General features: G+C 41.4%; 2 protein-coding genes across 3 annotated transcripts; both read right to left on the bottom strand.

Annotated features, from left to right (window-relative positions):
- Window positions 1-35,213: 35,213 nt before the first annotated feature.
- TGFB2 (transforming growth factor beta 2) lies at window positions 35,214-101,487 on the bottom strand. Of its 2 annotated transcripts, XM_074897234.1 has the most exons (9): window positions 100,738-101,487; window positions 91,939-91,955; window positions 61,883-61,889; window positions 58,539-58,677; window positions 44,019-44,151; window positions 43,793-43,903; window positions 41,323-41,497; window positions 40,594-40,747; window positions 35,214-38,730 (listed from the first exon to the last, which is right to left on the bottom strand). In XM_074897234.1, the coding sequence occupies exons 1-9, from the start codon at window positions 101,082-101,084 to the stop codon at window positions 38,572-38,574; spliced, it is 1,242 nt and encodes a 413-aa protein (XP_074753335.1). In that variant the 5' UTR covers window positions 101,085-101,487; the 3' UTR covers window positions 35,214-38,571. The 2 variants fall into 2 exon arrangements, with proteins under 2 accessions (XP_074753335.1, XP_074753334.1); XM_074897233.1 differs by lacking the exons at window positions 61,883-61,889; window positions 91,939-91,955 and having other exon boundaries at window positions 58,539-58,702; window positions 100,742-101,487.
- Window positions 101,488-114,535: 13,048 nt separating this feature from the next.
- RRP15 (ribosomal RNA processing 15 homolog) lies at window positions 114,536-139,536 on the bottom strand. The gene is made up of 5 exons (XM_074926253.1): window positions 139,415-139,536; window positions 136,707-136,972; window positions 134,703-134,800; window positions 133,672-133,873; window positions 114,536-115,207 (listed from the first exon to the last, which is right to left on the bottom strand). The coding sequence occupies exons 1-5, from the start codon at window positions 139,497-139,499 to the stop codon at window positions 115,055-115,057; spliced, it is 804 nt and encodes a 267-aa protein (XP_074782354.1). The 5' UTR covers window positions 139,500-139,536; the 3' UTR covers window positions 114,536-115,054.
- Between the last annotated feature and the right edge of the window lie 4,643 nt (window positions 139,537-144,179).

The following is a 144,179-nucleotide window of genomic DNA, read 5'->3' as shown; positions in this document are numbered from 1 at the left end:
GAACTCATGTGAATGTCCCGTGAATGCTAGAACAGTTCCCTTTCTTCCTTCATGGTGCCTGTTTTTACCATTTCTACTGGAGCTCTGTAATTGGGGTGAGGTAACACACCCTCATGACTCAAAACAGCTAATCTCCAAAAGCACAATAACCAAGAAGCCTAGCATACATTGGCGTGTCCCTAGAAGTTGATCTTCAGCAATGAACTATGAGAGGATTTAAGTAAAAGATTTTGCCCTCCTCCCCCCCATCCCTGTCTCTCTTTAGAAAATAAATGTCTGATTCATGCAAAAATAATGTATGAACCATTTGCACTGTATTAAAAAAATCTGCTTGTTATTCTGAGACAATTCTGCCTTCTTCTGCCTGGAATCACACTGCTTTGCTTCAGATAACTTAGGGGTGAGCCAAAAATATAGGGCGGTATTTGCCAAAATATAGAAGCTAAAATTACACAAATGTCGGGATAAAAATGGGAAAATGCATTTTCTAAAAGGCTTTAGAGCAACTGTGAGAGCAGAAGCAACATTCCTACAACAACTGCTTCCCAGTGGCAAGTATCATTTCTATACATGCAGTAATTGCCATTAAATGTTATGCTATCACTTGCCAACAGCATCTACGAAACAGTATCAGCGTGACCGCAGCATTCCACTGCACTTAAAATAGAAATTAGCAGCAGTAGGTTCATTCTTATGGTCTAAGGGTAGGTAACAATTACTGGCCATTGCAAGGTCATTTGATGTGAGATGGCTTCTTTGTTCCATGTCATCTGTAACAGGGAGGAGATAGCTGCACTTATATGCTGTCTCAGAAATTTGCACCCCTGCTTTGCCCTTTGTAATTCTGCTGGCTGTCAGATGGAAACTGTACTTATCAGAGGCTGGTTAGTCATCAGTATTTTTTTCTCATGCTGCACAAGAAACTCAAGGCCAAGTTGGACGGGGCTTGGAGCAACCTGGTCTAGTGGAAGGTGTCCCTGCCCATGGCAGGGGGGTTGGAACTAGATGATCTTTAAGGTCCCTTCCAACCCAAACCATTTTATGATTCCATGATTCTACAAAACTCCAGAAATATAAGTGTTAGTAATGCAAATCACCGAGTAGACATGGTCAATCTTCTATTGTTTGCTGTGTTTGATTTCCATCTCCAGCTGAATTCAGTGGGTTTTCAACATATGCTTAAGGTTAAACAGGCTTAAAGAATATTTCTGAATTGTGATACTTTCTAAATTAGGAGCTCCATTAATTGCTCATCTTGCAGAATGGAATTTAACTTATTTGGCATATTCTAAATCACTTTCCAGGAATAAGTTAAATTCTGGTTACATGTATTCCCAACTTCTATAAAACTCTTTTTGCACATATTGCTTTCTTCTTCATAAATCCCTATTGGATTAATGAGTTCTTACTTCATTTCACTTCCCATCATATATTTTTAAGCCTCTGAGGTCTAAATTAATTTCTGAAGTCAAATGGGTGAAATGCTGTTGACTTTCTGGCAATTCTGAAAGTGACCATTTTCTCTATCACATAAATTACCGTATTTCCTGTTACTTATTTTATGATACTGGTATTTCACTCACACAATTTTTTCTGTACACATAAAATGTTCCATTTGACATGTAATTTTCTAATCCTCCTGTAAGCCCATGTATTTTATTTCACCTCTTAAAGAAATTTAATATTATCAATCTGCAGTGTTCTCTCTTGGAGACGGATGATCTGAAGTTTACTTCTCAGTAAAGAAATCATTGACAACCTGCCTGCACACATACCACCTGAGAATGAGGAAGGCGCTATAGTTATTCTCATATGAAATCATCATCATATGCATGAACTTCTTGCAGTTGAAAATAAGAGTCTTTTTTTCCATTCAAAAGTGCAGCTATCCCTGGAGTTCTTCTGCATGGTTAAGAACAGAAGGCAGTCATGGCCTGACTGAGCAAAAAAAGAAAAGTCGAGTAGCTTTTTTAATAGCTGTAAAAAGTACAAAGCTTGTGCTTTTGCTGTTTTGTCCCAGAGGAACAGTGAACTCTATAGTCAGAGACCATGCAAGAACAAAAGCAGAGACATCATGTGGATAAAGTTACATGCTGATAATAACTCATGTGATGCTATTTTATTATTGACAGAACAAAATGGGAACTGTTTCTCTTTGTTGGGTCAGTATTTCCAGTGGCTTTATGACACAGGCCTTATTTTTCCCTGAAACAACTTTGCACCTCAAATTGTTCTCCATATAGTAGGAGTCTATTTAAAATTTCCCTTTTTCATTTTTCCTAACAACAAATTTCTGGATTTCTCTTGCTTTTTCCTCCTTTAGAACATACTAGTTATTTTGCTACTAATCCTCAAGACTTTTAGGTCATCCTGAGAAATGTTTGTTTGGAAAAGTCTTTTAGTGGTGGTAAATTTATTAGCCTGATATTACAAAACTGTTTGAAAGCATTCAGCTAACAATGATCCAAACATGCTCTTTGTCGAGGCTACAACTCACGCAAACAGCTGAGGCAATGGAGGAGGAAGGCAGGGAGAGTTAGGATTAGGGATGAAATGTGTTCTTGAAAGGGCTGCCGGCCTCCACTGCCTCCTGGCATATTATTATAGGGAGCTGTGATCGAAGTGCTGAGTGTCACAGCAGTGATATATTTGCATTTCACCAAATAATATTAGATACATATGGTGCCCCTCACTTTGAAACTTTACCCAAAGACTTCAGAAACCTTGGACCAGGTTGGTTTTTTTTTTCCTCATAGAAGATACTACACACTAGTTTTACTGTACTATTTTCAGTGGAAGAATTTCCAAATTGTTACAGCAGTAAGAGAAGAGGACTAAGTCTCAGCCTACTCCTCAAATATTTTTGCTTGATGGACTATGAAAATACTTGAGGTATCTTTAATTGAATTATCTCAGGTACCAGTAGTTTAGCCAGAACAGCATGCAGCATAGTGCAGGTTAATTCCCATTTACAGGAAGCTAAGGTTATTAACTTTTCTTTATTATTTGGCATCTGGTACTACAAAACATTTTGCAATCCCAATTAAATTAAGCATTTTAATATTATGCTAAACGTTTTTCTCACTTAGAACCTTGAAAATATCTTCCAGATTTCAGCAGCTTATCTAAAGACAATGGTGTGCCAAACAGAAAGGTAATAAAATATTGAGTTTCAGCTGATTCAAAATCACCTTTGAATGCGTGTTCCTGTTGGTAAACATCTTTAAGAAAATAAACTGGGAGGGAGAATGTTGAAGAATCAAAAATATTTCATTCTGGATTTTTTTAACCAATCTTTTTTTTTTTACATGTATTTATTTATTTACATTTTTAGAATCTGAAAATTCATTTAACAATTAATTTCAAGTTACATAAAACATTTTCACTGGACACAGAAAACATTTCTTTTTTGTTATTTTTGTGTGCGATTCACACATCATCAAAATACATCATCAGTAACAATGAATTCTTATCGTGGAGAAGTCCAGCTCCATTGAAAGCCTTTCTCACCTCAAGCAGCTCTTTGAAGCCAGACAAAATGCAGAGGGATTTTATTGAGGGAGGGAAGCACATGGGACAGTAGAGGGTAGACATTCTGTAAGAGGAAGGTCAGGAAAAGGAGGACAATGAGGGTATTATAATATTTCACTAGGTGCATATGAGGAGTATCATGCTTCTCTCACTAATTCCTTAAAGCAAGTGTTATGTACATAGTACCGAACATTAAAAAATAAATAACAATAGTCACTGCTCTCTTAAACTGCTCAGAAGAGTTACAGAGTCAATTCAGTCAAGAAATGAAAAAAGGTTTCTGAACCTGCAGCAAAGAAGTTACATTCAGGAAATCTTCCCAAATTCTGTTCTTTATGGCAGGACTGTAGAAATATATATTTTTTCCTCTGAGGCTTTAAATTGTCTTCTGAAGAATATTGTTAACAGAAGGAAATCATCTGTTGAATGACATAACAAAGCAGTATTTGGCTTGTGTAGTATTCTCAAAGACATGTAGAGTTTTCACTGTAGTCAGAATATTAATATATGAAATTGTAATAATGATTTATTAATTAGCTGAGACTGTCATCACACTTTTCTATAGCTAATTTAAATGGCAACCACACTGGAGTCTGTTTTGTCTCATGTTCTCCCTTTCAGTAAAATCAAGCAGAGACACTTTGTTGGCCATCCGAGATACTTTTATCTTTGCCTTCAAGGACCCTGGGGAAATGGAAACAGGGAAAGAATATGGAAAGAGGATTTGTACCTCATGACTTTAGGACTTTCTTTCAAGCCCTGCATTTTTTCCCCCTCCCTTTTCCTGTTCAATAAGATATAAAGAGAGAAAGTGAGCAAGGGGGTTGGGAGAGGAGACAGAGGAATGAACATTGGTTTAAACTTTTTCCAATGTCTAAACACTGAAAACAAAAGCATATCTTTCAAGTTTTTCTGACCTAGGGTTAGAGATGGATTTTTTCAAACTATAAAATGAAGAAAGTGAGTCTGGTTTTCATGTATTTGCAGCAATCATGTCCAAACAGTAATTAAAATAAAACAGGGGAAGGAAGGAGTTTCAGTACACAGTGAAGCAGTGTCCCTAAAAACACCCAACTGTAGACTAAAAAGTATTTGCAGAAACAGATGCTAAGACAATTAATTCAATTTCCTTCAAAATACCTACCATGCTTGCCAAAGTAGGAGACAGGGAGAGAGCTTATCATGTCACAGCTCATACCTAAAATATATTCTTAAAATTTTCAAAGTGTTCCTTGGAGACTCAATAGTGACTCTTGTTCATAGGTCGTTACTGAAGATATGTGGAGGCAGTGAATGCTGCATTTCAAGTAGGATCCACTAAAAGCTAGTCTATCTTGAAACAACCTAATAGTCTTTAGATAAGTCCAAATGCTCTTTTAACTCTGACGAGGTTTAGCAGAGAACTGGAGCATGAAGCAAGTAGATGAGAGTAGAGAGTAGGATGAACAGGGAGAACACGCATACATTCATGAGTCACATCCATAAACTCCTTCCTGCAAAGAAGGCAGCAGCTGGACTACTGGAACTTTGTTTCAGTGCTTCATCTAACCAAGGAGCAGAAAGGCAAATATTCATTTTGGAGGAAGGTATTTTTCCCCATAGTCACAACAGCATTGAAAACTGTGCTTACTTCTAATTAAAATGAGGAACTCCACAAAGCAAATGAGATCACCAAAGGCTTTAAAAAAATATGTATATTGTTACTCTGCATTAATGAAATATCTTGAAGTATCAGGAAATGAATGGCACTGCACTGTTGCATCTTCCCCCTGTTAGGAGCTATGGACCTTGGGACTGGCTCTTTTCTATTACACAGTCTAACAGACACAATCATAGATGGTTAAAGCATCCCACAGATTTGTATTTTGTCCATAACCTCTTCCCACATTGTAATGATTTGTTACTCACGTGTAAATCTGATACTTTTGGCTTGAAAACAAAGTGTTAGACAATCTGCAAACATGAGCTCATCACTTTGGGCAAGGTGAAGAGGGTCTCTGATGTGGTATACTCATTGTTGGCCCCCAGATATTAGTCAAAACTCTGAAAGGAAACCAGTTTTTAACATGGTGTCTATTTTCCTTTTTGTTAGTCTTTTTTCCATCTCTGACTCCTTCACACTTTGATATGTAGCCACTCTTTTCTTTCTCTTTTTTTTTTTTTTTTTTTTTTTTTTTTATGTGTGTGTTATGATTCAGACTTCTAGTATGTATTATCAAGCAGCTGTGTCTTGTAGAGAGTCTGTGGTAAACTTGAGTGAGGAGAGATTTTATTTCACCATTTCCTCTACTCTACCCTTGCTTTTCCCCAGCTTGAGTAGTCTTCTCTGGGAGCAAACATTTACAGATACTGAGGAAAATAAAATAAAATATGGGAGAGTATTTGACAGCAGGAATTCCTACCTGTTCCTATCCTCACAGCAACTACTTCATGCATTTTGTTGCATCAACCAGTTTATGCAATCACTTTATATAGTGCTACATGTTAGATGTTTGCACTACTAGATGGAAGAGGCAAGGGGAGGGTAGTACTGAACATCCTGTATCTGTATGTAGGCAAATTGTGAGTGTGGGGGACTCCTAGCCCTTGTGGCTGTCTAGCACAGCTCTCAACATGGTGGGAAGACAACCCACAGTCCTTCTGGAACCAGGCTTTCTCTTTGGCAGGCACAAAGCCTTAGCGCTCAATTATATGTGTAGTCTGTGCACCTCCTGCTTCCTGCTCTCTATATGGCTTTGATCGGTTAGCAGAGAGCTCATGGTGTGCTGGCAGGAGAGAGAGTTGGTATCTCAGTGCTTCGCTTTTGCACGCACATTTTAACTTAGAAATCTTGTAGTTACTCACCACCAAACTTTTCCTGAAAAGAATGACAAACTCACTCGTAAGACCTTAAAAAAAAAAAAAAAAAAAAGACATTTTCTGAACACAAGAATTTTGGTGAAAACTGGTTACATTTCCTCAGATGATGATCTACTAGACCTCAATATTTTTTTTCACACATCAGACAGTGCAAAGTGCAATATATGGTGTAGGGGAGAACTTTGTAGAATAGGGCTGATGGGTGGACTTGATGATCCCAAGGGTCTTTTTCCAACCTGAACGATTCTATGATTCTGTGATATTTCATTTCCAAGTACAAACAGTACGAGCTTTCTTAAATTATCCTAAGGAGACACACAGATGCACAAAATTCAGGTATCCAGACATACCTTATGGATTTTCATCAAAATTCTAGAGCAAAGAAACCTCTTCTTTATTCATGGTTTCACCAGGCTCTCAGTTTTCCTTTCTTTAAAAAAGAAAAACAACAAACAAGCAAGCAAGCAAACAAACAAAACATTGACATGAATGTTGAGTTGGAAAATAATTTTTTTCTTTTTTTTCTTTTTTTTGTTTAACTCAACTGTTTCATTTTTCCCTCTGTTGTACCTTTTTCCAACCAGGCCTACAAACTAAGACTTATGAGGTTATCTCTTTTTTCTCACAATATAACTGGGAGAAGAAAGTCTAAACTCATTATTGGAATCCTATTACACAGGACTAATGCCTCTCTGCAGACTCATTACACTCGGGTTCTTCCTCACTAGATCCCAGGCATATCAGGTAAAGGGGTACAGCCACAGCTGACCAGCCTTAGGTAAACCAGTTAGCAACACACCTTTCTGAGTGACTTCCAAGTTCTTCAGGCTCAGAATGAAATCATCGTTCTGGCAAACTGGGAGAGAGAGGACCCAAGTGTCAACAGAGTTCAGCTCTTGCTAAGATTGGAAAAGTCTGAGACGAGCTGAAAGTCAGCAAAACATCAGATGTCTTCAGTGGAGAGCTCTCAGTAAGATGGCTGAGACAGAAGTACAGCAAGAGACATGAGTTCTCCTAACTGCATTACTGAAAGCCAATGAACTTGGATCAGAAGCTGGCAGTAGACACCCTTATACATTAATCATTTTCCAGCACCTTAAAGCACAATAGCACGTCACTAATAGCACACATGCCCAATGTTTCGAATAGAAGAAATAGGAAACACCTGTGGTAACTCTGTGGGTCTTGGCTCCTCTATGTGGGCTAGTACAATAAAAAACCTTGCAAGTATGGTGGTTTCCTTTAAAGCCTGTGGGATACAGAGGTCCGCTATCTGTCTCAGAGTATGCCCTGCTTAAAAGTGTACGGTGCTGGGAAGGATAGGAAAGGGAATATCAAAGAGGGAGGAGGACAGGAACTTGAGCTGCACAGCTACCTATAAAGGACTACTTAAAAGATGGTTTTAGGATTGTCAAAGGAGTGTCTAAGATAGGGTGAAGACCATGATGAACTGGAATGTTTTTCAAAACTGAGCACAGCTTCAAGAAGAAGAGAGTGAAGAGTCTGTGCCTGTGGAAGCAGGAAATGGCACAAGAGATCAGGCTAGAAAGAGTCTTGGAGAGTTCTCCTCTCTGTCAGGCTCAGGGTCCAGACTGGGAATGACATGGGGTCCTGCTAAGAACTGGGGAAACAGAAAGAGAAACAGAATTTAAATGAAGCCCTAAATCTAGGAAAAACTGTAAATTATAGAAAGTAGTCATCGAAGAGACTGTCTTTTTTTTTTTTTTTTTTTTTTTAATCTTTATGAAAGTACATTGTTTTACAGCTGCTGTATTTGCAGAGGAGGAACTGAAGGGTAGTCGCAGTGCAGCGCCACACCACAAGATGGCAAGAACCAGAAGCTGACCTCAAACCAGAATTCAGCTAGAACAATGCAATTACATTAAAATTTTAAGATCCAAACTACCAAAAATATAACGTTAATGAAACTGGAGGTTGTTTCAGAAGATTTCTGTTTTTTTCTTTGCTCTTTGGACTGTGGTTCTTCAGATAAAATCTGATCTTTACAACATATCACACATGAAAGTGAAAAATACACTCTGCAAAAAAATCTCCTCTCTGTCCTTGTAATTATCTGTTTCTTTGTTTGAAGGAACATGATGAAAATCTTGTTTTCTCTGTTGCCACTTCTTAATTTCTTTTACCTTAGTTTCCTTCACCTCCACTTTTCCTCTTAAAAAAAAAAAAAAAAGCCATACTTTTTCTAGCTCTCTACTGAACTTTGAATTTAATAAATTCTCATCCTTTTTAATAGCCTTCTCAAGTCCCTGAGCACATTTACTTGCTATGTCCCAATATTTTCCTTTTTCTCTCCAAGACCAAGTGGAAGACCACTTCTTTGGTCTTTAGGGATTGCTGAGTCCAAGCTAAGGGCAATCACTTTTTGTTAGATTAGAATCTATGCTATGAAAGCTATGGGAACATTATAAAAAGCCACAGCTTCATTCATGGTTTCAGTTTAGGCCTTTGGGGACAAATGTCTACATTGCAAACACAGCAAGCCCACATAGCATTAAGATTCTTGGTCCTGCCTCAATGCAGTGGTTGCATTAGATCATCTCTTGCAGTCTTCTTCCAGTGGTATGGTTCCCTGATAATTAGCAACTGTGTTGATAGAGTCAACACGGAGGCCAAGCACCACAGAGGAGCTGCTTTCCTCCCCAGGTCCTGGATTGTGGCTGAAATGAATTGACAGGTCAGTGTTAGACAGTTTGCACAGTTCTATGAATAAACAAAGACAAGAGATACTTTGCAGCTGGCAGATTTTGCCAGCTCCACATTTACATGCAAAATACAGTTCTTAATGAGGTTGGACTATATGACTTCCTGAGGTGTTTTCCAGCCTCATTTATTCTGAGTCTATGAAAATGACATTAAAATTACATTTAAAAGGATTCCACGAAAACCTTTCACTTTGTTCAAATGTCTTGATTTCTTCTTAATAGCCTCACTGGGGAATTTCTGAAAATGTTGAGAATGAAACTTTCCCCACCTTTGCTTCAGCAGGTGACAAAGGCTGGTGAAATAACCCTCGAGCAGGAACAGGCTGCAGCTCTCACCGTGCCTGACTTTGCAACCCTGACCTCACGCTGAGCAGTGCTTGCTCCTTGGAGTCGTTTTGCCGAAGCCAGCGCGAGTCCAAAGTACACTGCCCATGCTGTGGGTCAGGTCTGCGTGTGCTGTGTGTAAGGGCTGAGGAATCTGGCACCCAGCACACGCAATCCGCTGTACGGTCGGTCCCAAGCCCAAAACAAATACAATTGGTGCACTTTAAACATCTTGCCCCCTTTGTGAGCATCTAGCGACTACAGCCTTTATTTGTGTGCCAGCCTTTTCACATGGCCTGAAAATTTCAAACAATTTCATAGCCATGGGAGTGCTAATTAAAACATTCAGCAGTTTTACTGTCCGAGCAGTGTAAATATGATGTAAAAAGAAAATTAAAGAGCATTTACACAGATGCATACTTGTTCATTGTAGCTATAAAATCTAGCTGCAGGGACCTGGCAAGAGCAAGAGTCTCTTATTCCTCAAAACAAGTTATTCAGCAAAAAATTAGACACCAAGCTTTAGCTTGGAAGAGTTATTCTTTGTTAGGTTCATTTTTTATTCATTCCTCCAAAGCCACACTTCTCTACTTTTTTCCTGGTTTATAATCTGGTCACTCAATTTACTGCTGAAATGGGTTAAGAGATGATTCGAAACAAAATATTTGTTTCACACCCTTGAGGTCACAATCCACACACAAAACTGTTTTCCCTTTTACTCATGAAACAGTCTCTTTTGGACAGTGCATGCCAGTCACAGGGAACAAAATCCCCTGAAATATCAGTGACAGGCTATGCCTAGGATAGAGAAGGCATTCTGGGCAATCTTATTTTCCAGTGCCGGTTGATGTTTGAGTCTGGGATTTCAACAACATCGACTACAGTTGTTTACACTGCAAAGAAAGGAGCTTTTTGATCAGGGGAAGCTGAGTCACTACTCCCTGTTAGTTTTATCATTTTGCAGAGAGCGAGAGCTGATGCCTGATCTTTCTCTGACCTCTTATTCAACTTTTTTTCTACATTCCCAGGCTGCTATATTCTATTTAATCATGTCTCTTTGATATTCAGAAGAAGCAGATACTTTTTCGTTTGGTGTTACATGATGTCATAGGCAAAAGCAGCATATATCCCATGAGGTTACCCTCTGGTCAAAACGGTTTGTTGAGAGGATGAGACTCAGTCCTAAAGATTTTTTCTGGGTCCTGAGCTATTTTCAGGGCTGGGGGAGGGTGAAGGGGGGAGCTGGTTTTTTGTTTTGTTTTGTTTTCCCACAGACATCGTAAGACAAACAGACCATGGGTCAGGTAATGTAAGCAACAGACTGCAAAAACATTGCCAGAAAATTGTAACCACCCAATCGTCTCTGAAGGAAAAAATTCATTTAAGTGACACATGTTAATAGTATTGAATTCAAAACACTTGTTTTGACATCCAGATGTTGGAAAGTGCCATATCCTGATTAACAAAAATATTTTCTGGTCTTTCAGATCTTTCTTCCTTATTTTGATCACAATTCAAGTTTTGGAGAAATTCTTTCCCACTACTGTCCACTGATCACATCACTGAAGTATTCCAAAATTTTAACTTGTTTCCTATAAGGAAAAAATGGAAAGCATAACCACAAATATTTATGTTAGTGTCAGTGCTTATTATTGGAAGCTTAGTTCAGTCTGCTGCAGTGCCATTGCAAGAGCATACCATCAGATATGGCATCCCGCTCCTTCAGGCATTTACGAACAACGTCAACACACACAATCTTTATAACCTGGGAAAGACAGAGTACCCCAAATGGAAAGGTGTAAGCGACATGCAGAAATGTCCCCATGCAATTGCTTCTAATTGGAAAGCTTTGAAAAGTTATGGCAGTATTATCACAGGAATGAACTCTAGGCATAAGTTGGCTTTGGAGTGACTTGCTCATGGAAAAAATGAGAGAGCAAGATTTTGATTTTAACTCCTTCAGAGCAGGCACTGCCACTAGTGATGCTCTGTAGCAAGGTGGATGCTTAGCTGTCTGTTGTCTGCTACTATAACAGGACCCAGAATTTTCATGTATGATGGTGGTGAGGGAGGGGGGAATTTCAGGGAGAGGGAAATAAGGCCTCCATACAGTAAAGCCTGTTTGGCTTTCAATACTTTTTAAGGATAGAGCAAGTAAGTGATGAAATTCCCAAGTTTATAAAATTTTATTGACAGATAAGATGGGAACTGTCTTCTGAAGAGGAAAAAGACACCAGCAATTATGATGCCAATGTAGAGTTCCCTTTCCACAGCAGGCAGCCCGTGTTTCCCTAGCTGAGTGCTGGATGCTCTTGTGGTTGTCCATCCATGCAAGGGTGGCATTACTCAATGGCGATAAGAGATGGAAGACTGTTACACTACTGAATTCTACAGTAATAACAGGGAATATAATTACCTCAAAGAAATAGGTTTCGGATGAAAGACTCTGTAATGTTACTACCAGACTGCCTACTTTTCTCTTTTCCTTTAAATATGGTAGTTTACATCCCAGTGCTATCCCTGTGACAAAAGATCCTCACTGCAGTCTTACTGCTAACTATATTTGATAAATAAAGCCTTACAACAACAGTAAGGGTTTATGCAATGTTCTAGCTTGCCTTTTATTCACTGTCTCAGACTGCTTTACAACAAAGGCACATAACACTTCCCTACTGCAGGAAAGCTTTCTCCCATTCCTCCTTTCCAGGTGGATCATCTCTTTACAGCGGGGAAAATAAAGGCCCTTCTTTTGTCAGAGATTTTCAAATCTAGCAACAAAAGGAGCTAACTGCCAGGAAGTTACTGAAATACAAGGGCAGCAACAGCAACAAAGACAGACAGAATCTCAGTAGCCTAATCAAAAGCCAAAAGAAGTTTGGGGCATGGTCAAGAACAGAATTCGAGTTCTCCCCATCCTCTGACGAGAGCCATAACCACAACTATATTTAATTTCCCTATGTAATATATTTTGGTACATTTTCACCTATCAACCAAGCGGCTTCATTTCACAGAATTTTAAGGTTTATGGCCCATTTCAGTTTCTTTCTTTGCTTTATGGGAAAGACACATTGCAAATATTGGGCAACATGTTGCAAAGTCTTGTCCTAACCTAACACGACTGAGCAGTGTGGGAGGAGGAAGTAATGACTTCCCCCTGACCTGTGTAGCTGACATGAAGCCTGCCAAGAATCACAGCCTCTTTGCTCAAGGGAACACAGGAGCAACTTTGCAGAGAGGAGGCAGGGGAGGGGCGGGGGGGGGAGGGGGGGGGGGGGGCAGAAGTATGTCTCTACCCCCTCCTGTGCTCCCTGTGGCAGAAGAGAGTGGCTGCACCACTTAAAAAGAAGTAATAAATTCCTCTCCACCTTTCCCCCCATCAGTAGTTCACTTGCGAAGGGTGGAGCAGTGTCGCTTTGCGCTGCCGCTTCCAGGATTGGTGCAGCTTTGCAGTGCCCACAACATGGGGTAGTGTATAGAACACAGAGTCTAGCCCATTTGGAAAAGAAAATGGTTTTCCTGCATGGCCAGAAAGACAGAACTGTGCTGTAAGGATGGAATTTCACAACAGAACAAAAATAAAGCACAGCACTGTTCCAGAATTTCTCGATTCTTATTCTAAACAGTAATAAACCCACCTCCCAAACCCCAGTCCGGACGAAATATTAGCATTCCCTCCACTCTGGTTACAGCTCACATCCCTCTTAATACCTTTTGCTCTGCCACGAACTATTTATATAAGAAAGGCTTATGTTTGAACTGGAATTGGCACAAATAGTTACCCATTGGATATTCCTTTTCTGCAGAAATCTGATCTCTTTCAGTGCTTCACAAATCACAAAATCCACTGAGGACAGAAGCCTGTGTTTTCTTCTTCTCCAAAGAGAATAAAAAATCGTCAGTAACCCTGACAGCTTCCTGTAGTGTGGCTCTCACAGCTTATTCCAGATGAGCTGAACATTAAACTTGCCATAAAAATGTTATGATGGGAGGATGTATCTCCCACAGTACTCAGAAATTATTTAGTGAGTTTTACCATCATCACCCTCAGGCTGTAACCATTTTCCAGCTCTACTGAGAAGTGAAAACAGTAAGAATAAACTTAAAAATGAACCATAACAATGACAAATAATAGCAACAATTATAATAGACAGAAAAAATGACCCAAACTGAATGCAGAAATGACCATTGTTTCTGTGGGCTTTGTGAACAATTTGACCTCACCTACTTGGGCACAGGGAAGCCACCGAGACCAGTTTGCGATTCACCCAAGTCTGTGTGCTGGCAGGACTAGAAGCGGTGGCAGGGAGGCTGGCCCCATGCTTTTAGCTGGAGGATGTGTTTTATCCCTGCCTCCACCACATACTCGCTGTGAGATGTTAGTGACTCAGCTGGCGTGGAGTTCCTTGCTGCATAAAGTGAGGCACACTCTCTTTACCTGCTCTCACTTCACTTTACAGTGGTGTGTACGAAATGCCCAGCAGAAAAATGAGTATTCGTAGCCTTTATTGATTGCTGTGAACGATCAGCCACTGACATCTGTCAGGCTGCCTCTGATTTCACCAGTGATTGCCAGCTGAGGATCTGCCCCCTATGGTTTTCTTCTCACTGAGCAGCTGCTGCTCCTTTATAGTCTATTTGGTTATGTCATCATTAGCTTTTTAAATATGGGTAAGGAACCTTAAAAATGCTTTATGCTCTCAAGAGATCTGGAATTTCTCAAAAAAAAAAAATGTTCTGATGTTTCTCAAGCCTCCCTCCCTTTCCCCTTCTGAAAAGGCTTTAAAAATGTGGAATGTTGTGGGAAATTACTCAGAATGTAATAAAAATGTACATGTAAAAAAAAAAAAACCTAACTCACAGCTTCCTTGGCTGGGGTGATGTCCCAGGGCTGGATCCAGCTCAGCAATGCTCTTTGGCCTTTCTATAGTTTTCTCTTTCCAGGACCACATCCCTCATTTTGTCTCTGCTTCCAGGACCCTCTCTCTCACCCCCACACACCACATAAATATATAGTCACATACAGCTCTGACACACATTTCTTTCTGTGGCACAGGATACCCCCAAAGCTTCTTTTTTACAGAGTTCAAGCAGCCCCAGTGCAGAGCACCTCCCTTCTCTGCTCTCCAGTCTCCAGCTAGATACAAACAGTCCATAACACAGTTTATTTACTGGATCTGCTTTTTTTAACCATTTAGTCACTGCATCATTCATTTTCCCTCCAAACATATCTTAAAAAGGAGCAAAAATACTTCTGTAAAGTACCTGCTGTCGAGGATTTTTTGTATTTTACAATGTGATTTTATGACTGTTCGTTTTACATACACACTTACAGCTCACCAAAATTTGTCTGACAAATAACAATTCAAAATAAAAAATGTGGATGTTAACTTTACAAAAGGTCTTACTAAAGATTAAAAAATATTTAAAGATATAAAAGGGAGTTACTTCAAAGTTTTGCAAAATTAAAACAGGCCCAAATTTTATTGTTTTGGTAATAATTTTAACTTTCTTCTCCAGAAGTCGCTTCAAAAAGTAGGGTGTTCAGAGCTATACATACATGAGTCAGTCTCTCCACCTCTTTTATACCCCTAAATATTTCTACCATTACCATTTACCAAATTACATGCTGTTTACGCCTTTTCCATAAAAAAAAAAAAAAGGCAGAACATTTTTGTACTTGAAAGATCTATTGAAGCCGAAAATTACTATTCAAATGAATATTACAGACTTAAGCCTGCTGTCTCGAGGCTCAGGCTGAACTACATGACTCACATGAAATTCAGCGGTGTAGAGATGGGCTTTTCAAAACCAGTTAAAAGCATGAATTGAGGAAAGCATTTCACGGTGAGACTCAATTCTGAGCATGTAATAGGAAGTTGATTAGAGTGCTTGCATGCTTAAATACAGGCTTTAGTACCTCACTTGGTCATGCCATAAATGAGTATAGCTTAGATACGTAAATAGTTTAGAAAACACTGTGTGCTTAAAATAACGTTTTACCCTTTAAAAGCTCTTGTCCATTTCAAATTTTCCATCTCTTAGGCGATATTGCCATTGAAGGACACAGAGCTGAGGACGTTAAGTCCCTGGGGCTGCCCGGCTGGGTAACTTCAGCTCCTGCAGTAACCCACCTTAAACTGGCTGATGTGCCCCTTCCCACCACAGTACGTGACCTGGACTTGCTCTTAATGAGCAAGATTTTCTCACTGCTAAATTCCCACTCAGATCTGTTCTGGGAGATTTAAAGTGGTGGGTTAAGGAGAGACCTCCACAAAGGATGAGTTTCACTCACTAAGTGCTTCTGGTTTGCCATTGCTGTTGCAAAAGGCCTCTTCTTGCCACCACACATGGCCCACAGCCCAGGAAAGGCAGCTCCACACCTGAATGCACTAGCAAAGGCAGAATGTCTCCCTGTCTTGTAAGTCTTAGCGTTTGCAGTCATTTATTCAAATTTTGGAGGCACTGCTTTAGGGAACACAAACACTTCTGGACATCTTCGTAAGTCCTCTCAATTCAACTGAACTGACGGGAACTGAAAAGGGGTCATGCTTTCTCTGCACTGTGCTAGCTTTTCCAGCTTGACAGCCAACGCTGACACTACCCTGTTTTCCAGGTTAGATATTCTTCAGATGAACATCTCCCCAATAATGCTACAAAAGCAGTCACAAAGAGAAAAAGCTGTAGTATGTCTCTGCTATTCTATCACATTATGATGCTGATGTATTTACAAAAGTATGGTGTTAGACACACACCCAAAGTGCTGCTAGTCATGCTACCAGGCTGAAGCAAACTATCTGTAGACAAGAAGGAGCCAATCACTGTCTTGTATGGTGTGGTGTCAGCAGAAACCCTCTCCTTGGCACATGAGAGCTGTCTGGGGTCTAGAGCTGGTGACAAGGTGGGAGCTAGGGTGGTCCAGATTCACTTCATCCTCTGCCTCTCCTGCCCTTCACAGCATGACGAGCTCTGTGCACAGAGACATGATAATGAGGAAAATCCATCCATCACTAATATGTAATCCACAGCTTCTACAGATATTGTGGGTTTGTTGTGAAATGTAACAAGACCCCACTCAAAGCACATCAATACTGTTTACCCTCACTTTTGAATTGTCCATGTAACTAGGTGCATTTAGAGTCTCACTGGACACTTAGGGGCAGGGCATTTTCGCACAGGAACTTTACTTCATGACTGCATTGACGGTGCAAGGGTTCATACAAGGTACCAAATGCTTCCTGGCAGGGAAGAGTGACCTTTCTCTGTAGTGTGGCAATAAGTCTTTTACAGATGCTGACGTGGCCACAGTGGATTCAAAGTAGCTACACGTGGACACCTTGTCAGTTCTGACCAAAGAAGCACTTGCCAGAGCTCAACAAAGAGAGGTGTAAATGGATATTTCTAGTCCCCAGTTTTTGAACCACCCCTGATAAGCCTGGATAAGTGCTGCAGCAGTGGAAGATCACCAAGGTGATTAGAAACCCTCTACTTTTGCATCTGCTTTTAAAAAATTCCTCTAGCAGAAGAGATCTTACTAAGACCAGAACCACACAGGCTGTAGCAGACGTGCAAAATGGAAAAAGTACGAGGTGTCCCGATACCAGAAGAGGAATTTCAGATCTAACCATAGGTCTGAGAATAGCATTTCACCCACTGGCTTCCTGATTAAAAATGCTTCCATCATTTTCTGGAAAGTCACAGTACCGTCAAAAGCTTTGGCCACAGAAGTCCTTTGATTATTCCTGCTACCAGATCTCGTCTAGAGTTTGCAAAGCAGGTTTTAGACACGTAGCTCCTAGTGACTTCTAGGGACCCTTGGAAGCCAAATTCCTTCAGGTGTTTCTTCTCTAAGACACCATGGAGTAACTCAACAGGGTTTGTATACTGAGTAGGAGTGGAACAAACTCTGACATCTCTTCTACCTGTTGTAACAGTCCCTTCCTGTGAGCTGTTGAGTACTCTGACATCTAGAGTACTAGATGACTTACTAGTGCCATCACTAGGAAGATGTTTTTTCTAACAACTCTTTCTGAAGTTCCTTGCAGGCTGAGTGTGCGCTCTAGGGCCTTATCTGCACTAGATGCAGTTTGCTAATATACCAGGTGTTGGCTACGCATATTAAAAATATAGGCCCAAAATGATTACCGTCTGAGTGAGAGGTGCTTTACAAAACCTATTTGAACTGATAAGCTTTCATGGTTGTGCAGCAAAATACTTTCTCAGGAAACTGTGTTGAGGTTTGACTGCAGCTGACACTTTAAATTTATTCTAAATCCATTTGCACATGAGAAAACATGAAAGTATGCAAAGGAGTACCAACAGCCCGCTACAGAGAGTTCTCAGAGCAGTGACCCAAAACTATTATGGTTTTCTGGTAATGCCACGCATGCTTTGGTGAAACAAATCTAAATATAATATTGGTGGGCATTGGTGGGCATTATTCATCTGCCACAGCTTGTCACTACCACGACACAGAAATCAAAACAACAACTCTGTACTAACATTCAAAAATCTGTGCTTTCTACAAATACCAGCTACATCTCAGCTACATAAAATGCTCAAAGGCTCCTGGAGAAGAGCTGGGAGTGGAAAACAGCTGTGCTTGTATTTTTTAAAATTCCAAGTTCAGGTTTTGGAGTTTGCCTGAAGGAATGACAGTAAGCAATCAAAGAAAAAGATGGGTAATTCTATAGCTGATTGTACTGGAATGTCTTGGAAAAAGAAACTCATGGAATCACTGAAATGTCATTTTAGTGCCAGTGTGAAAATTACATCCAGATTACTTCACTTGAGCATTAATGACACTGGAGAGACAGGCAACGTTAATTGCAGTTTGTGCTGTAACCTAAGAAATTAGTGAATGCACCTGCCTTGCATAAATGCCTGCTATGAAATTACCTCTAAAACAAACACAGGCAAAATTTACTGAGGCTGCTTGCATGTCAGAGAGATCTGCTCCACATGGCACCGGGAACTGAACTGCGCAAGGTGGCTAGTACTACAGTGTTTGAACTTTATAGTGGATGGCAGACAAACTAACGGGTAATTAAGTAAAGGGCTGTTCTACTACTCAGCTTTAACGAGGACCTTATTCCAAGGGTTGAAAATATGGAAAAGTATTTAGATACGATTTGCTGAGAGAATTACAAGGAATCTCAGTGCACACATAAGGACGATGCTGAGATGGAAGAATAGCTGACCATTTCTTCTGAGTAAACTATTACATAACAGCTAAGCTATAATAAAACCCCAATTCCAAATCAAATAAGTCTCCCAGACTGCTTAAAATGAGTCACCAACAGCTTTATAAACATACAAAATACTTGACAAGGAAGTCTCTGATAATTTTTTAGTAATTATGTCTGTGAATTGTTCTCTGTTGACATCACTATTAGAAATGGTTTCCCATAAGTTTGCACTGCCTGTTAACATCTGCTCATTAATCACTGAGGCTTTGAATATTTCTTTCGTTACAAGTTTATTAGAGAGTTTACATGATCCTGAATCTGTTTGTTCAGAGATATGTTCAATTACCACAGAAACAATAGCTGAAGACCATACAGTTCTGTTTGGTATGGATTTTCATGGCTTCAAAAGACTCTTAGCAAGACATGATTTCACAAGATAGTCACAGATGATGAAATATCTGTGCATCTCAGAAATTTGTAAAGAAGAGAAAACTGTTTTTCATGTGCTTCAAGGACACTTTCAAGCCTTATCTGTGGTCTGACCAAAACAATAAAAGTTTTGCACTGAAGTATGATTTGGAAGTAAATGCAAAGCCAAATCTAGGAGGTCAAGCAGTGTTTTCTTAAGACAGTCCTACAGGGCTGATACAGTGAACAGATAAAATTGGCCTAAAAATGAACATGAAAAAGGAAGGATATAATCAGGGCCTGAGGAAAGAATATCATCCCCAGGAATATGATTTTTGAGGAGAGAGGAGAGTTTTTAACAGTTACAACACAGTGTTTTGGAGGCAGGAAGGTCCTAAGTTCAATGGCAGCTAAAGTATCACCACAGGCAGTTCACTTGACCTCTGTGGTACCTCAGTCAGCTAAGCTGTAAGACTGGCTTCCATGGAAATCCAGATGTTGCCTCTGAATTAAACTGTCCTGAGTAAATAAGTTACCAGAAGAACCGCATATCTGAAAAATGCCTTAGCCAGAGGTTACTAAAGGATATTAGTAATGACAGACAAATGAGGAACATCAGAGACTGCCATATTTGTAGATACTTCAGCCAGGGATGCTACTTTATGTAACGCTTGGAGGAAAATAAATAATGAGTTTCATTATACTTTTAAGAAAAAAAAAAAAAAGCCACAGTGCAAAGACAGATGCTGCTGTTAAAAGAAAGCTAAAATGCCTTCAGAAACAGCAACCCTATAGTGGTAACTCTCAGTTGTTTTAATAGGCTATAAAGGTGAAAATGAAATCCCACGCAGTCTATCTTGTAAGACACAAAACTAGGGCCACTCATGTGCAATGCTTATGGAAAGAAAATACTTCAGATGCTCAGTAAATTCTTGTCCTGCACTACCTATGAAGAGGCAGATGCCAGTTCTCACACAGACAAAGAAAAGGAATCGGTGGAAAGAGCCCATGAGGAGCCAGACGGGAAACGATGGTGACTGTCATAAGGCCAAGGCTGCGAGGGTGTATGTGAAGTTTTCTAACAGGCAGGTCAGGCTATGTGCAGATAACCCCACTCAGGTTTGCATTTCATAGCCCATCTAGCACTTTAGCCCAGAAATTACAGGATGACAGCAGCTATCTTTTGTCTAGTCCTGCAGGAATACACAAAGAAGGTTTAAGCGAGTGGGAAATTGGAGATCTGTTTTCTTTCATTATCTGTAACCTGCTGGGTGGAACCAAACCTCAGTCATGGCACAGTGGCTGCACTGTTCTTCTCATTACCACAATTAAGTACCAAGCACAAATAGATTCCTAAATAAAAAACCCCCACAAACTACAGGATAGCAACCAAGGCTGTCAGAAAGAAATGTTCTTATTGGCAAGCTCTTTGTCCTGATGTGGATGCACTGGTTTGTGGCTCTGGTAAGGGGATGGGGAGTGGGGCTACCTGCTGTTCACTTCCTCTGAAGAACAGCCTTAGAGGAAGACTGGCAACAGAGGGTAATAGATGATGATAGCTGGATGCAAGGGACAGGCTATGATAAGTTACTTTTGTCTTCATCAGGACCAAAATCCTTAGTACAGTGCTTTGCAGAAATAACTCCTGTGACAGTCACATTTATGCACTGTTCACCGCTGAGGACTATATGTAGTGTCATAGGATGACCACACGTAGGACCTGCATCACGGACTAAACCACAGAAGGAAGAAATGCAGTTGATGATGATCATAAGCCCAAAGACAAAGGGCAGATCTCTGGGTCTTATGATCATGTTTTTCAAGTCCTTATGCTTGCTTAATTTTTATTGTCTTTTTTTTTTTTTTTTTTTTTTTTCTGTTTCTCCTTTCAACAAGCAGAGTGGCAAGAGCTCCACCTAGGATGGGTTGCTACACTGGTGGAGGATGGACTTCAGTGTTTACACCTTTCTTCAACACAAGCAGCTTTGGTTTGAAAAGACTGTCTAGAAATGAACAGGGATTTTGCCATTTTTTTTATTACGTGCAAAATGCTAGGAATGTTTAAAAGTAACAGTAACCAAAGTAACAGGGAATAGGAAATAGGAGAGACATTTATCCCCTTAGAAACAGCTTTATTCCCCTTGCATTTCTACAGGAGCATAGATGTTTTCTGTCTGCTTTGGCACCAAAAGCAACTTTTTCAAACATCAGGAATTTTTCTGCTTTTTACAAGGGCTGCATATACTGGATGTGAGAGCAAGAAAATGGACTTCAGTTTTAAAACACTTTATCACTGCTACCAGCAGGACAGTGTAACAAATATGACACTCTCTTGAATGAGACAGGCTGCTGAAGAAATATCTAATTTCACAGCACTCCCAAGTCTTTTTTTTTCACCTTGCAACTAGTTCCTGCTTTGTCAGATCCTCTCATCTAAAGACATCAAAGCAGCTGAAAAATGTGAACTAGGTTAAGATGAATGTATGTGTCACTTGTACTCCCCTGGTTGGGAGGTAAGTACAGTTCAGCATTAGAAAATAGGCATTTTTATTGCAACAGTGATCCAGAAAAATCAGTCACAAGGGACCTGATCCAGAGTCCACTAACATCTACAGAAGATGGAAGTTTTTCCACTGATTTAACAGGCTTTTATCAGACCTACTGCCTCTTCTGCAGTACCCATCTACTCTGATCTTTCAAAGAGAAGATTAATACAAAGCAAAAGATGTACATGCTGCCGTGAAGGTCATATTCATTGATCAGCTATAGCATATGCCATAGACAGGATTTCATGTACCTTGAGTTGGCATCAGGAGCAATTTAGAGGAGAGTATTGAATAACAGCCTTTTAAATACAGTAATTATAAGGCCTTTGAAACAAATACTAGCGTTGTGATTTGGGAAGCCTGAGGAATTTAATCAGTCATTCTTGATCTAATTGCCAGTGTGATTTTCACTCTATCAGATGTGACTTGTAATCAGTTTTGAAAAGTTTGACATACGATAGGCTTCTGGGTTCTCCTTACTTAAATGCTTTTTTAATTTTATCAGACAACTTTCTAAGCACAATAGGTAACCTGGTCTGAAACTCTCACCCTTTTTCCTAGGACACAGTGGAATAGGTGCTGAAATGACCAGAATAATGGCTCTGGAAAGCTATCATGACTAGTAGGGGCTGAGGTTTTGATAGTTAGAAAGGGCCAGAAATCACTTTCTGCTAACATGCAGTATTTTAATTTTAGTGGAAAGAAAAATGAACCCTTGTCTGAAATCCCACAGTACAAGGACAAGTTCAGGAAAATGAAAGGAAATGCTTCTTCCCAGAGTGGAATTCATTGCTGCAGGAAACACTGGAGTCAAATACTGTGTCTGGATTTCTACAGAACTGAAGTGGCACTACTAATAACAACTGTAATTTCAATTTCTGGTCTCAGTCATACACAAATAGAGTCTTTGCGGGATCTCAGCTTAGATCTGTAGATTCTCCAAGGCAGGAACCTGTGTTCAGAATTATCTGTGCAGACAATGGAATGGGATAAGAAAGGCTGAGCGGGCACAAGTGTTGTGGGAGGCTCCAGCAAAGGTTGATGTCCCCCTTCAAAATATCAAGTGTTTTTGCTACCTGGCTCAGTTAGAAACTCCTTTTGCAGGTGTGGAAATTGCAGGCATAATTGCGATTCAGGGGCAATGCATCTCACGGTCTTCTCTCTCTCCTAAATTCAGCATGACATAAGGACTTTGGAAAGAGCAGCACACCGGTCCCATTATTTGGGTCTGATTATGTGGCTGTGCCTCTTCCTATATAGTAGAAACTGGGCAAGTGATTTCTGTCACCGGAGGACTGCAGAGAGGGGAACGTAAGGAGGCTGTAAAGAAATGTGATGCAACATGACCTGGGCCTGATCCAGAGCTCAGCAGAGCTGATGGAAAGACTCATAATGAGCCTTGGATCCTGCTCCAGAGGGATTGTAACCATGCTCCACAGGGAACCTAGGACCCACCTTCACCAGCTGCACAGTGTGCCCTTGTCTTCACACCAGGCGGAGCTGAACCCACCAAAACGTTGTTTGTTATTGTTATTGTTATTGTTATTATTGAAAGAAGTATTTTCACAGCAGTGAAGGTCAGCTACGAATGATGACTCACTTGCACCGCAGATCTACACAAATAGCATGTGCTAAGATTACCATCTGGTATAACAATCTACATCACAAGACTCCACATTTCCTGTTACCCAGGGTAAGTAAATTTCAAGCATGAGGGAAAATTTTAGCAAGTTTCCCCAAGTACCTTTGCAGAAAGAATAATGTGGCTTACACAGAGGGGGGAAGAGAAAGGGAAATTATGAGGTAAACGCTATTCCCCTCCCTCCTGCCCCCTCATCTCCCAAGAAGAAAAACATATTAAGTTTGCAGTTCTCATTTCTATCGTATTTAAAAAGTCAAATCTATGTAATGAATACCTGCCTGGAGGGAGTCCAGCGGGATGCTGACAGCCAGGCTTTCTGGACACTGTGTGAAATGGAGGGTGTACGTTTCACTCGCTCCCTCTGTCTCCTTTTCTCTGGCTCTTTTTTTTTTTTTTTTTTAATTATTATTTATTTAATGTCAGGACAGTGCCGTGCATGCTGCTGCTGTGAAGGGCACTGGACCTCAGTGGTGCTGACGGTGCTGTCTTCTGCACCCTGTGGGGCTGAGCCTTGTGACAGGAGTGCAGCTGGGCCCTGTGCTGAGCTGAGACGACCCCAAAATGGAGGAAGGGCCCACTCCTTCCACCCTGCCGCAGCCTGGCTCAGGGGATGTGCACACAGGCAGCCCGTCTCACTGGGGACATTAGTTGGGCAGATTCCTAAGCAAGGTACAGAAAAAAACAGAGAAGGAGCAAGCTGGCATATCTCCATGGACACCAGTGGCCTGGCTGCGGCAGCAGCTGAGTCTTGTCTCAGCCAGAATGGCACCTGCTAGTGTTGAGTTCGCCCAAGTGAGCAAGGGGGAAAGAGGCTTTCTGTGGCAGTGCTTAGTTTACACATGCAGGGTGCTGGGAGTCATATTTATTGTGTGGTAAAGTTTCCCAGTGCCACTGAACATTGCTTTTCCATCTTCCTCTGCCCTATCTGCCTTTCCCATCATGCCCACATCAAAGGAAGCTGCATTTCTGCTGGAAGCCCAGTCCGGGGCTGAAGCCACGTCTCAGAGTGAAGCTTCAACCCCATGGCCTTTGCGTATTGCCAAACACCGCAGCTCTGACCTGCCATCTTGCCCTCCAGCCATGGCACCACATCCCTCTCCTTGTGGGTCCTGGTCACCTCCCATGAGCTGGCTGCTGGCCAGCCAGCCAAGGCACATGGGCCAGCTCCTCCTCCAAAGAGGCTCCTAAAACACGTGGCTCTGGGATTTGGCAGGAGCTGAAAGAAAGAGCTGAGCCGCAGGAGGAGAAATAGATAAGTCTTTTCCAGACAAAACAGAGGTGAATAAAACAAATAAATAAATAAAGCTGGGCAAGCCACCGGATGCCAGAGGCGCTGTGCATGAGTGAGGTGGCTGGGAATCCCCCTTGGGATGCTGGCAAGGGTTTCTTTGGCCTCCGGGAGTTAATGATGTCTTTCACCATGACTCAGTGCCATTCAACATCAGCTGCAGAGAGACAGGCCTCTGCAAGGATGAGACAGATTTCATCTCTTGCTCACATTTCAGCCAAAATCTAGCACTTGGGAGAAGCCTTCATTCTGCTTGTTTGTTTGCGTGCTAAGGGCTGCAGCCAGTGCTGTGGTGGAAATACCAGGAGACAGAGAGCCAGCAGGGCAAGAAACACAGAAATAAAATGCAGAATCATAAGTGTCCTTCTTTCCCAGCCATGGGCACCCTTCCTGCCTGGCCTGCCCTACCCTACCCTACCCTACCCTACCCTACCCTACCCTACCCTACCCTACCCTACCCTACCCTATGCTACCCTACCCTACGCTACCCTACCCTACCCTACCCTACCCTACCCTGCCCTGCCCTGCCCTGCCCTGGCATATCCCTTCCAAATTTCCCATCCAAAACTCCTTTTCGTGACTCACACATGTTTTAAGCCATCTCAGGGTCAGTGCAGATGCCTAGCCACAAGCAGATCTTCAGCCAGGATAAACTGTTATAGTTCTGTCAAAGAAGCCTGACATCTGGGGATAGAACTCTTCTAAGTGCGAAACTTTGTCTCAATTTTCTCCACAGCTTTAGCTATCTATCTTTCAGTGACAGGGAAAAGATCAGGTCCTCCTCTATGCTCTGTGTAAGTCTAGGACTACTGTCAATGTCTGCATAATAGCTGCTGCTTTCTGAATTAAAAAGGCAGTAAGTCATGTAAAGATTATGAGTTGAAACCACACAGCCTGCTTGCTCACTATTTTAATCCAGGACATCAACATAACTCTAACAAAACTGGGATCTATATATGATGTAAGCTGGCAGTATATCAGCTTCTGAATCTCCCTGAGAACTGCTGCCCAGTGGTGCTGAAAGGAGAGATCTCCCATTGTGCACTGGCCATTCAGTCCAAACACTCTGCAAATGGAAGGACAGCACCTCAAACCAAGTAAGAAATCAGCCAGCAAACATGAGAAGACTCAGTTGTTATATGTTGGATTAGAGAAGGCCATGTTTTTTCAACTCTGTGTTCTAAGGAACCTTTAGATAAACTTCAGAGAGTGAGATGCTCCCATGAGCTGGTAAAGCAAGATAGTGTGCCCTGCGACGTGCAATGCCTATTGAATATATGATGAAATAGTCTGGTGCCCCAAAACTACTACCACCCAAAGTCAGGCCAACAACACTTTTGTTTCTCATTCTGGTTTATTGAGGCCCAGCTCAGACTTGCATTAACGTAAATCACACCTCCCTTGAAACCACTGGACTGAACTAATGCAGCAAATGGAGACCCAGCATGAAGGCTCAGCATGCATCGAGACAGTTTGAGATGTGATGTGTGGAACTTCACACAAATTAGTGAACTGAAGCAAAATCTCCCAAACCTCCAATTAGTTTTATAAAATTTCTTTAAGGGATGAAGCACTGGACACCACAGATGGGAAAATTTTTAAAGCAGGGAAACTGTAGGGACGTTACACTTGCCTTGAGGCTGAAAATTGAGGGCAGGGACTGCATTTTTAAAGGTATTTTCTTAGTTTGTAAAAACATTGCCTAAACCCATCTCTGAAACCTCTGTACCAAGAGTACAGATTTCATTAGCAACCCTGCAAGAATAAAACTGTGACTTCAGCACTTCTGAGTTATTCTTAACATATGAGCCATTCTCTGGAGAATCCAAACCTTTGATCAACTTTATTAGAAATACCTGTGACAGAAAGAAAACATTTAATGAGCCAGAGATGTCAATTACAAGCTTTCAAGCAATTTTATACCCTATATAATGCATATAAACCAATATAGTTTAAAGGGTTTTTTATCGTTCTATAAATGTCCTAAACTATCCTTTTTAATATTTCAACTTTTTTCATTCATTTGTTCAAAGCATCAAAGATAAACCCTCTTCACATGTTCATGGTCTTTCATGGCATAAGGCAAAACAAATTGGGAACAAACCAGCAGAACTGCACAGAGATTGTAAATTTCAAACAAATGAAACACTTCTGTATTTTTTTATTTTAATCAAAATTTGTTCAGATGGGTAAGTAGCTGATGTTGGGTTTGTGCTTTTTTGTGATTTGCTGCTTTTCTTATATTCTCCTTTTTTGACCATTGCGCTTCAGGACCTGACCCTACATCACCAATATTAAGGAGGAACTTACTGACTTTGGAAAAAACAGGTTCACTGGCAACATCTTTGAAAGATCATTTTAGACATCTTGATTGTGTGTCTATTTTTATGTGTCTTACAGTGCCTTGGTTTTTATAAAATGCTGAATTCCAGTCTCCTGAACTGCACAACCATTATGTGACTCAAAGACAGACTTCCCAAATATCTGCCTGCTTTGGTAAATATTGCTCTTTAGACCTGGAGTTTTGCAAAGCTGTGCATCAACATGCTAAGAATCTCTCATTGTCAGTATAATAAGGAGTGATAAAATAATTCCACTTTAGCCCTTCAGAGCTCCTGTAGACCAAATTCTACCTTTTATCACTATCAGTACACTCTGACTGAGAAATAACAGGATGTTTCCCTTATGCAACTAGAAAAATGTCCTGGACAGAGAAAACATTAAAACTTCCAAATTAACTTAGGTACTCAACCAGCAGACAAGGCTAAATCCAGCTGCTTTAAAGTGCTTTCATTCCTTCAGTCTCTGGGCCTATCTGTAATACCTTATGCTTCCATTTTGTAAGGTTACTTGCAAAACTTATTAGCCTCAGTAAGAAATCTTCAATTCCCACGGTGAATTACATTTCAAAATGATGCTCCGTGCTAGTAAGTAATATTTTTCCTGGGCTTCCACATATGGCAATATTTATCTTCAAAGTTTTCCTCTTTGGCTCGTAGGCTGGTTTGTAAACCAGATGGTCTTGTGTGGCCTAATTGTAAGATGATTTGTTGTGTGATTCAGTAGCATTGTTTATTTGTACAGTGGTTTGATGGAATTTGTAAACTGCATAATATTGTTTTACTGTGTTTTCTTTTATGAAAGAGCCACATCTTGCTCTGGCATTTGTGGCAGTGATTATAATTAAATGTATTTCTCAAGCTACTTTGATCTCTGTTTGCTTGCTGCATGAAACTTGTAACATAAAAACACAGTATTTCTCATTTAAGCAGGGAACCAGTGTTAGATTTGAAGTATGAGTGAATAAACAAAATTTTATCTTAAAAAACTAGAAATATAATAATCAAACAAATAAGATGCTAATTGAATGGTGGAAATTCGATGGCTTTTCAGCAGTGTCAACTTTATGATTTACTTGGAGGTAATGTTTTTGTCCCTTTGTTAAAAGACAAGTCTCTTTCATATGGTTTCTGCAGAGATGTCTTTTTTTCTTTTTTGAGACAAGAACAGTTTTGACCTACTTGACCACTACATATGGTTACTTGTATTCATATAAGTATTCCTTAGCTGTGAATATATTTAGGCTGCCAAGTCTATAAAAAGATCTAAGAGCTTTCTGGCCTTCCCACTCTGTTTCCATCACGAAAGGTGCCTTCAGCAGCCTGTTTGGTTTCTGGTAGGCAGACTTGTGGAGGAGTGACTGTGACTGGGAACCCAACAAATATTTTGGAGAATGGTGCTCCAAGCTTAGGGGATTGGGAGGCTTCTTTGACTTTGAGGAACCCAGCTTCCAGCCAACCCACTTTACTCAAAGTCACATATATGTCTCCTAGCTATCAATGGTCTATAGGGCAAACTGACAGATACAGTTCAATGCCGTACTCTTTTTCAAGAGAAGTCCACATCAGATACAAGAAAATCAACACCACACACTTGTGGCATTGATACAGACAAACATCAGAAGGCAGACTGCAGAAAGAAGAGATACAAGAATCAGACTTATCCTTTAGCCTCTGGAAGCCATTCCCTTAAAGCAAATTGAAAATTTTTTATATTAATTAGGAACAAAGATGCTGAGTATGCAACCTCTAGTATGTAATTTACAACAGATTTGGAATAAAGCAGAAGAATCACAGTCTTCTAAACAAATTCTGTAATTTTTCCAGCAGGAAATATGGGCACAATCATGATTCACACAGAAAGAGTCTGATTGACCTTTATTTTTTATTCGGACATTTGCTACTTTTCATCCCTTTATACAAACACATTCTGTGGCAGATTACTCTTGAATAGATTTCAAAGGAATAGATCAAGATTCAGAGACAGTCGCATACCATCAAGTAACCCAAGTTCATGATGAAACTAGACTGTGATGAAGCTACTCCCACACAGTGCCTGGCCAGCCTAGGGATGCGTCATAATTTTTTTAGTGCCTTGACAAAGATAGTCACTGCTCTTGCACTTTCCTAAGCAGGTCTTTGCTTGGTATAAAATCTTCCCATTCTGCCTGTTTGTCTCTGGACATGCAGCTTACAGTTCTTGTTCTTTGTGGTCATTTTTTGCTGAATGAGAATCCTTTACACTTAAATTTTCTCTCAGGTCAGGCAGTGGTTGAACATCAAGATGCGTCTGAACACAGATTGTCTTCTGCTGAGATCTATCTCATCATAGCTTTATTCTCTTGTCAGGGTTCCACTACTCAGCAGTGAATAAAAGCACAACCAGCCAAAATCTCCTGCCTTCCCTTCCCATTAGCTGGGAGAATATGGTGGAGAGTATTGGCACTGAGGCGTTTTGCCTTCTTATCACAGACAGGAGGGAACTGGGCTGTTTCTGGAGAGGCTTCGCATTAGGACACTTACACAGGTGGACCAGTTCATGCTACAAATACATCTTTATAAATTTCTGGAGAGGATATTGTCAAGGTTGAAAACAGTTTAGATGATTGGCTATTTCCTCAGACTTTTTTTTCCTCAACAGGAACCTGAAAACTCAACATTTTCATTCTTGTTTCTTAAATACCAATAAAAGAAGATGGCTGTTTCATTTGGGAGATGTTTTTGCTGTATGGCAGAGGCACGGGTGAGAGGCCATTCCTCTGAAGAGAGCATATTCTCCATTGAAAAACTGCAAAGAGTACAACCTCACCCAGTGCTTTCTTTCAGTTTTTCTGCAGACTCAAGTAGATGTCGCCGTGTTAATTCAACACAGCTCATGGTTTAAAGCATTTATTTACAGTCAGGAACTCTGGAAACTTGCTTTCATGTTTGAAATGAAAACTGATATACTAATCTGACTATATGACCCCAACAACCTAGAGTGAAAATGACTGAATTCTGCTCTCAAGCTGAGCTATGAGTGTGTAGCATTTCTGATTGGAAAGTATAAGGCAAATATACTCACCTGTTCTCTCACAAGTCAAAGAGATCTCAAAAAAGCCTGATAAAACTTTGCAGATAAATTTCTCTCTGGGCAGAATTCCAATATCAAAAGTTAAGACGGAAAACCTATTTGAGAAAGCTATAAGCAACAGAAAGGGATAGTTTCCCCTAGCTATAGCCATATATAATAAATCCATGTAATAAATACAGCACAAGAATTGAATCCATTATTAAAGAATGTTATTTTCAGTACTGTTGGATGAGATAAAAAGGACAGCAACACCTTGTAAAATATAGCCATTTAAGTGATAAGATTAATTTCCTTCTCCAGAAAATTGTCATATTCTTAGTTTTTCTAGATTTCAAATATAAACTCAAATGTGCAATATAGATGTTTTCATGTAGGCTACTGTGGCAATCAATTTTCAAACAATTTACAAACACACATGCTTTGTGTGAAGCCACAGTTAAAATGGCAATGTGAGCCTGCCTGTTCTTAGTCAAATGACTTTAAAGCCCAGTTCGTTCCCTGTTGAAACAGTTGCGCTGGATTAAAGCTAGAGTAAGAGAGCTGGAAATAAGACCATGCAGTTCAACTCAGTTGCCTCCAAAAGTAATTTCCTGCATCCAGCAACACAAGTTGCAAAACCAACCTGCTATGACTGGAGTAACCTACAGAAGTGAAACAGTCTCTGAAATTTCCTTTTTTCCTCCTGGGGGCCATACAGTAAGACTGCTAAGAATATAACTAGTGAAGCTGTCCAGAAAGTGCAAAGGTATTTAGCAAATAGAAGGAGAGGCTTACAAATACAGGGGAAAAGTATATAAACATTACAGTCCAATTCAAATTTTAAAGAGGTCTTTAAGTTTATGTGCACCACTTTAATCTGTGCCTCCACAGAAATAGATCAAGCATTAATTGATTCTTTCCTTTCTTGCTATGTACATTTTCCTGGTAGGTGTGCAGATGGGGTTTTCATATCTGCAACTCATGACACATATTTTTGCATATACGTTCACCAGCTACTGAGGATGGATTTCCCCTGGCATGGATGAGAGTCACTGATTCCGCCTGCACTGCTTAGAAGGAGGGAGAAGGTCTGATCAGTGAGATAGTTGTTTGACTGAGTTTGTGAGGGATTTGTGGAGACCAAGACACAATATTTGCGTTTGAGGTCCCACTTTGTGTCCAGCCTGCAGAGCACCTGGTGGGTTACAGCACTACCTTAAGGGACCTGACACTAGAGAAGCCCACAGGTTTAATGCCTGAGATCTCTTCCTCAGTCCCTGGGATACTCGCTGAGATATCAACTACCTGATAGACACCATCTGTTATCACAAAGCAGAGGGGCAACTTTTAATATTAAAAGAAAAGATAGAGGCCAGGAGAGCAGTTGGGGTGCTTAGCTATGGGAAAAGTTAATTAAGGTCGTGTTAACAGCTCACTTAAATTATGTCTCCTGACTGATAATGATCTCAAAATGTACCAGTGGCTTTCAGTTATTTCTAGGTAAATTCCTACCTTCCTAAAGACACCCCCATTCCAAGACAAAGGATGAGAAAAGTGAACAGCCCTTTGTGTTACGGAAGCACAGCCAAGTCCAAAGCAAAAAGTACAACAAAAATCAGTCCAGCTTTCCTGTGGCTTTACATAGGGCCTATACTTTATGCTGACATAAACCTTCTGTTGTGTTCATCTTTCCTGCTCTACTTTCTGTGACCCAAGTTTGCGTACATCAATTGGCTGTATTTGATGCTCAAGATCCGCAGTGATTCACCTCCTGTGTTATCCATCATAGCTGGATATCAATGTGAAAAAAATAAAGTCAGGTCATATTCTTATTTACAGTCTTTTGGACTTTTTGTAGTTGAGTGTTTCAAAGAAGAAGCAGAGGAAACAATATATTTCAGAATATCTCCAAATCCAGCTTTCTCTCCCAGAAGTTCACAAATTGATCCAGACCTCCTCTTTGAGAACAGGTTACACACTGCAGAGGAATGCATAACTTGCCCATGAACTGCTGCATATTTTGTCCTTTGTATTTACATTTTTCCAAAGGAAAAAAAAAAAAAAAAAACCAAAACACCAAAAAAACCCAAAACAAACAAAAAAACCCCACAAGAAGGTTTTTCCGGATAAAGATATTTTCTGCTTTTGATGGATTAGTCTGCATGTCCTTGGAGACTGCCAACAAGTTTACACTAGGAACTGGAATGAAGCCATCAATTCATTTCACATGGGTTCCATCAGATGGCAAAAACCCCATCACATAGTCCCATAATGTTGGTCTTTTAATCACTGAAGAATGAGGTGACTAAGGTGTGGTGTCCCACTACCAGTTCTCTGGAAACCACCTTGATATATAGGGACACTCTGACTGTCCCTGACCGCCATTACTATGAATGGCAATTAGATTTATAGATCATTGTTCTTGGGAAAAAGAAATACAAGACTATTCTGTGAGATCTGCATCTGGCATGCTCTGAGCTATTCAAGTGTAAGAACTTCTGGCATCTTCAGCTAAAAGCCTTACACACCCCAGCAGTGAGTTTGGTGATTAAAGTTTGGTTACAAACCAGTTGCAGGGATTGGACCTAACTGAATTTTGTAAAAGTGATTCAGGCTTGAACACTACATCAGTCTCAAACACTTGATTTTTGACTATAGTAAAAAGTGTACTCACATGTTAATATTTTGATCAATCAAAATGAATTGGATCAAATAGTATGGAAGAACTCTTTTCTGAGCTTCATGGTGGACTTCACTGAACAAAAAGAGACTCAGGTCCCATTTGCCATTTGTATCTTCCTTGTTCCCTTTCTTGTGGCAAATGTTTTTGGCATGAATTGCGTGGATCTTTTAATTGGAACCTGCCTGCAGTATGTGCAAACAGTGCTGAGACCCAGAGATCAGTGACCACTGACCCTTCCTCCATTCCTGCCATCATCTTGGTTTGGCACTAAAACAATCCATTCAAAGGAAATATTTGTTTCTTGGGCCACCATATGTTTTAAGAAAGGTTTATACCCCAGGGGTTCTGTATTAGATTCCAGCAGGTTACTTCATTAAATGAGCATATCAAATTTGATTGGAAGTTCTCATCAGCTTTCTGTTCCATTTAATTTTATTTTTATACAGATGAAGAAATTACTGTTACACCCATACCCACTGACAAGCCAACTACATTACTTCACATCTACTTTATAACCACATATAATTACATAACCTCTTGGTTTATTTTCTTCCAGAACTCATGGCTCCTCATAGAATCTGTTCTGTCTGATCTAAGAGGCAGATTTTGGCCTAAAAAATGGTTTTCAAGACATTTACATGGTTTGGGTTTTTTCCTATATTGAATATTCCACATTTATTAACCACAATTTGATTCAAGCAGAGCAGCAAGGATTTCACTGATACAGTCTGGAGAGGCTGTGTTATAGAAAGGAAAAGACAAGCCCAGCATCAAAATATTCTGCATAAATCTCATTATCCATCTTTTCAGCCCCACACTATAAAATCTCTCAGCACACTGTGTTCCCCCCACTTGTTCCTCTTTAGTAACAGGCATCACAACCACTTTCCCATGTAAAATTTCCAGTCAACCCTCCTGCTCTTCACTAATTTCAGAAATAAAACAGACAGTACTGCAAAGTATTCTCACCTCACTGCGTGAGGGCTACCTTAGGTAAGAATGGGGCTGGCAGATTACATTCCTGTCAAAGCACATAGCTGGGTAACTAAAAATAGATAGAATGAAAATATCTGGCAATTTTTTTTTTTTTTTTTTTTTTTTTTTGTAGGACCATAGCTTTATGCTAGTATAAACTCACTGAAATCAATTAAGACAGGTCACTGTAAGGCTGAAGCGTAATTGTGGTGAAATAGCCCCTAAGATTGTTTTAATGCTCGTCCCAAGTTGCATTCTTAAACACATATTCACAGACCACAGGGTCCATTTGTTATAATTTATCACAACAACACTAAACAATCTGGCATAAACATATTCTTTCATTCATGCCAAGAAATGCTTTTCACCCCTTAGATCCCACAGAAGACACCCGGAACAGCAGATGTTCACCCCTTCTCATCATCAGTCTCTGGTCTGGAAGCATTTTCATATATGATTTTATCAACTTTAAAAGTAATGATTCAATCCTGCAGCCCCTCCTCCCATCAGTTTTATTTATTTGACTAGAGCTGCAGAAAATCTGATAAAGCTGCAATACCAGACTCCTTAATTCTTATTTGCTGAGATAATGCAATTGCATATTGCAGAGTGCATGGAGAGAGACTTACAGCAAACTAGGGAATCCTATTTTCTGTCAAAAAACCTACATCCATGTGGCTACATGGCTGCTGCTGGCAAACTGAAATAGCTGAGGCAGTTGAGCATCAGGGTTTCTTGTGCTGTTAGCCAGTGACTGAAATAGTGGTTGGGCTGGACCATGACTGTCTGTAGATTCCTGGGGGTGGGCAGGGGTCTGCAGGGTCTCCATCCCAACCTCCTGCTCAGAGCAGGCACAGTGGGAGCAGGCTGCCTGGAGTCTAGCCCAGACAGTTTTGAGCATCTCCAGGGATGGAGAAGTCAAGCCCTCTCTGGGCAACCTGTTCCATGGCATGGCCACCTCCACTGTAAGACTACTTTCCTTTCATGAAGCCTGCATTTGCCATGTTCCAACTTGCGTCTGTTGCCTCTCCTCCAACACCCCATCTCATCGTATTGTAGACTATTTTGTACAACATACAAAACCAACAGTTGCATTGAGCTCTACTGAAGGATGCAATCGTGAGGGACCATTCAGTGTATGGACACCATGAAACAGATCATCTTCTTACCTCCAACAGCACTACAGAAACAAGGAAGAAACTATTTTGGGATACTCTACCAGAGAGGAAAGCCTCCAGAACCGGCGCCTGCGGTAACAACACTGCCAGGGCATGGTTCTGGTGAGAGATCAGGGACAGTGGGGCTGTGGGGTAACACCGTTCCTGCTCGGGCGGTATCTGTCCTGCACACACATGGGACAGCACTGCTGCCTAGAGCACTCAACCAGAAGCTACTTCTTGACTACAGATGAAGAAATACACAGCAGTAGCTGAGGTGAAAGCAATCCTTAGAGCAGATGTGATTCATGCTCACCATGGATGACTGCTTTTCACCCCAGCCTGTGCTGGACCGCGTCAAGGTCACACACACTAAAATCACACACCTAATCAGGCTTTGCAGGGATTAAGCCAAGCCAGAGCTGAGGAATCACCTTCGCCAGAAGAACACTGCCATACGAAAGCAACACCAGCATATAATTGAAATAATTTATTTACCACTAGAGCACCACAAAAACAGACATACAATGTGTTAAAATACAGAGTAATCGATCACCAAAGTACAACACAGCTGTCCTTTAAGTTCTTTTTTTTTTCTCCTTTAAACCATGCCAACCATACAATTGTATTGATGCTAAACGCATAAAAAATGCTGTCCTACCCCACCCAGCTAAGTGCTAAGATCCCCCCTCAGCCCCGGTCAGCCCCTTGAGTCTGATCTGTCAAGGTGCTGAACGTTTCCCACCAGTTCTCAGGGACTTTGCTCAGACAGTGGCAATTACCTTGTCATGATAAGGCCTCTGGCACAAAGTCCTTGAGCTGTTGCAGACCCATCTAAACATCATTCCAGGGGGATTTACATCAGATCTGAGCGGTGCTTAGGACTCACATTACCCCACTCTGTAGAGGGGAGTTTCACCCATGAGTTCTGTACATTGTAGGATCAGGCTTAACATCCTTGGTAATTAAAGGGAAACCAAATAAACAAACAAACAAAAAATTTTAGGAGCTTTTTAATAGAGGATTTCAAATACTATCAGTGCACTTTGAGGAAAAAAAAAAGTTTTAAAAAAGTATTTGACCTTGGGGTAATGACTCATAGAAATAAGGTTTTATACTTAAATTTAGAGAAAAATTCCAAATCCAAACTGAAGTTTTCAGCTGCGTCCAGCGCATAGTGAGTATAGTTGGACAACTATGCTATCTCCTATTCCGCTTTTTCAAAGCTTCAAAACTGGTTTTGAGCTGCATTCTCATAGCAGAGAATGGCAAAAACATTTTTAAGTTTTGTGAAATGTGTTCATCCTTGTCTCCTTTCCTGTCCAACAAAAATACAGTTCTCATACTGAACCTGATAAAACTAATTTTGCTGCCGTATACAGCAAAATCCAGAGTATTTACTACCCTGAGGAGTTTCACTGAGTTCAGTGCATCTTCTCACTGGAGTAAGTCTGGCTCAAGCAAGTGTTAGCAGGACAGATTTTTCACTTGTTCATCTCAGCTCACTAAATAAATCAGAAGTCTAACATACCTCCTCCTCTGCGCTGAGTCAACGGGTGGGATTAGATCATCTGTGGGGCTAGGTTTCCATCTAGGCAATAAGCACAGGCTCTACCGAAGTCCTGAGGAGCTGCATGTGCAAGCCGCTGCGGCACTTCGGTTTTGCATCAGTGTTCTGCTGAAGCCAAAGAAATTGCACTTCTTAGGACTGGAGCTGACAACATCAAGCTCAGGAGCGTCCTCCCAACACCACTCAGGTCAATGACAGAAAACGTCCTTCTCATCCAAGTAATATGCTTCTAACGCAGTTTTCCAGCTCTGCTGTGCAAAACCATTCATCATGTGAAATGAACTGAATGCGTCTTCCTCGTGATTTTTTTGCTCATTTAGGTTGGGGCTCTCTTTAAATGAAGTATGTGACGTGGAATTTTTTTCTTTTTACTCCCTCTACAACATTTATTACAACAAAATCTTAGGAACCCCATGTTCCTTTTTCCTTTCCTATTTTTAAAAAAGAATCTTTAATGTGAACTCAATTGGAAAAAAAATGGCAAACTCGCAAAAATCAAGGGTCTGTCTGATCCTGCAAATCCTTACACACACACCAACAGTCTAAAGGGGCATGCCATGCTGCTGCAGAAGTTAAAGGCAAAGCTCTGTTAGCTGCAGCAGGAGCAGGATCAGTCCCACGGACTAATTGCGGGGGCAAGACGCCACTGTGTGCGAGGCCAACACATGGCCTCTGACGGCAAACTGATCCCGCTCACGCCCCACTTGGGTATCGCCGTGGCGGATGCTTCCTACCAGCTTTCTGCACAGTGGTGAATGTCATTCTCTGCAAGGGTTTGCCTCGCCTCAGCCAGGCTGGGACATCTCTTCTTGCAACACCTTGCTCCCTGCCCATCTGTTTGAATGTCTATAGCCGAAAGGAAATAAAAAGGTCTAGGAATCCGAACCACATTGTGTTCAAGTGTTACAAACTGGGACGACTGAGGAGGGAGGGGAGGAGGGGCAGAGGGACTGCTTTAATCCATCCTTTTTATAAAACAGAAAAACAAATGGAGTCAGGTAGCTTATGTCATAATGATGAACAATATACAAAGCACATGTATAGCAATTATTATAAAACATGTATTTGTAGTGCAAGTCAAAATACAGGGACTCTACTCATACTGGCCAGCTAGAGGGAAACACATGATTCTGAGTGATCAAAAAGAGCCCCAAATTCAAATTCAAACTCATGAGAGCTGACAGTATTACAGAGTACAAAAATATGGTGAAAATTTACACATTACACATAAAGTACTTAATTTTTTAATAGTTTACAAATAGAGATCTACAGATATGTTTCCAATTAAGCTGGCTTTTACTACCCACCTATTGTAATACTCTAGGTATGGTTACATATACCAAAAGAACAAAAAAATCCCATAGCATAGCTATACAGCAACATATTAAGGTCTGAAGATTAGACCAGTACATGTTAAATATTTCACTGGTTTACTAAACTGACATTTTAAATCATTTACAGTAAAAAAAAAAAAAAATCTTATAGACTTGTCTTTGAGACTGAAACAGAGTGTCCTTTATTAGTAAATTATTCAGTATTTAAAACAAGGGTTTGAGACCTTACAAGAAGCCTCTCTAGACAGCTGGCATGAAAAATAAGGTATTTTAAAGGCAGAGTTTCTCAATAATGTAATAACTGATTTCTATTTTAGTTGAACTAAACTAACCATTACTTTTCTGATTCTTTTGAGCTTGTGTTCCTTTAGGCTTTATATATATTTCTGGCAGCTTATTTGGTCTCCACTTTGTCCACATTGGCTGGTTTTCTTTTTTCCAATGGTGATACGGAAATGTTCATTTGATAGTTTTTACACACAAATAAATAATGCACTGTTAACTCTACAACTAAGAGGAATGGGTAGGATGCCTATTGCGTAACAATACAGAGAGATCAAGTAAGGCACGGGACAGATACAGCAACTCCACTTCATGGGATTTTCCTGTTTTTTTCCTTTCACATAGTAACACTAACAAATTTCTTCCAGTGTTTATTTTTTAAAAGGTTTTTTTTTCTTTAACTTTGCTTCTTGTCTATCTCACACTATGTGTAGGTGAAATGTAGGATAAAGGCCTTCAATGTTTTGCTTCAGATGCCAGTTTAAAAAAAATAAAACAAACTTTCAAACAGTTCAGACTAGTACCGCTTTTTTTTCTTCTTTTTTTGTTTTTTCTTTTAACACTGATGAACCTGGGTTTTCATTTTTCTTTCTTTCCTTCTCGCTCTCTTTCTTTTTTTCCTTGGTTATTTTTTTTTAATACACACACATCATGCTGTTTCAAGGGGTATCTTTTAGCTGCACTTGCAAGACTTTACGATCATGTTGGACAGCTGTTCAATTTTGGGTGTTTTGCCAATGTAGTAGAGGATGGTGAGGGGTTCCAAATCTTGGGACACACAGCATGGAGAGGCAGAAGCTTCTGGATTTATGGTGTTATACAAACTGAGTACCTAGAAGGAGAAAGGAAAAAAGAGATTAAGACAGCTACCTCTGCCGTCCTGCCACTGCAGAGCAAATTCCTTTCTGCATCGCCTCCTCCCACAGTGCCTGAGAGAAAGCTCACTGAAAGCAGAATGAAGATTCCTGGATTTTAATATTTTTTTATGCTTCTCCGGTTCAATCTGGTGTCATAATCTGCTTCAGTTTCCTAAGGTTTTATCCACACAGTCTTAAACCTCAAAATGGGGATATGGCTGGGGCCTGCCTTGCAAGTGCAGCCCTTTGAATCAACATGCACACTGTATTGATATGGAAAGAAGAAACTGAAAGGTTTTCATCTGTATCTTCAGGACTGCCATTTGCTGTTACAGGATTTTGGCTTTACAAGTGCACCAAAGGGAGAAGAGAGCCCTTCAGAGCATAACCGCTCCTCTGCTTTTCCTCTGGCTACATTTTATGAAATCCATTAATGCCACCCTGTAAGCACCAGGATTCAAGCTGCAGTTACTCCTGTTAAGAATCAGCTGTGGTGAAGTTAGTAGCACTACTGCTTTATGTCACATCAGATTCATATGCACGGTTCTCTGCAAGGGAAGTATGTAGGGTTACCCGCCGATGATGCATAGGTATTTCTGAGGATGCCATTAATGTGTTAGCCAAACACCAAGTGACCTTTTCCTAGAACTTCAGCACAACATTTTCAGCTTAGAGAGACAGAAGATCTGTTCAGGATAGCAACACTAACTACTTTATTAAGCAACTTCTGACTCCTTGGGCAACTATCCAAACCACATATTTGTGACCATGACAGTTATTCTTCCTCTTTCCTTTAAAAACAAGGGTTGCTCCAAAACGTGTACACTACTACTCCACACCAGCATGGAAACATACTTACCTTATTTATACCTCTGCCTGCTGACACTGCCAATAGCACAATGCCACAGCCAGTGACATCTACAAAGGATATCTATACCTGGGTCTGTAAATTCAGGAAAAACATGCTATCATGGCTTTACAGACCAAAGGGAAAGCAAGATGCCCCTTGGACATGCAGAGTTCTCCCTGCTGGCTGACATTGATCTAGTATTTTAAGGGAAGCTTGAAAAAGGGGAGACATCATTCCTAGCATGGACATGAGGGTGAAATTCTTACTTTATGACAACTGCAATGCAAATGTCTGCTTCTTGCACTTACTGTCTAGACATCCCTATCGACAGTTGAGAGAAATAAGCTCTTCACAGCAGAATACTACTCATCCTAAGGCAGCTGGCTAATCTAATCCCTAAAATAAGAAGTCCTATCTCAAACAACTATTGATTCTTTGGCATCCCAGACACAAGGCTCCTCCTTCACATACAAATCTTCAAAGTACAAGAACGAATACATATTTTGAATTAAAAGAAGTATATCCATCAGTACATTTTCATGAGATTCAGCAAGGTAGCATATCAGAAACAATAAAAAATGGCAGGTCATAAAAGTAGGTGATAAACAGGTGATACAACTCAGCCCTTTTGTTACTCTCTTAGTGTCTCCCTTAGTGCTTTTGCTGACCAAACTCACTGTGCCATCTTCCACTCATGTGCACTTCCCAAAGCTACACCAAGCTCATACTCACAAAAGCATTCAATCCATCCATATGTCATATGGATGAACACATTTTAGAAAAAAATCTCTGAGCCAATACAGTCCTACTGCTTCCACACTAGCTTGAGGCCATGTGCAAGTCCCTCTATAGGCCCACATTTCCTCATCCTTAGTTACTGAGGTAATAAATACAAGCTTTGGGCACTGCTGCTGATGTCAGTCCTAGAAACATATTTCACCCTGCGTTTAGAAAATAGAAGCTGAAAATTAGCAAAATCATTACTTACTCTGCTGTGCTGAGTATCTGAGCTCCACAAATACGGGCAGGCTCCTGCACAGAAATTAGCATGATAACCTTTAGGTTCATGAATCCATTTCCAGCCAAGATCCCTCTTGAAGTCAATATAAAGTGGACGCAGACAGCAATTATCCTGCACATTCCTGGGGAATTAAAAACACAGACAAACACATCAGTCATAAAAAAGACAACACAAGGACTTAAAATAATCCAGTTTCTTGTTCCCTGAATGATGCTTTACAGGTGGGCAAATCCCAAATATTCACAACCAAATTACATCAATAGTAGTGTATACTGCAGCTGAAATCAGATGCTTAGGCATGGCAGGACTTGCTTATACAGACAAAGCTAATTATTTCCCTGGAGGACTAGTAAGCATTTTTCTTCAGGTCCTACCAAGTGGCCTCTGACTACATGAGCACAGTGGAGGTGATAATTCGGCTGCTGTACTTATGAGGCTGATGGGTCTGGGAATCATCCCAGATGGAACTCAGCTTCTGCTTCCTAAGGCCACAACCCTCCTTCCTCATCTGCCACTGTCTCTGCAGGACTGGAGACCACTGGGCAGATACCTGCTGCACACAGACCTTGTGGGTCTGCAAATGAGAGTCCGCGCTCTGTATAAATGCCAACCGCAAAGAAACATGGTAAGAAACTGCATTACACCTCACAGGCTGGTATTACTATGTAATTATACTGAATACGGATGCATAGTTACCTAAAACAATAGGCAGCATCTAGAGCACGCTTCTTCCGCCGACTGGGCTGTTGCGACTCAAGTCTGTAGGAGGGTAATAACATTAGCAGGAGATGTGGGGTCTTCCCACTGTATTTTTTCCTATTGGACTTTAAAGCTTTCACATCACCACTGGAATATGTGTAGTCATCAATACCTTCAAAAAATACATTTTGGTGATAAACATTGTGTTGCTTTTTCTTCACAAATTAAATAAACCATCTCTTTAAAAAAATTCTCTCAGAAACTGGGCAATGACGGGGGCAGCTGAGCATGTTTAATGGGGAAGTGGGGGCAAATTTCAACCCAGGACCCCTAAGATATTCACAGTCCTCATGTTATCTATGGTAACAGCCCTCCCACATCTACAGCCATTTAATGGCATTTCAGTACATTCACCAGAACTGTTGAAATGAGTAACAGATTACTTCAGTTGTTCCATCTGCATTGCTTGGTTTCAAATGCCCCAAGCAGTGACGCTTTTGCCACTTCGGGCAGTATTCCCATCTTTGAACAGCTATGTACCTTTTAAAACACTAACACCATTAAAGCTGCTCTGGATATTTCACCCGCATTTCCCACTGCTTACTTCCACCCCATTAGTTTTCTCTATCATGTTTACCTCTTTCTAATGCTTGTAAATACTCTGTCTCCCATTGCAGCTTATTTATAAATCTGCTAATTTTTCCCAGAAAGTCAATTATTGTAGCCTCTCCTTTTTGTATGGGCATGACAAGGACATTGATCAAAATATTTCTCCTTGAAGTGGCAATCAATCACCTCACATTTAGTATTTTCTCTTGAAACACTCTCTTACTAGCTTCTTATCATGACAATAACACAGGCAAAAGACTCAAGGTATTAGCCTTTCCTAGGAGTCCAAACAGCTCATGTTATGCCTGTTGCTAAGACCCTTTTGAAAATTAACCTCCTGAACCAGATAATACTATCTAAAAAGATACATTTTTCTTTTTGCAACATTTGCAATTACAGCAACCAAACAGCATATTAACAATTTTTTTAAATACATACAATGGCTTTAATCATATGTACAATACATGGACTTAGAGAAAAAATTCCAATGCAGTGAAACAATGGTTAGAAAACTTAACACAGCCAAATCCTTGGAATACTAATAAACCAAATCATGATACACTTTAAGAAATCAGAACTGTCTAAACAGAATTTGGGTTGGTTCTAATATAGCCATAGTTTTATATGTAATGGTGGATTATAACTATAGCATGGCCAATTAAATAACATTTCCCTCTCTGAAACTGAAACTTTAATGGCTTAAAAACACAAGGGAGCTTATGTGACCTTGATCTGTTGTCCATAAGAAGCACATACATCCATAACCCTAACTACACACTGTTGTTTATTTTTAAATGCCCATCCAATTCAATCTTTTCTTACCAAGTTAACTGCAAGCATAAAAATTACTTTGTGTAACTAATATACAAGTAAGTTACACTAAATTCTAAGTGCCAGTGTAGATATATAATCAATGGTAACTAATGTAGTTCTGTTGACTTCACTTGAGAATCAAACTTCCACTGCTGAAAGTAGGAGCACATAGGCTGGCACACCACTGTTGTTTCTTCAATCCACAACACACTGCCAGTAAAACACTGTTGGGCACTGATACATGTCTGGCATCTATTGTGTAGCTCTTCCCAAAGCAACTAATGCCATTGCTCAGAGTAATTTAAAATACTACTAGTATGACCAGAAAAAAAGAAAAAAAGAAGAGTAGCTGAAGATATTTACTGTGCCTGGAGAGCTGGAAGTATGTGTGCAGGTACCTACAAAGACTGGGACCCTCTGTACTCAGTAAGGACAAAGGAAGGTGCTTCTGTAAGCAATGCAGCCGACCGTTGTCTTGCCTGTACTTTGGAAATTTGCCAGAACAAGTATTGTTTAGCACTCATAAAACGCACCATGCTCACACACATATCTACTGCGAGCAGCTTATATGTGTGCCAGACACCACCCTAATTCTACTTTCCAGCAGTAGCCTTTTCTACTAAGCCTGAACCATTACAGTGCTAGGATGGACAGCAGTCAAAGGGTTTATTGTGAAAATATTCAGCAATTTTTCTCATGACTATGCAACAGTGGATGGTCTACCGTGCAACACTCTTCCCTACATCCAGAATTGTACGTATATCTGGTACACGTGCTGCCAACTGTAACACAGACACTTAAGGACATCGAAGCTGCATACATGGAATGAGATGGTTTATTCACGCCATCTGGTTTTAGAATAGTTCAACTGGTACAGTTTTACCCTTGTGCCTTCAATACCATTTCCTACCAGCTGAGAATCGAGCCTCAAATGAGCAAGTTTTCAATCAGCTGAATGCCATTTAGAGGCAGTAATGACCTTTGTTTCCCTCCTCAATTAGTAAGCACCACAACATTTTAAAAAGGTTGGGGTTTTTTTTGTTACCTGCAAATCTTGCTTCAAGCTCCTCACTTTTATTTGGGATGATATAATTATTGGAAGGCACGAAGGTGCAGCATGGACAATGTAAGCTTATCTTAAATCCAAGGTTCCTGTCTGCAAAACATAAAAATAAGTGGAGTTGCTTTTTACACACGGAATCACCCTGAAATACTGCTGAGTTAATGGAGCAGCAGTTGGGGCAGGAGTGAAGGCAAAGAACACTTGTCACCTCTGTGATGGAGCCACTCATGTACAGCCTCAGTGACATCAAAAGATAACCATTCTCCTTCAGCTCTTGTTTTAACTACTTTGCTGTCAATGTAGCGCTGTCCTGGTGATGATAATTCTTTAGATTTTAGAACCTGCAAAAAACAAAAATATGATTGCCTACAGGTTAACATTTGCCTGGTTTTTATTAAAATGGACCACCAACATTATAAAATAGCAGAAGAAACTATTACAGCTCAAACCTCTATGAAGTAGATGTACATTCAGGCACATTTTCAGAAAGAATTTTCTTAGGATGCATGGGGAGAGGAAGGTGATATGAAAACATCATAATGAAATCGGCTTATGCTCCCAAGCAAAACATGCCATCGCATATTCCTTCCTAAGAGAAATCACCCAGCAAGACTGCCCCGAAAACTTGTCTCACAGCACAAGCAGTCAAGAGATCATATTAACTGGAACATCAAAAGAGGCTATTCTTCAGTAATATTTACACTGGTTAGAGCACAATATCAGATGCTAAAGTAAAGCAAAATATGTAGTCCGTACACTGAAGATATTATATTGCTCACCCATAACTAATCTGTGTGATACTGCCTTATTCATGCTTCCAGTCTTCCCTCTGACTTCAGGTACTAGTCATACATTAAACAGAAAAAATTTGTCCATGGAGATAACCTAGGGGCATGCAGAGACAGCCTGGTGTGAATCATGGCCACACATGGATTCGTGCAATAGGCAATGCTGCTTCCATCCAAACTTTGATACCAGCTGTATTTGTATTTGTGTCAAAAGTTTCAGCAAAGCTTGCTACTAAGCACGTAATAAAAAAAATACCTGTACAAAAGAAACCCAGCCCCCCTCTTTGAAGATACAGCACTGAATGCCTAGAATTTCAAGTGCCCACAGCCTTTCTCCTACCTAAACAATTCAGTGAGTGCCTTCCCACATACAAGCATAGCTTGCTATTATTTACCCTAACTCTAGGATGAAAACAACTGGACTTTTGGCTGCTAACAGGTTTCCTGGTTATTACTATGTTGATAGTTTTGTGATGCAGAAAGCTGGAATGCCATGCAACATTAAGTCAACTTCAATCAAGACACCACACAATAATATCACTTTTTAACTTTTGGCATGCCAGCTGTGCAGCTTCATATATTTTTGGGGGTTCTTCCTCTTTTATGTCCAAGTCCATCTCTAAATGAATAACTGACAATGTCTCATGGTTTGCTCATATTTTCTCAGCCCAGACCAACCTGACATCTAGCAAACACTGCTGGAATAAAACAATGGTGAAACAGAGTAATACATGTAAAGAAAAATATTTCGAGAGGTGCGAAATTATGCCATCACGATAAAATTAGGCTTTTCATAATTAAACAGAAAAATCAGGCTTGAAAAGGCCATATTCTGTCCAACACATGGAGTCTCCCTATTTATTTAAAGGGAGTGCTGGACCTCTCAAAGGCCGACAGTGCAGCTCCCACAATAACATTTGTCTTATGAAAAGAACAGCAGCATGACAAGCTCTTTGCCTTCCTTCTGATCAACACATTTAGCTACAAGACATGAAATGCTGGTCTAAATCCAAAAAACTACTAAGTGCCCCTAGTAGGCGATGCTGAGTTCCCCAGTACAAACTGAGGGCACTCAAACATTGAACACTGGGACTCCTTTTTATGAGGCAATCTTCAAACAAAGTGTTTGAACAACTGTTTACAGAGAGTCTGGCAGCAGCAAGGGGACTACCATTGCTCAGAAATGCCAGAGGCCAGAGAGATGAGAGAATCAGTAATCAATGCTGGGAAAGTCCCAGAGAAGTACAAATATAACTTTGCCTTGCCTTTGGTCTTTATCAGGTCAACTCAAGTGTTTCTGAGGATGTAATGCAGCTGTCATTCTGCAAAGATGGGGTGGGGTGGGGGGGTGGGTTAGGCAAATGGGACACAAGAACTTGGCTCATTTCTCTTCCTTTCTGCATAGTCATATCTTTCCAAAGACTCCAGAAACTGCATACCCCAGTTTTGGCAGTGATGTAAGGAGCTAAAAGTAATGTGCCAAAAGCAATCTCCTGATGTTAACTATAATTGGTCTTAGATATGTTCCGAAGACTCAGCTGTGCCTTGGTATCCAAAATAAAGTGTCTTTATCCCAATCCCATTACTATCAAAAGACCAAGTCAAGGGCTGGCAGTGTGTACCTGGCATGAAAGGCATTTGTAAAAGTACACGAAACCATCACTGAAGGTATCCAATGGTACAGAGAACATCCATCCTCACCGATGAACTGAATGAGATGAAAAGTGTTTGCAGGTTTCAAAACTGTAGGGCACTGTGTGACAGGATGGACACCGGATTAAAAGAGCTAAATATTGTCCATACTATGGTATCTACAATATATGAAAGTAAGGCTTCTCTCCATGTTGTTTATGCTGCATGTTCAGGAAGAAAATTATGAAGAATGAGCTAAAAAGCAACAAACTAAGTATGGCATGATTTCCACAGTTGACATCATGGGTTAAAGAGGCACTAGGGGTTCTTAAGCAAAAGGGTGTTAAGTGCATGAGTGCCCTACTTAGTGAAATTAGCATGTCTGCTTCAATCTCCTTCTCCTGGGCTAAGTGTTAAGGTGATGTATGACCTTAATAACCTGATTGCTTGTAAGCAAGAATGATCTTCTAGAATCACCATTTCAATTTTTTCTTTTTTTTTTTTCCCTGTTATGTCATTGCAAGTGTAAAAAACTAATGGATGATAAAATCCTAGGCTGGATCCTCAGAGTCTATTTCCTCCCACAAAATAACCTGATGAAGGCTCGTCTTCACTTTTTTTCCTACACTGCGTTCCATGTTTCCATCCACACTGAAGCAACTGCACTCAACACAGTGGTAAACAAAATGGCCTCTTTGTAGGAACCTAACAAATTTTTACAGCTACAACACATTTCTTCAAACAAGCCTTCCAGAGATTATCACATGATAAGCATTTTAGGTTTTCTGTGCCATTTTCCCCCTTTGGCTTGCTTCTTTGTACTTTGCACTACATTTCTGGTCTTACCTTTCCCATTAGCAACACATCTTTTTCTTCCCATACACCCTCAAGCCTACATTCCCATTGAAAAATTTATCTTTCAGTATTTCCTATACTGTCTTCCTATTAGATCAACTAGTGTAGTTGCAAAAAAAGGAGAAAAGTCCTTTCTGTGCCTTGCAGCTTCTGTGCTTGAGAGCTTGTTTACTTCTTCCAATTGTAATGATTGGTCTTAGAAAACATACTACCGTTACCTATAAACATTGTCTTGCCTTGCCTATAAACACTGCCTTACCTTTATGCTTAGCCCATTGCAACCACATCAAACTGTTATCAGAAACACTGCTGCACTACCTGTATCTGTAGGAGCTAAATGAAGGCTTAAAAAGTAGGCCTTCATGCAAAAGAGTTTCCAGTGCACTGAACATATTAACATAAGACAAGGGGGGGAAAAAGACCCACAGGAGAGAAGGAAGACTGAGTTCAACTTCCCCTTTAATCCTTTCTCATTTCTTCTGGCACCTTGTCTGAACACTCCCTTCTGAAAGAGGTAGAAAGAGTTTGGTATGTCTGTGGGTCATGACATGGATGGCTAAGGCTTTCGAGGTGAGGGGAGTATTGTGCATCACCACCTGCACATAGAAATGACAGATTCAATCACTTGCATGAGTAGGAGACATTTTTCACATGCACAACCTCATCTCCCTTGGTTACGAGTGACACATTTAAACACCTGCATGCACAAGTAGCCAATGATGCACAGCAACTGCATGCGTGCAGGTGCGAGCATGCACCCCTTCTCACATGTGTGAGTGAAAGCTCAAAATCAACAAACTCAAAATTCAGGTTGTTCTGCAGCTTCTGAACATGGGGATGTTTTTCCAGGTATATCTGTTTATTTAGTCTTGCTTTCAAGAGAGTAATAATGCAACGCTGCCTTTTCTAATAAAAGGATTATTCAGGGAACATACGCATATGATCACATTGTGTGGGGATGAGCTGAATAGGTAGAACTGTTACCAGAAGGTTATCCAGTAGACTTCTACCCCATATGCAGAGTAATTTTCATTCAGTAGCAGTGCTTTAAATTCTAAGAACAATTTGGTTTTGTCTACCTTCTTTTTGTACAGGATTCTTTCCTTTCACAGGAAATCAAACAGTTTGCCAAAATGCTTGTTAACCTCTTCTTGACAAAGTATCTTAAGCCCTGTCTTCTAGCTATCTTTTTCTATAGGCCCTGCTAACCTTCTCTTCATCAATTTTTCTTCTACTCTGATCCTATTTTTCTTCTACTCTGATCCTTCTTAAAAACACCCGGGGAAAAAACTCTCTTGCAAATATCCATGAAGGATCTCTAGATATCACATACATGCGGCTATTGCCAGCAGATCAAGGCAAAACAAACGTGAATATATGAATAATACAGTTAATTGCTTGAAAGGGCTCATGGAGCAGCCAGATGCAAACAAAGCATTGCTGTTGCTTGTACAGCTACACATGTTTAGGAAGCCCAGTCGGGGATCATGGTGATGACAGCACTCACATGCCACCCTCATCAGGCCTGCCAGATTTCTGGTATTTTATAAATCCCATTGAAATCTACTCTTCATTGGTTCTGCAAAGGCATTCTGCTCTGTCTTCAGGGGGAGACCCTCTGCTCTGCTGACAGGGATTTGTCTGTGCTCCTCCTCCATTAGAGTAGGCTGGACCATGATGCTATCTTGGAAGCATATCCCAAATCACCATGACCAGGGCATTCAGCAGTGAAAAGCTTTAGTTTTGTCACAAACTCATTTCAGAAGAATGACAAGTGAGTTTCCAGAAAATACTGATCTCTAAATTACTTCTGTCACTTGCTATGCTTATTTTTCAGATCAAATGCAGAGTATTAACTGATACATTTTTTTTTAAATTTAAGTATCAAGTAGCTGAAATCTTCTTTAAAATACTGGAGGATGAAACTGTTTATATGCACACGTTTATACTTTCAAGTAACTATCACACAGTTCTGAATATAAAAATAAGTACAAGGATTGTCTTAGTCTGTATATCATAAACTGTAAAGTACACTGAGAATACGATATAATTCATAATAAAAAACAAAGCAGAATATTTGAAAAATTAGCAGAAACATGGCTTCTTTTAAAAAAGTGGTATATCAGAAGCTGATCTAAATAGAAAAGCAGTGTTTGGTGTCAGTGTAATTACACTGGTTCAAAAACAAACACCAAAAACCTCCAAAACCCAATACTCTGTTAATAGAAACGTAATTATTTTATTCAAATTTTCCTTTGCCTACTCCCCTTCTCATATATATAGACAGCTAAAGCAGGGGATAACCGAATGAACACATTAGTGTATGTATTCTAGACAATAACCACTGAGAGCAGACGCCAGAACAGCCTGTGTTCATGACTCATTACACACATAAAAGGAAAAAATTCGACAGAAAACATGCTGGTTCTTTCAAATAACTAGAGCTCCAAAACAGCAACTTGCTTAGTTTATTTCCAATAACTACTGGCCAATAACTATTTCTAGTCTTCTATAGTTACCAAAATCAGACGCAGAAGAATAGGAAAATTACAATTAAGTATAATTTACAGTGGAATAATTTTGGTTAATAAATTCATCACCTCCCCAGCAAGCAAGCAAACAAACAAAAAACTGAATGTGGTTCAGCAGTGATGATACACAGGACGATGCATCAATGACATCCATCTGCTGCAGCCAAGAAAACCCTAGGCACACATCAAAGGCCAAGCTTTAGCAACAACAAGGGCATTTTATAGCTAGTTTTGAGAATTATGGTCACCAACTGTTAAGAAATATTTTTGGCAACTTACAGTTTCTTAAAACAAGTTGACAAACTTTCAAAATATACTAGTAACATCATATGGCCACTTAAAAATATCTATCCTGACTGCTGCATTGTGCTGAAACTTGGGAGGGTCATTGCTGTGATCCAGTGTGGATTCTGCAATCACTGAATTGCAGTAAATATGGCATTATCTTGTAAAAACCTGCTATTAATCTGTTTTCCTCTCCATGCATTCTGGACTGTCTGATCTCCTCCCTCCAGATGCTGTTGGCTCCCTGATAACTTCCTTCCCTTCTCTCCTCTGTCATTTCAGACTCCTGCGATGTTCTTGTGTATTACATCTTGGCAGGCTCACTAATCTTTCTCTTACTTATCAGTCATTATCCATGGTTTCCATTGAAAATTCAAGGGCCTTTTAAAATAATGGAAATAACCTGACATGTACTTGAAAGCTCAAAGTAAATAAACCCAAACAATGAGATCCAGTGGTAAATGATGTGCTAATGCTAGTTAACATCAGAGCAGAGATAAGTCCAGCTATGCACAACATCATGGCTGAAAAATGCCATTTAGGATAACCTCTTCTGAACTAGAAGAAACCTGCAGAGGACTCCATCCTAACACTCTGCAGCAGAATAACCAGATCCCCAAGGTCTGCATATGCAGCTGCTTGTGGTTTCCAAATTCTTACGTACTATTAACCCTACTGAAAGATTCACTCGCTGCCTAGTTCCAGATTTCAAAAGTGTCCTCAGACAGCTCTCAGGGACTTCATCCAGCCCTTTCTGAAGCTTAAAGTTAAAAAATGACCATGCTAATTCTCAATCCTTTCTCACTCCCTGGTTGAGTTTGAGGTCTTTGATCCTATCTTGGACACAAGGATAAGCAAAGCCCTAATTCTGTTGCAAACCTCTCCAGTTTCTTACTCATTATATGTGGAAACATATGTTGTAAAGTGCAAGCCTCCATGCAGTAACTTTTGCCAGATAATTGGGAATCTGCTGGCTACCAAAATCTTAGCTTCTTCTTATCACCAGTAGTGCAAGAGACTGACTGTGTATTTTTTCAAAAATTCTCAGTGCGAATTTTTAAGCTCTTCTTGTAAGCACTTCTGCAAAAGGGTAATTCAGACTGCCTTCAGTGCTGTCGAGTTAAAAGAGCTTTACAGCCCCCCTGGTTATCAATGGAAGTCTCTCCAATATTTGCAAAGGTCTCCGAATCAGGCTCAAACCAAGGGCAGAATCTTTAGAGACTAGTATATGAGATGCAGAGTTCCTGCCAAAATACAAAGGTATGGAGTACTTGCCAAAGTTTTAAAAAACCCCATAGCTCTCTGATCCATCTGCTCAGAACTTGCCAGACACGTTCTTCATGAAAACTTGCAAATAAAAAGAACATATTGCACGCACAACCCAAACCCTTTTATATCTGGATGGGCTACAGCTGCAGTAGGATTCTTACAGTGTTGGCCGCTACTTGCTTAAAGGTAAAAGAAGGTGAAGTGCAAGGGGAGTAAAGAGATGAGCAGCTAAAGCAGGTCAAAAAAAGGAGCAGTTGTCAAATGTTACGGAATCAGTGTGGCTCACTCACTGCATCACCCTGTGGTGAGGAGACAAGCTCCGGGAAGAGAATGGATCCTAAGAAGGGATTTCCTCTCCATTTGTTCCCCAAGCAGGGCCTTCCTCCTGTCACTGGAGATGCATGTGCAGTGTAAGTTGGGGATACAGCCCTGAGGCCGTTCAGTCTGATTTATGCTTAAGCAGGCAGGAAGACTCTGCATTGTATAAGCAATAAACAAGAACGGAGGGTCTGGGGTCCTTCTCCTGGAAGATTCTGAAATATTGAGTGCAATTTCCTGCTGTTTAGGAGATTTTAAGATAGCTCCAAAGAAAGATTTTATATAAAATGAAGCAAAACAAAAAAAAAAATCCTGTAAACTTATCTGGCATTTAGCTTTAACTTGCCAGAGGCACATTATGTTTTATTAAAATATCAACAAAGAGGAGCCAAAGTCAACAAAAACAGAGTGGGTTCTCCTGTCTTCTAGCCAAATCCCCTAGACCCTGCAAGGTACTCCTGTGTTCATCTCCCCTTTATGGACAGGTCTCCCAAGCCCTTCCTCTTCCTTGGTCCTGTCCCTGACAGCCATATATCATGTTCACACGCATTTTACTGTAACATTTTGGCATGCGATTTTCTTTGCTATCTGAATATTTGGACTTACTGCTTCTTTTCAGACGCTGTCTTTACTTCTGCAAATCACTCCTCTTTCTTCCCTTCCGCTTGCCTGCATTGTTCTCCGTAAGTCATGATTCTCCTTGTGGTTTTCTCTTCCCACCACCTACAGGTTCCACCCAAACCACTCCCGTCCTCCTCCATTTTATTCCATCATCTATTCTTCACACAGGCTTCTCTCCAACAAAGCTTCACATTGTTTCCTACACCTCCCCAAACCAGCAATATTTACCTTCCCCCCTTCAACAGGCTCCCTAGCACAGGGCCAGAAAGCCAACCTGATGTTCCTCAGCCCAGTAACTACCACAATGCGGTGCTTGGTTAGAACTTGCTTGTGTCTCAGTGTAGCATGGGCTTGCTACCCTACCAGACTGCAGCCCAAAAAGCAGGAACCCAAACTTAGTGGCTGGTTTGTCCCGTGTCCTGCATTCCTAATCTCCCTATAATGTACACACATTGCAAACGGCAGTAAATCTATCAGCAGAGTGCCCCATATTTCTACACATGGCATTTTTGAGCTGGGAGTACATGATGGCTTGTGTCAGTAGCTAATGGGGATATTATATACTTCTTCAAGTTGACTTCAGTAACTGTTCTGTTCCTGGCGAGATGTGGCTGCATCTGGGATAAGCTCTCAAATCACAGTGAATATGACGCAGCGATAAATACCTACCCTCACCCACACTCACAGATTATTTACCAAAGGTACTCTATACATGGTCTTCAGTATGCTGACTTTTTTTTTTGTAGGTGATACAGTATTTTGAACCAAAAAACCCGATTCTGGAACAAGGAGAAAGCATCAGTTTGACTGAAATATACTGCAAATTAACTTGCTCTAGTCCTGAGCTGTTGCTGAGTGGGCAGGGGAAGGAGGAGGAGGTTGGTAGAATAGAAAGTTATTAGATCCACACTTTATATCAAGTTTGGCACTTCAAGGAGCACTGTACATTTGCCATTTAACATAACCTTGTAACCTTTCAAAGTCTGGTTTCAGGACAGCAATACATAAATTCTGAGATGCAAATATACTACTTTGGATGTGGGTCACAGAGATGGCAGTCAATTAATATCAAATGCCCCAGGTGATATCTGTAATGCAGACATCCTGCGCCAGCTCACAGCCACAAATCCTGCTTCCTGGCATTTTCTTCTGTGGCATTAGAGACGGTACTTTTTGGCAAGAAAAGAGAGCAAGGCACCTCTGCTCCTGATTATAAGGAGATCAGTCTGGAGCAGCTCTTCTGCAGTCAGTGTAAATTGCCTCAGATTTGCACTGTGGAGATTTGGCCCAAATCTATAGTAGCTAGCTCTAAATGTATTCCCTAACTGAAAAACAAGACAAAACACTGTCTGAATTGAAAGTATTTGAACAACTGACTGTGGTTTAAATTTAAATCTGACTCATAATGGAGTAATATGTTCCACCGCATCTTCCTCCTTGTACCTCCAAGCAGGGAGAGAGGCCCTTAAAGAAACGGGGGTTATCACTGTCTGGAGGGCAGATGGTTCTTCCTAGACCCCAAGCAAGCTCCACAGGAGTCCTCGGCATGGACCAGGCCCTCCCTGACATGGAAAGACCAAAGTTCTGCTCCTGCTTACTTCAAATTATTCATCGCAATCCAATGTGTTCCACCAGACTTCAACCTGGTGCCATTCCTTTGCTCCAATCCTGCACTCTGATACGTCCCATGGTACATCCCCCGTCATCCAATTTCTCAAGTACCCCCACACACAGCAGCCACAGATAATGACAATAAAACCCGGTGTTTTGGCTGCATTTCTCGTGATGCTTTATGATGCGTTAACAAGACATGGCACTGCTTCCATAAGAAGTAATTATTACTTGTTATTGTTTGACCATCTGTATGTAATAAAAATACCTTAAAAACAATACCGCAATGCTGTCTGAACGACAGCTTTTCACCCTGCAAGGGTTTCGACTCATTCAGCTTTGCGGTGGTGCCTATTTGTTTTCTGGAATGCTTATTCATAAGAGACAAGCTTTTTTTTTTGAAGGGTGCAGGGACTTTATTCATATATACAGAAGCACCTTAATAAAAGAAAGATGCAATGAAGTCTTCAAAGCAGGCAAGAAAACTGATGAACAAAGACATTCCCATAACAACTGAGCTTTATCTGATCAAATTCCAATAAAGCCTGCATTTGGCATAAATCTTTAAAAACATAGCAAGGGCCACTGGAGGATGCTACAACTTGTTTATTTAATATTACTCCTCCTCCCTCCCCCAAAAGTACTTTATCCCCTTAATATTTTCTGAAGGCTCCATGCACACTGAGAAGCGCTTCAAGCAAACACAGCAAAGGGAGGAGAAGTGCGGGAGAGCACTCGCGTGAGGTCACACCGCTTCCTCCCTTCCTTCCTTCCCTCCAGCTTCCCACTCTCCAATGTGCTGATGATCAGCAGCACCACCAGCAGATTAACCCTCACTTACAGGCAGAAGAAACAACAGGAAAGATAGTACTTTTAAAGAATTTAATTCTCTGTGGCTTCACTTAACCAGAGCCAAGAAGAGACAACAGCTTTTATACCAGCTGCTCTCTCTATATATAGAGAAAGAAACTTAATTATAAAAGAAACTTAATTTCTACTTCTATGAATTTTATTATTTTCCATCCTAAGACTAATACGTGCACTGTGCTTCCCATCTGTATGGGAACACACAGATGTTGGCTGACTAATCCTTAAATACCAAGAGAAGTATTCTGGATGAAAACAAACATTAAAAGAAACTGTTTCTGCTCTCGGGGATTACCACTCACCCACTGGCTTCATGGATGTGTCCAGGGCACCTCCATGAGAGTTAATCTCCAGGACCTACTACTCAGAGAAACCCGGGGGGCAGCAGACTTGGCAAACAGATCTACAACCACTCGCTCCCAGCATAACTAATACTGGGTGCTCCAGCCCTGCCTCTGAGGTGGGAACAGGGTCCTCCTGCTGCTGCACTGGGGGCCGGGAGCGAGGGGCACGGCCCTGGCTTGCCACACCAAGCAGCCCCAGACTGCCTTCCCAGAGTCAGTGCAAACAAGGGCTGCAGGAAAACACAAAGTTCTTTTCTGATGTGGTTTGGTAAAGGGTGCCAAGTATCGCCTGAGGAAAGCTTAGCCGAAAAGGTGCAGTCTTGCATTTCTTTTCTCATTTTAAGGGGTAGATCTGTAAGGTTAGAGGACCACACAAAGAAAGAATCAGGAGAAGAAACAAAATATTTATATTCTGCTTGCTGATATTTTCCATTTACCCAGCACATCTGTCTCTAGCTGTTCCTAAAATAGCCCTTCAGAGTAATATTGTCCCTTCTGCACCAGTGGTATATGTACTACTACTAAACAGCCACTGGACTAAAGCAGAGAGCTCTTAGAGAGCAGTTAGGAGACTTGCACATGTTCAGGGACGGCCACCTTCCCAGTGAACCACAAGAGAGCTCCGACTCTCTCCAGAAGACTTCTGCCCCTCTCTTCCTGCCTGCCTGAGAAAGATGAGGGGACATGGGAACAATTATTCCCTGCAACTGCAGGTATGAGAGGAATTTCAAAAACCCTCATCAAGATCTCCCCAACAAAGCAAAATGCTAGGCAACTTGAAACTTGGTGGGAGGAAAAAAAAAAAAAAAACCAACACCCTAATAATTAAATGTTGCTTATGCAAGACTAAAAACCACATTGTTCCTTCTGGGCACAACAGCCCTGGCAAGCCCAGCATGTATCTCACAAGACAGGAAGCAGTGCTTATGCACAGAGGAGCCGTGGTGGCTGCATATGTCAACTGCACCAGCACCTCCTCTGTGAGGCTCGCTCTCCACATGTGGCTTCTCATGCCGGAAACAAAGACACCTGAGTAAGTCTTCAGCCCTTAGAGAATGTATTTGCCTCTCCCACTTACTCTGAAATGAGCATCTTCCTCATTGTCCCTTTTTATCTTCCATGTTTGTACCTTCCTCCACTGCTAGACACCCCCATGTGCACTATCAATCTATCATTACACAGCCCTGAAGCTCCTCTAGCACCACTGTGTCACCAGTGCTTCCTACCCATCCTTCCACACCTTCAGCTCCCTAGATTTTCTTCCTTCTAATCTCTAAAATTCACATACTAAGTTTTAGGATGCTTTCTATAGCACTGTCCTACAATATATCATAGAATATAATACAATATCTCAAGTTGGAAGGAACCCATAAGGATCATGGGTCCCTCCTCTTCAATTCCTCCCTGCTTTTCCTTTTCCTGTTAAACACTGCATGCTAACCTTAGGTGTTGTGATGGAGGTTAGATGCAGCAGTATTTAGGGTCTCCGATGTTCCTGCAGTAGAGCTGCTAGCAGGGAACCCATGCAGTTCAGACTGGCCATCACAGAGCTAAGACAGTATCTTCATACAAGGTTTTGGGAAGAGCTACATACAAGATTGCAAGAAATAAATATGACCAAAGTGGGGAAAAAGCAACCAGCAGAAGAGGTTACAGGAGCTTGTAAGAAGTAAAGCAGAGGGAGCAACTAACAAGCAGCTTCTACCATTTTAATAGGTGCTCTGCAAGGGAAATGCTTCAGAGGCAGCTTGCCTTTCTACAGGCAAAGGAGCAAAGTAGCATGCCTAAAATATGCCTGGCACAAACACACACTCAGAGCTTGCTGCCTTTGGCTTGCCTGTTACTATGTGGAGAAAAGACCTAATTCTACAATAACCTGCACTCATTACTCACCTAACACTTCACTCAGTATACCCCACCCAGCTTAAAAAAGAAACTGCCTCACTCCCCAGCTACATATTTATCTAAAGGACCCAAGTACCTGCCCTGGATGCAGGTGTCAGTCATTTCCATGGGCACAGGCTTGCTGGAGTCAGGCTCTCTCAAATAAGCTCCAGCTGTTTCTCATCACAAGGCGAAATCTCAGCCAAGCAAAGGCCCTTTCTTCCCTACCTCTGCTGAACCCTTTGCGTCCCACGTTCCTCAAACACGGAAAAGCAATGAACCATGCTCAGTCAACCACAGCTGTACTCCTTTCAGGTGGCTGACTAACAGCTCTCAAAAGTAGAACAACAGAAAGCCCAGAGATGCCATCAACTCCTTTTAGGATGTCTGAACAGTGAGGTCAAGCCAGAACATACAATTGTTTCAACAGGCTGGTGTGGCAGCAACACAGGGACTTGTAGTGTAATTCTCTGTGATGGCTGTTCTTATATAGACGACACCAGCGATGCTCATTTAAGATTCCTAGGTTTCTCTTTTAACGAATTACATGTTGCTTACTCAACTTTTCTGCCAGCCTGTCCTTGGGAAGGAAGGCAGTCAGGTTGTAGTCATGAAGCCAAGCACCCAGTGACCACCTGTGGACCTGAACCACATTCAACTGGAAATCACACTTCTCCTATGTCTAAACAGTCCAGTGCACCTTTTCCTGCTGTCAGCCTCTAAGGCTGGCTTATACTGTCACTTCAGCAAGCATGTGAACCCAAATTCCACCCTCTCTTCTTCCAAGTTTGGCTTGTACTTGACCAGACCAGGCAGAAAAAGGTGAATGTTGAAAGTGAGAGAGAAGACTAACTCTTAATTTGCACCCACTGGATCTGAACTGGACTCCACAGTGCTGCAAACCCAGGGCAGTGCTCAGGCATAGCTAATGATGGCAGCAAGAACAGAGCCAAAGAGGGGCTCAATACCCTTTTACAAGGTGATATCCTATCTGGCAGGGTTTTCAGCAGACCAAGTCCCGGGTTGCTGGAACAACCATGAGTTTTACTCAGTATAAAACTGCTGGGAGCTGAGCCCCTTCTGGTGGCTGTGTTTTTCAGAAAAGTGACCTATACTTTAGGTGAAAGATATTCTAGACAGTATCTGCACAAACACACAGACTCTATATAAGTGACTTCAATGTCTTTAAGGTCTTTAAAGATTAAATTACATCAATCTTATCAACTCTCAGGAGTGAGAGAGTCATGGGGTCATTTTCTTCCTCACTCCTCAATCGTCCACTCACTCCCCTGCCTCAACCCCTGGGCTACTATACAGAAGCCAGGTCTGAAAATGTTAAGCTTTGAAACTCAATTATTAGGAATGATGTTTCTGCGAGGAACAGTTAACAGGCTTGTCCTGAACAGAGGCCAGAGCGAGGAACTTGACTTCTATGTAAACTAGTACAGGCCAGGTGTTGGGAGACAGAGATCCTGGGGATGACTTGCCTGATGTCTTGTTCTGTCACTTATTGTTCTATGCTTAAACTTTGGAGTTGAGGCACAACTGCTAGAAAAAGTCTGCACATTTGAGCTTTCTAGGAAAGATATGGGAAATAAGAAGCTACTTTGGAAAAACAGGACTCAACCGCTTCTCCCCGTGGTTTGTTCCACCTGCTAAACAGCTACCAGGTGGGTTTGCTGCAGAAAGACAGTGAGCTGACGTGTGCAAGGTGTCACCATACCTGGTACAGCTCTATCCGCTGTTCTGAGACCCGTGCCTTTGAATTCTGCAGCCGGAAGACCCTGAATTCAGCCTTCACCAAGTTGGAGGCATTCTTCTCCATCGCCGAGACATCAAATCTGACGATTCGGAAGTAAAGGCTGTAATAGCTCGGTGGGATGGCATCTGCAAGAAGGCGGTGTGATTTTATTATTTTTTTAAACGATAAAATACATTGTTCCTTCTAACAGTGTAATAAGAGACAGCCTCAGTAAGGGAAATATCTGCAGCATGATTCAGTTTCCAATGGCCAATTTAATATTATTAACAATTTAATAAAAAAAACCCAAACCAACCCCACATGTGTTTGATTATAGGAATACCATATTAATAGAGATTAACAACTATTTCCAACTCTATTTCAGGTCATGCATTTAAACCTCCCCTCTTTCAACATACTAGTGGAAAATCCCAGATGCTTATAAATTGGGAAAAAGTCGTAGCAGTTGGTATCTGGCAAATGCCTTCAGACTTGCACAGAGTTCACAGGGATCCACTAAGACAACAAATAATGGCAAATCATCTGATCTGTGTGTTCTCTGAAGCCCTAGTCCCCCCAGAATATGAAGCACAAATCAGCCAGTTTCAGATTTTGTTTCATATTTACTTATTAAAGGATTTTATTGGAAAAAAAATATTCATTCTGATTATAGTGACAAGGGCAGGAAGAGAAGAGGAAGAAGAAAGGGAGGGAAAAGGCAAGCAGACAGTAGACATTATAAACAGAATTACATGAATTTTGACCACTTGGAAGCAGTAAAAATCAAAAACATAACGACCCCTCACTACATATCGGAGGAGAAGGCAAAAAAACAGAAAAATGGACTCAAGTCTTCAATAACAGTGTTAAACATACCAGTTTAGGTTTCAAAACAGTCTCTTCCTCCTTTTCAGCTCTAAACCCTGACTGAGGCTAGGCAGTAAAGCACTTCTGCACAACCCAGATTACCCTGATGGGTTCAGTGATCATCTGAGGCCTCTCCATCCCATCCTGGTCAGGAGGACGAAGAGACATGCAGGTGTGGTGGCACCCCTGACCACCCTCCCCATGTGTGTGACGCCCCCCTCGCCCTGCTGCCCTGCAAGGCTCCACTCAAACTGCAGAGCCAAACTCAGAGAGGAGTCGAAATGACCCAGACGCCCTGATTAAAAATCTCTGTATGAAAACTGAAGTGGATAAAGAAAAAAAAAAAGAAAGAGGAAAACTGTATTTGGGGGCAGGGAGGGATTTTTAGCTGAGGAAGCAAAGCTTACTGGCCTTCCTGGGGCCACAGCAGCAGGAAGGCATCAGATAATAATTACAAAACACAAAATTTTCCCACTAGTCATGTAGCTCAGAATTTGTCATGCAGTGGCATGAGATGTTAGGGAGGGGAGCAGTGCAGCACCTGTGAAAGACCCAGGCCTCGTCCGAAATCCCAGCGAGGCCTCCTGCCCCTCTGTCTCCCTCGGCTATCTAGGCATCTATCAATCGAATAAAGTGCCTTTTTCTGGAAGATACCAAATTCTTAACAGATAAAATACACACAAGTGTAAAGACATGGGAGAAGCCAAGTCCAATACATTTACCTTTATGTCTAACTACTAACAATGGAAGGTAATTGGAATAAATCCTTAATAATAATTATTGGTGTCAAAAAGACATACTAATAAATTAAAGACCTTCTTCCAAATATTTAGTGTTTTTAGACTGGCTGCTATTACCAGAACTTCTGAGCAACACAGTAGCTCCTGGCTACACAAGGCACCACCACTGGCAGTTACACATTTAATAACAGATTTGTTGTAGCTCTTTGAATAATTCTAAATTCAAACTGACTACAGAATAAATACCAAGTACAAGTCAGTCCCACAAGGAATAAAGCAAATTTATTCTGTCTTCACAAAATTCACAAACATCCTTCCTCTACGTAACTGAGCCAAAACCTCTTTTTCAAATGATCAGAGGTAGAAACTCCTAAAACTAACTCTAGCCATGAGAAAATCTTTGATGATAAATAAATAATCTTGGCCTCAACCACAGATGCATTATAAGTGAGAGATGACAAGAAATCAAAATACTTCTAAAAAAAATCCTCTGAAAGAATACTTCCCAAAGCAGATCCTCAGTTTGGTCAAATGAGTAAGAGGTATAAATACAAACTGGAAGCCTCAGGCTTCCTTATGATCCCATTTAATTAAAGAAACAAAAAAAATGTTTTCAGATTTTCACATCTGCAGTGCTCAAAAATAAATCCCAAAGCATCATAATCAGTATATTCTTGCCTACCAGGCTTATTGGCAGAAAACTGCTACAACATTATAGTAAGAACGCAAAGAAAAATGGGTGAAAATTACTCCTGCACCTGAACTGGTGAACACTCCTCTCACCGATGAGCTGTGCTGGTCTCTCTCAAAACACCAGATTAAGGTTTTCTGAGAAAAGCTTAATTTTATGCAATGATGAATTTAATTTCAATACAGTTTGTAAATTCTTATAAAAGCTACTTGGTTCAGAGATTATATCCTCATTTAAGAGAGAAACAAACTCTTCAATTTATTCTTCTGCTATAGGAAACTCCAAGACTACTATTTGTTCTTCAGCCAAACCTAATCCTACCAGGAATATAATTTGGCATAATAATATGTATATATAAGATTGATGCTTCCAGGATGAGTTGTAAGTTGTCCTTCTCTGTCATTTATTTGAGGCATCAACATACCATTTCATTCCCTGTGGACAAGCCAAACTAGCAACCCGCCACTTGCCCTGGCACAGACAAACTCTGTCCATCTAGACTTTACTTCAGATTGAAAAGTCCTATTTAACTGTCAGTTTGATTTATGTTTATCTTCTATTTTATTTCTAGAACTTTTTTGTGCTATATTTGGAGTCTTTCTTTTCAGTTTCTATACTTTAAATACTGTACATTACAAATCTGTGAATATGTATCTGAATGGATTTTCCTGAACCACCTCTGCATTCACAATTGTTCTCTCTTTCATGTATACAGAAGATAGATAAGGAATGCTCTTTCAGTGTGCAAGGTTTTGTGTTTGGATATGTGCATTCATACAGACAGCAAACGAGTATTTACTTTCCACTGGAAGGCAGGCATGGGACACCCACCATGAATAAGAATGAATTCTTGTCTTATAGAAGTTTCATCTCTCTTATAAGATAGTTTTATAACTTGCAAAAACCCACATAAGAAATTTGATTTCTTTATTCTATCATTCATGACAGTACCCAAAGGAAGTCAATTTAGGAGAAAGCATTATTCATGGACAGCTGAAAAAAAAATAGCTCTTTCTACTAGCTGGAACCCTTTCTCTGAAAAAGAATGGCTGACTGCAGAGTTGGGGTTTACATGAAAATTAATCAACACTAAGACTGAGAATCAAGACTTGCAACTCTCTTTAAGGGAATGGAAAGAACCCTATGGAGTCTACAAGGTTTTGGATTAGCCTTTAAGTGATCTCAGCTGCTGCAATTTATCTCTCTTTGTGACTCCACCTTAACCTGACAGTTGTATCAATTCATACTCAGTTGGATGCCTCTGGACTCCCTTCTGGTTTTGGCTCAGTGACTCCAGTAGATGCCAGGATGACTCTAACCAAGTTAGTCTGCAAACACAGTTACCCTGCTGCAGACTAGACTCCTTAAGTATTCTCTGAACCATTATCATTAATGAGCGGAATTAAATCAATATGTTTCCTGTAGCTAGGAAAACACAGATTTCTTTTGTTTTGGAGAGAGGGAACAGAAAATGAAATGAAAGATTCCATTTTTATCATCTTTAAATTATTTATTAATTCAACCCTCAAAAAACTGAAGACTTCCAGCTGTAATAATCATAATCACAATCACAGTACAGTTGATGCAAGAATTATAAAATACAGTTGGCGAAGGTGAAGGCAGCATCCCTCCTCCTCCCTTTAGCCTGATGAACATCGAGCATCACAAGTTTAGCTTTTTTGTTCTTTTTGTTTGTTTTTCATCTTGAACGAGCTGAAACTTCATCAGCTGCTTTACACAGGACAGTCCAAACTGCCAGGCTAAAATGCATTCTGGTATGTGTTTAAGTGCATAAGGACACTGTGGTTTCTGTGCTTCTCACTGACTTTGTTCAATGTCCAGCATTCTCTCAGCTCCTGTGCCAGCAACTAGGACAGAAAGCAGCCTTGCTCTGACAGAGTAGAAAAGCACTGATGGGAAGAGTACATGACACCTATCCCAAAGTACTCCAAAATACAGTCTTCAGTGTTGCTCTAGGTAGGAGCATTTCAACAGGAGAGACTAAACACATCCTCTGACCGACCATGCAAACCAGCATGTAGACCCCCAGGCATTGCTCATGGGAGGAGAGTGAGATGGAGTTAAGCTCCCTTAAACCAAAAGTGGGAACGGAATGAGTTTGTTTCATGCTGGAGATATTCCCCAAACCAGGAATCTCCTGCAGAAAAGGATGACACTTTTGCTTTCCACAGTTATGTTTAAGGAACTAAGCCTTGCATTTCCACAGCTTTCCTCACAAGTACTGCATGTACTGACATTTCAGGAGAAACAAAACACTCCGTTTGACACAGCTCTTCTGAGAGTTAAGTTTTCGTTCTGGCAAGGAAAAAGACCTAAATTCAATTGTATCCAAATGAGGCTTTTTTCCCCCTCTGAATTTTTATTTCTGCTATTGCAACAACAAAAAAATCAATTATATGCACAGCCCACATTAGGAAATGTAAACAACTCTTCTTTTCTTGTTGGAAGAGGCCAGACAGGCCGACTTCACACATACACCCACACTGGAAAGCCTGAGAGCTTCAATCTAATCCTTCCATCAAGGGCTTGTAATAAATGCTCCAAAGATTTATTTTTATTCCCTTTTGTGTTTATTAAACTTTGGAGGGTTTCTTTTCCTTTCTCTTTTCTTTCTGGTGCTTTGCCCATTTTTTATTACGGCAGCTGCAAAACATGGAGTGCCCTATTCTTCTCGCCCTCTTTTTTTTTTTTTTTTTTCCCTCCTTCTCGTCTTTCTAACTGCAATACATGAATGACCATGTAGTAGGCTTTGAAGCAGCACATGCAAATATTTATAAGAGTAGCTTGATTGTTATTAAATGCAGTTGTTATGCTTTCCATGCTCTGGCAAGCTTCCCTAACCCCTCTAACTATTAGGACCATTTAGGCTGTTTAGATTTCAGCTCACTGATAGCAAATCCTACTTTTCTTTGGTAACAAGCAGCATAATGTGACATCGTTTATCCCCCTGTGTGAATTTTACTCTCTGCCCAACATACGGGTCCCTGCCATGAGCCAGGTCAGGCTGCTTTTAAGGACATCCAGACATGGTAAGTGAAGCAGCACGTGCAAGGCTGCTGGAAGGATGGGCAGCTCGTTAGCTGTAACAGCACATCTTTCCAGCAGGATCCCGTCATTCCTGTCAGGCACACTCAGGTCACAAATCCTGTCCTCTTTTCCAGGGAAAGTCTCTCCAAGAAATCAGAAACTTGTTTAATGCATCTGGGCTCCCAAAGCCCACAGATAATTACTCTGTTCACCCCTCCTGACCCTGGCGTGACTTCAGAGTCCTGCTGGAAAACGTCTCTCTGCAATGAAAGGGGATATATAAATGCAGTGAACCAAATTATGGAGGCCTACAGGTTGTATTTGGAAACAGGGATTGGCCCTCAGAGGTAAATCAGCGTACATCAGCTTTCCATTAGCCCTGAAACTCTATCCTGCTGTGACATTAAGTTATGAGCACATCCATTAGCTAATCAGTGCTCTTGGACAGAAACACTTGTGCTGCTCTCCACTCAGACATCGCTTCCAGCCTCTTGCAGCGAGGCTTCAAAGTCGGATAGTACAAAAGCAGTGTAACAGACTTACTCCAATATTCCAGTTTTTACCTATAAAGCTGCCAGTGACCTTTATCTGCCATTGACCATTTGCTATTGAGGAGGGACACTGCAGTGAAAGTCAGAAAAAACCTGCTAGGAACACAGTGGTTAAGACTTTCAGAGCCAATGGCTCTGGAGCAGCTCTTCTCGCAGAACAAGGTATGTATGTACCTACAGCACAATGTAAGACATGATGTCTCTTATTGAACCTATATTTGGTGAAGAACCCATGCCAGAACTGACAGCTAGGAATCTTCCACTGAATGATCCCTAGATACACAATTTATCCATAGCAAAGCACCATGGTTGGTTCCACAGTTCCACACTCCTGACTAACTTCAGTCTTGGTATTTACCACACATAGATATGCCAACACTTAACTAGAGAAACAGACAGGCATACATAAAGGAAGACAGGGCTTTCTTCATCAGACAGACAGACAGAAAGAGAACAGGTTGGGGATCCAATTGCTGGATGACCCTTTTGAGCATCAGAACAACAGAAGACCGAAACCACCTCCCTCTTCTACCACCAATACTGACACCTGGACCTGACACTGAAGTCACACAGGGAAGCCTCAGTACAGCTTCACTAAAACAGTGGATTTTAGAGTCTTGAGGTGATTCCCCTTGGAGAAAAAACAAAGAATCAAAACCTCACTCCTACAGGGACTCCTGCTGCAGTTCTCCAAACATTACTTTCTTTCACTAGGTACACTAACAGAAGTCAATCCTGAAGATTTCAGTAACTATTTCTTAAATTAACTTTTTCTTTCTTTGTAATGATGATACACTGAGCTCCTGATATAGAGCAGGGAATCCATACATGTAATTATTATGCCATAAACTGGCTACAAAGACTCACTAAATGTCACTAGCAGACTCCAGAGTACTCAGAGCAAAGACAGTGCTCACATAGCACAAATGCATGGTTTATTTTTTCTGCCTACACTGTCCCTGTCAAACTCAACATGTCCAAAAAATATACACCAATAAAGGTCTAGGTAGGCATGGGTTTAGAAAAGAATTATCAGATTTCGTGACATTTTACACCGTTGAACCACTTGCTATTCCTCTTTTAAAAAACACTAAGATCTATGACAACATATGAAAAGTAAACAACCCCAGGTTGTTCTCCAAACTGAAGAGATAGGTACAATGAGGCAAAGATGGAATTTTCTGAAGATATGTTTATGAAATTATGTGTTCCTTACTCAAACTCTGACAAGGGCCTTCTGGTTCTGCTGCTACTTCCTCATTTCTTCACCAGGCCTGAATTAAAAGATGACTAGCCAAAGCTATGACCTCAATAGCCCAGCGATCTGGTAGTCTGGTTTTCAGTTACCCAAATAATTAATTTCTTCAAAGTACAACTATTGCTCTGGAGTTTGATGGACTCTGACACTCTTACATAATTGTCTTTTGTATTCTTGATTTCCGTAATGGTGGAAAACATCCTGCAGTTGTCTTTGGGTCAAAATGCAACTGGCATAGTAAGGACACTAAAACAGTACAATTGGCCACTGGAGAATCATAGAGTTAAGTTAAAGTTTAGGTTAAGTTCTCAGAAAGACAAGTAGTAAAATAAAACTGAAATCATTGGTGTATCAAAGTTGCTGCATGGAATTCCTGGTACAAAACAGGTTAAGTCCTGGCTCTGTGGGTCACTTTAAAGATGCAAAGAGAACAGCATCTTATTACATATGCTCTAATATGTGTCACTTTATCTCTACTAGCAGACTGGAGCTGGATATGAGTCCTACAGTGGGCATCAAACCCTGCCAAGAAAAGCTATCATTGGTGTTTTAAAGCTGTAACAATACAACCATTTTAAAACCTTTTTTTTAAATTGTTCTCCCCAGGCTGGACCAAATCATGTTGCAAGTTCAACCTCAATTGTATTTACATGCTGCAGCTGAAACTGAATTTGGATGTTCCTTAATTTGGTCTGAAGACCAATTGTAAGAAGGTCTGTAATTTTCCCGTATCACTGAACTATCTGATTTAAGTGCACCTTATCAGCCAGAAAGCCCTCATTTAAAGCCTTTTTTTCCACTGGACTTCCCCTCTCTGCCACATTTTTCACAATTATTCTCATCAAGCTACTAGTTTGTATGCACAGTCTAAAACACTGTTTAGCCTGAAAAAATCAATACTACCAACACTAGCTAGAAAGAAGGAAGACAAAATACCTACTTTGAACAATCATCTATGGCTTCTTTTCTCCTCCCTCTCCTACAAGTACCATATGAGTAAAACTGCTGACCCAACATCACGTATGTTTGTTCATCTCCTATGAGGTGAAACACCAACACCTGAGAAGTCCGAGCTATGACAGATCCCCCAAATGAGCCCTTCTTGAAAAACATTCACAGCTATTCCATCACCCAAAAGGCAAAGGGGAGTCAAATATAATACTAAAGAGAAAAACTGCAGAAGCATTCTGCCTTATCTGGGAAGATGACCAAAAGCCTCAGACGAAGTCCACACGATCATTTTCCTGCGATGTCGGTGCCTCACACAGTCCTGATGCATGGGTATGGAGAATTAACATGGGTGCACGCTCTCACAGAAAGACAAAGTTTCCCTTCCCAGGCCATGCTATGATCACTAACGTGCAGCAAACAGAAAGGGATTAACCTCTTTTTCCAAATGTCCCTAGAATAAAGTCTTCCTGGCCTGATTTTCAAAGGCCCTAACTATTCATGTGATATTTTGAAAATCATTTTTCTGTTTAGGCACTGAAACACAGATGGATCTCTCTTCACCAGATAGCCACAGCCATGGGTGCTGACACTTACAGAAAACCTTAGATCTTGCCTCCTCCTTATCTCACCTTGGCCAAAAACCTAAATCAAAAATTCTGTCAGTCTCTGTGAACTGGAGTGTAGTCACATATGAAGAAAATATCGATGAATAAAAAAATTCAAAATCATATCTGCAGGATTAGAGGTCAAGCCACTGGGCTGCCCAGAAAAAAAAAAAAAAAAATCTACCAGAAAAGCAGAAAAGTCAGAAAAATCCCCTGTGTATCTTTCCTTTCCCTCCCTTGCTTTGATATCATGTATCATCTCCAGCCTTCATCTAACTGATCCACACAGTACCGGTCCACTTGTGTCAGTGTGATCAGCTTCTGTGTTTTCCTTGACAGGACCATTAAAGAACAAATACCCCACAACAATGATGTGCTGTGAGACCAGAGGCAGCAAGAACTAACTAGTGTGTGTGATCATAACCCAATACTCATAGAATAATCCTCTTCAGGGACAGGCTGCAAGCACTGTGGTGTATTGGCTGGGAGATACTAGCCTAACCTCTCTATGCCTTCCCTGCTCCATCACTGCTCATTTGCAAAAATGATTAGAAAATCTGAATGTGTTTTGTGAATGGTAGAAAAATTTTTAAGAAAAAATATACATAGCCCTTCCAGACAAGCTATAAAAGTTATTTTGGAGGAAATCAGTTGCCTGTAAAGGCTGTCCTGAACAAAAAGAAAACGCTTGTGGAATGTATAGGAAGATACCTGAAAGCAAGGACTGCAGACTGCATGCATGAATTTACATCTTCAAATGTATGCTAAGGTAAATCGGCGCAGAGACTGCAAAAACTTCTGTTATTACTACTGTACAGCCATAGGGCAGTCCTGAGGCAATTACGAGCCACAATTCTGGTTCTTTACAAACTTGCTTGTCCTGAGAGTGTGTTCCATTCAACAAGACTGAATTCCTCTAAGAAAGTGCAGTTTTCTTCTGCAACTCTGAAGAAAATGAGGACTGCTCAGAAGAACATTTCTGCTGTAAAACAAAGCTCACAAGTATTAATTTATAGAAGAATCAGACTGAACACTGAGCCTTGAATCAACTGCCTGGATCCAAACCTCTGAAGCTGGAGGACGATCAAAAGCCAGCTGAAATCGCTGAAACCTCTGGCTCAAATTAAAGGGGAAACTGCCCGGTCCCTTTCAGGAAAACAAAAACAAAACTCCAACCCCGGCAGACTTGGTGCGACCACTGCCAAATACTCCTATTTCTTAAAAAGGAGCATGGAGTCTCTCCTAGGGGATGGCCCATCTCAGGACATGTAGCACAGCCCCATGCCTGATCTTTTTCTCCCAGCAAGAAAGGCTACTTGCCTATTTGCAAAAGCTAGAGTAGCTGGAAATGGGGGTAAACTAGCTCCACTCACGGCAACACCTGTGATTCCCCTTCAGGTGCACGGTGCCCAGTGGACACTTTCTACCCCTGCCTTTATGGTTGCTTGAAAGTAAATCTCCTGAAGAAAAATTCCCTTACGTAAACTCACCAGACCCTCCTGCTCTCTGCTTGCCTTTAAAGCTTTCCAGGCTGTTGGCTTGTTTCCCCTCATCCACGCTGAAATGCAGAGGCTGGGTAATGCGAACAACACTGATGCATCACGAGAGCTATTTTCAGGTCTAAATTCTGAGCCACTAAGCAATGTTTAATTGGGGTAACCTAGTTACTTGGGAGTATTCTGAAGAGCAGTAAATGCTACTTTTTCTATTCAGGACCATCTTTCAGCACATACAAATCTCCACACATCTTAGAAAGTCTGAAAGTTTTGACCTCAATTCTCCTCAAAGTCCTTTTTGCACATCACCTGTCATGCACAGGAGCCAAGAGAGAATGTGAACACAAACCATACTGCTATCTTTGTTTCTCAACAAAGAAATATTAATCTTGTGGCAAGTTAAAACATATGGGGAAAGAAAGAGCACAACAGCTCACTGTCTCAAACATAACCCTGCTATAATCTCACTGATGCTAATACAACAGTACAGCTTTAATAGTGAGAGAGAAAAAACACATCTTCAGATGTGTCCCTCGCTCCTGGCTCAGATGCCATTGTAGCAAGCCCATGACCACGCATTCCTGACAGGAGCTGACAGATCCTTTTCTGCTGGGAAGATGCACGACAAGCAAACAGGAAAGCTGCTATATCTGTCAACAGGTGTTAGAACAAGTTATAGAGTTACCAGAGCCTCTCTGAAACATGAGTGAAGTTTTGGTCCCATTGAAGTCACCGACAAAATAGTCTCATCACTTTCAAAAGGTCCAGGAATTCACCCCTATGCTTGTAAGCACAGAGAGGACTTTCAGCACAAGAAAACTGTCTCCAGCCTCTCTGCCTCCTGTTCTGTGTGAATTTAGTTTGCCAACAAAAGGTCCTTCAGCTTTCAACAGTTATTTTGTGAATGTTCAGGGAAGAAGAACTCCTTTCAAATCCCCATCAGGATCATTTGAATGAAATCCCAGGTTATCATGTATCACCAATGAAATCAAATATGTAAATAGATGTGTGTTGTGTTTGGAAACTTCTCAGGTATGTACTTTGCTATTCTGCTTACACTGGAATGTAAGAAAAATACTCCTAGTGTCTTTCATCTCTCTCCATGAAGGGCTGCTCCTCTTTCGGCTAGGAATCGTAAGCAAGAATTGCAAGTGCAATCGACCATCTCCTCTTAAAGGAAAAAAAAAAAAAAAAAAAAAAGGGGGTTAAAAATTAAAAACTTATCAGGGAACACACACCTTTCTCAAGGGCAAAGAAAGACCTGATTTGCTGGTACTGTTCAGCTGAGTTTCTAGTTGCAATGGCCACAGTGACTTAAAAGAGATCAGATCAACCTTCTACCATTTACAAGACTGACCAACAGTTTTCCTCCTGAGAACCTTTTTCTCTTTCATTTCCCAACCTTCTTTTGGCTGCATGCTACTGAAGTGATCTCTTCAGAAGCAATGTGCAACAGGAGACATCTCTATCATCAGGCTGAAGAGGCAGACATCATCACAGTTCTACCTGCACTACTTGAACATCGTACTGCTTTACACAGACATCGGGATACTACCTGCAGTGCCTAAAAACCACCAAGCAGTCATCATACTCCCAAACTGTAAGTAACCTTGAATAATTTTTATCTAAGAAAACACTTTACCTTCTCAACAGCAGATTAGGTGTAAGGTTAGATGTATGTGTGTGTTTAAAAAAATAATAAACATACGTAGACTTTCTCAATATCCTTCCTCTTCCTGGCACCTTTCTCCTAAATTACAGTTGCACTGACAGCCCAGCCAGCAGGATTAAAACTGGCTTCATGATGTTATCTCAGTGCCAATTTACTAATGAGCTACATTTAAAAAATATATACTGTGCAGACATACTTTTATTGAATCCATCAGAGCCACCAAAAAAAAATTACTTATGTTATAAATCTATTCTCCCCATCAGCATACAAGAGGAGCTTGGCACGCCTGCATGCAGCTGCGCACGCTCTGCATCCCTCCCTCCTCCTAGCTCCAGGGTTTCCACAGGCCTCGAAGTGGGGCGGCAGGTGGGACAAAGGCATCCTGCAGCCCTGCCGGGACCTGCTGCCCATGGACAGGACACCCCTGCGCCCATGGGTGAAAGTTGGGCCAAGTAAGCAGCGCTCCTCCAGCAACGCTGAGGGCAGAGAAGGCAGCCAGCCCGCAGGGTCAGGTCACTCGTGAGAGCCACAGGACAGTGGTCCTGCAGGGACAACCCAGGTCAGGTCCTCCCAGATCTGGGAACCAGGGTGGTCTTTTTGAGATCCCAGAAGGCAGCTTCGGTGAGGAGGATCGCAATTAAGCCTGATACTTGGACAGAAGCACAGGCATACACTCTCAAGGCTAGAAATCAAGCTAGTATGTTTATAAGGCTAAGCTCTCCAAGGAAACAGACATAATACTTCTTTTAAGGTAACCTGTGGTTACCCATCGTATGTCTATGTCTGTAAAAATAGGCCATTCACTAAATGTCAGTTCGGTGCAGCTTGCACTCTGACAGCAAACACGCTCATCACAGGCTCTGACTTGTGCCTTTAGTGCTGGATGACTTGAGCTGGTTTTTAAGCCGGTAAATATGCCTCTGCATTTTAATTTTCTGGGTAGAAGGGCTTCTAATCACAAGTATTGTTATGAAATCCAAGAGGATGGCTGGAAATCCCTTGGATATATCCTGAGGATTATACACTGCTCTGGCGATGCAACACTATACAAAAATCTACTTCACAAAAAATGTACCACTGCAGAACAAAGCTGCACTGGAGAGAAAAAAAAAAACACAACTGGAAAACATTTTGAATTATTTAAAGAACTAAGAAAACTTTCCCCAAATCCAATTTTCTCCAACAGTGTCACAACAACCACAAAGCCGTCATACATGACAAACTCACTAGTGTTGAAATCAAGGAAATGGCAGCAAAAAGACATTCTCAGGCTATTTCACAATTCAGTTTAAGCTGTTCATACTGCTGTGTTTATATGTCTCTCTACCTTAGCACAGAATAATCCAAATATCATTTCTCTTGTTTTCAAGTCAAGCGTTTCATTTCCCCACTTATTCATCTTCATGGTGGTTCAACCAACTGGAAGTGAGTATGTGCGAGGTAAGTGGCAAAGTCAGTCTGAATATTTAGTAGAATAACAGGGCAATAAGCCTACTACTCTGCTTCACAGAAGGAGCATAGGAATTGGCTTCATGCTAAACACAGTCCTCCTGAAGTCATCCCATGAGCTTTCCTACACAACCATGTACCTTCCTGCCTCAGAACCCCTAGCAGTGAGGGAGAACAGGGTGAATCCAGCCCTTGTAAAGCTTCTCAGAGTGAGGAGAGCTCACAGAACCAAACCCTTCATGCACCACACACTAGCAATGTGATTTTTGTTACTGCTTTCCCAATCGACCCAACCTGTATTTTGGAGAAGGCTCCTTTGTTGCAGGAGCAATAGTGGGTGATAGCTTTCATACCTATGCTGTTAGTGGCCTTCCAGTTCAAACTTCTGGGGAGAGAGATGAAAAAGAGCATCAACTTTCTGTGAACATGCACAGTTCACAGGTTGTGACATTCACAGTTCACAACCTGCTCGGCTGAGCTCATCCCATTCATCTCAAGCTAGCCAATGGACAGGCAACTGCTACTAACACTCTCCAGGCCTCACCAGCCTGGGTTAAATTCCAATCTAGGTAGATCCATCCAGTCTCCCGCAAAACGGGAAGAGTACAGTTTTAACTGACAGAGGTTGGTTAACATAGACCTCTTGCACAGAGAGCAAATTAAACAGTGCATCCCACAGAACCCAGTAGGCCAGCGGTCTTAGCTCCGTCACGGATGACTGTACTGAGTATACTATAAACCATGTCCTAAATTGCTTTTCCTGTGAACGTGGACCTAGAAGGGGTAGTGTCCTACTGCAATAGGTCTGGAGCACAAAGTACTCCCTGTTACCTAAGGCTGCAGAGTACCGCACATAAGGCAATGTACCTTTGAACTGCTGTTTCCTGAACAAACCATCAACTATCCTTTTCCTCCCTCTATCTGCATACTTATACAGCCCCATGACCACAGTTTTTAAGTGCACATCTAACATTCATTGCAGTCGGTGGTAGCTCTTTTACTTTTGCTGCCTCATCTCACTTGGAGCTCTCCCATCATTTCATTCCTTTAAACCACTCAGACATTTCCCCTCTTCAATTAGTCCCTTAAAATTTTCCTTCCTCTTAAGCTTATGATTATTCTTTCATTAGAGAATTTTATGGTGCCCTCTAAGGAGAACAAAATGAAATATTCCCCCCAATTACACTGTCATGTTCTGTACAGCAAAATAATGTTCAACTTGTAAGAAATGAGCCAATGCACAGACTGATAATGAAGGTAACACCATCAAGTTTCACTCTCTTCTGGAAGGGTAAAAGAGCAAAACTGAATATACAGTCATAAAATATACAAAATTAAATAGGCCTCTGCAAATGAAAGTTGCCTGTGAAAATAGTTTCCAGGTCTATGGTTTTAATTACTACATAAATGAATGGAAAACAGGATTAAGGAATTTGCACAATTGTTACACATCGTATTTGGAATCACAGCATTTTTTTCAGTTACAATAGCATGAAGGCATAATCCAATAAAGGCCAACTGAACTGGATCCAGCTTCTCCCTAATATTTTGGTTTGGTAGACAAGAATCTGAAATCATTCTCCAGCAGCGCTCACATGGGACTGAAACATGCAATATTGGGGTGATCTTGCAAAGCTTCCTCATTTCTCCTCAGGCTTTGGATTTAGATTTGCACGGATGAAAAATGTTTATGAGTTCCAGTCATTCGGCTTTGCTCATTTACCAGCTCTGTTTGTAAACAAGATTTCAAGCATTGACTGAACCCTGGACCTCTATCTCCTCTAAAGAAGTCCTTTAAGTAGACAAAGCCACTGGGTACAAAAGCAAAGTCTGCACAGGAGTTACAGTGTTAAAACCGCTCTTGTGCCCTTGTAAGAATCCATTCATGTTTGAAACCATTCATGTTTGCAAACACAAAAGCTTGAGACTTTTCATCCATGGCTAGAGTAGACTTTTCATTTTCTCCCCCCTTCCTTTTCCTGTTTTTCTTTTACTGCCATGCACATTGATTTTAGCCTGAATAAACTGCTCATGAGTGGTTGTTCTTTACATGTCTTCATGTAAGTCAATTACCTGGGAAGAATTTAGCATGCTGCACCAGCTCATTCAAGCTTTTCTTCCTCAAGCTTAAAATCTCCCTAACTCCCCTCTCATTCACAGGTCTGCTCTTCATCTCCAGCTGGACTGAAATCCAGTAAATATTACACTTACAAGGTAACAGGTCTGGAATGTGAAGCATCTAAATCTCAGCAGAGTCTCTTCCTGGCATCTCAACACATGTACTTTGTTGCCTAGTGCCAAGCAGTATTCAACTGGCTTTATTCAATTCAAATGAAGCCATTAAATCCCAGCACTGTATAAACATTGTTTACCGATCAAAACCATAGTTAAGAGAAATGCCTTCCTAAGAGAAGAGACAAGTGCTACTTGACTTTAGAGTCCCCAAAAAGCGCAGTGTCTCAAATAAACCTTTAAACCTTGAATATATGTTTACATTTTTACCACTCTTCATAAACAAAAGACAAGAGAAAGAAGCTAAAGGCTGTTTTGTGATGCTCTGTCTGCCTACAGGAGCCTTCTCTGTGACATTATCATCTGCACAATAACAAGGATCAAAGCATGAAAACCTCTGACATTTTATAACAAGGTTTACAGAATAGCACTGAGATCCAGCTGAAGGCCTTTCCTGGATGGAGAGTCTGGCACACATCTGATCATTGCCCTGCTTATACATAATTATCCCGACCGTTGAATGAATTAGGGAAGCCAGACTGAAGGCATCTGCTCAGAGCTATCTTTCACAGCTAAGAAGGCAGAAGAGGATGCATTTACCTGGCCTTTTCCTTACATGCAAAAGATACTGCTGATGCTGAACAGTAAGAACAGAGTCATAAAGCAACCATTAAGTTCAAATCCTGTTTATAATAAAGGGTTATTGAATGGCATCACACAGCATGGCTTGGGAAGGAAAACTCCAAGCACTTCTCGCCTGCTAATCTAGGGTTGTGTCTGTACAGGTTCAGTCTTGACAAACGCTAACTTCCGAGTGCTCTGTTCAAAACTGCAAGACCCCCTAAGGGTGGAAGAGCTCTTCTGAATTTAATGTTTGCTTCTACTAACTTAACTGTATGGATTAGATGCTTCACATCTAGCACAACGAGTGAGGAAGAGACAGGATTCTCAGCTTAGAAACTTCTCTCCCATGTGAACGCAGTGGTTGGCCATGCCTACATACTAATACGTATTTAGCTCTGAATGGTTTAGCTGACTACATTGTAAAGACTCGTTTAAGTGAGATGCACTGACTTGTTTAAGAAGCATTTATAGGTCAGCATGGGGAAAAATGATAATACATTGTGTAGAATTCAAAACACAGGTAAGAAATAAACACATCTTTCTCCTCCTTCCAGAGCATTCAGTGGTCTCAGATCTTTCTCAGTGGCACTGTAACTAAATGTAAATGGATCTTCCTCTTACTGCAAATTACAGAACTCTTCACCTCAATGGTTCACCTGGCTGAAGCTGTAACACTGTTGAATTAGTAGTGTCTGTGATAGAAGCAAAGAAGACCCAACTGAAACATCTACACAATATGCTGAAAGTAGAGGTGTCCAATATTTCCTCTGAGAGGTAGTGTTAACAAGAAGACATCTTACTCAGCGACAGAAAATTTACCTCAAATATAACTTTACTAATCCAATATAGGCTATATGGTGCTCACATACCCTGAGGCAGAAAGTTATGCCTTGCTAACCTAATCCCCAGAAGCATGAAAGCTCACTGTCCTCCTCATGTGAGGAGTGCATTTCTCTACTGAAGCTAAGGAAAGAGGACTACTCCATAATGACATGCCTGTTACGACAGCCTGCAGTAAGGCTAAACAGAATACTAAAAAAAACCCCCATACATTAAACCACCAGCTAAAGAATCCTTCTACCATTAAGCCTGACCACTAAACTGCTCACAGGTAACGAGACCCTACTGGCAGGTAAAGAGATTGCCATGTGTGCAGAGGGCAGTATCTTGCCATGGTCTGCCACAGCCACCTGCTGGGAAGGACAAAAGGATTCCCACCTTGTCCTGTTGTGAAGGAGAGATGGCCAAGGCAATAGATATATCTCAGCTCAATATTAGACATGAGAGAAGCATAGAATATTGTTAACTAATGGCTCCACTTCAGTCTCTCTTTGTTGATACCAGGTCCAGAACTGCATTGCCCTGGACTGAAATTCAGGTTTTACCTCTCAAAATACAAAGTAGAAACAAACAAAAACGCTTTGAATCTGAAAAGACACCAATACTTGGCACAGACACTTACGCAAGAACCTCTGACTAGTGGCAAGATGTGGGAAGACCGTTGCTTCTCAGACTCTCTTGTTCCATTTGAACATTTTTTTAACCCAATGCTAGAAATGTTCTAGATATTGATGACTAGAAGTGATGTATTCCAACACTCTGGTTTTTTACTCAAAACCACCCTTTTCCAATCTGATCTAAATTGTGGTTTCCAACCTTCATTGGTCCAAGCACATTAAGAGTGAGTAAATAATGCTGTTTCGAGCAATTGAGAGCCTCCTCAGCTCCCTCCAGAACAGCAATATGATTAAAAAAAAAAAAAAAAAAGTGTATTGCCAAAAACTACAGTCAAGAGTTTGAGCTTTTCAAGCTCTAATATTTGTTATTGCTATCACAAATCTTTGCTATTTCTGATAGTCAAAAAAAAAAAAAAAAAAAAAAAGAAAATAAAAAGAAGATAATTTTTCTGAAACCTTTCAGGCTAACATAGTAAGATGTGCTAGACAGCTTTCCGAGTTTCAAAACCATCCTATTTCAAATACTGGTTAATGTAAAACTGGAGAGTTGCCTTGTCTGGAGTAAAATCATATACAGATTGAAAAAGGATTAAGTTTTTTGTTACAATATATGCAATTTTTATATTTTAACCTTCCAGTGTCTGGAACGGAAGAGGAGAGTTGGGGAATAAGGAGAACAGAGAATGGTACAGTTCACTGTGACAGCTGCTGCTGCAGGTAGGTACTCTCTTTTCACAATACACAAGGTAACACGGGCCATTATAGACACCTGACTGTTATTTTATAGTGTAGCCCCTCCTTGTGACAGGTTAACACATGAGAAAATGGCACAACTTCATATCATAGTGGGCACTTAGTTCTTGTCTGTGCTATTCATAGCTGACTGTTCCAGTTTACAAGGCTAGACTAGTTTTCCTGTGTCCAAATAAAACAGCTCGATGGATCCAGATGGATTTTCCAAAGATAAATGTCTTTTCCTGAGATGTTACGAATATCAGTCACTCAGAGTGTGGCCACCTGCTTCAGATTCACCTGCAGAGGACTAGGGTATAGATACACATTACCAAGACTGAGTTTCTGATTCTTTTTTATTGGTGAGTTTTATCAGCCACTGAAGGAGACATCATGATAAGAAAAGTGTAGTGCAGAACAGCTCTGCACTAGAGGTATCTGAGTGACAAGGGTATGGACACACATGATGAGCGGGCTCACAGTATCACCAAGACAATGGAACTACACCCAAGCTTAACAACAGATTTCTTCTTTTTTGCCTGCTATTTTTAATGGAGATTTTTTGTCAATTAATTTTAATCCTTTACCTCTACCTGAAGTTTCACCTATTTTATTTTACAATTTTTGCAGTAATTGCAAAATAAATTGACTTCATATTTGCAAGCAATTTACTTTTTGCTTTTTTAAGTACACATAAATGTTTGAGACAAAATTCACTAGAAAAAGAGGCATGCATACAAACATACACATACATATATGCACACAAGGAAACCAAAAATATAAAACAATATATATTTCAGACTAACAAGATGATATCCAACTAAATATTAGAAAAAGATGTTCTGACCATTTATGATTCAGAAGGATCCAAAACTAACGCAGACTCCAGACAGAGATCACATTCAATGAAAGAGCTCCACAAATTGCATCATACAACACCATGACTGCGATAATGAATATGGATAGCAATTACAGAGTCAACGTCTGCATTTCTTAAAGATCAAAACAGACTAAGAATGCATCAGTGGCTTCTCGGAATAACCTAAAGAATGATCTGAAAGCACATTAGTTCAACGGAGCATGAAAACTATGGTGGCTCTTCACAGCAAGTTTTAAATTTTCTGCTCTACATGTGTTATTAGTCATACTTCCTACTAGTGGGGCTCTACAGGTATTCTGCTGACCTGTGCCTACAGAAGTAGGGCTCCAGAAATAGTCTTTACTGCTTTAGTCATATGACACTTGCACAAATTACTCAGGATTCTCAAGATTCTTAAGAACATATTCAGAGGGACACTGGAAAGGAGGTTGTGAAACAGGGAACTGTTCAGAGTGTTTGCTATTGAGTAGGGTGTTCTGTCTGAAGTACTGGCTGCATACCCTGGTGGCAGAGTCCTTCTAAACACTGATACAAAAGAACACGTGACAGTGAAATATTGTACATATTTACACAAAACACAATATGCTTCAGGACTACTGTAGCTCCACCTAACTGAAGGCTGACTTCCTTTTGAAAGGAAAAGCTCAACATTTCAGAGGTGGAACCTCAGAATTCACAATGAAGGTGTCTTCAAAATACACACACAAATTACATCTGTAATGAGGAGGTGATGCCTTTTTTCCTGGCTTTGTATATATGATACACAAATACTATAACACTACAGGATCACACACTCAAATGAGAAGTATGAGACATCAGCTAACCATCCTATAGTCATGCCAAGTAACAAAGAACAAATATTTGCCATTTTCAAATTTACAGAATAGGTTATTTTACATACAAAAAAAGCATTACTAGAACCTAGAAGATGCAGACCCATAACAAAAAGTAATCACAAATATTAAAATGACTGATAAAATAGCCAACAAAAATGGTTCAACTTCAAGCACATGGCAAGACGAGGGTTGATAGTGTATGGCAGATAAATGAGTTCTCACTGCAATGCTGCAGCAAAAATAGTGTTCTCAGACTGCAAGGAAAGGTGAAAATAAGTCTTTTACTACAGAAATTCATGGAGATCACACACACAAAAATAATCTTCCTTTCAGTGCTGGACATCTCTTTCTATTAGGATAGTGTAAAAATGGAGAGAAGTCAGAGCTAAGCAAGGAGATCTAGTGGCTCCAGAGTCTGATGAACGCCAACAAAGACTGAATACCTATATGAAAAGCAATGCAATGGGTCAAAACTCAACCATGCAGACACATCTGAAGTGTGTAGTCATCAAAACATGCCAGTTTTGGGGACAGTGATATCATAACCTTGGAGTCCACCTTGCTCACTAAGAGAAGTTATGGAGCTGCTGCATTATATTTTAGGCAGTTCTCGCCTCTAGTTGATAAAAACTGAGAAGACAATTGAGTGGACCAGAAAGAAAAAAGTGAAGAACTGACACACACACACACACACACACACACACACACACACCAAAAAAAAAAAAAAATTAGAATGTTTTTAGACTGTGATATTCGGTGTAGTTTTCTATTTGGTTTGACGTGATTCCATATTTCACCTAACTGTAGCTGGCAGTTAAGTGGCTATTTTAAATCAATAAGCCAAGTGGTCTTTAAAAGTAGTGCAAGTGTCAACTTCCAAAAACTTGGCCTTTAAAAGTAGACTCAATGAAAAAGGACATGCCAGCAATGATGGGGAAACAAACTTGCCAAGCAGATCCTTTGTAACCTCACCATGTATATAGTTGAGTTCTTAACTATACTTTCTAGAAGGAGGAAGTAATTAGTGACTTCTCACATAGAAACAACAAGTTTGGAGGAGATTAAATATGGCACACCTATTCTCCAGATTTGCCACTTATAAAAATCAAAACTTTGCAGTTGACTTCGAAAAGTAATTAAAAGAAATACAATGCAAGCACGTCAGAAGCAGACTCTGCTCTCAGATCAACTGGAATAAACCAGGGCAGTTCCCCCTGCAGTGGACACAACTGCTTGAAGTTTTGGCAGCTAAGGATCCAGTACATGAACATATAGTTCATTTTGAAAATAAGTTACCAAAATGCTAATCTAAGGATTAGGTGAACAGCACCTACTTAGGATAAACCGCATCTCTGGTTAAACTGTGGCACCACTTGCCAAAAGCACTGCAAACACATAACGTTCCCCTCTCCCTTGCCAAGAGTACAGGGAAGGACACCTAGATACAGCAAGGGAGTCACCAAGACTTGAAGCAAAAGGGAAGAGAAAAGAAAGGTAAAAAAAGATGAGCTCATATGCAAAGTAACATAATCCATGGATCAAATATAGGCCACTGGAAAAAATGATGCTCAGAAGTCACTAATAATTTCAGGAGACAAAGCACCACTGTCCTAGAGACCTGGGCCAGGTACTGTGCTGGCATGAAACTCAAGTAGTCCCCATCCAAGGAAACAAAGCCCGAAGAATGAAGAATATTATGTTTCTCACAAATATCAATTTTATGCTCTGGAATAGCAAATCTAGCCAATGTTGTACACTCAGTCAGAAAAATGATACAGCTTTGTTTTGATTTCTTGAAAAGAGTATGAAAAAGTTACTTCCTAAATCATTTGGTTATTTCAAAATAGAGGCCTGAGAGAAAATGCTTAGAAGTTATTTCTTCATTCTTTTCATAGCTTCCATTTTTTGAAAGGGCACCAAATCCTAATTCCATCTGAAAAAAAAAGAACAAAGATAATAATGCAAGATGGGGAGGGTCAGAGCTAAGCTCTGTTGTTCTCATTTGATAGCCTCCTGTAAGCATCTGTGGAGAGCCCTGAATAAAAGATACTACAGAACGCTACTCATCATCTCTTGGATTGGTTTTTAAAACAAAAAAGGTATGACCATGACACTGCTCAAATCTGACAAGTGATTTTATACACAGCTAGCAACTCAGTTCGCTGTTTGCAATATATTTCCACAGAAGGGATTCCCAAGGTCTTCACACTTCTCCAAGTGTGTAGCAAGCTACAAACCAATTAAGTGACCAGTTGGTGAACAAGGGCCATACACAATGTAAAAAACCCCAGACACACATGATTAGAGACAGAGACCCAGGGCACAGATGCATTCAGTCCCTCTCTCCGTTTTTCTACCTCTCTTATACAAGCAATGCAGGTCTAATGCACACTCTAGGATGCAACGCACTGTGGATACTTGCACATTTTTCTACACTTACCTAAACTTTTGAAAAGATCTGCCACAAATTAATACATTACTCCTTATCTATTTTACTGTTCCTTATTGCTTCTAGTAGCAGTTACACTTACATGTAAGAAAAGACAGTTTTAAATATACTGTCAAGTACATAGTACCAGAAGGTTGGAATAGAGCAACTTATGCTATTCATTTAAAAACAAAAAAAAGGCCAGAGGCTGGGGGTGTGGGGGGAGAGGGAGGGGAATAAGAAATAGTGAGGAATTAAAGACAGAACAAGAGTGGAAAAATATTCAAACAAACTATTTGTTAGCACCTGGAAGGAAAAAAGGAGTTGAGTAACAGCTCAGATGGACTTGTCAGAAGCAATTAGTGTCCATACAACTTGAAGTGCCTTCAGGACTGGATAATAAGCTTTGCAAGTAGAAGAGAAACCACAGATGGCATTTATCTTGACTTCAGTAAGCTTGGACACTGACACGCCCATTAGCAAATGAGGGAGATATGGTCTAGACAAAAAAATACAGTAGGTAGGCTGCAAGACTGGGAAACTTCCCTGAGAAAGCAGTTATCAGTGGTTCCTAGCTAAAACAGAAGCATCTACCCCACTAGGTGCTGCAGATGAATGAGATTACTACAGAGCTATAAAACATGGTGTAATGAGTAAACTGGGGTTGCTCAGCCAAAAGAGATGACTGAAGGTGTTACATAAAAACAGCCTTCAGGTATGTAAACAGCTGCCACAAAAAGCAGGGGAATAATCTATTTTCCATGTCCATGATAGATAAATTAGGACAGAATAGGTTGCAGAGGGAGGGTGTGGTGGTGACTGGAAGCCTTTAAGAAAAGGTTACATAAATATCTATCTTGAATATCATGGCTACAGTCTACACCCTCTTCTTACACAGGACCAGTGGAGCAGCCTCTTGGAAGTCCCTCCAGCTCCATATTTCTTGTGTGATAACTGGCTGTTGGCAAACAGCTCATGTTCCTGAACAGGCTTAACGAATACATCTACTGATTCCTATATGTGTCAGATATGCAAAGTAATTCTGGAATGTATGTCATTAGGTCAGGTCTCAGAGAGTGCAGATCAATACAAGAACTCTAACAACATCAACAGACCCGCCCTGCAGCCAGCCTCAAACCATGCTCAGTATGCAGTTGGGAGCACAGAGCTGAAGCTGCCGTGCACAGAAGGCTCCCACTGCAGCCCGAGTGAGTGACAGGCTTCTAAAACCCTTCCTGTGGGAATGACTTCTACGTGCTATAAATGACAGACCTACCGGACAGATTAACTTAAAAACTTTAACAATGTTTCTTCGAAGCATTCAGTTTTCTGGGTAATGCACTTTGAAGTCTGCTGCAACTATCCTGCAACTAGCTAATAAACTGTAACAGCTCCTTAAGTTAAAGGCGTAAGCCTTGCGCTAAAGGAATTTATACCAGGATATTTGAAATATATAATAATGCAAGTGTAATAAGTAAATTCTCTGTGGTATTAATATCAAGTTCATGCTTGAAACAACACATTAAATAATTATAACTGATACTCCATCCCATGGTCTTGAATTCCCCAAACTAGGATGCTGTGTTGTACAGTACTTTCCTCCATTGGTGATACATTACCTTTGGATTGCTTATTATATTGCTTGAAAAGTTATATTCAGTGTGAAGAGTGACGGCAAAGTTTTAGTAAAATTACTACAATTTTTTTTCCTTAGTCTTTGGCATTATTTCATGCTAAACTTTGAACTTGCTGCTTTCACTGACACGCATTTCAAGTTTAAAGCAGAACAGTCCGATAGCTGAAGCCAAAAGTTTGACCTCCATTACAACTGTTGTAATCTTCTGGGAAAATATCCTCTTGACTCTAATTTCTCTTTTCAGACTCACCATGCTGCTGATGAGAAATAATAGTTATTGGGGCTGTAAGGCCAAGATTAATGTCTGGCCCTGAAAAAAAACCCCAAACCAAAACAAAAAACCCCACCAGTAGCACTGAATGACACATGAAGTGTCTCCATTTCTCATGTATGATCACTTCCTAGATAAGCTTGCTGGACTAGTGCAGCCGTGAGATGATGAACACTATCACATGAAGAAATATTTAAGATCACATGAAAGCCTCTGGTTTTGAGCACACATGGCTTTTGCAGTGTAACTGATTATACCATGGAGCATCATTATCTGACTTGTCAGTTTAGACAGGAAGGTCTGTAAGGCTGGGAGAAGTACTGCGAGATCAACAGTGCCTCACGCAACAGGGTCCTGATCTCTCACTGGGGCTTGAGTAACTACTGTAATACAAGTATTACGGCATTCTTCACTTTGTCTCAATTGGATAGTGTTGTTAGATGGATGCAGCATGTTTCTATCAAGAAATATTTGGCCACGCTTCTGCTGGAGTGAAATGATCCCTGTAAATATATGGACAAACTGTGGCTGGCCCTTGGCTCCACACATCAGAAAACCTCTGTCAGCAGCTCCAATATGGGGTGAAAGTTGGCTGATGCACTAGCAGGACCAGAATGGGAGCAAAGAAAAGGATCTCTGTTACAGGAGCTGTGGAGAGCCCTGACTCACCAAACATGGGCAGTTACAGCCTCCCCAGCTGGACTGTTCCTACCCATGGATGTTTTACTTAGCACCTCTCAATAAGACAAGGAGGGGAAGAAAAAAAGAAGAAAAAAAAAAAAAAAAAAAAGGAATACCCAGAGTGAACTTCTTTCTTTTTTTTTCAGTTTTTCCAGCATAGAAGAACAAGACTGCTTTCACGTAGATTTTTTTCTTTTGTGACATCAATGAAAGTTCAAAGTGCCTTGTCAAAAGTGATGAAAAAGTTATGAACAACACAGAATAGCAGCCAATGACCTTGAACTAAGAGTGCTCCTGCCTACCTGCTTAGCTGTCAGTACCCAAAATCAGTACCACTGTTTCGTAACAGTAAAAGATGGGTATTTTGGTATTTACTTGAGGTTAACAAAGTCTCTAAGGCAGAAGGATCTCAGGCTCTCACAGGCTTTCCAGCTTCCAGTCAGAAACATGAATTCTTATCAGAAAGACTCTGAAGGAGCAAATGCCATTTGTGCAGCACACATGATGTATTTGCTCTTGGTGGTATTGGTTGCTTTTAGCCAAGTCAGCCACTGGCAATTTTTGAGTCCAAACTGAGAAGCATGAGTTTCAAAAATCCAAACTAGAAGTTTGTAAAGCTCATCTCACCATACCTAGACTTTTACAAAAGCAGATAAAACAAAGTCTCTTCCATAAGTTAAACAAAATGTTTCTTCCACCTTGGAAAACTGCATGGGAAGATGAGAGAAGTTTCATCATCTCACTGAGGCTTTGTACTTCTTTGAGGCTTCCCATCACTGTGGTGCAACTGTAGAAATCAGCTCCTCGAGTTATCTTTAGTAACCAACGGTTCTGTCAGTTGTGACTTTAGGTCAAGTCAGGAACCCCCTCATCATTTGCTGACTTCACTCAAGGTTCACAGCAAAAGCTGAACCAGTACAGATACAGAGAAATATATCACTTACAAAGGTGGCATGAGAATCCATGGCATCCTCAAGTATCTCCAAAATGCCTTAGGAAGAAGGCAAGAGAACACTGACAGATTTGGGCATGTCAGACTTGGAGGCAAGTAATAGAAAGCCTTCTCCACGGGAGTCATTTTCACATTGGGACTTCTTCTGAAACATGTCTGTGACAAAACCATGAAAGAGAATAGATGCTTCCAAACTTCTCAGAAGCTTAGAAGACAAGTCTTCTCACTGGTGTATTTCTGACGAAGGCCCCAACAATGGAGACCGAGGAATTAAGTTTAACAAGGTTTTACCAGGAAACCTGCAAAATGTCATATCAAATAACGCTTCGTGAAATAAAGCATTTGCAGTGTTGCTGACAGTAACTTGTCTGTAGGTCCCCAAAGCCAGAATGCAATGCTGAAGCACTCCTCTTGCCCAACACTTCATCTCAGCAACAGGGCTCAGGTACTCTGCATTGCTTAGGGCTCCAAAATCAAACTCATAAATCCAAACATAATCAGAACTTTGAAAAAGAAAAGAAAAAAAAGATACAGAAATCAGAACATTACAGTGTGCACCGACCCTAAATACACTAAATATAACGGAACAGGATAGACCATAGACCTAGATTCTATTCTTAACAGGAGAATCTTATGTGGATGATTACACAAAAAGGGGATTCATACAAAGTGACAGTGATGGTGACTAGGCATGTGGAAGCACTCATCTTCCCTTACTGGGTATTCAAAATTGGAGACAGAGAAACTTGTGCTGGATTACCCAGCACAGATTAGTATTTTTAATCTATTGCTAAGAGCAAGTTGCTCTCTCCTCTTCTTTTCTTTTTAAAAAAAAAGTGAGTGGGCCTCACTGCTCAGCTATTCTAACTGGAAGATTCGAAAGCAGTCAGGAAATTTCACGACTGCCTTGCAGAGAGCGGAGGAGATGAAAGCGAGTCCCACGGCACAGGCTCTGTTCCTCTCGCCCCACCTCTGCCAGGAAGCGCTCCTGTTCCGCTGGCAAGCGGTGCAGCTGGCTGCCTTCTCCTGCTCAGCCAAGGGTCCAGAGAACAGCCTTTCCAAACTATTCCCTGGCTGGAGGAGGAAATGAAAGCAAGTCATTTTCAAGAAAAGCAGGTTGGATTGTCCAACCCTTTCACTCTGGGGAGAAAAAAAGAAGAAAAAGGAATTATACAAGAAGTAAAAGTGTAACGGAGAAGGAAAGGCAAAAGAAAACTACGTTTTTTTGTGTTGCAGAGAAGTCAAGACTCACAGACTCAAAGCACAGGCAACACATCTTTAAATGATTAAGATAAAGACAGTGGGTAATAGATGAATGTTAGAGACAGAGGCAAGTGAAAGTTTTTAACGACATTAAATATCACACAATCTCTCCTGCCTCGTTACAGTAATTACAATTAAAATGATTTACATCCTGGTCCAGTGTAAATCAGGAATGGAAAAGCACAGAGATTGCAAACCTCTCTTATCGAAAACTCTCCAGCCAGCAGAAGACAGTGCCACTAGCTGCCTGCATGCAGGAAATGCACAGCACACCTGCCTGCCCATGTGGAGGTGCTCAGCTTTCAGCTCCTTCCCCTCCTTTTACCTCAACTGGCCTAGGAAGCTCCCAGGCAGCTTGCCTCTGAAGATCCCTAAAATGCTTCATGGACCGCATGGAAAATGTGGCTGCTCACTGAGCCCAGAGACTACTAATGAAATGGACATGGAAGGATTAGGAGTTGCAGAATGAACAGTACAGGACAAAGAAGCCTGGAGGAGCTCATCTGAAGAGCTTCACATACAACTAGCCCCAAATCATGCTATCAAATCACAGCTATCAGAAGATTCATGTTCAATACCTGGTCATTCTCTTTTATGCAGTAACTTGTCAAAACCAGATTGTTCCCTGAAGATACTTGTTAGGGTTTGTTCCAATTCAGTGTTAAGAGCATGGACTCAATGAGAGTATCAACTCTTACTATTTAAGTACAGATATTCCTAAATCCAAGGTGTTTTTACTAAGTCCCAATCACTAGGATGAGTTATGATCTATAATGCCCTCTACACTATTTTTAACACAAGTGAAATTTCTTTATGGGTTAAGGGCTCAGACCTCTGGGTGTGGTAGGAAGAACACCTCCACTAACTACTTTGCAACATCGAGTCACCAACTGAGTCAGTGACTTGGAGGTGTCCCATATCTTGTGTTACTGAATGTGGAAAAGAAACCCAAAACCATTATTTACCTTCCAAAATTATGGTTTCTGGCAACAGAACTAATCTCACAGCTGGAGTGTCTGGCCCCTTGCTTCTCTGAGGAAAGAGTCACCAATTGTATGAGCACTAGATAACCCATTACCACCTACCTCCTCCTTCATAGTGAGGAGCTGTGGGTGGTACCGCTCCCACCAGCACAAGGGCAACCAACTCTGTCAGGCCACACCTTTGTATCTGGTTTCTGCTGAGATACGATAACTCTCTGATCAGCTGGTTTCTAGAGACCCTTTCTTTTAGGCTGCTGGCACCTCAACAATTAAGCAGTTTCAAGGAGCCAGATGTAGGTACTGTTTTACTTTGACGATGGAACTGAGGTGCTTTGGTTACCCAGATGTGACAGGAAAGATTCATAGCTTAGATGGAAGTGATCACCTCATGTTCTGCACAAAATCAAGAAGTCCCAAAGAACTGCACACATTCAGGTTTAGTATTATGAAGGAGACATTCATACAAAGATGAATGTAACAATGAGCTGAATCGATTGGACAGCAGTGTTTACAGAGAAAACTGGAAAAGATAACAGACAAATGCTTAGTTTGCCAGACAGGTAGAAATGACAAATAAGATCAACCAGGTCAGAAAACTGTCTGTGATAGAAACTGAATGCAACCATAATAAGATAAAATTTTTAAAATGCAATTATATATTACAAACAAAAGTAATAGCTGCTGAGAACTACTATATGTCAGAAAATAAGAACTGCAGATAACAGATGAGAAAAATCAAACAGGCGTACCAGCCAAGTATCTTAACAATGAGATTTACTTAAGTACAAAGGAAGCTTAATAGTGATATTCACCCATTACAAGATAAAAACTGTTGAAATAATAATACAGAAATATGAAATAGACTTTTGGAGGTAAAAAAGTCAAGAAATGATAAGATGAAAAGACACTTTTTTTCATTCCAGCAGAAACCCAGAAGGTCTTGAAACAATCACTACTACAATCAGACACTGCAAAACAAGCAAGATCAGATAACTTGCATCAAGACTTTTAAAAGACCTGTCCAAGGAACTATCTAAATTATTAAAACGAGCTTTCAATAAATCCCAAACACTGGAAAATATCTTAAGGATTCGAGGCAGAACATATTTGCTAATATACAGTCTTAAACAGGGCAACCCATGTTATCTCCTATGCACAGTCAGCCTTATACTGATCCCAGAAAAAATATGCAAAGTGCCAGGAATGAGAATCAGCTCAGATGAACTAAGCGAGTATAACCAACACCAGGTCAAGAAAAACAGATCCCACTGGTCCAGTATCTTAGTGAGTAATACTGATAGTCCTATTGGTAAGACAACTGTTTTAATATATGTGCTTCGGTAGCTGCAAGACATTTAAGCTGGTGCTACACAGTGATTTCATTAGGAAACGAACAATAGGACACCAACATGGCCAGGCAGTAAAGGAATCAAAGCTTGTGTTTTTATGAGACTCAAAATACAATGGTAAACAGCTTAGACTATATATTAGGAAGCATTTCTTTCCAGAAGGGGTTGTTGGGCATTGGAATGGGCTGCCCAGGGAGGTGGTGGAGTCCCCACCCCTGGAGGTGTTTAAGAGTCAGGTTGACATAGTGCTTAGGATATGGTGTAGTTGGGAACTGTCAGTGTTAGGTAAATGGTTGGACTGGATGATCTTCAAGGTCTTTTCCAACCAAGACAATTCTGTAAAACCATTATTGAGAGATAAGCTTCCAACAAGGTACCGTAAGGCTCATTTTACTGTACTCTACTATCTAATGTTTTAATCCATCACCTGGAAGGAAACTAAACCATTATTAACCAACTGCACATGACAATGATATGGATGTGACAAATTAGTATGACGCATCACAAATACAGTGACTTGAATCTCGAATTACCAAGATGTAAATGTCAGTAGAATCAATACGAAAATACAACTCCAGGACAGAGAAACAAGACCATACTTACAGAGTAGGGGACTGCATTCTGAGAGTCATCACCTCTGAAAATGTCTTAGGGAGGGGGCATGATGGTGGATAATTACCCAAGTATGAATTTTCACTTGTCCTTGTAGAGCTCCTGGCAAAGTTACTGCCAAAATTAGCTGCATAAATTGTGTAATATTGAATTACAGCAGAGTCTGCAACATGCATGTACTTGATAATGGCACAGCCACTGTTGAAATACTGTGTCCAATACTGTTGTCCACAATCTCAGCAGCATATGAAAAAAGTAGGGGAGTTTCAGAGGGAAACCGTAAGAATAACTGAAAAGGTTAGGAAGCATCTCAAGAAGCACAGCGTATTAAACTTGAAATAGCTGAGGCTTGATTACAGTCTATGGATCTGAAAGATGCTCTAAGTTGGGTAAAGCAGTCCATGCTGAACTCCTGGCTGCCTCATTGCAGGGTCTTCCAGCAGCCACACCAGCTCGCTCTCAGCCACATCAGTTCCTCCCTGCAAAACTTCCTTCTCCTGCAGGTACCTACACAGTGCCCACAAATCTGGTAACAGGTCTTCAAAATAGCAAGTGAAGGTTTAAACCTGATTCAAATACTAGAACTTGAAGTCAAACAACCTAAACCACAATGATGCTTGTTTCTAGTGAATGCAATTAATCACTGGAATAATTTACCAAGTGTGGTGTGAACTCTCTGTCAAAAAAAAATGCAGGTAGGGGGACCAGAAGACCATCATGATGGCTTCCAGCTTTTTTAACCTGTAAATGTCCATTCTACCGTAACTCAAAGCCTTCGGGAGCAACGCCAGTCTCATCTTTCTAAACTACAGTATGATATCAATTAGTCATTCGCTATGAGTGTGAACAGATCTGGAGCATTATACCCTGAGAAGAACATCTCACCCCTGCTGAGATTAGTATATCCTTCAGTTGTATGGCAACATTCATGTTCAATCAGAAACCTGCTTGCAGGTCTGGCTGTCATTACATTAAGGCATTTCATACTCTGTGACATTGATATTGCCTTAGATTAAGCAAGAGCCGAGCCCTCTGGTTTCATATCCCACATCAAATGGCTTGAGATCAAATCTCATCTCAACAGGACATAGGAAGTACCACAGAGATAAAATATAAACTAAGCTTTTTGCTTTTTTCTTTTATTTTTTTAAAAACAAACGAATAAAAACCCAACAACCTGTGGTAGATGCTGAGTCTTCCCAGGCTTTGAAAAGTATACAGCAGTGGTACAAGCATGATACGAAACAGCATTCAGGACATTTCTAATCAGCAAAGCAGATTTACCTGACTCAGGCTTCAGCCAAACAAAATGCTGTGACTCTCAAAGGCTACAAAGGAACCACTCCTTCAGGTGCTGCTTAAAACCCCAGCCACAATGACTGTTCTGCTTGCCTAAACAATCACTGCACAGACTCCAGTTTCAACACCACAAGAAAAAGTCTGGAGTGCTTTACTGAAGCAAATTAAATTGCTCCAACTTTTCATCCATGCAAAAAACATACCTCAAAAGTTTTCTTGTGAGTCACTGTGAGACATTATCAAGTCAGAGAGGCTTTATGTAAAACCACATGCACCTTCATGCTATAAGCACACCTCCTGTTCCCAAACTACTTGGCTTTCCAGCTTGTAAACTCAGCATATATCATGCATTAAACTGACTTTCAGAAGTTGTTCTCCTGGCTCCAGCTCTAGACTGAATTTTAAGATTTTATTGATAACATAAAAACACCTTGTTGACTTAGCCCTGACCTTTCTTTACAGTCCACTGCACAGGGATTTGCCACATTCTTATTCATAGCCTTTAGATTCTTCCCTGCTCTGGGCGACGAGATCTGATTTTGCACGTGTTTATAAGAAGCCTCTGGATGTGGAGTGATGAGCTTCTAGACAAAAACTCGCTGTAGGGAGAATGATGGAGATATATTACAGCATGTTTATTTGCCAAGACCTTTCCAGTCAGATGGCCATTTATTTTAGACAGGGGGAGGTGTGGAATACCTAAGAAGTACAGGACATGAACTCATGCCTCCTTTTCTGTGTTCTTCAATTCTTGCCATATTGCTGCCATATGCTGTTCCCAGATGACATCTGCCATCAAATGCTTCTATCAATAAGCTACTAAGGTGTTTATTTTTAAAAGTGATTTCTTTTTTTTCTGCAAAGCCTTATGCAGAAGAACATCTCTCTTGGTAACTTAGTCAAAGGGAAAGCACCACATTACAGTAATACGTCCCAATATACCTTGAAGATGTGACCGTTCCCTGAAACAAAGGAATGGCACTTAACACCTGATCCGACGACTTTTGCAGTCAATGGAAAGACTTCCAGTGTTTTCAGCAGGCTTTGGACCAGGGCCCTTAATCTGGAGAACATACTCTTAAAAGGCAGAAAAATTGAAAGGTTTGACTGTATCACATGTATAGCTGGCCTTGTGGCAAGTGTGCATGAGGCAGATTCCTTTCCAGACTCTACCTCAACAAATACACTTCCAGCCAGAGAAAATTAAGTCTCCCAGTAAAAATGGGTAAATAATAGGACTCCAACTTGGAAGGAGGTAAGTTCCTTCAGACACATGATATTGTTGTAACTCAGTTTATAAAGATCTCTTTTTCTAGATCCTTTTGGGTCTCTCTTCTTCCCTGATTAGCAAGGGGAACATGAAATTTCCAAATTCATGGCTCCTAGCATCAGGGAGAAATGCAAGCTGGGATGGGGGAATACAAATTCAAACAGGGAGAGAAAGCTCAGACCCCCAGTAATCTGTTCCGAGTCCATCCTAACCAGGATGAAGCTGCTCGCTTAGCTCCCCTGCTTTCCAAACTGTATATCCTGGCAGGGAGCCTCTCAGTTCCTATCATACCACCAGATCAGAACAGCAGATTTATTTTTAGGAAAGCTGGAACTTGTATACGTCTGCTGCAATAGCCTGCCATCATATGCTAGGTAAACACGAAACAAGCACCACAAATGAAACGTAAAGGCATCTTTCAGTGTACCTCAATGTTGAAATGTGGCTACTTCACTTCCAAAGCGTGCATGAGGAAAAATTTGAGTATAGAGCAGTGATTGGCACAAGACATACACAGCCCTTGCTCTGCCAGGAAGGCCCAGAGCCAACTACAACAGCCAAGAAAACTGGGCTGGATCTCTCAGAGATTGGGCAAGAACAAGAACACCAAGGATCTGCATGGATCCAACATCTCCAGGCTGTTTAAAACATCCTATCATTTTGGAGAATACAATATATCACTTATCCTTCCCTGAGGACAAATATCCCCTACACACCTGTAGGCATGTGGATGAAGAAATGAACTGCCAGTACTGCATGTGTCTGTGGACCTGACACTTGGTATCCATACATTTTGCTTACTAGGTATTTATGAAGTGCTCTGTTTTGGTATTATCCAGCCAACTGTATTGATTCCTGCATCAAACCCTCGAAGCATGATGGCCAGGAACTGTGATGGAAAGGGCAGAGCTGCTCCTCCAGTGCCACATTCATGTGTGAGCAGAGAGGTCTCTCAGCTTTGCTCACCCTGGGCCACCCCTGGGATCAAGCAGAGGTGGGACAAGGAGCAGCAGCCTGCCACAGGCTCTGGTGAAGGCTAGACCCCCACCACACTGTGCCTGCCAGCCACTTCTGTCATTATTTCAAACCACTGCTGCATCTGAAGAGGGTAAATTTGCTGCATCATTTTTACATGTCACTTTGAAGATGGGAAGTTCTGCAGGTGTTCTTTTTCCAAGCATACATCTTGGCAGTCCCGGAGAGGATCTTTATGACTGTTTGCCCAAAGTCCAAAAAAAGTCACTTCATGTATATCAGACAATGCCCACTCAAATAAGCAAGGACTACTCTCTGTTCAATCTGGGCTATCGGAGATCATCTGTAAACACAGCTGTGGGCTGAGGATTAATAAGTATTATTGCACAGAAGCCTTCATCAAGTATGGGTTTGCTAGGTACTCTCTGACCACTTCAAAAGAGCCAGATCTATTATTTTTTCTGCCTCCTGAGTACAAAGTCCACCCACAGGACTGGGGTTTTTTGAGGGTTGTGACTTTTTTCCCACCCCAAGGAATGGAAACCAACATGTTCTGATTCCTATCTTTCAGTCATCACTATGGTAAAGATTAGTTACCATCACTATTTCAGCTGAGCTAGCTGCTGAATTGCAAATGCTATACGTAAACAAAAACAAGTAAGTGAAGGAACTTCAACACGCTTAGCTCGCCTTTTAAAATTCAAGGCAGGGGTTTAAAAGAGATGAAGCCAGGGAAAACATTGGATACTAACACCAGCCAAATAGGGAAAAATAACGAAGTTGTAAGCCTGAAAAACTGAAATGGAAAGAATGACAGATTTACTGCTGCATTTGATGCACATAACCACTGATAGACTCTCCCCAGGAAGTGTTGAAATTACCATCACTGAAATGAATCCAGAAGCTAAAAATTAAATTATCTTTCCCAGAACATTCCAATTTGGGCTTTGGCAACAACAGATGTTTTAATGCTCTTAAATATATGCATGCGCGTGTGTGCACGCATGCACACACGCACACATATACTTAAGTACAGTATCCTCTTTCACGCAAGACCTCCCTCTTAGTTTTCACAAAGTCAGACTGAACTTATGGTCATTCTGCAAAGCCTTTTCTTCAAAGTCTCTGCTCAAATGCAAAACTGTCAGATTAAGCAACCCATAAGGAGTCTTACAGCAGCTCCAAGTTATGAATGAATGGTTATTTGTGAACTTGCCTGTCAAGACAGATGCGGTATTTGTCAGTGCAGTGTGAGTTAGATACGGTGGGAAGGAGCCAAACAAGCGAAGTAAAAGGTCAGGATCACAACATTTCCCCTTCCCCCCCACCTCAGCTCGCCTAAAATGATGCCACAGCTTTTGCTGAAGTGTAAAACAGTAGTCTATTTTCATGCGACCTACCGTGATTATTTGAAAAGCAATACTCACACAAGAAAAGTAAAAGAAAAATGGGTGCAGAGGGAGAGGAGAACAGGAACGGTTTGGTGCAAGAAAGCTACAACTGAGAGACAAATCCAAGATGGAAAGAAAACAGCACATCTTTAGAAATTCGGTGATACTTGAATCGAGACCACTCTATGTAAGTTGAAACACAATGCGTTGTTTTTCTTGTATTAAAATGCAGTATTACGAGGATCACAAGTTAATTCGTGTTGGAAGGGGCATCTAGTCCAACCTCCAGCTCAAAGCAGGGTCAGCTATCAGGTCAAATTACCATTTGCACTTTATACACTTATTTATAATAACCTGAAGTCAGCACCACACAGTGCTAGGTCTTCTGTAAGGACAAAGAGGTTCCTGCCCTAAGGGGGTTTCAGTGGGAAAAAGCTCAGCTCTATAGTGAAGATCCTCAACACGCCAATGAGCGTCACACATGAAATTAAAAAGAACCCTCACTCATTGTCCAAATTAAAACCTGAATGAAGATGTTCTAAGGATCCTCTCTGTACTCTCAGCCATAAATCTGCTTCAGGGATGCCTGTGAGGTCTAGCATCTCCTGGAAACCAAACGTGGATGCCAGAGAAACCAAACACCAATACAAGATATATTTCAGTGGAGCCTGTCTTTCCACAGTGAACGAGCAGTCTCTCTGTGTTGCTGCCTAAACTCATCCCACTTGACCTCCTCCTCAAGGAGCCAGGAGCTTTCCAAGCAGCATGCATGAACTGTTGTGCCGTTCCCTTTTGAAAACCCGGCTGGTTTAGAGAACGCTATGCTACCCAAAGAGACAACTTCTCTACTCTGGACCAACTTGCAGAGCACCAAAAACATGTAAAAACCTGCTCACCAGACAGGTCTAATGAAGCCAGGTCTAACACTTCATTTCTCCAGGGCCGAGCCTGTGCCATTCGAGCTAAGAGAACCACAGCACTAAACAGGCTCATGAGTCATTCATAAATTCTAAAACAACTGGTCACACTGAAAGGAAATAGAACACAACCCTTCACACTAAGGTTTTTTGCAACTCCTCATCCTCTTGTCACAGACAAATCTTTGAGTTTCTCTGCTATATCTTGCAGCTGCATGTCTTATACAGTTGAGCACCCAGCTGCAATCACTTAAGAGAAGTTAAGGACAAGCATGGGAGAGCTGTTTTAAGAAGAAACACAGCTCCTTCGGATAGACTACTACATAAAGCCACCCAACAGCGATGCTGGAGCTAGGCACCTACTAGTCCACATCAAAGATAGAAAGGGAAACAAGCAGTAGCCTGTGGTTGAAGGCAGGATGCAATCTTTCCCTAAACAAACGACCAAAACAAACTTTTTAGTCTAAACAAATCAGCAGAAACATCCTATTTAACATTAAATAATACCTGGGGAGTGTATCATCCTCAAGCTAAAAACTGCCTGCTTGAAAATGTGCAGCATATGGTTTCACAACAGGAATGGAAACATTTGTGTGTCTTCACTTGTGACTTGTTTTGTCACCATACCCTGGGGTTCCTCTCTTTATCTGTAATACAGGAGCAGCCTAGCATAGACATTGGAAAGGCAAAAGAAGACAGCTGCCCAGTGGGGTCAGCCTTCTTTGAGATCACAGGAGCACTGAAGAGCCTCCTCTTTCCTCTCTAAAAAGCCCTGTAAAGCATTTCCTTCTCACTGGGCTCCAATGCCGAAATGACAGATTTCAATGCAGCGAGAGGGATTTGAACTGTCTGGCTTTGTTCATCCCTGTAAATGCACCATAAACTGGGCCCCAATTCAGGAAGCTAATTAGGCATACACAGAGCCTTAATGTTAATGAGTCCATTCGTGTGTGCGAATCTCTGCACATGGTTTAGAACTGTGCTGAAGATGCTCGCCAAGTATGACAGCCAGGAGTTCTCATACACCTTTTTGCTCAGCTCTGGTGCAGGCAGGAATCTTAAACCAACAGCAAAACGCTGTAAGTAGTAACTTCAAAGTATAACAGTCATGCTGGTTATTGCTACTCTTCTCATGCAGCACACCAAGGGTGAACAAGGCTAAAACCAGCAGCTAACCAGGATGATGCTCTGTTTTCTTCGCACAATCACATACTCGCACCCAGTCCTGCAATGACATGCAGCCAGCAAGAGTGGCATGAGCTTCGAGCACTCCTTGCACATCTCCAGCCATGAGCAGAAGACAAGGGCATGTCTCCAGATAAGTCTCTGGGACCGAAAAACATTCACACTGCCAAGGGGCTGGGGGGCGGCAGGGGTAGTGATGCACATCCAACCTTTTCACTCAGCAAATTAGAGTGAAAGTGCCTCTTTAACACAGACACCAGAAAGAAACTCAAGGAGAGTTACAAAAAGGACTTGGGACTACAGCTCTACATTTCTGTCCTGCAGGTCTTCTGACCTTGCAGTGTTAAAGAGGGCATCATGGGTTTTTTTTTCTTTTATGCAGGCTTCATCCTCTGGAAGAAACACAGGAACCTTGTATCATGTCAGACCGGCTTGTGGACCTCCCCCTCTTCCAGCCTGATGCTCTGCTTACAGCAAGTTGCTGGTGATTCAAAAGGCAGGCAGGAAACACACGTGGTGCACCCCACCATCTGCTCCATACGAGTGGAAGAAGAGAGCTCTCTTTGATTTCAGCTGTTCTTGGTTAGTGCATCAGAGCATGTTATTTTATTATCCCTCTCGGTACGTAGAAGACTACTGTCCAGAAAGTTACCCTGCCCCTTTTTAAACCCACTTGCAATTTACTGTTTTTTTTTTCATCACCACCTAGGAAGATTGCAGTAAGAGCCATTCATGAACAAGGAGCAAGGAACCGTTCCTCCCACGTCTCCCCTCAGGGAAGCCTTCACATTCCTTCAGGTCCTCTCTGCAAACCAGAGTAACCCGACAAACACCTCCTACAAGAGGTGCTCCAGAGCACAACCATAGGTCCGGTGTAGCTAGAATGTTTTAAAATAAGGTATTCCTTCTGAGACTGTTTCCATATCTTTAATAACATAGGGAATCCTGAAAGTTCTGTGTTCTGCTAAATGCTAACATACGTGAGCCACACAGCCGTAGCTGTTAACATCGTGGTTATGATGCAGTCAGTGCTGGCAGATGCGGAGCACAGACACTCCTGCACAAGTAATTCTGGTACCCTGAAGACAAGGAGCCCACATACGTATAATTGCTGGTAAATCGAGTCCTTGTTGATAAAGTAGAAGCATGTCATTGTACCCAGCCAGTGTATAATGTTGTCTTTCATGAGGCAAACATTCAGCAGAACGACTGTCTATGTAAAGCAATATTCATGGTACTGAGCTCCTGAGAAGACTAGTCCTACCACCCAGTGCAGGCTGGAATCCATGGAGGATACTAAAGTAGTTTAAAATCTGTGCAAAACCAGGCCCAAACCCAGAAGAACTGCGATTTCTTCAGCTACTGAGTCCTTACAGACCTATGTCCAAGAATAAAGAAAACTTTAAAATTTACCTGCATTAGCCTTAAAGCATCAGTACCGACCAGCTCACTGAATGTGACAGAAGTTGCCATGAATCACAATGACAGAATTGGGCCCCAGCCCCCGCATACACGTGATGCCTGTTTTTCTCGAGTATCCCAGTTATGCATTATAGTATTACAATTTGCAATCCTTACCTGTGCTGGCCTTCAATTTCCATTTATTATCAGTGCAATGGTACTTATCACCCAGACTCAAATAAATAACTAGCTTAAGTATCAGGCCGTAGATAACCAGTGAAGAACCGATAAGTAATAAACGTCTAATGTGATCCAGCTTTCATAGGAATCAGTATTAAGCGTCTACTCAGGTAACTTCACCTTGGCACAGAATTCACAAGAACTGTCTCTGATGTTGTGCTCAGCTTCCACATCTCACCTCCCTCTTTAAACTGCCTGGTAAAACAACTCAATTTCTGACTGCCAGCTGGACTTAGGAGAGATTCAAACTTTCAGTACCTAATCCGTTCTGTCACAAGCACAACGCAGGCAGGCATGCTTGACAGACAAAAGCTTATTGGTTTTTCCAAACCCCTTTGTAGTATTTTTTTCCACCACTACTTTTCACATCTGTTGGTTTTGGGTCCGGCAGTCCCTGACTCCCTGAATTTCCACATATATTCCGACTCGATGTGTCTTTAACCTCAAGTGGACTGTCAAGCCAGATGCCAGATGCCCCCTTACTTCCTCAGTGCAAACTATCAGTAAACCTTAGCATAACTTTACTTTGAGCCTTAAACTAACAGCATGTGAAAAGATTAATATGAATAAATTCAAAACTAATCAGATCCCTTCTTTAAATGTTGACACAGTATTATTTATATCCCATAAATACCTTCTTGACTAAAATTCATCCCAGGAGATTGGCATCTTGCCAGTTCTATTCATATTTACTGTATTTATACAGTACAGTTGGCCAAGGATAATATTTAAGACAAAATATGCCTTAGGGTATATACAATATCTCTTATAGTTTTCCTTTTAAATCTCCTCATTGCTAAAAATATTTAGTCTGAACTTTACAAAATGCCCCACAAAGACCTATCAGCGATCTGTAGTGATATATTGCTGACTATGAGTATAATTAGAGCATATTTGTAATACTTGGGTTGCAGTCAGTTACTTGAACACTAACAACTTGCGGTAAAAACTGAACCACTGATCTTTCCCATGCCTTCCTCCCAGCAGCTTTTGACCTCCAGTGTGTTCGCACTGATCCCCTTCTCCCTCCAACACAGCAGAAACCGTAGAGTTAAAAAAATTTACTCCGAGACGTCTAGGAGAAAGCACCCGTGGCCGCCAGAACTGCGCTTTCAATTTCTTCCTTTAAAATATGGTGGAGCGATTTCTTCCCTTCTGTCTTTTTTGGAAAGGTTTGCTCCATCCAGCATAACTAGAGAGCAGTGGAAAAACAGTTAACCTACTTACTCTGATGTTAGCGACAACCCTCGCACAGTAGTACTGGATCTGCTGCTAACTGGCCCTCTGATCCCAAACGTCTGATGCACTCTGTTGGTAGATACCTGCAATCTCCTTTGCTCTTCCAAAACCTCTATCGATACCTCAGTACAAATCTGGCCTCTGACAACATTTTAAAAATAGATCCTCTTTTGTCAACACCATCCAAGTCACACACCACAGATATTTTAATTTTTTGGAAAGTATGCAGCTGCATTTTGGACTATCGGCTCTTTGTAGTTTGCTCATGTGGGGAAAAAGGACAGATGTGCTCAGGATGGACACATTCTACAGTTTTCAGAGACTCTGCTACAGACTCAACTCCACAAGCCAAGGCACTGCTATCGGTCTTCCTAACCTGTGCCCATAGGTTAATGCCCATTTCTCTGCTCTGGGCATGATCTGATAGGTCTCAAAACAAAGTGCTGACTTCCACCAGCAAACTACTACAGTATACCAATGTGGAAAACAGGCATGATTTCTGTGTTCTCGCTATGGCTATGAATTACACTGAACCTCTCTGCTCATACCCACCTGGCTCCAAATATACTTTTTTTTTTTTTAAAAAAAAAGAAGTATTTCTTCCCTGAGGGTAACAAGGGTGGAGTGTATTTATCATGGCTATTATAGATGGTGCCATAATTACAATAATAAAATGGCTCTGACTGCCAGGATGTCCTGTACCTGATGCTGTCATTTAAGAATAAAGGAAAAAAGGGAGGCAGCTGCACCGAGTGTGGGGTTCAGATACCTTGGCTGGCATCCTAGGACTATCACATGCAAGACGGAGCAAGCCCCAAAGCCACAACTTGCTAAACTAAAAATAAATAAGGGGAAAACGCAATTAGAAACTCTAGGATAAAGTTACCAAGATGGCTGCATTATCTGTTTAAGCAAGAGGTATGTGCTTTTCAAAAACAGACAGCAAGTATATAGGGCATCAAGTGGCGGGGGAGGGAAGAGAGAGAAAAAGAGAGCTAAATGAAAAGAGTAGGGACTAGGTTTTGGATATGCGGACAGAGAAGTTATTTTCTGCTTCTGGTATTTCACTTTCCTCGGTATGATGATGATCTAGATTCTTTTTAAGGGAGTGCGGTGCTTTTTCTTTCCTTTTTCTCTATACACTTAAACTTCACTACCAAAACAAAAAGACATGTCATTATGATTATTAATTATTCTAAGTGGATCTGGTCAGCACAGACCATTTGTACCCCCCCCCCCTTTTTTTTTTTTTTTTGGGGGGGTGCAAAACGTGGCGTGGATCACCAGAAGGTCGTTAAAAACAGCAAAAGGCAGAGGGCTGAGACAGGTTCCAAGAACCGAGGCTACCCAGAAGGGAAAACTTTTTCTGTACCTGAAATGAGAGTGCCCATGAACTGAAACGGGAGGCCAGTTAAAGTGGGAAGAGGAGGGAGGATGTCGGTGTCTCTGTCCTCTCCGAGCACCAATCTGAATAGCGGTCTGAAGGACAAAGTTCTGGAGGGGCTCAGACAGAAGAGGAGCCGGTGACTATTTTTTTTTTTTTTTAAGACCTCCTTTTCAGTTATGGAGAAATGGAAACCTGCCCGATCCAGACACTCCAAGGGAAACAACAGCAGTGGAAAGATATTGGCTCTTTTTGGAGGCTGCACACGGGGCTGCGGGGGAGCTGAGACCCTGCGCTGGGGAGGGAGCGGGATCCTGGCCGGGGGGGAGCTTCGCTCAGGTACACGGTGGTGGAAAGCAGAGGCACCTTCAGGCACTCCTGAGAAACTTCAAAGAGGGTCTGAACCTCGCGAGTCTGCGGGGACAGCTGAGCCCCCAACCCTCCCACCCCCGGGCACCTAAACGAAAGCCTGGAAGCCACCACCAAGAGAGGCAGAGGATAAGAGCAAGCGGAGCAAAGGCGGCAAATGATGATGCATGGGGCTGGTATCTGAAGGTGCTGAGCACTGCCAAGCCTCGGGGGCGAAATGACACACACACGCACAAACACAGAGGACTTACTTTCGGGGTAAAAAGGCTGCATGTCTATTTTGTAAACTTCTTTGGCATAATACTCCTCGTCGCTCCTCTCCCTCTCGCAAGTGGCGGCTCTGTGGTTGGCTTTCTCTTGCAGCAGGTCCCTGGTGCTGTTGTAGATGGAGATGACCTCCGGGGGCACCTCCTCGGGCTCGGGGTACTCGTCCGGGGGGCTGGTGAGCTTCAGTTTGCTCAAGATCTGCCCCCGGATCGCCTCGATCCTCTTGCGCATAAACTGATCCATGTCGAGGGTGCTGCAGGTAGACAGGCTGAAAGCCACGGTGGCCAGATCCACGGTGAGAAACACGCTCAGGAGATAGCAGTGCATTTTAAGTGTTTAAATACAGCGCCCCCCAAAAAAAGAGTGACTTTAACAACGAACAACAACAAGGGAAAAAAAATTAAAAAATAAAAAGGGGATGTGTGCAAACAAAGGGAAGATCTGCAGACAAAATGCAGTTAAAAACCGGACTGCAAGGGCGACTTGCAATCGAAAAACGCACGGAAGGCGTCAGTGAAAAAAAATACCAATAATAATTAAAAAAAAAAAAAAAAGGCAAGTTGCTACAACTAGATAAAATTCGGGGGTGGAGTGAGCCGACCAGCCAAAAAAAGGGAGAAAAAACCCCCCCCGAACAGATCAACAAACCTGCGAATCAAGTAAACGGAAGACAAACTGTTCTCAGCGCGCTGGCGGAGCCGGCTGGAAAACCAAAAAACTGAAGGGGAAGGAGGGGGAAAAAAAAAAAAAAAAACAAAAAAAAACGAAAAAAAGGAGGGGGAGAAGCAGCAGCGATGGCTATTACAGGGCGCTGCCGCGGCCGGCGGGGGAGCGGGTGCCGGCGCGGCGCTGAGCCCCGCCGTGCGCCCGCGGCGCCCGGCGGCTCCGGGCGGGCAGCGGCGGCGGCGGGAGCGGCCCCGGCACCGCCCCGCGCCCGGCGGCGCTCAGCCCCCGCGGCGGCGCCGGCAGAGGCGCGCACGTGTGCGCCCGGCTGCGCCGAGCCCCGGCCCCCGCGCCCGGGCGCAGCGGCAGGAGGCGGCGGCCCCGCGGCGGCGCCTTGCCCCGGCGGCGGCGGCGAGCGGCGGCGGCGATCCTCCGCCCGGCCGCGTCCCGCAGGCTGCTGCGTGCGCCCCGCGCTGCATGCACCGACCCACCCCCGCCCGCGCCGCGCCGCTTTTTCCAGCTCCCCTCCTCTTCCTCCTCCTTCCGACACGCCAACCCCACGCCGCAGTCAGCGAGGCAGCGCCGCCGCCCCGACAGCCTCCCGCGGATCGCAGGCGCGGAGCGGCCGCCCGGGGCTGGCCGCGGCGCAGCGCCGCTCGCTCTCCTCCCGCCCGCCCGCCCCCCCCGGGCCTCCCCCGCGGGGCTGGGGCTGGCCCCGGCGGCGCGGCGCGGCGCGCAGCTCCCGGCGGATCTAGCGCTCCGCCCGGCACCCCCCGCCCGCCCCCGGCCCCTCGGTGCTCCCTGCGAGGAGGGGACGAGTGCCAGCAGATAACATCACGGCCGCGCAGGGAGAGGGAGATTTATAAGGTCTCCCCGCCCCACGTGCTCGCCTCGCCGCGGAGTGACGTGGAGGGGCCGCGGGGAGCGGAGGGCTCCGCCGCCGCCCGCCTATTTATTCCCCTCCGCGCAACCGGCGAGGGACTCGCCGCAGCCTGGCCGCCGGCCCCGCCGCCTCAGCCCGGGGGGGGGCAGCCCGGAGCCCAGAAGAAAAAGCAACTGCTGCCTGGCGCCTTTCTTTTTTTTTTAATTTTTATTTTTTAAATAAGGCTTTCGTGTCTCTTGCACCTTTGATTAGAGTCATTGGGCCCCCAAGCACCCTTCCTTGAGAGGCAGAATTACGCGCCTCCTGGAAAGGGCTTGGATGTGGCTCCGTGCGCGGCTGCCGGGGCAGAGGGCAGGGATGTGCCCGGGGCACCGGCCGCCGGCGGGGCCGGGCCCTGCGCTGCCCCGCACCGGGCTCCTGGGGTTCCCCTCCAAGTGTGTTTCGGGCCACTCTCATCGCTCCCCGCTGACAGGCGGCTCGGTAATCGGTGCTACCCGCCGGGGGGGTGGGGGGGGTGGGGGAATGAGAGAGGAGGATATTTGCTCCTTCTCCGAGGTCTCCTCTCCTGTCGGAAGCGTGCAAATACATCCTCATCTGCACTTGACAGAAACTCTCAAGCCCCAAATGCTTGGGCTGCGCCCGTAATTCAATTTTTCCGCTGCCTCTTTTGGCCACAACGAACACCACAGTCTCCATCCCTGCCTGCTCCGGCACGCATGGATGGGGAACGTCTGGTGCTTTTGACCTCAGGACGGCAGCTGCCCCTCTCTGCCCGAGGGAAATTAATCGGCAATCTACTGGGCATCCTTCAACATTATGCCATAAAGCTTTTCCTTCACAATCCATTTGTCACCCCTACACAGCAAATTTATAAGTGGTCAAGTCGCCTTTTACTTTACTCTCACCCATTTTAGCCCTGTATTCCTTTCTGAATTGAGTCGTCACAGCTTTTGCTTGCCAGTGATACAAGGCTGTTTCTGAAGAACCCCTGCTTTGTTTCCAGAGACAAAGCAACACGTAGAAGAGGTACTCGAAGAGCCACAGGCATTGAGCAGTACAGCTGGGCCATTGCCTATGGTAAACACAGAGAACAAAAATGAGGGAGGGTGATGGGGATCCCTCTGACAGCACGAGGAGAAATGTGTAAGGCAGAGACCGGCCTATCACCACCAAAGACTTTCTCCAGCTGACCACATCTCAGGAACCATCTTCTTTCTGCAAAACGTTCTAATGTATTCTGAAGCTTGGAAATGACAGCCCCAAAATTAAAAGCAAGCTTTTCCTTCCCAGCACGTCTGCGAGGCAAAGCGCCTCCTCTGAGGGGCTGTGGCTGTGTGCTGGGGTGATGGAGGTGCCCAGCAGCACGCAGCTGCTGCACGCTGCTTGCATTTGCAGGGCTTTGCTCTAGGGGAATCTTGCACCAACAGAGCCAGCTAACCTAGTGCTGCTGTGGGTACAGCAAAGATGAGATCCTCCGAGAGGTGAACGAGGTAAGAAAATGTATTATTTACAGGTATGTAAACTTACTCTTTATTCTTTAAAGGTGCACGGGTATGTACAGCACTGTGGACACAACCAAGACAGCATCTTCCTGATGCAGAGTTAACGGTGCTTTCCACTTACATCCATGAACTCCTGCAAGGCCACAACTCACCCTTTTACTGCTGTACGTGTCAATGTCCTGCTCCTACTGACCTCAAAAACACAGCTGCAGCGTCAGGAACAGCAATGTTTCCAAAATTACTCAAATAAACAAGCAAGCTCAAGGTGTAGACTCAGCTGGTTTCACTCCTACAACACACCTGTACAAAATGAAGGGGACAGTTCCTCGAGCTGTTACATCTCACAGCTCCGCTGCCACTAACCAGCTGAGGAATCGGCTGTTACACGAGGTACCTCAACCACAAATACTTCTAAAGAAAAGGATTATTAGATTATTTCCTCCAAAAGCTCCAGCTGAGACCATGGAGAAATTCCTTACACAGCACCTATGGCGCCATAACACTTCTCTGCTGTAAACACGCTGCCCACCACTTGCCTCGGGAGCTTCAGAGCAGCCATGAGGACAGTGCTCGACACCTTCCGTCTGTAGGAAACTTCCCACCAATCTCTCAGGAGACCTCTGCAGATACAGCCCTGCCAGATCACAGTGGTTTGACTCTTGCAAGTTTATTTTTATTCCGATTTGGAAAAAAAACCCCAAACAAACAAACAAACCAACCCCAAAACCAACAAACCAAACCCAAACTTTTCAGTGTCATTCACAAATCCTGGCGCCTTAGAGAGATGCCCTACTGGAAGCCATCAAACCCCCGCCCTGTGCTCGGTGCCCGGCTGGCCAGGCTGCCCACACAGCTGCAGGTGCTGGAGGTCCAAAGCTCCTCTACATAAGCCACCAGAGATCCAGCAAGGCTGACAGCAAACCAGTCTGACTAGATTTTGAAAGTTGCTGAGATTCCTTCTGATTTGGCAATGTTTCCTCAGAGTCTTTCAGACCAGCTAGGAAAAAAAGTTAAAATAAATCTTGGGTTTGTTCTCATTCGAAACAACGCAGGGTGTCAGGCTTACCCAGGTGCAGCTCTCCGTTTTGACCCACTACTGCAACAGAGCTCCATTCCCTAAAACTTTCTGGTATCACCATGGTGATGTTTTTGCCAGGCAGAACTTCCTGGGGGCAGCAGCAGACATGGGCTTTGGCTTCTCTATTCCAAAAGTCCTGGCCACTTGAGCTACATCCCTCAGCAGCTGCTGAAGGCCCATCGCACGTGCCTGAGACGCTCCAGCTCGCCCCAGGAAGGGACACCTGCCTGCTAGCCAAATCATTCAAATACACATCGACATTCATAAACCCCAACTTTCCATTTTGTAAATGGAAAAAATCTGGAACGTATACATCATGATATACCTGATCTCATTTCTAAAATCTCTCCCCTGCAAATTTAAGGATTTTTTTTTATGGTTTTTTTTATTTTCTGTCCTGCAAACTAGACTCTAAATATGCGCCACTTCTACCTTGCTGAAGTGAGCAACACACAGAAGAAGCAATCAAAAATTGTCAGAAATCACAGAGACAAACGATACGCACTCTACAAAGCTAGATAATGAGTAATATCGTCAGAATTCAATAATCATGTGCCCTTCTGCACAGGCAATCCAGCTCCCACATTCTACCTTTAAATTCCAGGACTGATACATCTGTCAAAATCATCCCAATTATGGCTTTGCATTTTAGCCTGAAAAGCTTTTTATGTTTGATTCATTCCAAAATAGTTTTTATCTCATGATCACCTGTTAGTTTCAAAAGCTGCTGGGATTATCAGGCCCTAAAGTTTAACTCAACTTAAACTTATCTGTTCCCTCCACCTATACAGAATGGCCTTATCCTGTGGGGCTGCTGTCAGTGGAAGCTTTGTAAGTCAAAAAGCAGGAATGGGCCCTTAGCATGCATACAGGGAAAGAACAGAACTTATCTGTTTTGGAGCTTTTAATTCAATACAATACTGTCTTTTTATATATTGATTTTTTTTTTAATAAACAGTAACTGTTTATTAGAAAAACAGGGACACCTGGAAAGTTACTTCACTAAACGTAAAGGTTTCGTGTTTCCTATTAACTTAAAAATTACGTGGTCAGGATTTTACAATTTGTGGTTTCTTTTTAGATTGTTTTGGTTATACGCAAATGTGCTGTGTGAAATACAAAGGCAATAATCTTTCTAAAACTGCTGACGACCAGGTCATTAAGTAAGGTGGCTGGCCACATTTCATAAACTAAAGAACATTGTTGGAAGAGGAATAACTTTTAAAAGTTAAGAGGTGACTTCTGTAAACTCTCACACTGATGACGAGTGCAGGATGATTGCACAATTAATTCTTTGTGGCACTCACAGAAATCTGCAGCCGTAACTGTGGTCGTGTAGAATCTCAGTTATTCTGATGCAGGGTGCTAGGGAAAAAAACTTTTGAATTCTCCTTTTTATAAAAATACATGGACATAAATGTACCGAGGTTCAACTCGTAGAGCCAAGGTGGCACCTAATAAAGGTGAGGCAAAGAGGAGATGACAAATAATGGAAAATCGTAATATATACCATAATAAAACCTTAGATTTTACTGTTTATTATCCTTAGCGAAGCAGAAGTTCCTACTTCTGTGCTGCACATTTCATTAGTGTGCGCAGTAATGCCTGGATGAATTTGAAAGCAATCCTTCCTCCCGACCTTACTAACACAAGCAGCCCCGCTGCCCCTAGGATTGTATTTCACACAACCACAGCCCACTCTGGCAACACTCATGTTCCAGAAGATAAAGGCTATTTTATAGAACATGCTGTTTGACACGCAAGACTGCTATCCATATATACATATACATATGTAACTACTTGTCAACTTGCAAATCAAAGTTATGTTTCTGATATATATGTAGAGAAAGAACCTATTTGTAGGAACAAGAACGTTTATTTTTTTTACAGTTTATAGGAACGAATATATAATATGTATTATATATAGTAGGAATGAGAACTTTTATTTTTATAGATATAGTTTATAGATATTTTTAGATACACACCTATTTTTATATATTTTATGAATATATATTTTTATATACACACATACATACATAGATGTAAAAAAAGTTCTCATTCCTACAAATAGATTCAGTAACTTCAGTGGAAACAATCACAAGAGAGTACTCAACAAGATCCGGTCCAAAAAGCCATTCAGGTGTCACCTCTGTGATCTTATGGAATGGCACCACCTCCACCATCGAGAGAGAACGCAGTATTACAGCAAGCTGTAATGTCCACACAGCAGTGTATAGTCTGTGTGTTTAAAACTGTACCTTAACAAAAGACATGTAAAAAAAAAAAAAAGCAACTTTACACAGGATCCTGATTCCAAGACATCTCAAGCCAGAATGACTAAAATTTGAAGGAAAGGGGCATATTCAGGAAGTGCTATTACAGCTGTCCCTTAGAATAACTCCCCCTTCTTCACAAAAAAAAAGTTTTGTGGGTAAGAGGAAAACGGGAACAGAAAGGAGCATGACCATCAGTCTGTATTTCAGTGTTAGGGTTATTATCCACATCCTATGTGGCTTGGATTTGATAACCCCGAAAATAGCTTCCCTGTAGCGAAGTTGCCCTCTCTCTCTCCAAAGAGCACAGCTGGTACATTAGGGGGTCTAGGGAAGCAAGTGCAACAATTAATGGTCTAAACCACATACACTAAAATTATACATGTTTTCTATAAAGGCTGCACACATCAGTGCTGCATCCAAAGAGGTTTTTGCTTTTTGCTTCCAACAGCCAGTTCCCATCTTTAAATTAGTTAAGACTTTATAAAGTCTTGATAAAAATTTTATGAATGCCAGAGAAGTTCCTCCATGGCTGCACCTCCCAGACTCTGATCCCTTCATGTGCTCTTCCAAATCTGCTTGTCAGCCCTGAGGATGCCACACTAATCTTCTCTGTATCATTCCAGTTTTAGTTTATGTACCACCAAAAAAAGGCCTTCCTTAATCCTAGCACCTGTGGTTTTAATCACCACAGGAAATCCTGTTTCCACTAAAGCCAGTAAGACTTAAATATCAGCAGAAGAAAATGATCAGATCCACTAACAAAAAAAATAATTTAAGAAGGCAGAAATATAAGCACAGTGTTTTATATACCAGAGGGGCTTGACATCTACTTACAGCAAGCATGACAAAGTAAAGACAATAAAGTCATCCCTTTAATCAAAATGTTCGAACTCCTGACCTGCATCTTTTTCTCAGTATTACAGCTGTTGCCTTCTATTTCTGAATTGCTCAGTGATGATGATTTGGGTTCTATCTCATTAAGTAACACTCAACTGATACCTATAAATATTGTAGTCCTAACAGAGCATCTACAGGAGTTTATTCAACAAATTAAAATTATGTAAATCAAGGAAGAATATGCACCCAGACTGCACCGCTGAAGTTTTAAAAAAATTATGTATAGAGCAAGATTAATTGGCAGCAACTTCAAAAATGGACCAGCCCGTAATGCCATATTTTAAGTCATATTCTGCAGCTATGAAACACAAACAGCCTTGGGTCTGGAGTCCTGTCTTCTTCACAAGCTGCCTGCACAGTCTGCACAGAGAAAAGCTCTAATAAGCTAATACAGCTTCAGAAATGTTTTTTGATAATGGTTAAGCAACACCTGTTCAAGATGATCCAAGTGAGTTTACAGAAAGTAATGCGTTGTTTTGCATTACCTCAGGACAAACAAACACACCACACCCCAAAAAAAACTCAAAACTCATGCAATACCCAGGTTTTGTGCTGCACTCACCAAACTGGCTCCAGAGAAGATCTTTGCGTTGCCTCTCAGCCTTACACGTTTTTAAACCCATTTTCTATGGCTGTCTACTGAAATCAATGAAAGCAGTATTCTTGAATGGCTGATCAAACTATACCCTTCCAGACAGATGGTTTGAGAAGAACCACCTGAGAGCACCTCCCCTATCATCCAAGGAAGGCTGTGGGTTAAGGACAAAGATCTTTAAAAGCATAAGGAAGATCAAAAGAATTGTGGTTGTTTTGCACAAATTTAGAAGTCCTATATTTTATAGAAAATAAGAGAAAGGTATCGTGCAAACAAGATTTAAGAACAACAGAGAAGAACAGGTACCAAGAATGGGAGAACTATCTTCATTAAACATATCAAAGTTCAATCTGTCCTTTGGACATTAACTTTTAAACTACTCCATCATGGAGACAGACTGAATGACAGGTGAAATGCCTACTCTCACAGATGTGTCAGTTTGAACATCCACCTCATTAACAGTCAAAACAGAGTTTAGAAAAGCCTACACACTGGCTGACAATGAAGATGTCAGATCCAGTACCATCTCACATAAAGGACCTGAGTCCACAGACTCATTACTCCAGTCTCTTAAGAAATCCAAAGAAATTAAGTCATCACAGGGCAGATGGTCCAGCAATATGCTTCAACTGTAACTGAAGTGAATGAGAACTGAAGACAACTGTGTCTGGTAAGCATAATACTGACATTATAGACAGACATACAGGTAATTCATTTCCCCTCTTTCTTCAACTATCTTCTTTACAAAAAAATGTATTTCACTTCTGCTTTAACCCTAGGCAATGACACTAAAACTTAGAAGAATGCTCTAGCAGTTTAGAAAGAAAAAAAAAGGAGGGGGGCAATAAAACTAATATAACAGGTGGAGAGAACAGCAGTGGCACTGGTGGCAATCCTGATCTGACCTGCTGACCGCACTGGTACAACATCAGAAAGGTGTTGAACATCTTGCAAGGCCTGATTGGTCCCTTTGCTAACACAATCCACAAGAATGAATGTCAATATATCATCCCCCCGAGCTGGATTTGTTTGATCGATGTTTTTACTGGAAGTATATTTACCCTTAGGTCTAATAAATTATTTTGGCTGAGTAAGAAGCCATTAAACTGAGGGTCTTGCCTGAAGGTTCTGAAAACTCTTCATTGTCTTTTTCTCTTATGAAGTGACACCCACTTGAGAATTTTATGAAGACTTTTCTTCATAAAAACCTTACTACCTTTATAAGCACGTAACAAGATTTCAGCAGGTACTCCCCTAAAAACCAACTGTGTACAAATCTACACTACTGTTACCAACATGTAGCTGGGTGACATCCTTTACGTACAAACCTTAAGTGCTTCTGAAACTCATTGGGAGTATCACTGAGGAAGCAGACCTACACAGTGGTGGAAAAGCTAACCATGCGGTTTTGATCACCCTTCATCTCCAAGGAGCACTGCGAGGTGGCGACTGTATGGGTGTTATGGGCAGGTATGTCAAAGTCTCAATTACAAAAAGCAGTAAGCTCAGGTACTCAGCCCCCTAGTAACAGATTTCATTCAGCTGCCTGACTTCAGGCACCCTTCCTGAAACGGATGAAGACCATTATTTGTCCCTGGGCATAGGTTACCCTACATATAAGGCTGCTTCAAAAACATATTCTTGGAAGTCTCTGCCATTGGCAGAACTGAGAATGAGGCCCAGGACTGCTGACACCGGTATTTCTACCCACAACTTCCTACTCTTCTAATACATCATTGCCCACAAACTTTGCAATTTATGGATTACTTGAAAAACAAAGAAAATCCTCTTTAGATAAACCGTACACAATCTGAAAATCAATGCAAACATCCACATAATCAAGAAAGATCTTCACTACCGTTTTGCTCAGACTAAGCAAACACTTGTATGCATTTCTGTTCTGAACAAGAATGGGAATGTCCTCCTTTACTGGGATAGAAAAACAAAGTTAAAAGCAACAAAGTGATTGAGTAGCCGCAGGCTCTCAGTCACAACCTCCAAGATTACATTCATAATACAGTTTATAAAAGGTTCATAAATGGCTAGTGGAATCTTTAAGTACTTCAGTATTCAAACGGGTTTTAAAACTATGGCAAACAACCCTCTGTTACTTTCTACTTGTGATCACACATACCTGTAATAGACATGATTTAAAGACCCGATCAGTACGTAACATCAGCAGGCTGTATATTTAGCCATTTCTAAACTATGCATTAAGTTTCTAATAAGAAGTGTAACCAGTGTATCTTTTAAGTGAACTATTTCTATTAATTATTTAGCTACTTCTGGGAACATTTACATCTGTAAGAAATCCTGGTGGTATCAAACCACAATGCAAGTCTGATCCTGGTTAGCAGTTCACAATTAACACCACATATATTGAAAACAGAATTAAGAAACACTAAGAAAATGTTGCAAAATAATGCCAAAAATATTCACTCACTGGAATGAGAGAACGGGCTATTGAAATGACTGAGGCACTGTGAAGAAATAGTGCTTTTTATGAGTGTTTCTAAAATCACCTTCTGAAGTGCCTCTTGGAAGCCATTTGTACTCATGAGGTCACGTGAAGGCTTGATCAAAGTGCCCTAATTAATTTTACAATTTGATATCCAACAGATGAAACGGAAACCATTCCAAAGGACGAAGCATTACACAAACACAAGCATCTCTGGTGTTAAAGCTATTCAGTTTGAGTGGAGTTTTATTTCAACATGTCCCTTAAGACAGAAAAGCAATTAAAAAGATGCCTTTGAAAACAAAGTGCTTTGTCTAAGAAATATCAGCCATCCCTATCAATCTGAAAAAGAATGATTAAGGAAAAGCCCTTAACTGCTAGATCATCTACAGGGGTGAAACCTTTGAGGTTTGCATACTGACAGGAGCTTAAAAGCCACTGCTTTAGAACAGCAGTAAATGAAATTGACAGTCTTCCACCATCTGTTAACCAAGAACTTGTCTGATCTCCAGCATCTGCCACTGAGGTCCTGGATCTAAGTTTAACTTCTTATTCAGCAGCAAAATCCTATCTATTTAACAAGATTCTAAGTGTCTTCACTACCTCAAGCCCTCTCCTGGCCCTCTTACTCCTTACCTCAGCAAGTCTTGAGAAAATCATTGAGCAATTTGCAGAGTTTGGAAGTGAACGACATTGATGACTGCTCTGTGTGGACATTAGCTATGCCAGTACTCATTTCATAAGAATGAGGAGTTTGTCATTTTAAGTCGTGCAGCGTTGTATGCCAGATGTCTTCTGCCTTCCTCCCTGGAGACAGCTACTGAGCCAGCTCTGAACAGATGTGGCTTTGCAGACTACCTTCTTCTGGAAGCATCAGATAGTCAAAACACTTTTATGGCCTCCAAACAGTTCATTTCTCTCTTTAAAACAAAGCACACACAAAAGAAACCCTATCTCCACCAGGAAGCAGCTTCCAGCTCTTTTGTTCTGCTCAACTTGTGAACCCATGAGAACCTGCCTCACAGCTGCATAAGCGGAAGCTCTTTCCTCTGTGTTTTATCAGGGAAGATGTTGTGGTGCGGTAGCATCAGGCACAACAGGGATATTCCACCACCACTCCTGAAGCGTTTCCCCTAACAGCAGGCTGAAGAAAAGCACGAAGATGGTTCTCTCACCCCCACCCCCCCTCGGCCAACTAATTTCCTTGCTGAAAAATGTTAGCACAATTAATGGGAAGAGAAATTAGACCAGAGGGTGAGACATGGGGAAGAGCTGACCCTGTGCCTTCTCTTATTAAACAAAACTTTGTTGCTTTGCATGCAATCCATAGAATATTAAATTCTACATACTCTGGAGTTGGCTTGAAGCCTAACAAAACTGGAACCACCCCATCCTTATTGGCTTTATATAGATAGGTACAGAAATATACAAAGTTGAGATGATTCATGCGCTCTGGAATGAAGAGCAGCAGCACAACTTTGCTTAAGCAGATATTCATGGGATCAGGCAAAACAGACCAAGTAACTGACGGCTGGGAAAAGCCGCCGAAGGTTGACCTTGGTCGCTATTGGAAAGGAAGAACATTACTGAAAAAGTGGGCAGGGCAGCTGATCCCACAGCTGAGAGAGGAGACATGAAGGTATCTCGGTCAAAGAGGGTTTAGCTCTTCTTTTGAATTGTCAATTAAAAAAACCCTTGTGAAATAAATCAGCTGCCAAATGCCTAAAATTAAAATATACTGCTCCCATCCACCATAAGAGTCCTGAGCTTATTTCTGGAGGTAGTTACCAATTTAAGTTATCCTAGAAGTTCCTCTGCATATGGCACAACCAAAGGACAAGGCAAAGGCAGGGTACAGTATCAAAAAACTATCCAACATACATAAAAATATGAATATTATGTTTCTTAAAAGGCAAGAAATGCTCTCCATTTATAGGCAAAAAGTACTGCTATGTGCTCTAAATTAAATGGAAGCTCAAGATATTTTTAGCAATATTCCACATTATTCTCAGACACACAAGTGACACTTCAGTGCTTTAATCAACACATTACTTCAAAATGCACAAATAAAATTCGTAAACACCCAAATATTCTAAAGTATTCTGAAAGTATTTTGAAATTTTTAATAGTCACCTCAGGATGTTGTAGTTCCTAAGAAAAACTAGGTTGTTCTCCAAAAGCTTAATCCCAGACAGAGACCGGTGATATCAAAGTAGAGAACAACTGTAGATTTAAGGATGTTGATGTAATTTTTCCACACAAAGTAAACTGAACTCTGTAGAAAAGAAAGCAATGTCAGATTAGACTATTATGCTGCTCCACAGAATCAAAATTCATTGTAGTGTATTTGTGTATTGCACTAATGAGATGCCAACTCTTGCTGAACAGCTATACAGATGTCAGGCCTTCAGAAGCCAGGATAACCATATGTCAAGCTTCTGTGGTTTTGCCACTTGATATTTTGGGTGTATGCCTTCATTTGTGATAATAAATATCAGGCCACATACTAATGTCTCCTCAGATATCTAATATGTTTAACACTCAAAACAGCTTGAAAATCTAAACATTTCTGCTGTTAGCTTTGAGTTCTCCTCAAAGAATTATGCTACAACATATTCCAGATGAATAGGCTGGGGATAACACAACCATTGCCAGTTGTTAGGATGGGTTTCTCTGCTATTTTGTATGTATATTTTTTATCCCACAGTATACACAAAGTTCAAACCCCCTCCTCTCCTCAATGCCTTTGTTAGGAAAATCTAAATCCACTGTCCTACCACACATTTCAATGCTGAAGACTGGAACAGCGAAGGCAGCGGAATTCAACCCCTAGCCTCTCATTTAGGACACCTTAATCACAATGCACTTCCTTCTGTATGCATATGCTTATACAGAATATATTCTTATTATGTATGTTAGCTTCTGTACCTTCGCAACCAAACAACTAATTAGGAGAAACTGCTGTAGTTTAAAGCCAACAGTGTTACACTGACAGATGTCTTCCACAATTTGATACTCTTACAGTATGCACCTAAGAGGAAGGGCTTTTGTTTGACCCTTTACAGACCTGAGGAATTAGCATTACAGCTGACTAAAGCCACAGGATGTAATCTTGGAAGTCCGGCTCCTTACTGAAAAAGGCCAGAACACCAGAACTGCAAATGAAGCAACACTGAATACAATTTTATGTGGTATTGCTAGAAAAGTCCTCTCTCCTCCAACAAAAACAATAATAATGACTGTCTCTTACCAGTCTCTTAGCTTATACAATTTCAGACTTGCAATGGAAAAAAACATACATACGTACCTCTATCTATATATCTAAAAATATAAAAGCCAATCAGTAGGGTCAAGTCTCACTTTTTGCAATTATGTTTCCAGAGTTGTCCCCAGTCAAACTAATGCTTCAAGACCAGAACTATCACATTAATGGTTATTTTTCTTTACTATCTACAAAACCTTTTCTGGCCAAAGTAGTAAAGAGACTATAGGAGTCTGATAACTTTACAAGGTGACGGCATTTCTGTGTTTATTGTAAGCCATTTCTATTGCGAATTGCTAACAACTTTTCAAAGTGCAACACTGATTTGGAAATGCAGGCACACTAATACATCAATTGCCATGACTAATGTATAAACTTTTAATGACCTTGGCAAAATCATTCTTTCATTGGGAAGGTGCCACTATTTTGACTGTACAAAATGTTTTGGAAATATGTTGAAAATTATACACGTTTTGGAAAATATTTCAGTATAGCAAACGAAGCTATATTAAATAAAAGTTTGACGTGGAAGAGAAAACACTCCAAAGTTGTGTCTTTTTTTTTCTTTTTTTTTAAAAAAAAAAGATATATCCTCCAAGTGTTGTACATTCACAGAATGCTGACTTTTTATCCAAACAAAGTTAAGAAGATAAAACATTATCTTGAATGGTTTTCAGTTTCATTCAGTCACTGTCATCTTCTTGTTTCAGACCACCTCCTTGTTCAATATTGTCCTCTCCATCGCTTTCCTTGTCCCAGTCTTTCATAGATGCTCCCATCATGAAGTCATCACGCAGTATATTCCATTCTGGCCCCTCTTCAGACTTCACTTCACCCTGAATGTTTGAGGGGAGGAGAAGAGGGAACAGCAGAAGATGAGATGAATGTGAAAGGCAGTAAAAGATGGCAGTAAAAGCTCTTCATGCAATCAAAATAACACTTCTCACACTCTTACAATTTGTAAGGGCAGACCTACCGAGGGCTAGCTCTTTATGCAAATGCTACACAGAAATATGCAGGACAATTATAAATTACTTGATACTAAAAAGCAAACTTGTTTTAACTAACCAATAAAAGAAACATGGAAACAAAACAATTATTCCTCATGGATGAAACAGTCAACCCTGGGCATGGCTTCCTTTATTAAAATCTTTCTTGGCAATCAGAATGGATTCATGATATCATTTATTAACCCCCAGGTGCTGCTTCATTAGAACACTTTTTGGCACATTTCTAAAACGCAAATATGGATTTAATAAAGGCTTAAAAACCCCCAAATTTAATATTTAACATATTCTGCAATACATGAACCAAATCCCCTTTATGTGGATTATTACCTCACTACCTGGGCTTGTCATATGGTGCAAAGCTGCCTCTAACAGAAACAAAGTTGATTTACACTCACCAAGCCAACAACACCTTACTCCAAATTTCCTACCTCTTGAAAGTGGATAAACTGAGGCCACGCTACACAGACTGGTGAACAATAAAATGACAGGAGTGTAGTTTTAGGGTTAGCACTGAAAACAGTGCTTGGTTGCAGTTCTTGTAACCTATCATATTTGGGCAGTGCAACAGCCCCATCCTGTGGCAACAGTTTTAAAGAACAGCTTGAAGCTATCCCTACATTCTTACTGCAGGAAAATACTAAAACCTGTTCAATGTACTGAAGAAGGATTTCAGTAGTTTAAGCCTTAGTAGCAAAATACTTCTGAGGAACAACGTGGCTCGGTATCCAGCAGGCAAACAAAAATTTGTCCTACCAAAGTGGAATCAGAGGCACTGAAAACAGTAATTTACTTTTGCACTGTCTTTGAAACAAAGTTTCAAAGTGAGTGCTTTTCCCACTCCCCTGCTCAAAAGGGCAGACCTCAACTGACTCACCCTAGTTTAAGTAACTACCACTTCCCAATACTGTACAGTGGGTGGGGGTCTTCTGTTACAGCATCCTCTACCAATGCAGGTTTGCCTACTACATGCAAAACCCATAGTAAAAGTACGATCACTGTAGACATTTGTTCCTGACTCTTCTCTGTTATGCATCTAGGTGTATGCGAGACATAGAACCACGGCATATTTAAACTGATGTCTGTGCAATCTTCGGGAGAGAGCAGCATACAGAATTTATTAGCAGGAGAAATGAAGACTAGAGAATGCAGATTCATCACTGTAAATCTAATGCATCGTATCACACCAAGAGAAGCTATTTGAGTGCACAAAACCTATCAAACATTATATGTATTTTTAACAGGTAATCAAAGCAGAAATGCTAAATGTGACTTCACCTGCAGTTCTTTCTGAAAGACTACTCTCACAAAAATAGGGTAACACGTTAACACTTTCCTTCCTGAAAAGAATTTTAGGGCCCAGTTCAAAAAAAGAGAAAACTGTACAGCTGTTCCTCAAGATGTTTGGACTGTGTTTTGTTTTGGAACTTTTTGCTGGTGTGTTTTTGTGGGTTTTTTTGTCTTCACAGCTGCTCTCATTAATGCCTGCTCCTAAGAGTAACTCCCATTCCAAGAATCCCCATTTTCCACAGGGTATGCCTCCTAACTGCTTTCCACTCTTGCAGCAAATCACTTCAAATGCCATACCTAGTAAAGCCTGAAATCATCTCAGACAGGGAAATCAATTACCTGGAATTAAAGAGTTACAGATAAGGTAGGTTCCTAAACAGAGTTTAGGATGTTCACATGGTAATAATCTGTATTAGTACAAATACAGGGACTCTGTTCTGGGATGCAAGGAGAGGGTAGCTTTTTTATTTTTTCCCCTTTTTAACTGTATTTCAGTTGTTCAACTTTGCAGAGTAAAGAAAGGTCAAAAAGACTGCAAGTCACCAAGCTTTTTCTTTTTTAATCCCAGACCTTTTATAAATCATTGTTTGAACGTGCCACAGGGTTGAATTTGAAATACCTAAATGGAAAAATCTCATCTTCCTTAAAAAACAATCCAATTTTCTTATTTTCAATAATAAAACCAACAGATTCCTTTTTTTCCCAGATGCACAGAAAAGGGATTTTGGGGTTTTTTGTTTTGTTTTTTGTTTGGTTTTGGGTTGGTTTTTTTTTTGGTGGGTGGTGTGGTTTTTTTTTAAACAGCTTATTTTTAAAGAAACAGTAGATTATTGTCAGGAGTGACAGTGGAAGTCTCAGGGTCTGAAAAGCTCAAATTCATCACAAGCTACTATTCAGCAACCATTAGCCCTTCTTTCTGACTATGTCAAATGAACAACAGGACAAAAGCAGGACCTCAACAAAAGAGGGATGCTGATCCTCCATAGCATTACCCACTATGTAAGGCACCACAAAGGTTTGAATAGTTTTACGACAAGCCCTAAGGAGAAAAACAGAGGTAGCATGTCCATGCCTCAAAGATAAAGATTACATGCTTGAAAGCAAATATTTCATCAATTTTAAGCATGCTCCCAAGTGACGAAAACTCCATGTTTAATATCTTCATTCTTGAATCATTTACTGTTCTCTTTTCCCCTCAGAATAAAAACTCCCCAAATCTACTGCATTTCAAAACATTCCCAGAGCCTTAAGAAAATATGCAGCAAGACTATTTGTATAATTAACAATTAGTTCAACTGTAACATTGCTTCCCAACTTGCTTTATGTAAGAATGTTAATACACTTGGATTTTCAATGCCATAATCTGGTTTAATCTAAATAAAACAAAACTGATTCTTGGCACATGGAAAATAAACCAGCTTTCATTCTACACAACCGCTTTTGAACTTCCAGTCAGCTGTTCATCCACATCTCCCACATTTCACTAAAACACTGAAGTCCCCTTTGAACATCCCCAAACCAAAAACAAAACAGGCTATATAAACATTAGGGTGTAATGCTACATGAAGTGGATCCTCTGGTAAGGCAAGAAGTGTTCTGGTGTTGCTTTTTTTCCCTCTTCTTTTTTCACACATACATACATTTGAATGGGTTTGTTCTTTGCCTGAAGGTGTGGCAACCTATTTCAGAAGGTCTGAGAGGCAGCTGTTAGTAAAGCATCTCAGGAGTCACTGATACATTGTGATGCACTTCTTGTCATGAGCTGAAATAAGACAGGTCAAAACACACTGTGGTGTAGCTACACTAACCAGATACTTATTTGCTGGGACAGAGCAACAACATAGCTGAAAAGAGATCATGTAAATAAAACACACACCATCTTGCCTGCTTGGTGTGCCACCTAAGCTATCACAGCCTTAGCTCAAGTCTGACCACAAGTAGGGCTCTGTAGCGGGCACATACTTTCCCAACTAGTTCTGGTTTGAAGACATACCCTCTAAAATCTGCACTAGGACAAGATGAACTGAAATTTTTAGCTAAGTCCTAATAAAACCACCCACCAACAAAGCTTAGATCTGTCACCTATAACAAACAGCCATCTTATGCAGGATCCTGGCAGGAATTGCCTCCTGGATGCTTCTGGAGGAACCAGTCTAAGAAAGCCCCATGGCATCAACAGCAACTATATGATCAAGGTCAAGTTAGAAACCTCCCTGTTTTGATTCATTTCTTCACCACTGCAAAACTCTGAAGCTACATATTTCACTTTTGGTAAATGACATTACAGTAAGTAATTTCAACTGAGACCTGCCAAACTCAACACTGGAGTTGTGGCAGGCTGCACTGCCACTCAGGTGGGACATTGATCCTCTCTACCCCTTCTGAAGTTGTCAGAAGCAGCAGGAAGATAGCTGTAACTGCACATAGCTGCTTCAGTCTGCAACCAAGTGCCTTAGCTCAAAGTCTGCTTCCTTTGAAAGCTTCAGGGAATCAAGTTCAACCTAAGTCACAGGATGTTGTCATTTTCATCCATTGCTTTACTGGCACAGCAACATCTTAAAACCAGAGCAGAAAAGTTTGCCAGAACTTTTCAGAACCTTACGCATAAGCAGACCAAAGTCCCCTAATGCTTCTTGGTAAGTAACAGCATTAAAAGGTATGTCTTGAAATCAGATTAAAGACAGCGTTTCACTCCACTTTCCACCAGCTACTGTCACTTTGAACATATCCCAGTTACTGCATCTGCAAAACAACAGACATACCTACATCACTGTAGAGATTCTCTACAGCCTGTGTCCAGAAGACAGTAACTGCAGGGTATTAACAAATTAACATTTTTCAGACCTAGGAATTACAACCAGCACACTGAGCTCCCACGCCTTTGCTCCATGTACAAGATGAAATGCCAGAGCTTGCAGGGGCATCTCTCTTTACCATCACATACAATAAACGTTTGTTTGTATCTGTCAGGGAAGGAATTTCTAACATAAATATCTCTCAAGCAACAACTTTAAGCCCTGAGAAAACAATTCTAACATGTCTAATTAATTTGAACTGCCTCCCCAGGTTACTCTGCTTTACTCAGTACAAACATCTAAGACTTTGAAATACAGGGAGGCTTTTGTCATCACAAAGTTAAAAAGAGTAACCGCCAAAATGCATTCTCGCATACATCTGACAATCACCTTCCCTGCCAGTCTACATCTTGCTCCGAATGACTGTTGCTATTCTGTTTCTCAAACAGAAATGATATTTGAGTTTAACCATCAAAGCTGCTTGCCACTTTATCTGATTTGAATTACAGTGAGATCTTGATTATGAGAAAGGTTCCTATGTATGCCTGATCCCAACAGACAAAAAACGCACAGATCTGGAAACCGTACCACTATTATCTTGAACTTCTGAAGTCACAGCAACTCACTTTGGGAAGCATTTTTTGGCTTGCAGAATATGCGAGTTGTGCAACAGAAGTCTATTCTGCTGCAGCATAATTCTGCACAATCCTTTATTCCTTAGGGTGAGAGTCATTCAATACCCATTTGCATTCTCTCTCTGAATGAGAAATTAAGAATTAAATCGCCTTGGTATAGCTGAAGTGACATTATGCTGCAGATATCAACAGTGGCACAGGAGATTTACTCAGACCACAAGGTCTCTTGTGCACACCAGAATCTGCACTGGCATTTCTAGTAAATAAATCTAAGAATGAAATTTTTTTACAGTGTGTTTTGAAACCTGATGTTCCTGTTCAAACATCTCTGCAAGTAACACACTGGAATTATTACTACAAGCACAACAAATACTGATTTTCCTTTTGAGCACAGCCAGAAGACCACCCAGAACTTAATGACCTGCATGAGGAATCTCCCCATACTCACATCCTCCTCTAGGGTTTACTACAACTGGGGATGTGTGAATGAGAAGGAATGCTTTGGGTTGGCATGCAGAGGCTTAGACATGCCCCAACCTTAGAGGGGTCAGAACTGAATTACAGAATTTCTAAAAACAAACATTCATCTGGACTTAAGCAAAGAAGAAAAATCATTAGCATCATTACTAAATGCGCAGTTGTAAAGAAACATAGGAAAAAGCTTATGAGAGAACAGATTTCCTCAGCCTTAGTTCATCATAAATCTCATAGATCAGTACTTCTGTCAGAAAAAGCAAAAGTATTCTAAGAATTCAAGCATAATACAGGGTCCTTCTGCATACAGGCTGCTCTGGAACTCCTCAGCTCGTGCTGTGCTCCAGCTCTGATAGCAGCCATCTCAGAAATCCTTCTGCTGCACAAGGAATTTTACCACACGCTGCTGAAAGACAATGTCTGGCCATACTGGCATCGAGATTCCCTTTACACATTTTAATGAGATGATGAACAGCATGGGCATGTTCACCCAGGACCTACTCAAAGAAAATAAAAACTCATCAAAAAAACTGACCTGAAAACAAGCCTCACCTAATGAAACAATCTTATACTTAAGTTACAACACAGATATGAACTGTTACCTTTACCCATACTAACAATTCCGTAATTTATAACTCATGTTCTGTAAAATACAAGGCAAAATAACAATGTCATGAATATCAAATAATTACATCACTGTCTTTCCAACTGTCAGGCTGAAACACTTCACTGACATAAAAATGAAAAAAAAGGTCCGTGAGTAAGCATTTTTAAGTAGGTACCAAATAAAAATTAGTTCAAGGTAGACTGCAAATTATTAAACCTGAAAAGAGAGAAATAACACATTCCCTGTATTAGCTTATCATGCAACATAACAAGAAAAAGTTTAACATTATTATTTGAAGGTATTTTTCACAGAATCATCAAGGTTGGAATAGACCTTGAAGATCATCTGGTCCAACCACTGACCTAACATTGACAGTTCCCCACTACACCATATCCCTCAGCGCTATGTCAACCCAACTCTTAAACACCTCCAGGGATGGGGACTCCACCACCTCCCTGGACAGCCCATTCCAATGCCCAACAACCCGTTCTGCAATGCTTCCTAATATCCAGTCTAAACCTTCCCTGGTGCAACTTGAGGCCATTCCCTCTTGTCCTACTGCTTGTTACTTGGTTAAAGAGACTCATCCCCAGCTCTCTGCAACCTCCTTTCAGGGAGCTGTAGAGGGCGATGAGGTCTCCCCTCAGCCTCCTCTTCTCCAGACTAAACACCCCCAGTTCCCTCAGCCGCTCCCCGTACGACCTGTGCTCCAGACCCTGCACCAGCTTCGTTGCCCTTCTCTGGACACGCTCGAGTCATTCAATGTCCTTTTTGGAGTGAGGGGCCCAAAACTGAACACAGGAATCGAGGTGCGGCCTCACCAGTGCCGAGTACAGGGGTCAGATCCCTTCCCTGTCCCTGCTGGCCACGCTATTGCTGACACAAGCCAGGATGCCATTGGCCTTCTTGGCCACCTGGGCACACTGCTGGCTCCTGTTCAGCCGGCTGTCAATCAACACCCCCAGGTCCCTCTCTGACTGGCAGCTCTCCAGCCACTCCTCCCCAAGCCTGTAGCGCTGCTGGGGGTTGTTGTGGCCCAAGGGCAGCCCCCAGCATTTGGCCTTAGTGAAACTCCCCCAGCTGGCCTCAGCCCATCGCTCCAGCCTGTCCAGGTCTCTCTGCAGAGCCTCCCTACCCTCGAGCACATCAACACTCCCACCCAACTTGGTGTCATCTGCAAACTGACTGAGGGTGCACTTGATCCCCTCGTCTAGATCATCAATAAAGATGTTAAACAGGAGTGGCCCCAAAACCCAGCCCTGGGGGACACCACTCGTGACCGGCCGCCAGCTGGATTTAACTCCGTTCACCACAACTCTCTGGGCCCGGCCATCCAGACAGTTTTTTACCCAGCAAAGCGTGTGCCCATCCAAGCCTCGAGCAGCCAGTTTCACCAGGAGAATGCTGTGGGAAATGGTGTCAAAGGCCTTACTGAAGTCAAGGTAAACAACATCCACAGCCCTTCCCTCATCCAATAAGCAGGTCGCCCTGTCATAGAAGGAGATCAGGTTTGTCAGGCAGGACCTGCCTTTCATAACCCCATGCTGACTGAGCCTGAGCATCTGGTTGTCCCGCATGTGTTGTGTGATGGTACTCAGGGTGAGCTGCTCCATCAGCTTCCCAGGCACCAAAGTCAAGCTGACAGGCCTGTAATTTCCCGGATCATCCTTCCAACCCTTCTTATAGATGGGCGTCACATTGGCCAATTTCCAATCTGTCAGGACCTCCCCAGTCAGCCAGGACTGCTGGTAAATGATGGAAAGCAGCTTGGCGAGCACCCAGCCAGCTCCTTTAGCACCCTGGGGTGTATCCCATCTGGTCCCACAGAATTGTGTGTGTCTGTGTGATGCAGTAGGTCACTGACTGTCTCCTCCTGGATTGCAGGAGGTCTTTCTCCCAGTCTCTGTCTTCTGGCTGAGGAGGCTGGATTCCCTCAATACAACTAGTCTTGTTATTAACGACTGAGGCAAAGAATGCATTAAGCACCTCAGCCTTCTCCTCATCACTTGTTACCATGTTTCCTCCTGCATCTAGCAGGGGATGGAGGCTCTCTCTGGTCTTTCTTTTGCTGCTCACATACTTACAGAAACATTTCTTGTTATCTTTTACTGCTGAAGACAGATTAATTTCCAGCTGGGCTTTAGACCTCCCGACTTCCACGCTGCATAGTATCACAGCATCTATGTAATCACTGTGTGTGGCTAGCCCCTTCATCCAAAGGCTGTAAACTCCCCTTTTCTCCCTGAGTTGCAGCCAAAGCTCCCTGTTCAGCCACAGTGGTCTTCTGTCGCCGGCTTCTCTTACAACACAGCCTGTTCCTGTGCCACTAAGACTTTCTTCTTGAAGAGTGCCCAGCCTTCCTAGACCCCTATACCCTTCAGGATCGTCTCCAAGAGGATCCTTTCAAGCAGGTGCCTAACAAGACAAAGTCAGCCCTTTGCAAGTCCAGTATGTCAGTTCTGCTGCCCCCTCTCCTGGCCTCTCTAAGAATAGAGAACTCTATATTTCACGATCACTATGCCCTGGTCGGCCTCCAACCACCACATCATCCACCAGTCCTTCTCTGTTCACTATATAGGCAGTATACTCTTTCAGTATACCATCACTGCTCATTTTCAGTCATATTTGTTTTTTCCTCCTGTAAAAACAAAACTGCTTCATCATTCTCATCTACATCTACCACCACTCCAGTTTTCCATCTACTTGAACAATACGACCCTTAGAGCAAAGACTGCACAGCACCAAGATCAATTAATTCTTGACATGAAGACCCAAAGAGTAATGTCTCTGAAAACAACATATGATCAAGACTTTTGTACTTTCATTGCTTACCAGATAAGAATTTGTGTACCAAGTTATGGTATTCAATTTAGCTGAATCATAACTGAGTTGAAAAAGATAATGCTATCCATCAAAAAGAATAGCTCTTCATGCTAGCTAATCATGAGATTCAGGTAACCAGTTTGCAAAATATTTTTTATTTTGTACCAAAAAGTATATTGGTTAATTACCAAGAACAAATTTATATGGATGACTCCTTACCAGCTTCCTTTGTTATTCCTAAAAGTAAAATAATGAACTGAGATTTTTTTTTCTGTTTGGATGGGATTCAAAATAAAGGAAGAATGAACTTGTCTAGATATGTAGCATTTCAATCCTGAAAGAAATACCACACAACTTCTCACAAGTGATAAAAAAGACTTCTCTCCATCAGCTGGTCCTACATTTTTTATTGTGTATTTCCTGCACTAATGAAGACATGACAGAGTTTAAAGATCAGCCTGAACATTACATAGATCCGCAACATCCTTGTTGGAAGTTGCACAGGTCCCACACCATCAAGTTGTACCTGGAAAATATGCAGATACAGCAAGGGTGCCTAGTAAAAATCACCCAGTGAAAACTAAGGCCTTCAATGTGCTAGCCCTCAGAAGTCAAGTACTAATGTCTTTCAACAGTCTAGACAAACATTTTCAAGTCACAACAGACTCTTTTCAGATATCACCCATTTATGCAAGACACTTATGCACTATCTCAGCTCGCTATCTAAAATTTTCTGCAGGTTTTTATAAAAGCTTGCCTTTTGGCACAGTAAGGAAACATGCAGGCCCACAGCTGTTTGGAGTATTTTTTGATCCTTTTTAGAATAAATTAGCATCTTGCAAATTTTAAAATAATCTGAATATGACTCAGATTATTTCCTACAAATGATGTTGAATTCATCTACTGTTTTTCATTATGATTCAGCAAGAGGCATAACAGAGTGAGTCCCAAAAGGCTGTCTCAAACAGCGAAGGCTACAGTAATGACCAAGTCCTTTACTTCTAGTACTTAAGAAATCAACTTACAGAGCAGCTGATGAGGAAGAAATGAGGCTAATAAAAAGCCTCCTCTTCCTGACTCAGGATTTCCACTTACATTTGAGTCCTGAAACAAGTATAGGGATCCAAAAACTATGAGGCAGGAGGGGGAAAAAAAAAGAACACACACCACAGAGAACTAGCTTTTGTGTATTTTTATTACTAAATATGAAATACTGAAGTTTTTATGACTACTAAGCAGCTTGTCTGGCTAAACCACCCTACCCTCATTGCCCCTGCTTTTACTTAAATGGCTTCTGCAACATATCCTAAATGTCTGCAAATCCAAGTGTCTTTGATTTCATATCCCTATAATTACCCTCACACCGTTGTGGCCGAGTGGCAAACTCGTTAAGGAACAGACCACAGCCCTCAACACTTCCAGGCTGCTTTCTAAAAGCAGCTTAAACGTGAAGAGGGAATATGTAAACTGCCTGAAATCCCAATCCCTTATCTTACCCATCTGGCTACCCTTTCTCTGTATTTCTGACCCTTCCATCTCCTATGTTTCTGTATGCGTTTTCCCAACACCTGCAGGTGGAGAAGGAATGACACAGACCACATGCAAAACACTGTCCAGGGTCCAGCAACAAACTGAAAAGAAGTCAGATCTTTCCAAGAAGACAGCTTTAGTATAATTTGTAATAATAGTAGGTTTAAAAAAAAAAGAACAATCTACAGTATATTTTCTAAGATTTCAGTAAATTTCAGAAACATTCATTAAAAACTGGCCAGATTTTCCCATAGGAAAAAAAATGTGTTGAGTTAACCATTGGAAGCTAGAAGCAGCTTGACCCACCACTCCTGAAGTCTATCTACCAAGATAAACAGATGAGTAGATGCCCACAGAGGTCATTTATAATACACATCTGCTAGTTCAACACTCTGGAAATCAGAACATTTTATACCTTAATAAAAGTTCAAAGTAAGGGAATCACTTTTCAAGATAATTTCCCATAGAAAATGCTTAGTTGGGGAAACAAACTGGTTCAGATAGACAAGCTCCACCCAATCTTTCTTACTTCCAGACAACATTTTTTTAGAAAACTTTACGAAATGTTTAGATATATTTTTTCTCTAAGTACACTGTCCTGCCTGTAAGAGTTAAGAACAAAGCCAAAAGTGGAGAGCTGCTTTTATAAGGCTTCCAACTCAATTTACCAGATAAAAGTCTAATAGGATTTGCTTTTTTGTGCTTTGTATACTTACAGGAAGATCAAAAGAAGATGTATACCGCAAGTTTTTCAAATGTGGTTGTTTTAGACATAGTTTTACTGAAAAAAAGCCTTGCAACATCTTCTGGGAAAACAGTATCCTGTGCACTAATAATCAAATAGCAAGGCAAGTTAATCTCATATATGACAGATGGAGCTGTCCCAGTACTGCCTGACATTTCAATCACAACTCCCTGTTTATATTCACTTACAAAATTTGCCAAACTTCAACTGCTTCATGCTGAAGGCTTTTGTGATGTTTCAACTAAAATCACTTCATCCCTTTTCACAGAAAGACTAACTTAAAATATTTTGTCTACAGCTCAAGGGAGGAAAGAAAGAGACATTTCCTACAGGCATCCATTAAAACCTTGCATCATTCATTCTTTTTGAACTTAAAAATCAGTTAAGGATATATTTTGGAGCTGGGAACGTGTCTTTTGCTATCTCCATGGACTTTTTTCCCAGATCTGGCCAAGTTATAAACATCTGGAGGACTGCCCTCCCCAAATCTGAGGTCATCACTTAAGTAGATATGATAGGCATTTTGTATCCAAATTCTATTAAAATACCTGTCCTCACTGATCACATACTGTTTGCATCTTAGAAGACAGCATGAACTGGACCATGCGTGACTCATGATGACAAACAGGGAACTGGTCTTTCTGTGTGAGCAGCTGTCAGGGCTGCTCTTGCATTAGGCACCAGGACAGTGGGCTGCATGCTCAGCCCTCAGGTGCAGAACCTGTCAGGAACATAAAAAACGAACAGCATAAAAAAAGAGGTTGATGGAAACAGTGCAAGATCACAACCTTTTTCCCTTCCTGATTTCTGATCAAGTATTTGAAAAAAACAGCAGAAAGGGAAATCTGAGGATAAAAACACAGGGAAAAGGGTCAACCTAGTTAAATACAGCCATCACATGCCTTTAATCCTCTTATCTGGAGTTGAACTCAGTGTCAAGTTCTTGACATTTATCAATCAAGTACACATTTGAATATTGACAGAGACCTCCATTCCCATGTTAACACAGATGTGCATTACCAGCTATGGCAACAGATAGGGAACTGAGCTTGTACATCCTAAAAACCTAACCCCGCTGATGACCCAAACTGGCTAAGTCAATACATCTTCCTGTAAACAGATTTAAAGTAAAAATGTCACCATCAAACAACTTCTAATACTGCACAAAAATCCTCTACCTTAAAGAGCATAAGAAATTTAGGATATAGCAAAAGCAGTAGTGCATTTAATCCTAAGGATAAAAAAAATCAGAATACAGCATACAATTACGTGGTCAGCAACACTCTGGTACAAAATCAAAAACCGTTAAAAGCATCAGCGTCAAACGTATACAAGATGACCTTCAAAAAAATGTACACACATTTGGGAAAAACAGATACAAATGCACAATTTATAAAGGAATCCAAATTAAAAGTTTCTGTGATGTGACGAGAAGACATTTATTAAAATTGGGAGAACACAACTACCCTGCCTGCAGCTGAACTAAATTAATACTTGGCTGCCCCCTCAAATCTGCTGGAATACATACACGCCTGGTTACTCCTTCAATTAGTCCTGTAAGGCCAGCATACAACAGCTGTAGTAATAAACTGATGCTACTCTGCAATGTCATTATCACCTAAGAAAAAAAAGTTTCTTTTTAAGATTAAAAGAGGTGGTGATACACCTTACCAATTTTCTAGAAGTTGTCTATGCCTTCATCCATACTTCAGAAACAAACTATTTCCTACAGCTGTTTGAAGCAATTGCTCATACTACTGTCCCTCCAAACAGGTACATGGACGAAAATGCCCCCCTCCTCCCCATTTCCACACTGTGGAAAAAAGCAAAAAAGCATGCCAAAGGTCAGTACTTATGCAGCTGCAAGAAAAAGGCAGCAGTCATTCTTATATGTTTTAAACGTATCTAATTTTAAAGCTGGAAAGCACATTTATATCCCCCCCATCTAACTTGAAAAGTGAAAGCCCCCAGGCCACCTCTGGTGTACCAGCAAGAACAGCAGTCAAACTCAGAAGTGTAGCGCTCCTCCTGCCCTTGAACAATCTTCACACTCCTGCTTAAATTTTTTATGAATATTAATAGTCCTATGAATAAAAGAAAAATCTATAGAAAACCTGACTCTAATCACCGTGTCTACAAATTACTTACCAAACACTAGGAGCATATATAAAATACACTTCAGGCAGAAGGAACTTTTCTGGAAAAGCATTTTACTTCAAGCCCCATATGAGCAATAGCTGATATGAAATAGCACTTGGATTCTTCTCTCATCTTGCTTCCCATCAATAAATTATTTTTAAATAGGTACTATTTCAAGACCCATACACCAATTTTTTCCAGATGCCATCACAACACAGGAAGCAAATTGTACCTCCAAGTCATGTAGTCAGCACAGTTTACAGAAAAATTACTTTGCAGAATTTGGATCACAGTTACTGAAGTGGACCAGGAAACCCTGCTCTCGCACCACTGAAATGCTCTGCAACAAATCTGGTGTAATAAAACCTACAAGTGGAAGCAAACACAGGTGATTCAGAAAACCTACTAAAATGGCCTAATTCAAAATTAAAGGCTGATGAGCGCAGGTTATGCCTGTCACAAAGAATATTTGTAACTTTCGTGCTAGTTACTTATATGTCACTAGAAAATGTTTTACCACCCAGCAGTAATGCATTACAGGGAATAGCACAAATGACAAGCAAAAAATCAACATGAGAGCTTCTGGTACAGAACAACCCTGTTGTAACTGACATGCAGCAAGGGAGGAGCTGAGGCTGCTCTGGGAATGTTAACTCTGAATTTCTTTGTTTTCTTACAATTAAGACTTCAAGACCGTATGTAATTCACTACATCAGCCAACATCTCTATGCAAGTCTAAGATCAGAAACTTCATTCAACCCTGGAAGCAAAGGTACTTCCCTAACTCGTAATCCTAAGAGCACCCAGAAATTTCTTAAGGTTCTAAAGAAAACAAAAGATTTCTGCAAGGAAGCCTTTACTGCCACAACCTACTTCTGTATTTCTTCTATAGCCATAAAGATGACTTCAGCTCTAGGCCTAGAAAGAAACCTATGTACCTTTTATAAACCTGTAGTTTAATAATGTTTCTTATAGTATCTTACAGGTAGGAAGCTGCAAGATACAACTAACACATACTGAAATGAAAATCTGCTCTGTAAGGATCGTATTGAACAAGATTGAAAGCTCTCATATAAGACAACTGACATCATCTACCTGGGCTTGTGCAAAGCATATGACACTGTCGCGCACAACATACTTGTCTCCAAATTGGAGAGACATGGATTTGATGCGTGGACCACTCGGTGGGTGAGGAACTGTCTGGATGGTCACACTCAAAGAGTTGCAGTCAACAGCTCAATGTCCAAAAGGAGAGCAGTGAAGAGTGGTGTTCCTCAGGGGTCAATGTTGGGACTGGCACTGTTTAACATCTCCAATGGTGACATGGACAGTGGGATTGAGCGCACTCTCAGCGAGTTTGCTGACGACACCAAGGTGCGTGGTGCGGTCGACAGGCTGGAGGGAAGGGATGTGCCATCCAGAGGGACCTGGACAGGCTGGAGAGGTGGGCGCATGCAAACCTCATGAAGTTCAACAAGGCCAAGGGCAAGGTCCTGCACATGGGCTGAGACAATCTCAAGCACAAATACAGGCTGGGCAATGAGTGGATTGAAAGCAGCCCTGAGGGGAAGGACTTGGGGGTATTGATGGATGAAAAACTGACCACGAGCCAGCAATGTCCATTTGCATCCCAGAAAGCCAACCATATCCTGGGCTGCATCAAGAGGAGTGTGGCCAGCAGGTCAAGGGAGACGATTCTCTCCGTCTATTCCACTCTTGTGAGACCCCACCTGCAGTGCTGTGTCCAGCTCTGGGGCCCCCAGCAAGAGAAGGACATGGGCCTGCTGAAGTGAGTCCAGAGGAGGGACATGAAAACGATCAGGGGGCTGAAGCACCTCCCTTGTGAGGGCAGGCTGACAGAGTTGGGGTTGTTCAGCCTGGAGACGAGAAGGCTCCAGGGTGGCCTTCCAGTACTTAAAGGGGACCTACAAGGAAAGATGGGGAGGGAGTCTTTATCAGGGGGTGTAGGGATAGGACAAGGGGTCCTGAAAGAGGGCAGATTTAGATTAGATATAAGGAAGAAATTCTTTACTGTGAGGGTGGTGAGACACTAGAACGAGTTGCCCAGAGAAGTTGTGGCTGCCTCTTTCTGGAAATGTTAAAGGCCGGTTGGATGGGGCTTTGAGCAACCTGGTCTAGTGGAAGGTGTCCCTGTCCATGGCAGGGGATTGGAACAGATACGTCTAAGTTCCCTTCCAACCCAAATATCTCCCAATAAATGCTTTCCCAAAGTACACCACCCAAACAACAAACAAGTAAGATTCTTTTTTAAAAGAAAATTATAACATTTTTCTCCCACATTGCAAGGCTTTCAGATAAGGTGCGGAGGGGAGGGAAATTACATGATCTTACCCAGAGGCAAGCATCATATACAGTACCTTGGAAAAAAACAGGGAAAAATATTACACAAGTCAGCTGGCTCAGAAAGGATTAAGAAATACCTTGATAAACAGCTAATGATATGAAAGGCAAAGCTTTTGGCTCCAGCTCGGCAAAGTAATTACTCCCATCTGGGCACACAAAACCCCAAGAAGGACTACAGTTTCACATGGCACAGGAAAATTTTCACAGCCTTACAGTCTTTCTTTCACAGCTACATTGGGTGGGTGTACACCAAATAATATTTAGGCCAATGGCTAAAAGTATACAAGACTATAAACAATGTTCTCCCAGGGCACAGGTTACCTGTCCTTCCCATCAATGCATGAAGCTGACAGAAATAGAGAACAAACTTTTTTAAGTGGTTGTGCTACCATGAAATCCCATTACTACAGACAGGTCTTTACAGAGCATTTAATTTCTTTTTCTCATGCATGCATACACCTGACTAAATAGTTAATCACAACAGAGCTTTAGAAGGGGTTTCTTAAACAAACCCTGACATCTGGAAGAAGCCAACAAACTTTCAAGTTTTCCAAATTTTGCATTTGAAAACAACTGCAGAGTAGGAAAAAGCATTTGCCCATTATCACAAATACAGTCAAATCTCCTTTCATAGCACAAGGCTCAAGTTAAGAAAGGTTTGCTTTCACTGGTAAAACTTTATTCTGCTATTTTTCCTGCTGACTGCTTGTTTTATGTGGGTGGGGTAGTGTTTTTATTGTTCTGGACTGCATTTTAATTGATGGCAGAATGCCTGGAGTTTGGGATTGGCATCTCCTCCATTGTTTTTGTTGAGATAAATAAATGTATTTCCCCTCTCTTTTTTAAAAATTAAATACATGCCATACTCTCAAGTGCTAAAAACAAAGCAGGCTGTTTCAAAAAAAAAACCCTCAAAACAAACAAACAAAAGGCACAAACAATCTACCGAAATTCTGCTGCAAGGAATTCACCACTCAAAAGCCTCATCCCTGTTCACCACTCTCTGAAAAACCCTCAAAGACCAAGAAGACAACACATGACAGTGGGGGCCAGCAGTACTGTTCAGTGGCTATATGTTTGGTAATTCTGAGGAGGAGACTGAAGATCAGATTTTGGCCTCAACCTCAAGCATCAACAACTACAAGAATGGGAGCCTGCTAAATGGGTAAGATGTGTTCTCAAGAGAAAACAAGGAAGATTAAGAACAGCTTTGAAAACGAGTTATAAGAGAGTTTTGTTCAGTACTGAGAGTCAGTGAAGCAAATGCAAGAAGGGAGAGAGGGAGGGGAACGGTCAATCCAGGCAGATATGGCTGTTCAAAAACCCCAAGATATGGCTATTCAAAAACCCCAACCTCCTCCCCAGACAAAAATCCAAACCTACAAGTATAGCTTTGTATTAATGAAAAACTCCAATATCTGAAGTTTTTGTTCAAAAGCAATGTGAAAGCAGCACCTATATCAATACTCAAAACTGACATTAACCAGCCAGCAACTAAAGCATCTTTAGAGCACTTTAATGAAAATATGCTCTAACTGATGCTGCCAAAATAAGACTTTTTTAATGGTATAAAAACATTTGCAATCTATGTTTTCTGACCTAGTAACTAGCAAACTGTCGTGTCACAATCTGCCACAAAGAAAAAAGGTCCTAGTTTTTGCTCAGCTATTGATTCAATGCCTACTACAACAGTAGTTGGCCCTGCTATTACTCCAATGTTCTGCTATTCCAGGGGAGGAGGGAAAAAAAAAAAAAAAAAAGAACCACACACACACGCCCCACCCACCCAAACAAGCAAGCTGGAATTATTTAAGGAGAAATAAAGTGTCAGCACCAAGCTAAATTGTTCTCATTATCCAAAGAATTTTAAAAATACTTTAATATTACACTTGCATGAAAATTGTATGAGCTCTTCATGCCAGGCAGTGTTTCAGCATGCTCCCCAAGTGCACGCAAACAAAAAACATATGACAAACTGTTGTCTCCCAACTGATTAAAGTATTTCTTCCTGGCACAGAAAAGCACTTAGTTAACTGCTGGAAGTCTTGGCCAACAGAAGTATTCCACCCACTACCAAGCACAAAGTTCAAACCTGAACACAAATACACTTCAAAAATGTGCAGCTTCTGAAATACGAGAAAGAGTACGTCTGAGGAATATGTTTTCAACCCTGAGCTACTTGGTGAGTTTAAAGAGTTGGATGAGTCCAGCTACACTGTGTCTCTCCTGAGCACGTTCGGAAAAAGTAGAATGTGTTAAAATACTTCTTTCCAGAACATCGTAACAGCAATAAAGCCACATCAGCCTAACATACACACATACACAAATTAGGAAAAGAAAAGCCTACATATGTTTAGTATATCTCAGTTTCCTCTGTTGTGGTATCCACTTGTATGGCAAAACCCTTCATTTCCAGATACAGTAATCATCCAGAGGAACTGACTCTGAAGTGCCCAAAATGGTGAGTACACACAAGTAGTACAGTCTAATACACCCTGTAAGATGAAGAGCCCCCATGTCTTTAATGACTTTAAAGAGCTGATAACTACTATTGGCCAAATTCCGAATGTCACAACCCACTAAAATCTAGCCATCTGTTCCAAGGTTGATGCAAAATCCAAGATAAAATCCAATATTTTTTTAAACACAGAGCTAAACCAAGCTATTTGTACACAAGGCTTGATGTCTTATCAGAAGAGCTTCCAGTGTTTTTTACCTTGATACTCAAGACAGGGAAAACAGCCTAAGAGCTACTTGCTCTGTTCGTAAGTAGTCTCAAAAAACCCCAGGCACTTGGATCACAGCTTTTCTGAAGAGCAGGCACAGTAATGGACAGTAGTTATACTGAGAAGGTATCTTGTATGCCTTTTTTTCTCCCAGACAAAGCCTACCTGTTTACTTTTTGTGGCCTTTCCAGCAGGATTCTTGCTTCCTTTAGCACCCTCCATGCTTCTTAAAACATTGATGAAATCTTTCTTTGAAACAGATGACATCAGTTTAGCACGCTGCCTGTCAGAGTTCCCAGCTTTCTTCACCTTCTCATCAACATTCTTTTGGTGCGTCCTGACAGCATTAAACAATTGTACAACACCTCTGGGATGGGGAAAAAACCAACAAAACAAAGTTTTTAACTCAAGTTCTAGAAAATAACTTTACAGAAATGAACTCTATACCAAAGCAACTAATCAGTGCAGATGCTGGATGCAGGATGGCTTCTAGCTCCCCAAAATGGTTACTCAGAACGCCAATTCAGTAAAGAAGTAACATTTACCACAACATAAAAGATGTTACTGCTAGGAAACAGTAACAAACAAATCAACAAATAACTATTCAGACCCTGAAGTAAGCATGGTAACATGGCCCTGAGATCATTGCAAGAGCATGTTTTATCCCCAGAAGCATGTTACTTGTCCTACAATCAGCTATTAAATTCCTCAGGCCTTGAGAGCAGCTGAAGTAGGGGGACACAGCAGAAGAATGAATAAGGAGACAGATACAGACAGCACATAAAGGTGTTCAACCAGTTCTGCAACACCAGCAATGCAGAACAGGTAACTGAACTTAACAGACATGGATCTGGTGAATCCTCTGCAGAGAAGAAAAAATGGAGTAGTAGAAACAACTGTTCTGCATTATGAAAGCATTAAATTTAACAAAATGAGGGGATCCAGCAAAGCACTTCCGTCAAGCAAACGTTACATTCTCATCTAATTTTTACTCTTTCATAAGGCTTCTGAAATCTCTTGTTGAACTTGATACTGTACAATGCAGACCTGTATAGAAATCACTCGTCTCCTGCTACATACTTCTTAAAGAGTTCAATTTGATTAGAAACAGATTACCTGCACAGGCCTTTTCTTCCCCTTTTCCTCCTTTTTTTGACATACATATATTTAAGGAAAGCATTCAGAAAAACTCTTACCTCGTGGCAATTCTCTGAAGATTTCTTTCTCTGTCTCGGTCTTTGACAACATCTGGCTTCACTCGACACATCATTTCCCACTCCCGCTTCTTATCGAGCTGCATTATAAATATTGTTATGTGAAACAACATGAAGCATCTGAGAAAGCAGCGTACTCTGACAGCATATGTAGTAAGGGGAAAAAAAAAAAGTAAATCAATGAAGCTCAGTTTGGTTTGAGGCTAAGGGGAGCTCCAATATGGGGCTGCACAACAGGTCTGAGGCAAGTCTCTTGCACTGACATAGCAGGGGTCACAGTCAAATCTCAAAGAATCATTTGCCTTCTGTAACAAGAACTAGAAAAGAGTCACACCACAGCGATGCCTCTGACTCAAGACAAGCACAACAAGTCTAGAAAAACTCAAATGCTTTCACACTCTGCTACGGACAAAGAAATTATTCAAAGAGAGCTTTCAACTCCACGAGATCGCAAGGTGATCACAGAGAAATGTAATCCTAAAAATAATAAAATCCTATGTCTATCAAGACAGGCATGCTGCATTTTGAGCCTTGGGAATTTGACTTCCCCCACTCAATCACAGTACAGCTTGTGACCAAGTGATGCACGGCAAAGTCTGTAACTGGCAGAACTCAAAACACCAGGAAAAGCACCAAGTGCCCACCAGAGAATGACTCCTCTGCACAACACCGATTTTTGTTTGGTTTTTGACGTCCTCTGTTTCAAAAGCAAACTGATCCACTTACCAGGAGCCACAACAACAGCAGCTTTTTTTCTACTACAATAGGAGAACACTGTATAACCCCAGCCTCTGCTTCAGGAGTAAGGTAGTGAAATATTTTTTTCCCCCCTTTTAACAATTTAACAGTGTTCTAGGCCTGGTGATGTTCCATTAAGTCTGTTCTATGCAAGGAGTCTTTCATGGAATTTCAGAGTCCTTATCTTTATAATTCCAGGCAGACTGCTACAAATTTGTGAGTTTATAGCCACATTTTAGCCTTTTATCAAAAGAACTGCCCTACTGTAGCTTCCATAAGCAAAAAATTAATAGAAGGCAGACTGTTCTCAAGTTTTTCTAAGGGTAAACAAGTCAATCTGGGGACCTGCAGCCCACCTCTGCTTTGCAGTAGTCTCACATATTTACTGGATGAGAACAGGTATTTAGCACAAGCGTAACTGAGCAGATGCCGTACTGAAGCTCTCCGTCTTTAAAAGGCAGGCCATGGCCTGACCACAGCATGTCCCAGACTGTCAAGAGATTAACCTGGTTATCCTACTGAAACAGAACAAGTAAGATGAGACATTAGAACTATTAATATATTTTTAGCCTGAAGGTAACTCAATAACAGCCTGGAATTAATTAAAAGTTCCATTAAAGACACACAAACAAATGACTTAATTGCCAACATAGTTTTGTTTTCTTCATAACAGTTTCAGAACCAGAAGCAATTTAGGGAACAGACACTGTAATAGAAAACTTCTACCAAGAAAATCATCTAGGGGAGCACACAATGATTCACAACCACATCAATAACTACTGCAATCTCAACCTAAAGGCCTTTGACTTTGGAAGTCACAGCAGAATTTAAATGAAAGCAGTTCTCTTTCTCCCCCCCTCTTCTGATGAGAGAGCACTATTTCATAATGCCTGCGTAATGCCGACAAAGTGAATTATACCCCAAATTAACAACAGCAATTAGAAAACTAAGCTTAAAGCAGATCCTTTCACCATCTCAACAACAAAAACACCTTAAGCTGACAGGCTGGAACAGTCCTGCTGCCAAAGATCAGTCTGCTGATGGCCCAGAAAAAGCAGTGAGGGAAAAAGCCCTACAGCGTGACTGTCTGGTAAGTAAAAAAACTAAAGCTATTTGACATCACTGTGGAGGACAGATTCCAAAACTGAGACAGTCTCAGAGCAGTCTCCCAAATCCCTGCTGAGGGAATCTTGGATCTATCCCCCTCTGACTGTAAATGCACAATAAAATACTGCATCTCTTTCTCACCTTCATTCTCTTCTCCAGCCTTTCTTGTTTTTCCTTTTCTCTCTCCTTCTCCAGTTTTTTATTCTTGGACAAGATGGTGGACTTATTTTGCGGAATCTTTTTGTTGAGCACTTTCGCCATGGCATCTGCCCAGCCTGCACTTGGGCCAGCTTTGGAGCTTGTTGCCTCTTCAACCACATTGCCTGTTTCATCTTCATCATCACCATCCAGGGCTTCCCCTCCTGAGGAGTAGCTGTCTTCTGGAAGTCCTGAGCTTAACTCAGAATCTAGGGGTAAAAAAAGGAATAAAAAAAAGTATCAGTACTGTTTCTAGTAAGGATTTATCACCAGTTTAATTTGCTCCATATGTAAGTGTTATCCAAATTCAGGGCTGCATACTCCTTGCTGCTACAATTAATTCCTCAAGTAGGCATACACCACCATAATGAATTTATTAGAAAGTATGCAGTGCAAGTACTTGCTCATCTCAGTGATGATTTAAAGTGATTTAATGGGTTGGGTAAAAGGGAAAAGGCAGTCTTGGGAATTTATTAATAAGGAATATTTTGATGTTTAGAAGAGGCAAGTTTGGGGAAAAAAATATTTTCCAGTTCAAAAATTTTAATTTATAAATGCATATACACACACATATGTATGCATATATGTATGTATGTACATCCTTATATACTAACTGCAACAGTGACATCTAGTGTTTAAATGCCAAAAGCCACACGGGTTAAATTGAAAGTAGGGAGGCATTTCTTCCATGAAAGCAAAATCCGCTCAAGGAGAACAATGCCAGCAAAAATACAGTTACCTAAACGTAATGAACACAGAGGGGAGACTGCTTTGTGAAATAAAGAATCAAGACAGTTGTCAGGTAGCTCAAAAGAAACCAGAGGCACTGAGCTTTTCTGGTATAAGTAACTGTTCAGGTTCTTGATACACAAATAAAACACCCCCAAATTCAAGTTTCCTTACACTATGCCCACTTCAAAAACAAAAAAAGAAGGAAGTGAAGTTAAAATACTGGTTTGGAATCACGCAACAGCAAGACAGGAGAGAACAGCCATGTAGACAGCAAATCAGAAGTGGAAAATTTGTTCAACACATTCAGAAACCACTAAAAGCATCCTTTTTATGGTATCAATATGTCCCCATATTCTGATTTCGAAATTTTAAAAAAAGCAAATCATTCCATATACAGAAGTAAATGCATCACCACATCCTGGTTCCTACATGTAAAACAATTTCTCAAGTTTTCAACCCTAACCCTTACCCATGCTAGAACACTGCTATCTAGTTTTTAAACAAGAAATTAATGCCTATTTGTGACTTTGTACACATGCAAGAACTAACAGCTATCAAAAGTCCAAACCTGAATTCCACACACTGCTTAGGACCAATTTCCAGTTAGCCATAAAAATCAGACTTACAAAAAAGAAAATTGCAATAGCATGCATTAGTCTCCCTTGTACAGTATTTTTCAGTTTCCAATAAAATCGGAGGATAATGCCAGATATTTTGCTTTCAACAATTACAAAAAGGTGAACAAGGCTTCAACCAGCCATGACATTCTTTAATACATCAGAGGATATGTCAACAGCATGAGATAAAACTGAAGTATTTCGAAGTAATTTAAACTAGATGAACTCTGTCAGAAATAGGACTTTGTGCCCTGTTTCAAACTGCAAAGATTGAAGCCTGGCATTGATTTAATATAAAAAATTATTGGGAGGGAAACATACATCTCTATACTTTATTTTTCTACACTTGCTCAGTGATATGGGAGTAGACACATACAGTTAAAAATATGAGCTTGGAAAGAAGATCCCACAGAAGGCTCCCGCTTGGGTTCAGTTTTGAGCCTCAAAGCAAACAGAACCACTGTGAGCTACAGCTCCAAATGGCCACAACTTTGATTCCTCCCAGAATAAAAAAGAAAAAAAAAAAAAAAAAAACAAAAAAACACCCAACCTAAATAAATCTAATTACATGATATAAGAAGTGATCAGAACTAGTTAGGTATACCTTCACGACACAAGCAAGAATGAGTGGAAAACCACGTGTAACGGATGGAGTATGAATGAGTTTATACTGTGTTTATATACTCTGTGCACTCTCGACGGATTACTATAACCGGTGTTTCTCACGGGTTTCCTTCCAAGCAGGAAGCAGATCCCCGTCCCGTAGAGACAGACAGACACAAAGCCCATCGCACCTCGGAGCTCGTCCAGCTCTACCCATCGCTATCCCCCGTCCAAAAAAAAGACGGCCCCAGAGACACGGCAGTCCAAGTTGTTTGGGTGGGCCCAAGGAATAAACGAGCTGCTGTCAGTACTGCCCAGGCTAAGCAGAGCACAAGCAAAATCGACTGCCGGGGAGGCCAGGGCCGGCGGGCAGGGAGCAGGCACGCCACCAAGCACCCCAGGAAAGCCACCCGCCCCCAGCCCCACGGGCACCCCGCGCCCCGCCGCCTCCACCCCACTGGGAAGGGGCTCCGGCAGGCTCCCGCCGCCCCGCGCCAACCGGTTCTAACCCCCGGCTCAGGCTCCCGAGGGGATTAGGAGGGGCTCGGGCCCACCGGCGGCCTCGGAAGGGGCAGAGAGGAGCGGCCGCCGGGGCTGGAGACGACCCACGACGCGGGCTGGCGAGGCCTTAGAAGCCCGTCCGAGCGGAGAGGGACCCAAACCCCTTCCCGCTCCCGCTGGGGAAGCGGCGCCCGTTACCGCTGTCCGCCTCCTCGCCCACCGCAGCCCCGCGTCCACGTGGGCCCGCCACGGCGGCCGCCATCGCTCCGGAGTCCGCCGCCATCGTCTCCCCGCCCGGCCCCTGCACCGCCAATCTGCGTTCCGGCTCCAAAGGTTCCGGGCAGGCGAGCAGCGGCGGCGGCTGCTGCTTCCGGGGCGGGCCGCGGGACTGGAGGGGCGTGTGGGCAGCTCGGCAAAGGCGGTGGGCTTTGCCGAGGTTTTTTTCACTGAACAAGCGACAGAAGTGAAAAAAAGTAAAGCAAGGAGGTCTGCCCGGGCTTCTGCCCTCCCTCAGGCCCGGGGCGGTCCGTGGGTCTCGGGGCCGGGCTCTGCTCCTTCCAGCAGTGGGCAAAGCCCAGCGAGAGCCCGGGGGCCTCTCGCCCTCGGGCTGCTGCGGCCTGCTGGGGGTCACCCCCACCCAGGCGGGGCCTCGCGTTCCCGTGCGCTGAGAATGCCCGTCCCGGCCGAGGCACCAGAGTACCCCGGCAAAAGCTCAAACCCAGCAACGCTCAGGCCGGTTATTCGCTTCCACCTGGGGGTTCCACTGTGAACGTGGCAACGACAGAAATAAACACATGTTGTATTTACAGTAGGTTGCGTGGTGGGAAGAAGGTTTTGCAGTCTCACCTTCGTGGTGCTGATGCCCCTCAGAAAACTTGGCCACGCTTCAAGGCCCAAAAGTAGTACGTTTTTTTAACATGGGGAGGAATGAAAAACTGAAATTACCTTTTGCTGGCTTTTCACTCAAATTAAAAAAAAAAAAAAAAAAAAAAAAAAAAGTGAACACTTACTACATTCTCTTTATCATTTAACCATTTTCACACTGATGCCACATACTATTTTGAACACTTCTTTTCTACATTAGAGATGTCCTCTGAGGGTACTCATAGGAGAGTGCTCTCAATCTTTTAAGGTTACTATGCACTAGGTAACATCTGTGGAAGGGATGAGCTCAAACCTCCTTGGACACCAGAAGGCACACGGGTCACTGGTAGGTGGGTAGGTCACAGACCCTGTGTAAACAATTCTGCTTTTCTTCTGCATGTCCAAAATGACATGTTCTGCTGCATGTCTCCTCTGGGATGGGCTGGGGTGTTAACCCCCACATGACAGTTAATGTATCCACCCAAACTACGCTGATCTGATACTTTGCTTAGCTTTAAGCCCCATATCACTGACTGCTTTACATTCTTTTACAAATTTTTCAGATTAAGAGCTCATGGTGCTACAAATTTTTGAAAACTCCTGTTCAGTTGATGTACAGAAATCCCTTTCTCTTAAAGATATTTTTTTTTAGCACTGGTTAGTAGACCATGCTTAGGGGAAAAAAAAAAAAAAAAAAAAATCTCTTACCTTAGGTTAGAGGATCTCTTAGTAACACTCAATTTCTGTCTCTTCACAACCAGTAAATGGACACACCAAGTTTAAGGCCAGAGTGTAGGACTACCGGTCATCCAATTACTCAATTTCATGCATCTGTGAGAAGGACGTCTTGAAAAAAACCACCAGCTAGAACACCAAAACTGTAAAAGAAGCAAATCTTAGGTAACTTCTTACTTGAGAGAAAAGCACTCTAACCTAAACAAACAAAAGTTAGGTATCAAGAACTACTATTATTGTAACAATTAAATACGCTGGTAGGTCGAAGCTCCAGTATTCCTTGGAGCCCTAAAGGTTCAGTACAAATAACCTTGGACATTGAAAAGTATATCTATATATATGAGTATAGCTAGTAGTGTATCTGGGATTTGCCCAAAATGCTTGCTGTCTTAGGTCATAATCATTAAGCATGATTATATGGATGAAATACTGCACTCCTCAGCACCTTCACTGACACCTTAGTGAGCCTGTGTACATAAATGTGTTAAAATAAGGAATGGTGGCTCATATTGTAAATGAGGTGCAAGACAATGCTATTGCTAGATATTAATGATCTCAGACTGGTGGTTTGATTTTAAGATGACTTTGCTGGGTTTTAAAGCTCAATTATCATATGATGGTGCCTGAGAAAAAAATTACTACAGGAGAAAAATGTTACATGTAGAGTGTTCTTTAGTATTTTTCAGATTTTAAAATCTTTAAAATGCTATCTAATTTCTACACCCTGTGTTTTTGTAAATAACTATTTCATTTTTCTCACTATCCTGCAGAGTCAGTGACCCGTGACCCATGTCTCTGTAATTTTGTCATTCTATGGTTTTTTCCTAATGATGTGAGTGGCAGCCAAGATAGAAAATTCCTTTTGCTACCTCAGTATCAGGTGGAAAAATCAGAAGTTGGAGAGAGGTCAGAAGAGAGTGACAGAAACTATTATAAGGCCGGCGAAACTGTTTCACAAGGAAAGATTATAAAGGCTGAATATGTACGTCTGTGTTAAGTGTCCGCTAAGGACAAACGGTATTGGACTTGTTTCTGTCATAAGCTGTCCTGCAGAGCAGAGCTATGTGGAAAGAATTTCAGTCTAATTCATTGTTAAAAGCAAAGAAAAATGCAGTGCTGAAAAATTTGGGCCTCTGTTATGATCTTGCAGAGTAAGGAGGAAACCATAAACATCCCCACAATGTTGAAGAGGCCCAGGCTTTACATGAGTTATAATTCTGAATGTTTTACACTGTTGGGCTCAAATCCTAGGGTGTCTGCCAATAATAAGCACTAACCATTTGGTCAAGTCTGCTATGTGATGATAAAGACACTTACCATTTGCTTGGCATGATTCATCTCTGAATCACATTGCATCAGAAGGGACACAGCTAGGAGAAGGTTATTAAACTACATAGACAAAAAGCTCTTCCAGTATGGCAATTACAGTCCTCATTTCCTAGTACACACACCTTACCGAGCATGCCTTACTCTTGGTAGCATATTTGTCTTGGATGTATGTCAAAATCTTCAGATTAAGTCCCGTAATGGGTTCCAATAAATGATGGGTCTGAACCTTCTTCCCTCAGACTGAAATAACAAGTCACATCTCTGATAGCATACTTCTCTCCACAAGCATTACCCCGAAACATTTGTCAGCAAATTTGTTGCCAAACCTCATTTCAAATGACTGTCGTTGTCTCCCATCACTCTGGCCTGAATGTTTTTTCTGTATTGAAATTGTGGTCTGAGGAACCCTGAAGATATAACCACCCTACAAATTTTTTCTAGCCCAGACAAAGCAGCAGTTACCTCCCATTTTATCATTGTCAGCATGGTCTGAAGAGCAGCAGAGGCACAAGCTGCCATTCTGCACGTACTGGTCTGTAGTAAAACCATGGTCAATCAGTGCACAAAGCTTTGATCTGTGGATGGCACAGAGGCAGCATCTGAAAAAAAGCTGTAAAAAGGATGACACAGGGATTTGCAATCCTAACATTTTTTTCTAAGATTTTGCATGTGTTAAATTTTTTTTTGGCTTGAAGTTTAAAGACCAACAGTACTGGGATACAGCCCAGTTGAAGTGGCTACTGTATACTACTCATTACAAAAGTAGCAGCAGCAGCAAAGGGGAAGACAAAACATCCCTTTGGTTTCTCTTTGGAGTGGTAGACCTGCTTTCTGTCCTGTTCTGTTCTAGAGTTACAGTGAACATGTAAATCCCAGCAGTGTGCTAAGCAAAGTGACGAATGTCTGCCATATGCCTGTTGTCAGTTTGTCTCTAGGAAGGAAGTTTACATGATGCATTTCAACACAAATTTGCAGACACATGCTCAAATGTGCAATGGGTTTATGTAAAAAGAAACAAGGTCAGAGAAACATACTTCATGCTTAAACAAGGTAGTAAAGTTCTGTATTAGCCTTGGTTCTTGTGAGAGAGTGCTCCACAGACTTGTCTCATTCTGTGCAAAGGTGCTCTTGCCTATGCAGACAGAATTACCCTCACTATGAAAAGTTCAGTCATGTTGTAGTTACCAGCTGTGTTCTTCATCCCAGATTGTAGCCTCTCAGATATCCTGGGCACAGGCCACTGAAAGCCTTAAAGATGGGAGTCCAGTTCTGACTTAATTGAGTAGGAGTGGAAGTAAATGCAAGAGACTTGCTGTCTCCAGTGGCCTTTGGATCAAGTTATTCATGTTTGAATGTGAATAGCATAAAAACGAAAAAATAATTGTGACAATATATAATCACTTGTTGTGTGCTAAAAGTTCTTATTGGCATCCCTGAGAATTGAGCATTGCAGCATCCCTCATACATTTCTGTGGTATTATCCTCAGCTTCTCAAGTATTGAGCTGTTATTATCCCAAGTGAACAACTCAGTGTTTCTGATCTGTCCGGATGGGTTTCCTTTTCCAGCTTTCCCCAATGGCTGCTACGGCTCTCTTTCTCTTCACTTTGTGGACAAATTGCCTTGACTCACACATATCCCCCGAACAATTGCCCTTTCGGTTCCAGTGAAGGCTGAATCCCAAGCCAGTATAATAAAGTTCAACATCTTTGCCACTTTTGTAGGTCATATTCGCAGCCTGATTCCTGCACTAAAAGAGATCAATAACACCAGATAGAAGATGAGCATGATAAAGCTCTCCAGTGCCCCAAGATTTAAACATGTATATTCTCATTTCCATTTCTTTTGTTTATTTGATGCCATGTTTTGCCCCTGACTCTCCAGGGTATTTGCAGAGGAAGAAAGAAGAGCAGTTCATGAGTAAATCACAGAAGACTGTGCTGTCACATAACTACTGCTCTAATCTCATATTCAATAAAACTCATATAAATGGACATTTAATAAATCATAATAAAATACGGCCTGGTCCTCTGCAA

Source organism: Athene noctua, chromosome 1 (genome assembly GCF_965140245.1).
Source record: "Athene noctua chromosome 1, bAthNoc1.hap1.1, whole genome shotgun sequence".
Classification (NCBI taxonomy): domain Eukaryota; kingdom Metazoa; phylum Chordata; class Aves; order Strigiformes; family Strigidae; genus Athene; species Athene noctua.
The sequence above is the reverse complement of the archived record's forward strand: the minus strand, read 5'-3'. Positions and strand labels throughout refer to the sequence as shown.

Coding starts and splice junctions, on each gene's coding strand:
- TGFB2 (XM_074897234.1), bottom strand. CDS start 101,084: ATGCACTGCTATCTCCTGAGCGTGTTTCTCACCGTGGATCTGGCCACC. Junction 43,904..44,018: donor TGAGTGGCTCCATCACAGAG/GTGACAAGTGTT, acceptor TATGTTTTGCAG/ACAGGAACCTTGGATTTAAG. Junction 40,748..41,322: donor GATGCTGCCTATTGTTTTAG/GTAACTATGCAT, acceptor TTAATTCCCCAG/GAATGTGCAGGATAATTGCT.
- RRP15 (XM_074926253.1), bottom strand. CDS start 139,499: ATGGCGGCGGACTCCGGAGCGATGGCGGCCGCCGTGGCGGGCCCACGT. Junction 136,973..139,414: donor GGGCGAGGAGGCGGACAGCG/GTAACGGGCGCC, acceptor TTTTACCCCTAG/ATTCTGAGTTAAGCTCAGGA. Junction 133,874..134,702: donor CTTCAGAGAATTGCCACGAG/GTAAGAGTTTTT, acceptor TCCCCATCCCAG/AGGTGTTGTACAATTGTTTA.